The 101,944-nt window shown below is 35.4% G+C and overlaps 19 protein-coding genes and 2 long non-coding RNA genes across 22 annotated transcripts; 12 read left to right on the top strand and 9 right to left on the bottom strand.

Moving 5' to 3' along the window:
- The first annotated feature begins 4,139 nt into the window (after positions 1-4,139).
- On the top strand, positions 4,140-33,875 carry Oatp30B (Organic anion transporting polypeptide 30B). Its single transcript, XM_068284415.1, is given in 9 exon segments — positions 4,140-4,743; positions 26,614-26,976; positions 28,332-29,341; positions 29,403-29,599; positions 29,601-30,237; positions 30,298-30,712; positions 30,771-30,922; positions 30,986-31,112; positions 31,175-33,875. Coding segments are annotated over 8 exon segments (3,684 nt in total). The 5' UTR covers positions 4,140-4,743; positions 26,614-26,722; the 3' UTR covers positions 32,067-33,875.
- A 1,950-nt stretch (positions 33,876-35,825) lies between these two features.
- LOC137572953 (protein Hook homolog 3) lies at positions 35,826-37,142 on the top strand. Its single transcript, XM_068284808.1, has 5 exons — positions 35,826-35,965; positions 36,026-36,331; positions 36,396-36,541; positions 36,604-36,879; positions 36,935-37,142. Exons 1-5 carry the CDS (start codon positions 35,911-35,913, stop codon positions 37,052-37,054), a joined length of 903 nt encoding a protein of 300 aa, XP_068140909.1. The 5' UTR covers positions 35,826-35,910; the 3' UTR covers positions 37,055-37,142.
- Positions 37,143-41,175: 4,033 nt separating this feature from the next.
- On the top strand, positions 41,176-41,857 carry Cpr30B (Cuticular protein 30B). The gene is made up of 2 exons (XM_068284881.1): positions 41,176-41,250; positions 41,308-41,857. The coding sequence occupies exons 1-2, from the start codon at positions 41,242-41,244 to the stop codon at positions 41,764-41,766; spliced, it is 468 nt and encodes a 155-aa protein (XP_068140982.1). The 5' UTR covers positions 41,176-41,241; the 3' UTR covers positions 41,767-41,857.
- Positions 41,858-43,601: 1,744 nt separating this feature from the next.
- LOC137573003 (uncharacterized) lies at positions 43,602-44,162 on the top strand. The gene has a single exon (XM_068284865.1). The coding sequence runs from the start codon at positions 43,602-43,604 to the stop codon at positions 44,160-44,162; it is 561 nt and encodes a 186-aa protein (XP_068140966.1).
- A 1,623-nt stretch (positions 44,163-45,785) lies between these two features.
- On the top strand, positions 45,786-47,526 carry LOC137572661 (uncharacterized). Its single transcript, XM_068284418.1, is given in 3 exon segments — positions 45,786-45,918; positions 46,045-47,046; positions 47,048-47,526. Coding segments are annotated over 2 exon segments (1,347 nt in total). The 5' UTR covers positions 45,786-45,918; the 3' UTR covers positions 47,393-47,526.
- Positions 47,527-49,998: 2,472 nt separating this feature from the next.
- On the top strand, positions 49,999-50,815 carry LOC137573028 (uncharacterized). Its single transcript, XR_011031775.1, has 2 exons — positions 49,999-50,299; positions 50,356-50,815. It is a non-coding gene; the product is annotated as an uncharacterized lncRNA (long non-coding RNA).
- Positions 50,816-51,936: 1,121 nt separating this feature from the next.
- Cpr30F (Cuticular protein 30F) lies at positions 51,937-52,477 on the top strand. Its single transcript, XM_068284785.1, has 2 exons — positions 51,937-51,979; positions 52,040-52,477. Exons 1-2 carry the CDS (start codon positions 51,971-51,973, stop codon positions 52,475-52,477), a joined length of 447 nt encoding a protein of 148 aa, XP_068140886.1. The 5' UTR covers positions 51,937-51,970.
- A 753-nt stretch (positions 52,478-53,230) lies between these two features.
- On the top strand, positions 53,231-54,701 carry LOC137573052 (uncharacterized). Its single transcript, XR_011031792.1, has 3 exons — positions 53,231-53,305; positions 54,208-54,241; positions 54,323-54,701. It is a non-coding gene; the product is annotated as an uncharacterized lncRNA (long non-coding RNA).
- Positions 54,702-54,791: 90 nt separating this feature from the next.
- On the bottom strand, positions 54,792-55,375 carry LOC137572873 (larval cuticle protein A2B). Its single transcript, XM_068284717.1, has 2 exons — positions 55,283-55,375; positions 54,792-55,217 (listed from the first exon to the last, which is right to left on the bottom strand). The coding sequence occupies exons 1-2, from the start codon at positions 55,292-55,294 to the stop codon at positions 54,915-54,917; spliced, it is 315 nt and encodes a 104-aa protein (XP_068140818.1). The 5' UTR covers positions 55,295-55,375; the 3' UTR covers positions 54,792-54,914.
- An 879-nt stretch (positions 55,376-56,254) lies between these two features.
- Positions 56,255-60,164, bottom strand: LOC137572930 (uncharacterized). The gene is made up of 6 exons (XM_068284782.1): positions 60,009-60,164; positions 59,771-59,938; positions 59,367-59,705; positions 58,097-59,187; positions 57,291-57,560; positions 56,255-56,642 (listed from the first exon to the last, which is right to left on the bottom strand). Exons 1-6 carry the CDS (start codon positions 60,162-60,164, stop codon positions 56,501-56,503), a joined length of 2,166 nt encoding a protein of 721 aa, XP_068140883.1. The 3' UTR covers positions 56,255-56,500.
- A 4,850-nt stretch (positions 60,165-65,014) lies between these two features.
- TbCMF46 lies at positions 65,015-68,147 on the top strand. The gene is made up of 6 exons (XM_068284864.1): positions 65,015-65,234; positions 65,291-65,574; positions 66,772-66,950; positions 67,020-67,581; positions 67,643-67,977; positions 68,042-68,147. Exons 1-6 carry the CDS (start codon positions 65,015-65,017, stop codon positions 68,145-68,147), a joined length of 1,686 nt encoding a protein of 561 aa, XP_068140965.1.
- LOC137572633 (enoyl-CoA delta isomerase 1, mitochondrial-like) lies at positions 67,983-69,328 on the bottom strand. Its single transcript, XM_068284380.1, has 3 exons — positions 69,036-69,328; positions 68,827-68,973; positions 67,983-68,776 (listed from the first exon to the last, which is right to left on the bottom strand). The coding sequence occupies exons 1-3, from the start codon at positions 69,267-69,269 to the stop codon at positions 68,294-68,296; spliced, it is 864 nt and encodes a 287-aa protein (XP_068140481.1). The 5' UTR covers positions 69,270-69,328; the 3' UTR covers positions 67,983-68,293.
- A 239-nt stretch (positions 69,329-69,567) lies between these two features.
- LOC137572632 (enoyl-CoA delta isomerase 1, mitochondrial-like) lies at positions 69,568-70,717 on the bottom strand. Its single transcript, XM_068284379.1, has 3 exons — positions 70,414-70,717; positions 70,203-70,349; positions 69,568-70,141 (listed from the first exon to the last, which is right to left on the bottom strand). Exons 1-3 carry the CDS (start codon positions 70,654-70,656, stop codon positions 69,659-69,661), a joined length of 873 nt encoding a protein of 290 aa, XP_068140480.1. The 5' UTR covers positions 70,657-70,717; the 3' UTR covers positions 69,568-69,658.
- Positions 70,718-70,847: 130 nt separating this feature from the next.
- Positions 70,848-72,934, bottom strand: LOC137572736 (mini-chromosome maintenance complex-binding protein). Its single transcript, XM_068284530.1, has 3 exons — positions 71,680-72,934; positions 71,376-71,619; positions 70,848-71,314 (listed from the first exon to the last, which is right to left on the bottom strand). Exons 1-3 carry the CDS (start codon positions 72,864-72,866, stop codon positions 70,928-70,930), a joined length of 1,818 nt encoding a protein of 605 aa, XP_068140631.1. The 5' UTR covers positions 72,867-72,934; the 3' UTR covers positions 70,848-70,927.
- Positions 72,935-73,213: 279 nt separating this feature from the next.
- LOC137572878 (zinc finger BED domain-containing protein 4) lies at positions 73,214-75,534 on the top strand. The gene is made up of 2 exons (XM_068284721.1): positions 73,214-73,531; positions 73,596-75,534. Exons 1-2 carry the CDS (start codon positions 73,520-73,522, stop codon positions 75,177-75,179), a joined length of 1,596 nt encoding a protein of 531 aa, XP_068140822.1. The 5' UTR covers positions 73,214-73,519; the 3' UTR covers positions 75,180-75,534.
- On the bottom strand, positions 75,130-79,516 carry SA1 (stromal antigen). The gene is made up of 9 exons (XM_068284720.1): positions 79,316-79,516; positions 78,935-79,250; positions 78,700-78,873; positions 78,335-78,634; positions 77,837-78,270; positions 76,577-77,771; positions 76,229-76,519; positions 75,629-76,169; positions 75,130-75,354 (listed from the first exon to the last, which is right to left on the bottom strand). The coding sequence occupies exons 1-9, from the start codon at positions 79,384-79,386 to the stop codon at positions 75,293-75,295; spliced, it is 3,384 nt and encodes a 1,127-aa protein (XP_068140821.1). The 5' UTR covers positions 79,387-79,516; the 3' UTR covers positions 75,130-75,292.
- A 151-nt stretch (positions 79,517-79,667) lies between these two features.
- On the top strand, positions 79,668-82,398 carry Wee1 (Wee1 kinase). 2 transcript variants are annotated; one of them, XR_011031722.1, is made up of 6 exons: positions 79,668-80,251; positions 80,315-80,654; positions 80,722-81,441; positions 81,565-81,698; positions 81,771-82,050; positions 82,148-82,398. XR_011031722.1 is itself a non-coding variant. In XM_068284386.1 (5 exons), exons 1-5 carry the CDS (start codon positions 79,813-79,815, stop codon positions 81,914-81,916), a joined length of 1,779 nt encoding a protein of 592 aa, XP_068140487.1. In that variant the 5' UTR covers positions 79,668-79,812; the 3' UTR covers positions 81,917-82,398. The 2 variants fall into 2 exon arrangements, 1 of the variants encoding a protein (XP_068140487.1); XM_068284386.1 differs by having other exon boundaries at positions 81,771-82,398.
- Positions 82,399-83,250: 852 nt separating this feature from the next.
- Rat1 (5'-3' exoribonuclease 2 Rat1) lies at positions 83,251-86,246 on the bottom strand. Its single transcript, XM_068284713.1, has one exon. It carries the CDS (start codon positions 86,151-86,153, stop codon positions 83,382-83,384), a length of 2,772 nt encoding a protein of 923 aa, XP_068140814.1. The 5' UTR covers positions 86,154-86,246; the 3' UTR covers positions 83,251-83,381.
- A 449-nt stretch (positions 86,247-86,695) lies between these two features.
- x16 (x16 splicing factor) lies at positions 86,696-93,539 on the bottom strand. The gene is made up of 2 exons (XM_068284769.1): positions 92,823-93,539; positions 86,696-88,080 (listed from the first exon to the last, which is right to left on the bottom strand). The coding sequence occupies exons 1-2, from the start codon at positions 93,251-93,253 to the stop codon at positions 87,702-87,704; spliced, it is 810 nt and encodes a 269-aa protein (XP_068140870.1). The 5' UTR covers positions 93,254-93,539; the 3' UTR covers positions 86,696-87,701.
- On the bottom strand, positions 90,166-92,235 carry nop5 (nop5 ribonucleoprotein). The gene is made up of 2 exons (XM_068284698.1): positions 90,866-92,235; positions 90,166-90,610 (listed from the first exon to the last, which is right to left on the bottom strand). Exons 1-2 carry the CDS (start codon positions 92,134-92,136, stop codon positions 90,331-90,333), a joined length of 1,551 nt encoding a protein of 516 aa, XP_068140799.1. The 5' UTR covers positions 92,137-92,235; the 3' UTR covers positions 90,166-90,330.
- A 409-nt stretch (positions 93,540-93,948) lies between the features above and the next one.
- Hrb27C (Heterogeneous nuclear ribonucleoprotein at 27C) lies at positions 93,949-101,484 on the top strand. The gene is given in 4 exon segments (XM_068284901.1): positions 93,949-94,109; positions 96,746-97,577; positions 97,764-98,507; positions 98,509-101,484. Coding segments are annotated over 3 exon segments (1,269 nt in total). The 5' UTR covers positions 93,949-94,109; positions 96,746-97,082; the 3' UTR covers positions 98,539-101,484.
- Positions 101,485-101,944: the final 460 nt, after the last annotated feature.

Raw genomic sequence — 101,944 nt, 5'->3', positions numbered from 1 at the left:
CGGCTGAATCCGAGATATACAACGCCTGCAGTATATACAAGCCTACGTGCAAAATTTCAGCTCTGTAGCTCTTACGGTCTAGGAGGAGTTTGCGTTGATCCAGACGGACGGACGGACGGACGGACGGACGGACGGACGGACATGGCTAGTTGAACTCGTCTCGTCGTGCTGATCAAGAATATATATACTTTGTATGGTCGGAGATGCTTCGTTCTATGCGTTGCACACTTCTGACCAAAATTAATATACCCTTTTTGCAAGGGTATAAAAAGATGATATACTTCATTTTGTTATTAAGTTGTTTAATGTGAAACAGTTTGCTTTTTAACAAGGTTTTTATAGTCTCCATTCGTGCCATCATAATCTAAATTATACGCACTGAAATCTAATTAATTGGTTTAAAATAAAAGTAACAGAAATAATTAAATCTTATGTGATTAGCTGCCAATTTTTGTTCTATTGAAGTGAGGAATAATCTCACTATTCTCATTTTTTTATCCAGTTTTTACTTTGTTGTGATTGTCCTGAAAATGTAATTATAAAAAGAGATTTCTTCCAGTTCAATATACTGCTGGAAGTAGAGACTACTCCTCAGTAGTTGAACATACCATTCAAACATATCTTGAATGTAATTATAAGCTCTCACCTAAGGGATTAAGAAAAGTCCCTTAAAATTAAGTCTAAAAGACTTTTGCAACAACATCAATTTAATCAAATCAAATCAGTTTAAGCTTTGTTGGTTTATTCAATCATTTATTTAATTCTTATTTTGATCGACCAATTCCAAATGACCAATGTCCTGATCGATAGGCCGATGCATAGGCGAGATAAGCGACAACTAAAAAGATAATATACTTCATTTTGCTCTCAAGTTTTATATGTAAGAGTTTGAGGTTTAACAAGGGTTTTATACTCTCTATTCGTGCCAATATAATCCAAATTATACGCATTTAAAGCAAATTTATCGGCTTGAAACGAAACTAACCGAAAACATTAATTCTTTTGTATGCAATTATAATTTTTTATTTTCTTGAAGTGACGGTGCATAAATTTCTATAAAGAACTACTAAACTAAAAAAAATCCTCAAAAGTTTAACTCATCGGCAAACTCTACATAACTATGTAATGTATTTTAGTCAAATACCTTAAAAGCTTCCTTCCTAAATTTAGTAATACTTAAGTAATGCTCATTTTCAAGTCGAAAATGAATTGGAATAAGTGTAAAAACTCAACTGAACTCAAAAATAAGTTGAAAAATATGTCAATATGAAGTAAGTAAGTCTTCCCGTGGTTTTTTGTTTATCATGCACCGGTAAATATATTTTAAATTTCTAATATCAAATGCTCCGATTTTATGGGAAAACGTTTATCTGCATTACTTTGCTATTTTTAGTCGGATTTTGATCAAATTTGGTATTTGTGACTGCATTAAGTAAAAATACGGGAGATAATGGAGTTAAAAAAAGATCACTTTACATACTATACAAACCTACAGACCAAGTGTTGTGGTTCTATCTCCGAGATCTAGGTGCTTATACAGACGGACAGATCTACGGACGGGCAGACGGTCGGAGAGATGTACATTGCTAGATCGACTCGACTGTTGATACTGATCAAGAATATATATACATACGGGGTCGGAAATGATGCCTTCTGCCTGTTACATATATTTTGGCCACTTAAATATACCATTTCACCCCAGGGGCCTCCACAAGGAAAAAACTTCACAGGATATTAGAATTCGTAGTTCGGATAGATATGCAGCTACAAAAGCTATGGACATACGATATTGTGAAATTGCAAATTTACTACAATATCTTTGCATAAAGATCAGAGCTGTTGAAATCCTTTGAAACCTCCTGTTTTATCACATTGAGTTGACTTTGGCAAAGGATTTTGTAAACGCTTGCAAGGACTATATAAAACCATGTCCTTGTGATGAAGTGAACCGATTTTTTTGCAATTGGACTATTTTTTTCTGTAGAAAAGTGTATAATTAGACGAAATTGCATACTTTTAGGCATTTTTTAAATTGTTCGATAAGTAATTTGAATTTTCCATTGTTATTAAGACTAAATACCTGCAATTACCTTTCGTCCGTTTTTTTTTTTTGCACAGAGAACAGAGATAAAAAGTCTCGTGAAAAGACAGCTAACTTTAAGGGCCTGGTAATTGTCCAAAATTAAACAAAAAATTTAAACTAGAAAATTGGACAAATTTTTATTTCTAAAAAAGTCACAATCATGTTACATTAGTTAAGAAACCATAATCTGTCTAATTATATTAGCACGATTGACTATAAAACCTGTGTTAAAACCTAAATTTTTATAATACCGAAAAACTCAAAAGATAAATGAAGTATATACTGATGTTCTTGTTTATTTCGCCTATGGATCGGCGCAGAAGAGATATTTTTTTAGGAGAAAGGGATGATAAGAGATGTTGCCTGTCGCAATTTTGGGGCTGTCCAATTTCAGCACACTAATAACCCCTATTACGTACCAAATACCAACTTATTAAAATCGGACTAGAAACATTGAAAATATACGTAAAAACGAATTTTACTAGTCCCTAAGGGCGGAGTTGTCCGTGTATACGCTAGATAGATAGTATGTAAAACAAATTTAATAGACATTTTAATAGGTACACCGATACACTTACTTCGTTTTATACTAGTGCCAACCAAACTGTCTCAACGTATTCGGGAATGCAGAACAAATTTCATCCATTCGTTTTGGTAATATTTAAAATTTTTTACCACTTGTCACTTCAAGGGCAACTGCGATTAAATTATTGCTAAATTATAGATATTATATAGCTATTTGAAAATTCTCATTTATTGTGAATATATAATCATTTGTAATTACTAAGTTTGTTTTAATTAAGAAGAAATTTCAATGTTTTTGTAGGATACATGCTTGGGCTTAATCCACTGCAATGAAGATCACCGAAATCGGATTTACTTAAAAAGCCCTTTAGGGTAACCCCACAAAAGTAGATTTCATTTAAAAAGAACATGTCACAGTGTTTAATAATTGTTTATTTCGTATCAAAACCGACTTGGACTATATCTTATGCCAATGGCGACTATGCGTTAACACTGTGAAAGGCAGTAAACTAATTTTACCATTAGGCAAGGATAAAAGTGAAATTGATTTTACTATTGGATTATCATTTTCCTCTTTATTTTGCTCAAAAATATAAGTCACAGCGCCAAAGTACTCCTCAAAACGATTTAAAATTATAAAATTGAGATTATTTTTCTTCTCTAGCAACACCAAACGAAAATCTTACTCCAAAAGTCGCACTAGCTGAGGCCACAAGAAGAAGGCCAAATATGAGGCAAATTATAGACTTCATGATTTTCAGTTGAATTTCGCGATTGATGTGAAAAATTTACCTTTTTATACAGATTTACTAGAGCGAACGTATTTGACACGCCTCGGTTCGTTTATATAAAATTACTAACCTTAGCTTGAATAGCTATGAATAATTACATTGTCATTTTGTCATTCTAGAACAAAAATTGCCCAAACGAGTCTAAAGAAACTAGAAGACCCATTTTTTTAATTTTTAACTTTGATGCCAATTTACAACTCTAATTTATATTGACGGCCTAATTTATTATTACTGCCTAAGAAAGAGTTAATAGATAAGTTAATTTATGCAAATAATTTGTTGTTAATGAATTGTAAGGCTGCTTTCCAAAAACTGAGTGCAAATTTGAAAAAAGCAGACTTAAATTCTGATTCTGTTGTCTAGAAAGTCGTTTGTTTGTTAAGTCTAAAATTATTATATTTACGCAAAACTTTACATATATATATTTCTGCTGCAAGGAATTGAAACGTGTAAGCTTAATAAATTTGAAAATTAAATTTTGGCAAAGTGAATTTTTAAAAACAGCGAGCATCGGCGCCAAGTAAAAAATAGCGGGAAATTAAACGAACGAATGTCCAACACGTGAGTCGATATTTAGAAAGTCGGTACTAGAGGTGGATTTGTTACTCAATTTTCTACGGCGAGTACTCAATTTTTTACAGCGAATACTCATTTTCTACAGCGAATATTCAATTTTTACGGCGAATATTCAATAGATTTATTGTTTATTTTCCTGTTGAAATGTTGTTTTTGTTATTCATTGTTGTGTTTATTTTCATGGTACGCGGTTATGTGCGCGGATGTAGTGTGTTTTGTTTTTGTAACTCGCAATGAAATATTGAATTGATTTTATGCTTGAAAGATATGCAGCAACGGCCTTTGCGTATAATTCAACAATAAATTGTGAATCAAAATGAAATGAAAGAGGAATCGCGAGTGTGTGTGACGACAAGTGAAATGAAATAATGATGATGATGATAAAATCAAATTATAACAATATCGATATCAGGTGCAATTAACGGGTCAATCACCGACCACTCTCCACTTTAACACACAGTCATTACAACAACAATAATAACAACAACAACAGCAGCAGCAACAACAACAATAATAATCATAGTTATGTTATGACTGAAAAAGTGCAGCAAAAGGTAAAAAAAACGGAAAAAGTAAATTGGTCAAAAGAAATGATGCAACTGTAAGCAAAACACACACACACACATACAGACACAAAGGCTCAGCTGTATGTACATACATATATGTACATGTGCAACAAAGAACCACAAATTTTGCAGACATCAGCATAAAAACTATGAACATACATACAAATATTATATGTATGTCTATGTATCTATATGTATCAAGGTGATTTTTAAACATTTTAATCTACTTAAGAAACAACATATGTAAGTGTTCTAGTCTCGCTTTCTTCTCGAATTTATCTGTGTCTCTCTCTCCCTCTCTCTCTCTCTCTCTCTCTTGTCTCTTTCTCTTCTACCTACCTCTACACACAAATCATAAGACGAAAGTTCATAGACAACAACAACATCTGCGCTTGTCTCGCCTTTTCGGGTAGGGGGGGACTAGGTTGGTAGTGGGGGAGAGCTCAGAGACAGACCTTAGCCAGCTAGAGGTACAGATGATGAGGTTTTTCCCCCCTGCAGACAATGACGCCGCCGTTTGCCACCTCCACCAAGTCGGAGACCCGTTTCGCTCTACATAATCATAGAGGTGTACATGCTTGTATTTTGTTTTTATGTTTGAGTGGATGTATATACAATCTCATATGTTTGTATGGATATAGAAATGCAAAGTGTACAGGGTGTTGGATAGTATACCTAATTAGGGAACAAAAACACAAGCAACTTTTCGAATATTTTCGATTTTGTCATAAACTTAAAATCATTCTTCAACACTGAATAAAAAGAAGTGAAAATTGAGGAGATCTCCAGAAGTATCAGGCACGGATCCAGGAGGTACCGATTTGAATTTGAAACCTCGGACTCTTTGCAGGATTTAGTTTCCTAAACTTATTTGTGACAACATTCCTAACAGACAAATTGTTGATTTTGGATCATGTATCAATATATAATACAAAAACCATTTTCAATTAGGTCTTATTGATTTAATTTTGTCGCCCATTTTTCGCAATTTTTGTCTTTTCTGAGTGTATTTAATCTAAATACTTCTTCAGCTGAATGATATATCTGTGGTTTTTGGGAAACTGTCCTAAACATTAATAAAAGAATTATTTTACATTTGTAAAAGTATATTGTATTAAGTACAAAATCCAAGACCTTGATTTCAATTCCCTTGTATTTTTGAACATTATATCTATTCCACTTTTGCTTTGACTCTGCAGTATTTCAATTTGAGCATAAGTAAAAAATAATTCCATGGAAATTTCCAATGAAATAATTAAAATGTCTGTGAGAAATTACGTGATTTCATCAGAATGGCTTGAAAAAATGGCAAGCTTCTTTTTTACCAAAATGCTTTTAGAAGCATAGGATTATTATATAGACGACTCAAATATCAATTCACGTTCATATGTTTATACATATGTACATATACATATGTACATACATATGCATGTAAAAGATTTAAAGTTTAATGAAATTTAAGTTTAAGTAATATTTCCACAACAACAGTGTAAAACAAATATATTTTAAATCAATTTTTGAGCGACTTGTCTGGAATAAATAAAGAATTATAAAGAGTTAATAAAAATAAAATGATAATTGCAGATTTCTGTTATTATTTCTATATTATATTCTGTTTGAATGTATAACTAACTAATTAAACTATGCCTAAATCAAACGTTATTAAAATAAAAATTATCTAGTCGACTTCTCATCATAATCAAGATGGGTATCTACCTATCTTGAAGATACTAATTTAGTTGGTTAGTTTTATAAATAAAAGTCTATTTTTTTCAGTCTAAATTAAGTTTTGATATGAGTTTTCGTCATCAAATGCGGTATACCCTGTACGTTGAAGGTTTGATTTGTGATTGGCAGTTTGGGGTAAAAACAGTGGCACTTGTTACAGATTTTGCTCCTGTTTTTCTTTTACGTTCTTCCTCTCTCTCTCTCTCTCTCTCTCTTTCTCTTTTTGGCACACTCATCCCCATTGGGTAATACTGTGTGGCAGTTTTCTTCAAGTTGTTTTTGTGTATGTGTGCTCCTGTTTTTGTTGCTTTCCAATTGATTTATTTTTGCATAATCGTTCTTTGCCCAGACCAAAGAGAAATAGTCATAAGCAAACGCACGCTAAGTACTAAGTACATACCTACATCTATTCATACATACGTACATACATACATACATATGTGAATTATGAATATTATGCATAGGTGTCTATACACATACATACACACACGGGTGTGTGTTTAGGTACTTACTTATTTATTCTACCTTTTGGCTTTGAAAACAACAAATATTTACATATGTATATATTTATGTTTATATGTATATATTCATACATAGGTTCAAAGCTGTGGGTACCATTTCACGTAGTAAACCAAAAATTGGTCTCAAATATGTGCTAAATAATGGATCAGAATAGATAATTCATATTTCCTATACCCTGTAGCCCTATTTAGCCTGGGAAAGAATCTTATTTAGCAGCTTATAATAAAAAAATATGTATTCGCTTTTAACTTTCTTGTAAGATTTTGAAAAATATTGTTAAAATATTGGGTTAGACCATCTAATTTGGCCAATATTGGGGCTTATTTCTCATATTTGAAAATTGAATTTTAATACAATTGGTTTAAAGCTAAAATGAATTACTTGGAGAATTGACAAAGAGTATATTCTCACATAAGAGAAAAGGTATGTACATACGGAGATTTCGAAGTTCCCAATTGAGTACGCTAATCGCAATTCATTTAGTATGATTTTGTTATTTAATTAGCAAATAAGCCAAGGCCGTGGATTTAAGCCAATTCGCGTGTTATTGCTTACATTTTTTCTGCAGTTTGGAAATCTTTTCATTGATGTACCTACAAAGTATTTCATTTAACTTTTTGCATCAATATGAACATAAATCTTTTTTTTTTGTTTGGTTTTTATTTATCTCCACCAATATGAAAGATTTGTGTTCGATACGGTTAACAAGCTCCACTTCTCCCTCCCCTACACAACTAAAGCCCCAACACAGTTGCAGTTCCAGTGACTCACTTAAGCATGACAAAATGGTAAAAAAAAGAGTTAACGGTTTTGGTTGGTCTCTTTTTTTTTTGGTTGTTAGTGTTTTTAAAGTTGAGTGGACTTAACTGCAGTTTGAATTTGGTTTGAAACTGGTTTGCCACAATTGTGTGGCCTATTGGTTAGATACAATAATTTTTTGATAAACATTCTGTTGTTTGTGTAGTAAATAGATCAGGTTTCCTCTTTCTGATTAATATTTGTGTTAATATTTAGTAATCATTCCAGTAATGTGAAATATTTTTAACCATGATGTCAACCGATTTTGAATTATTTTTGAAATGAAATATTATTAGAGTAAATTATACAATTTTTTAAATGAAAATGTCACCTTAAATCTTAAATGATGTTTAAAAAAATACTTTACAGGCTCAAAACTGAAATTTGTTAATCATAATTGTTTATATGAGCATTCTTGTCTTCTTAGTATATCTAAATAAATTAAGAAGGTTTTAGTAATGCTTAAATTTTGAATACTTTGTACTTATAATCTTTTGGTACTAGGGAATCTTATAAGTATCTGTCAGATGCAATATTGAGACATTTGAGTGTATTTTTTTGAGGTCTCATTTATTCTTCTTAACCAATTGGCAGCAGTTCCACCAAAACTCGAATTTTTTTCTTTGTTATTTAGGGTATACTAAACTTAACTTAATTACTACCTAAGATACCCAATTATTTTGCCTATGATTGCAGGGTAAAATATATCAAATTTTGCCATATACATGTGGAAAATAAGGTAAAAAAAAACCTTTTATGATGAATTAAATTTTTAGTATTTCTTTGTAGCATGTTCCATTTTCCTTTGGATTGACGCCTTCTCTGTCTCTCTCTCTCTCTATCTCTCTGTGCCCCACTCTCTTGCTATTCCTTTCTCCCTTTGACGTGTGTAGACACAATTAGCTTTAGCTGCTTGCCAAATCTTCGCACGTAACCAAAATGCAAAAATCAACATAATCAGCATGCCCGCAAGTCTAACGGTGTTTGTGTATCTCATTTCTGTTGTTTGGTACCATTAAGAAAACGCAAAACCGGTTGGCTTATACGCGCTCGACTTACTCATTCAAGCGAGTCTCACAGAGTCTCGCTTTTCTCTCTCCCTGGGTTTCTCTCTACTCTTTCTCGCTGTCTTTCTCTCTTTCTTTTGCCCTGCCAATGTGTATTTTGCCATGATCTTAACAATTCTCTAAACAATTGCAAAGTGCAACTTCTTAGCACTTGTAAAAACAAATACAATATATTTTTATATTCCTCAAGAAAACAAAGAAAGAGAGAAAAACATTCTGTCACTTTCATCTAACAATAGAAGCAGCGGTCTCTCCGTCATATGCAGCTGTGCCAACTACTCAACACCCTAGAAATTTTCCGATTAAGCCAACTATTCCACCCATCCGATTTAGCCAAAAACGTTGAAAAATGTTTTGAAAACATATATAATAGATTTATTAAATCTTATAAACATTAATAGAAGAGTGTGATTTACAAAATGTTCCGATTTGGTTTGAGGTTTATAGCGTTTTAAATGTGTATTAAAATGAAGTTTTATTAATTTTATTTTATTTTTTACAGATATCTAAAAAAAATTCTTTTAAGAGATTATCCTTACAACTTATGTAGTTACATTTCGTATATCGCTTATTTGAATTTGCATAATGTTTTTAATAGGTTGGATAGAAGAAATATCAGATCAACAATCAATTATAATTAGGAAATTTGAAAAAAAATTTAAATTTATTGTTGTGATTTATAAAAAAAGTTTATGATTTTTAGTTGTAAACAAAAAAGAACAAGTGAACCGAAATGAACAATTGAAACTGAATATGTTCAGTTTTAATTAGTCCTAACTCTAAGATAAATAAATAAATGTTCAGTTGCTCAGTTAAGTGAACAACTCTGAGGAATTACGCATAAAGCAAAATGGACCAGTTATAACTGAATTATCTAAAATACATTTACAAATACATTTAATTTAGAGTTTTTTTTACTCTAAATTATGATATTGAATCTCTCTTTTTGTAACTTTTTTAATTTTTCTACCACCATATTAAGAAATTTTCATTAAATAATGATTTAAATCATTATTAATAATTTGTATTTACTAAACTTCTCTTAAACAATATTGTGTAAAATATTTGTAGCCTTTCATGTACAACCAAAAATGTTATCGAAAACAAACAAAACCTTTTTTTTTGGCAAGAGTATACAAATTCTTTACCTGTGTTCAACAAAAATCGAATTTCTCAATGAACATCAACTGCGTCAAATTTTAGTCAAAACAAAACATAAACAAATATATTTTCTACAGATCGCAAACAAGAATTCTACTGAAGGTGAATGGTGTGGGAATATTAGGGAAAACAAGAAATTTTTATCTAGAAATATTTCACATAGTATTTAATAGTATAAACTGCATTTAAGAATTTCTTGAAATCTACGCAAATCTATTTAGAGGAAATTGTTTAAAAACGTCATAGTTAGCACTTGACACGATTAAACTGTCCCTGGTCGTCAATATTTATTATATTATTAAAAAAAAAAAAAATAGCATCTATTTGTTCTTGTTTCCTTGAAACAGGATTATAAAACTACAGAAAAAGGTATAAATATTTTTTAAAATTTCTTACAAATAAAAATTAAGCATTAAACATTACAACATTAAACATTATAAAATTTATTTTTTTCAAATGTTAAAAGTAATTACTAGGCAGTTTTTCATAATTAAAGGGCTCGTGGCTTTAATCCAATTAATTCATATTATTATAATTATAATTTTCAAAGTAAATATGTCAACGAAACATTTAATATTTCAATAATGATTTTTGACTGTGGTTTTTATTTAAATTATTTATTTATTTAAAACCTAAACAGCAACCTAAACCTTAGTTGAATTAAGTTTGTAGAATGTTAATATAAATTGATTCACAAAGTGGATAAAACCTCCTAAATTTAATACAAAATAAACTACCTTCAACTTGACTTAGTGCTAATTAAAAGTAAATTTGATGAGAATTTCTACAATCCGTTAATTGTCAGTTAAACACAGTAACTACATAGATAAATAAGTTCATGGTCGATGCTCTTGCAAACAAAAACCCACGGAATTGATATTTTTGGATATTTTACAAAATCAATCAAAGCAAATCACTTTTGTCAATAGGTTTTCGCAATGTTTTGCCTAAAACTACCCACACATACTGAATGTACATACACAGATATAAACAAACAAACATATGGATGTGCTCTTGTCATAGAAATGAGAAATCATGTCATTAACATTTGAATAGGCCAGATTGGATATTACGTGATTTGTGTTTGTGGGTAAACAGCAAAAACCAAACCTCTTAAAAAACCCAAACAGTAACCAAGTGATGAAAATTGAAATAAAAGAGAGTGTCACAAAATATCAATCAAACTCAAAGTCACAATGTAACCCAAGAAAAAACCAAACAGAAAAATGAGCAAAAAAAAAAAAAAAAAAAAAAAATTCAACTTGAGGCAGGGTAAAAGCGATTTGACGTCGTACAGAGCACGAAAAGGATAACTTTTGGGCAAATGGCATAATGTGAGTGTGTGTGTGTTTGTTCTTTGTTGTTGTTCTTGGCGGAAAAATCGATTAAATTTTCCCTTACAACAACAACAACAAAATGAATTTTCAAGAGGGCATTCAACTAAGCCACGACCAGCAGATTCGTAATCATTTTTCTATCATCCAGTTGGTTTAGTGTTATTGCTTCTGCAACTTTCTTTGTTTTTTGCTCTTTTGGGCTTGTCAATTAAAAAGTTTTTCAGCCTTAGCCGATCTTGGCCATTCCGATAACTACTTGGCTTTAATTTATTGCCTTTTGTTCAATTTGTTTCGCAGTTGCCTCCATCTCGAGTCGCGTCGAGTCGAGTCGAGAGTTTGGAAACTGAAGTGCGTTATTTTGTGTAATCAAGAAATGACTTTTCATAATGTCTAATTACGACATTAACTGTAGCGCATTGAATTCAATTTTAATAAATTAATAAAATCATATATATAATGTATCTCAAAAGGAAATGTTTGCACACATTAAACATTGGCCACTGGAGGGGAGGTAACTAACTATTCATTATGTGTGCGGTGAAATGTAACATTATAAAGATGGGATTGTTTTTGTTGTTGTTATTAGTGTAGAGTTGCTTCTTCACACGCCAAAAACCAATGAAATTAGGAAAATGAAAAAAAAGTTCATGCAACCAACTAAAATAAATCACATAAAATAGTTACTTGAATGTTTCCATTTATTAAATTGAAAAACAAAAGTGATTTATTTGCAATCTATAAACTATTTATCTAAGCAAAATAAACAAAGTCATTTGTTTTTGAGTTGTTCATTCTATTTATGTAAAATAGAAAGGTAAACAATAAAAACATTTAATAAGAAAGCTTTTCTATATTTTTGTTATTTTTTCTTTTGACGCTAATTAATTGAAAAAGGTTTTCACGTTCTACATAAACAAATGTTCCTGCAATTTTCACCTTTATGAACTGGAAAGCTAATTTCAGAAAAATTGCTCAATTATCTGTAAATATCTGATGGACTATACATAGATACATACATACATATGTACATATATGGTTTGCTTTACGAATACATCCAAAAAAGTATCGATTAAATGAATATCGAGTACTAAATGTACCACGGAACTTACACTGTTTTTATTTGACAGGATTGAGATTTTAATGAGTTATCATTATTCCTTACTCTTTAAATTAAGATGAAAAGAATGAAGCATTCCAGCAAATAGTGTTTTCTCAAGCCCTCGAAAATTTCATTAAATGAAGTCATACCTGTTATAACGCATTGAAACTGATTAAACCAACAAAAGATATTCGAATTTTCATTATGTACAAATCATTATTCTTTAGGTTTTTTGTTGTACTGGTACTTGGTTTTACTTTACTATAAAGATTTATATATGTATATTATTCTTACGCTTACTTCCAATTGTGATTGTTTCTATATCCGATATTTCAATTATTGTTATAAATAGTAGATAATGATTGGTAATTGATTTGTAAAATTTATCCATTATTCCAATTAAGCGTTTGTAGTCATTATGGATGATGTACTTATTACATTACTCAATGTAATAAACGACTTTTTTATTGTGTTATTCAATTTTGCCTTGTTTAATGAGTTTTTGAAAGAGCTTTATTTATTGTAGATTAAGGCAAATATATGTAGGATCAGAAAGTTGTCTCTCTAAATACAAAGCTCTCTCATGATAATGCCACAGAACTATTTCACTAAACTGAACTAAAACTAGTTGAGAATTATAAGTAGAAATAGCGACATTAGGAAACACAAAGACAAAGTTTATGTAATGTTCTCATTTATCGTTGAATAAAAATCTTAAAACTTTTACAGTCTTAAGAAATAGCTACTTTTTTAATTGGTTAACTGTATTTTCTTCTGTATTATTTTGATTAGCTTAGATTTAAAAGATCTTCCATTGAACTAAGAAATACGTATGCCTATTAGCCTTGAAATTTAATTATTGTATTTACCAAAGCAAGTTTTGTTTAACGATCAAATAAAAAGATCTTTGCTTTATTATATAACTTTGGCCAATGAGACAGATTTCCTGAATGTATTTTTACCTCTTTGCTTCCAAATATTGCTAATCTCTTAAAGTGCAGCCTATATAAATCTTTTTGGGTGCTTTAGCTAATTTTTATTGCGTCTAACATAAATGAATCACATTAATCAATGAAAAAGTTTACAACAATTTTTGTTTTCTTCATGTTGTTCTCACTTAGAATTAATCGGCATTACCAACACATGTTCCACTTGAAATTTTCCATTTCAATGGGCTGTGTAAAGTGACTATTAAAAACCTATTAAAAAACACAATCGCAAATTGTTTACTCTTTTTGGGGTGAGAAAACAATTTTTAGAAAATTAAAAATAAAAGTAACTCTTCAAATGAGAGTGAAGATGGACGGCAGGTGGTGATTCAGAAGTGGTTACAAAAAAAGTCACGCCAGTGCTAAATTCCGGTTTTTGTTTTTTGGGAGGGCTTAAATAATACTCAAATCGCATTTAGTATGCGTTGTCGGTGACTTTTGTTTTCATTTCTCATTCTCAGGCGGAGAAAGCGGGAAACACAAAGCGCGATTAAAAAAAAAAAAACTCACACAACAAAAAAATATATTATATACATTTCTACAACAATGATAATCATTTTAGTAAATTTTTTTCTCAAAATAAAAAATGAAATACAACAATTTTCTACACACATCACACACACACACTTAAACACAATTGCTTTAAACAGATTTAGGGCCAACCAATTCACCTATTTATTTAATTTTTTGTTTTGTTACACAAAAAAATTTGTGCTGTTACTTTGTGTCGCATGTTGGCGTTTCTTTTTTAGGTCATTCCAATGTGTTGCACGCAAATAAAAATCCAAAAAAATAAACAAAATAAACGAAAACCATATGTGTATACCCCACTTTTTTATAACGTTTTGGGGTAAAGAGGGGAAAAGTGAAGCTTATAAATTGCATATATCGGCCAGATGGAAGTATTTGCTGTGCGATAAGGCACTAGGTGAAGGTAAAGTTACCCAAAGTGCAAATGATAAGCAATTGCCTCTGAATTCTAAATATTATAGATTTATTTTTTGGGTATAATAAAAAAAAAAAATGCTTAATGCTGAATATATATTAAGTGTTTTTCTTTAAAACAAATCGTGACAACAATTCTATGTAGGATTTCCACCCCCAGAGTTCAACCTTATTATCTTAAGAAGCTTTATCTGAAGTTAAGTATTTCACAAAAATTGTAAACAATTTTGATTTCAAAATAGATCTCCATTTTGGGTAAACAGTTCGACATCTTTTAATTTTCTCTAACCAAATAAATCTTTTAAAATTGATATTGTAAAAAATTGATAAGTAAATAAAGCATGATCCCTTAATTTTAAATACCTAGAGAAATTTAACAAGACTGGTGTAAAAGGAAAATATACTTTTTTTAAATATTAAATTTTCAAAAAAAAATTTTATTTTCAAGTAAATTTGTTGTAGTGTGTTCTAAAGCGATCGTTGATCGTTTAAAGTAAATGCATATAATTTCTGTTTAATTTACCATTTCAAATTTTGTTTTAAATATAGATTTTGTTCCAGTTTTTATTCTTTTTCTTATATTTTCGAGAGAAATTTAGTTTCGTGATGCATAAATTCCAAATTAATTTTTTATTTCGAAAACATATGCTTTTCATACAGGAAATCTCTTTGAAATTGTCAAATATATACATATATATTTTAGTGCACTGATTAATAGCATGGATTTCGATCACCATGTGTTGGTTTCTAAATTCTAAGTAAAAAAAAAGAGCCAATGATATGAAATATTTGTATATATACACATATATAAATAAATACAAATCAATGTTTATTATATGGAAGGGTATTTAATTAAGAAGAATTTCACCCTTCCCCTGTTAAAAGAGGGTAACTCAAAGTCAGTCTTTAACAGATTATTTGTTATATAAACAAATGAAATTGGCAGCGGTTATCAGTCAATTTTTTTTTGGGAAAAAAATCTAACCATATTTGTGTGGGAATAAAGTAAAGCAATTAATGGGAATTTTTCCCTCTCTTTTTTGTAAAATTTATTGTGTAACTTTTTTTAAATGTTTTGCCGGATGTGAGATTAGATTAAATTTAGTTCCTTTACCAAGTTTTATGAAATAAATACATAGATTGAGTAACTTGTCAAAATTCATGAAATCCGAATGTTTAAATTGTATTTCCTTCTATTCGAGTCGAATGTTTAAACAAGTGTTTTTATTTGTTCATTTTAAAATTCTTTTGGCAAATGCTGGAAAACAACTGTGTTTTGATTAAAAATGTTATGCAAAATACAAAATCTAAAAATAAGAACTAAGCATAAATAAGCCTATTAAGTTGGACTTTTGTTTCGCTTGCCTAAAGCAAGTATCGATTACCGTTGTCGCAATTGTTGATTATTTTATAGGAAAATATGAACTAGTATAAGTGGGTACTACCATTATATATCAAATGTTAACAATAAATAGTTTCAATTTATCAACTTTATTTTTGTTTGTATATAAATATTCTAAATGTTTGTATTATGAGATCAAAAGCTGTTTGTCTAATCCAATCCGAGACTCTTAAAAGAACTTCTAAAGAACAAAGTAAAAAAACAAACGAATCTATTAATTTTTAAGTCTATCAATGTCTTTTCGTTCTCCAAGTGAAGTCATCTGCATCTTCACTTTGATGGTCCGACTCTTTGTCCGTCTTTCAATGATCTGTTAACTGCAAAACTCTTTAGTGGCAGCTGCATTGTGGTTTGTATCTTCAGGCCACAAAGCTAATCGTCAAAAAGCAAAATAAACAATGACACAAATAGACTAAGCCAGTGCCCAGAAGTTCAACAAATATACATAGACAACTTGAAGAGTAAAAGAAATCCGAGGCAAAGCTCTTTCGAGGCGATTATAATGATCCCTTAACTAGATTGTACGTGGGATTTGTTTCCGTTACTATATGGTACATTGTAAACTTTGTTGATTTGCCTTCCATTATCAAGTCGTCGTCCAATGTTTGTGTGTTGTGTAAACAGAGCATTCAGGCGATGCCCCTGACTATTTAAGTTTTTTCATGTTTTTGTTGTATGTTTTTTTTTCTTGCTTCCTGCGGTAAATGTATTTTTAATCATAAAGCCACCGCGTTGCCAAGTAGTCTTGTTGACGCCGCATCGTTTCTGCATACATATACATATAAATCTTTATGTACAGATGTGTTTGGGTGAGTCTGCTTTGTGAGGTAGTGTCTGTCTTTTAAGAGTTATTTTTGTCGTCGAACTGACGTTTTGTACATTTCATGAATACCAGGCCCACACAAGGCACGTGCCAAACTCAATCGTACACATCATGTTTTTGACACTGCAAAATATGCACACTGTACAGAAAGCTATTAGGCATGATATTAATTCTAAAAGCTATTAGAATGTAAAGCAAGCAACTACATCTGTAAATTACCTAAACTCTTGTAGATTCTTCTTCTAGACCAAAAAATGTATAGGTTAATAAGAATATGGGAAAATATGAAATGTATTATGAACAACATGTCGTATGATCGCATAATCTTAAACGATAGCTAAGATTTGGCTTATTACTTACAATCTTGATTGAAACCACAATCGATTATAACAAATGTCGGTTATAAAGTATATAAAATATATATAAAATTGTCTTTCTATATGGATGTCTGTATCCTTGTATAAATTTACTATATCACTGCTTGTAAATATCTTCTTACAAAGGGAAGTTCAGGTATGCGAATTACCGATTTCGATCAATTTGGGTTATGTTCTATAGAATACCCTGTGATTTGAATAGCTGAACTTCCTTCCTTCTTTATAGGACTATTTTAATTATTTTTTTCAGTATTTAGTGAGTCAACCATCTAGGTTATTGACCTTTGTCTCATGTCAATGCTAACAGCATTTTAAGTGCAATCTATTGAAATCGGATTCTATAATCGATGAGCCCTATGGCTCATTGAGTACAGACTAAAATTTATATGAAATATTATGAAAGCAGTTTGATTCTCACACCGATTAGGAAACTAAAGTTTTAAGAAAATCCTTCAATAAATAAAATATTTATTACCATGTCTTCATATTTGCTTGATCCATACTATAAGACTATAAAGACTTGATTACTACTGCTTATCAGAATTTTAATTTTGATTTAAATTTAATTTCCATCTATTTAAGAGATGGAAAATGAAAAGAAACAAAAACTCTTGCATTTTTTGCAGTGCAATATATGTAAAATCTCATTTCACTGTAGCTTTAGTAGCTGTATCTACATAGTTGATGCCATTTTTGATTGCATTAAATTTTATCTAACGTCCAATCGAATTATTTATTTGTGTGTGTGTTTGTATATGTAATGCATTTTCATATATTGAGTGCTACTAAAATTTTTGTCAAATTCAATGACGTTCACAAATTGTCAAAAATATTTACATATACATATGTATCTATGTATGTATGGACCAGCTTTTAGAATAATTGCACAAAAAAAAAATCACCTGTTTGTGTATACTTTGAGTTGTTGTCGCCTAACTGTATTTTATCAGCTTTAGAAAAGTTAATTCAAGTAAATACAATAGCCTCATATATTTTATTATTTAAGCCAAGATATTTTGTGACGTCAAACTGCAAGAGACGTCAAGGTCAAGAGATATAAAAACTAAGATGACAAAAACAGAATACAAAAAAGAGTGAACGACAATGTTTAAGACAAAAGTTTTGCTTACTAACCATTTCAATTTCATAGAAATTGTCATGCAAAATGCGGATTAGGTCTTAAAGCGTCTACATCACATTTGCAATTTAATTAAACGAGTGAATTTGTCATGAAATAAAAGGGTTATTCCCATTTCAGAGACATCATCATGTGTATGATAATTCCGATCACGCACAGGTTCTCTTCATCATTTTGCCTTTGTCGTTGCTTAAGGGGCGTACAATGAACTCCAAACAGATGGCAAGTGGCTAATTTGAGCATAAAAAAGAAACAGGAATCTTGTAAGAAAAACGGCGACAATTCTTCTATGTAGTCATTCATACAGAGAAGGAGTGTTCTATATCATTATATTAAACTGACACGAATTTGTCATCAATTAAAATTTCCTTCCAAGTATCAATTATTGTGACCTGTGCTTATTCCAAGTGGAGGTCTAACGATATGTTGTTGGTCTAGAAGTGAAACCATGAAATGAAGTTTTTATTAAACGCTTTAGTCATTTGCACAACACAAAATAAACCGAGTCAGTGGTGGATCCACAGGGGAGGATATGAGAAAAATATCCTTCCCTAAGAACAATAGTTTACCCCTTCAACTTCAAGACCAATTTCTACCCTCTAAAGTATTCGATTTCACCTCTTAAACTCTAAGCTGCATCCGCTACTAGGACAGGTAAAAATAATGTGAACAAAAACATGATCTGACAATTGTAAATAAATAAGGTGGCATATCTAATTAGAACTTAGTTCTGCCTAGTTTACTATCTGGGGGTTACCCTAAGTGCATACCTTTGCAGTGACTTATTAGAGCTTTGCTGGACGTAGGAGGTTCTTGGAAAGAAATCGATATATTGATATATGTATATAAATCAATGGCGAGTCGCTCAAAGAATGCTTGATAATAAAAAGGAGGATTGATTCAAAATGATTTATGCATAAATTATATCCTAAACTTTGTGAATAATGAACGATTTATCTTACCATCTGATTTTTTCTGTCGAAGAAATTATCGGATTTTGTTTCTTAAGCTTCTAGTTAAGATAATTATTAATTTAAACTTTATAAATAAACACATCAAGCCGTTTTTGTAAGTAGCCCAGTATAAGTAAACATAAAATCCATATGAAATAATTCTCAATACACCAACCTTAGTTTGTTTTTTTCTAAAACAATTACTTTGATGCTTTAAAAGACAATTCTCCCCTCCACTTTGAGGTGTTAATTCTAAAATGGAGTAAAATTAAACGTTTCCTAGAACCAGAAAAAGCTAAGTACACAACATTTTAAGGCAAAACTCATTTAATTCCTTGGCTAAAATGGTAAAGGTCATGTTTTTGTTGTTGTTTTTGCCAGCTTCTCAAAGCCAAATTTCAAAAGAGCCAAATATAGAAACTTGTTTGAGTCGCCAAGAAAAGTGTCTGCGTGTGTGTGTGTGTGTGTGTGTGTGTGTGTCCAGAAGTAGCAGGTTCAACTTATTGTATCGTATGTGTCATGCTTTTTGTTTTTGTTTTCAATTTCATTGTATGTATTTTTTGTCTTCTTCTTCTCTTCTCTTTCTTTGACTCTGTAATTCACTTTTTAATTGCTCATTCATACATTTCATTTGGTTCTGTGATCATTTTTAGAATTTTAATGGATGGAAATAAATCGAAAATGAACTGAAGTGTTCATACGGAAAATGAATACAATTGCACGGCCATTTTCGATACTTGAAATGCATTTATATGCATATGAATCTGGATATTATTCAAATCGTACAGATACATTTTGAGATCTGCCTCTTTGCACATACAGGAAGTTATTTTACACACACACACACACACCACAGAAAAAAAAAGAAAGAAAAATACAAAAAACTTGTTTAAAGCTCGCTTGTTTTTTTCTGCAGATACTAATTTTGTCATTTTCCGTCTGTGTGTCTTTGTATTTGTGTGTTAGTAGTGGAAGCATTCGAAAAGATACTTTCACAACATGTTGAAATAGTCGTCATCATCATTATGATAATGGGGAGTTGGCTTCACCTGTTTTTGTTTTGTTAGAGGCAATATTGCTGGTTAATAAAGAATAAAATTCAAAGTACTAAAGAAGGCAATAAATTTGTATTCAACTAATAGTAGACTTAGACAAAGCTTTTGCCATAAGTTCACTGTGTCCAGAGGGCTTGGTTTGAACCTTTTCATCTTTGATTGATAATTAACTTATTATTATCTATAAGAAATTCTATTTGTAGATTTTGGCATAATATTATCTTTGGAAAAAGTTTTTTTAACACTTCTAGTCGAAAGAAAGTTGTTTAGTTTATTTAAAAGTTAAGAAAAAGTTTTGACTGAGCTCCAAGTTTAAAAACTTAAAGATAAAATAGGTAAAACACTTTGACTTTTTTAAAGAATTCGTTTCTATAAAGTAATTTTTCATTAGTTTACTTTAAATGTATTTGGGTAAGAGTCAGATTTCTAATTTCTGTGTTTAAATTCGTATTTTATTCTTGTATGTTTATCTGAAGATACTTCATACTAGGTTGTTAAAAAGAAGATTAAAACACATAGATAAAATAAATTTAAAAAAAACATAAATAATGTTGTTAAACAGAAGAAAACAAAGTTAACATATTTTTCATTTACAGACTAAAGACTATTGTATTTGTGTGTTAGTATTTGAAATATCACATAAAAAGAAGTAGAAATATTAAAATTATGTTTCATTAGTCTGTAAACTATAAACCAGCCATTTCACATATACTATTTTCTGTTTGAGTATAAACTTTAATAATACATATTTGCAAAGATAAATATTCTAGTTTATTTCCCTATTCCTATGTGTAGATGTCGCAGACAATCTTTGCTAGAACATCTTTTATCAGTTTCAACTGTGATTTCACCATCTACACACACACACTCAAATTAATGGAGTTCCCAGAACAAGTTGGTTTCATATACTCACTGATAATGGGACAATGCTTGAATAAAGTTTAATGTTCATTGTTCAAATTGAAAGTTTAATTTACTAAATAGATAAGAAAGAGCAGCTGAGTGCAATGGCTCTTCAATAAATGAGAGTCAGCTGATCGGGAAAATTTCTTTGCCGCCTTATAAATAGAAGAACAGTTTCTTTCAAAACTTACTAGAGATAGATAGTCAAAGTAATTACGAAAAATTGTTCTATAGACAAACTGATAAGACTGCGGATATTTACACACGCACACACACACACACACTCTGCTACACTCAATTAGAGTAAGTGTGGTGCTTTTTAATGGCCTTTACTATTAAATTTTTGTGTTTACAAATGACTGAACAGTTTCTTGATAATCTTTTTTAGAGGAAGGGCATGCACGTTTTTTTTTTTTCTTATAAAGTCAAATAAAGTAAACTGCCGACAACCGGAACGTCTGTTTATATATATACATACGTACATATATGTATATGTTATTTACAATTAGCCAGTATAATCCATAAAAATGTGTATCTGGTCTAAACCAATTGAGCTTAAAAGTCTTAATATCCGTTGAGGTTTATTTCCCAAAAAAAAAATACATTACGTTATTTTATTATACGAGTTTTTTCCAATACTTTAACATTGAGACATAATACAGACATCTCTCACACATTATTGATAAGAACTGATAAGAATTATATGAATTTTTTTTATTTGCATCTAATATAATGCATAACGGCTCAGATTATAAAGTTGTTGTGACTTTATGACCCAAATCTTCGTATGTGGCTCAGAGATAATCAGTAGTATGAATTAAATATATACATTTTATTGTTAATTTTTGCTTTAATACATATAAATTGACGCATCTTGAAATTTTTGAATTTACTAACTTGATGGGAAAATTCTTAAATATTAATAAAAGAATAATAATAAGTTTATGTGGGTTATTTCCAAATAAAATATATGTCTAATCTCTTCTAAGAAAGACATTTATTTTATATGATGTATTTACTTTACTTTATTTTAATTTGTCTATAAAATAATAAAATCACAACAAATCTTTGTGGAAAATAAGATGAAAATTTTACACTTGGCTTTAAAAAATTATAGAAATTAATTAGAATGGCTCAAGTTTATTTTATTGTTTTCTTTTCAACAAATAAATCCTACATATAATTACTAATTAAAGTGTTATATTAAGCATATATCTGTAAATTTTGTCACTTCTCTACTCCTCCCGTATTAAACTGTCAATTGGTTTCATTTTAACCCACTTTTAAATGATTCCGAGGAAAGAATACCAGTCAGATTTTCATGTTTCATTTTAAATTACTTAGCTCTTCATCAGCTTTGTAGTTAATTTTCTACATGGATATGTCAATTTATTATTCTTTGCGTGAACAAATTTAGTTACTCTCGCCATTTTAGTAGATTGAATGGTATCTGTCGGAAAAAAAGACAACTGCACTCTCATGTTTCCTAATGCCGTAAGCCGCCTTCCATGCCACATACACAGATATAGATATCTCCATACTCCATACCCGTCCACCGAGGAGACCCCAATCCCAACCGATTGCAGTCCAACTGAAAATGCGTTCGTGCAATTATTTAGCTTTTGGAATTCAACAAAACTCGAAACTTGTATTTCTTTTTTTTTTAAGCTTTTTGTTTTAAATTACATTTGGGTTGTGACTGGAAAAGGGGCTTCCTCCGCCCACCCAAATGTCTCTTCAAGCAAAACAATATCAACAACCCGGAGTAACTAAATTTGCGCTGTGTGAGTTAGATGGAGTGGATCGGATTACAGACAAAGTGTAGCAGATTCATTCAGAGAGTGGGGCAATAATCCTCTTAGCTCTCTCAGTTCACAAAACTTTTTGTGGCGACATTTCGAGTGCAAATTACAAATGCGACACATTTTGCGATTGTTGTTGAAAAAGTCACATGTCACTTTTGTTGTGTTTGTGTGTATGTGGCAAGAGATCGTTCATTGCCCAAGATCCCACAGTCGTTACATCTCTCACACTCATTTCAATTGCCCCCCTAAAAGCCAAGGGCCAGGCAAAAGGTGGCCCCTGAATCAACGACACATCCCACCCAAAGGCACAAAAGATCTTTCTGCTAATTTCTTTGTTCTTCAACCTCGATTAAATTAGCAATTTGTAAATTGTAAAAAAAAGATGATGACAAAAAACCCCACACAAAAGATAAAGTACAGTTGTGTGTTCTTTCAATCATCTTCCGATTGAGTCACACGATTCAAGCGACAAGAGACAAGGCGAGTCAAGACTCAAAGTGCCCCCACTGATTCCGGACAATGAATCGTTCAATTTGCTGTCCACTCTACTTCATTTCATCAGATCAACTGATCGGCATTGTCGTCCATGTGGGAGTGTTTGCTGCAAACCGGTATATTCCGTACACCATCTCAGGTCTTTGCTTTTGCTGTATTTCTGGTACTTGTTTGACCAGCTGTGAAGGCCATGAGGTAAAACAAAAAACAATAACAAAACAAGAAACTCAAATAACGACACAAAAAGTGACACAAATAAATCATAAAAGCAAAATTGGAGGCAATGCTCCACAAAATTAATGCAATTAAACCAAAACTGGCAAGAAATAGATTATGTAAGCAATGGATAAATAAAAAAAAAGATTTAATTTTGTATTTGAGTAGGCAATAGAATTGTTAAGAACTATTATTAAAAAAAAATATCATCTTTTCGTTAGTTCTTTGTTCTTTAAAAGTTTTAGAAACTAATTTTTAGAAATGCCTCGAGAGTATCGATCCAATCGTAGTGTCATGCTCCTAAGTTGTTATACTTGGGTCATATATTGGAAGAAATTTAAGGACATCTGAAAGCTTCGATCAGCAATTGAAGTGTCTTGCACAAGATGCTAACTTAAATAAGCTAAATTCGATGTATATAATTTAAAACTTTATGGATAAATCTCTTCATTTCCATGGTCCGATTACACCTGTGCCATTAACCCTTGTACCCTGAAGAGAATTCATGTAATATTTTCTGCTTCAACAACTTTGCAAGGGTTTTTTCTCATTCAAAAAGTTGTCGACTGTCTCCGTAATTCATGAGATACCTACCTCATACCTACAGAAACAGACAGGCAACGAGGCAGTGCAGTATACAAGTACATATTTGCTTCCTGAAATGTAGGGGACCTATTGCGAGGACTAATTGTGCCTCTTAAATCTTTGCGAGCAGGACCACCAACTTGCACATGCAGTAATAAGACCAGCAAATGCTGCAGCATCATCAACAGCAACATACAACCAAAGAAAAGGATAATTACGGAAGGCGTCAAGACAGCTGCCAACCCCTCAGACTTCCGCTGACAATGGCAAGAATAGAGAAGGACTGAAATGCGATGGGATGAAAGGGGATGGGATGAGGGTGGCTGATTTTGGTTTGGCATCGCAGGGCAATGAGAATGACGCCGTTTTCTATTAAAAGATGCAAAGCGAGGCTTCATCATCATTGCCATCATCATCATGGTAATCATTATACACAGCGGGCCATCAGTTGCTCACAGATAACCAGGCGATTTCCCTTTCATTAATATGAGCAACGACACTTGAACACGCCCGCCCACACACATGAGCAGACTTGGGTCATTTATCGATTGCCCCAATAGAAAAGAATAGAATACAAGACAACAACAACAAAAAAGAAAAAAAAAGAAACAGAAAACAAAATATGGAAAATCAAGGAAAACTGCGATGGAAATTTTCCATGCAAATGGCTACTAAACTAATTGTAGATTTACATGGTTAGGCTATCTGACATAGCGATTAGTATTCTCCGCCTGCCTAACTACCTAGTTAGTTACACTCTAACGACTACGACAGCTATTCTAGGGCTTTTATTCTCTTGTCGTTCTCTGTTGACCCAAAAAACAGAAAATGTGTTGGCTGGATTAGCTTATTGCTTTTTATGCACCACATTTTCGTTTTTGTTTAAAAAATTTTATTATTATTTTTGGTGTCACAAAATTCCAGCAGCAGCAGTAGCAGCTGCTTCTGTCGATGGAAAACATGATGATGAAATGAGTTTACTGCTTGTTTCCATTTTGGCAACTGGCCAATACAATATCGCTTTGTTAGCCCAGACTCTGCCAGTTGGGACACTCAGTCAGTCCCTCTCCTCCCAAATGTCGTAATAGAAAATTAATTTCAATTCTGCAGTAAATGAAGATCAATGTAGAAAAAAATGCATCAATATATCAATATATCTCCTTTTCTAAATTTGCACCAGACTGAAATATCTTTCTCTTCCCAACAGTGGATTTTTGTCCCTTATTCAACTATCATATATTTCTTTTCTATCTCAAACTAAAAACTTTGAATCTTGCACAAAAATAGCCTGAAAAACCACTTTTGATTTGGAACCAGAAACCCAGTTGGTAAAATTAGGTCAGACATTACAAAAACAAAGAAAATAAGTCTGAAGGCAAACCAAAATCGAAACTAAGATTTGTGATTAACAAAATATCAAACAAGTATAGGAAAAAAGTCAAGTTCAGACGTTTTATAATTGCATCTAACAAAAGGATAAAAATCTGTAATGTAAACTGTATGGGGAAAGCAATTTAGGACCTCAAATTATCATATCAAATTTTTATACTAAAAAGTTCATATCATTTTCCTTAAAGGAATACATTAATGATTTGAGGACATTTCATACTTGGAAGGAATTTTTTGCTACTAGAGTCCATAGATATTTGTTGGATTTGATACACACCTTTTCGATCAATTGTTGCCATCTTTTTGGGATCCTACACTGGCTATAACTGGAGTTCCTTCTAGGTATTACCACAGTTATGTAAAATGTTTGAGATATATTCCCACATCTAATTTGTATTCAGATGTTGGTACCTACGGGAACTAAAAGTCTTATGAATTTGTTGAAGAGTGTACAAAATTCGACTTACTTCTTATGTCTATTTAATTTTATGACTGTATCAAAAATTTATCAATACAATTTAGTTCTGCTTCTATTTCAAAAGCAATATTTAAGTCTTTATGCTCTGTTACATTTTCCAGTTTAAGTTTCTCTCAAACAAATCGCCTGCGGAAACAATTGACTAACGTGGCTTATCTTTGGTTGTATGTATCTGTCAAAAGTTCCACAACAATTTATTGCACATTTCATTTGAACTATTATTTTCAGTCGAATAAATGCATTGCCCGCCCCTCTAACCGTTCTTTCCCACTTAGATAGTTATTGACCGTGCTGCAAAAAATTTCCAATTAAAGAGATAAAAAAAAGTAACAACATTTCGAAATTCATTTCTATGGATGTATGTACCTACTTCTTAAAGGTGTTATACAATAACAATTAATTATAGCAAAAAAAAAAAATTGTTAAACATCTAGTAAATATATATGTACATGACTTTACCCATTGGGATAATGAGAGGCAAACAACCACAAACATGATAAATTAACTTTGCCGAAATTGACATCATTTATGAAATCTCTTTTGGGAATTTACCAATGGGACACAGAGAGAGAGAGAAAAAAAAGAAGGAGCAACTGCGCCCTACCGACTTGAATTGTTCAGGTGAAAGTTGAATAATAGCAGGAAAATCAACTCTTAAAAATTGTGTTGACTTATTTTGTGTTTTTTTGGGTGAATTAAAGATAATGTCTAGCATTAAGTGTCGGCTTATGACTTGCTCTTAATTTCATTTCATAAGACTGTGATTATATTATATAACAATTTTTATTTCTCTCTTCTTCGTTACAGGAAATGCCACAAAACTTAAACTGCAAATTGCCAAAATTCAAAAAGGAAGAACTGATTTGAATGCCAGCAAAACTGCTATAGTTTAAATATATTATATAAATGCCCAATTATGTCAGCCAAAAGATCCGGAACCGGTTCTCAGCATACCCACATAGAACAATATACAAATCCATCCTTCGAACAGGAATACGATTTGGTGGAGCCAACAGCGGCGCCTTCATCAGCAGTCGCGGCCACAATAACAGCTGACGATGCGGGTGGGGGAGGTGATGAGGGTGGAGTAGCAGCTGCAGCACCAGCTGGAAATGGAGGAGCTCAATCAATTGCTGGAACAACTGGCACGACACATCGCAAAGGTCACAGGTGAGGAAATGTGCAATTGCCATCGCAATTGTTGTGACATTAGTCAGTAATGTAGTGGGGGGAGGGGAGGGGAGGGGAGGGGGAAAAACTATTTACATAAATTTGACACTTTTGGCCTTACTTGCCGTGCCTCACTTTGTCTTGGGCCTCCAAGCCTATCCGAGCTTATGCCAGCCCAGCCCCAGGACAAAACAAAAGAGCACCCGTCAGCCCACCCATTAGTTGTCGATACTTCATATCAATTATTAGCTTTTGGAGGCAAACTCGTGCCGCTTTAATAATTCATAAGCCTGCACCGCCTTCGAGTCGAATCCAATCGATAACCGTCGATTACGATGAGTCGGTCAAATTTCAAATATTCAAAGGCCTTCTCCGGCCTCCTTTGGCTTTGGCAAGGAAATCGTGACAAGCAAGTCCAGGGGCATATGGCAAGCGGCCCCAGTGGCACATCACACGTGAGCCTCATTTTATGCCGCAGTCATCAGCGGGAACTGTCAGACGAAGGAACTCCGCAGAGTGAGACCACCATCAGATTAAGACTGAGAGTGAAAGTAAGAGTGTGAGTGTGTGTGGAAAATTGCGAAGATTGTGTGTATTTTGGTTACAGTTGCCAATGAAAAGAAAGAAGCTAAGAAATAGGCCCACTTGCCCACTTTATTTCTATCTCTTAGTGTGTGTGTGCGAGTGTGAGTGTGTCCTCGTCCTCAAAAGTCCTTGACTGTGGCCATCGACAAGTTCTAGGCCGACGAAGCAAAGGAAGATGAATGGCAGTGGCAAAGCCAAGGGATTTAGTTTGTTATTATTCATTGATGAACGAGCGGCTATTCAGCTTGATTTAGTTTACACAATATCTCATGTTTTACGTATTCAAATTCTCTCTACAGAGATACCCCAGATAAACTGGGGTATGTACACACATATGTACAACTTGAAAAGAAAATTAGATTTTACAAAAAAAAAACTGCGAGTAAAAGTCGAGCCGGCGGTTGTTCTTGGTTGATGGGGCGGACTTTGGTGGCCATAAAATACCAAAATTTCGATGTCCCCTCGAGACTGAGCAGGTTCTTCTATGTGTGAATCCATTTGACCCTTGATCAATGTGTTTCGTAGTGCTTTCAGTTGGCTTCCGTTATGTCAAAGTGAACAAATTAGAATGTTTTGTTTTTCACATTACACTTAAATTTGTACTTATGTAGATTAGATTAGTTTGATGCTGCTTAGAAACCACACATATTTAAAAAAAAAATTTCAAATAATGAATTTAAATTTATTTTGCTGACAACGAATGTAATGAATGATTGTATCGTCCAAAATTGTTTACTTGAGTGTTAATCCAAATTGATTCGAAATTGCAGGCGACAGGAATCTATGTACCAGATGACTGGCCTCTACTCGGAAACGAACAGCGGGGACGATAGCAGCATCGATGCCGCACTGGATCAAGAGCAGAGCCAGCAGCAACCACAGCCACAGCCACAGTGCCACAATGCGGCCACAGGAAATGGCGGCATGTCCACTGATCTGCCAAAATGCCACAGTCGACAGCCATCAGCTGGCGGTGGTAAGGCCAATCTGGATGAAGAAGATGACTATGATTACGATGAGGAGCAGTATAGAATGGGTGGCGATTGTGGCATCCTCAATTGCCGACCTTACGGTATCCAAAGATTCGCTAGAATTAAAATATTTGTGCTCCTGCTCTCCCTGCTGGTCATGATGCAACAGGCATTAAGTTCGGGCTATATCAATTCGGTGATTACAACGATAGAGAAACGTTTTGAAATACCCTCGAGCTATTCGGGTCTGATAGCTTCCAGCTATGAGATTGGCAATGTCATAACAGTGATCTTTGTCAGCTATTTGGGCAGCAGGCGGCACATACCAGTATGGATTGGCATTGGGGCAGTGATCATGGGCATTGGATCGCTGGTGTTTATGGTGCCGCACTTTACCGGTGAACCCAATCCGGGCATAGCGATCATGAACAAGACCAGCGATAATATCTGTCGCAATGCATTGGTGAGAGGGCAGGATATGGATTTTGGACGTCTGTCGAGTGGCCTGTCCAATCAACCTTTGGCTCCGCATACCCTACGCGAAGATAATTGCCTGGAGGGCAAAGCCTCGACCACGGGCCCAGTGTTGCTCTTCGTGTTGGCCCAACTTCTGCTCGGCTGTGGTGGTAGTCCTCTCTTCACCCTGGGCACCACCTATGTCGATGATCATGTCCGCACCGAGAGCTCATCCATGTATATTGGTTGCATGTACAGCATGGCTGCCTTTGGACCTGTTGTGGGCTTTCTTCTTGGTGCATATTTACTCTCCTTTCACATGGATTCGCTATCGTCCACCATTATATCCATCAGTGAGTTAACACAAACAATTTAAAGGTATTCCTAATTGTTAATAACTAATTTCTTTTGCAGCGCCTGGAGATCGTCGCTGGGTGGGCATGTGGTGGGGTGGCTTCCTTCTGTGCGGCATAGTGCTGCTTATAGTGGCTGTGCCATTCTTTTCCTTTCCCAAGATTCTAACACGCGAGAAGAAGAAAATACGCAAGAGCAGTGTGGTGCAACCAGCTTTGGCCAATAATTCCAGTGCCACAGATGAATTGGGCAAGGTGAAAAAAGGTGGAAATTGTCTCGGTGACTACAAAGGAAGAGGATTCCCAGTCGGCACCCAAAGTGGATACTGGCTATGGCAAGGATATTAAAGATATACCACAGTCAATGCTGCGTTTGGTCAAGAATCCGGTGTACATTGTCACATGTCTAGGCGCCTGCATGGAGCTAATGATTGTCTCGGGATTTGTTGTCTTCCTGCCCAAGTATCTGGAAACGCAATTCAGTCTCGGCAAAAGTCAAGCGAATATTTTCACCGGTTCGATTGCTGTGCCCGGTGCTTGTATTGGGATTTTCATTGGTGGTTGCATCCTCAAACGATTCCAATTGAAGCCCAAGGGAGCCGTCCAATTTGTATTGATCACAAATGTCATCTGTCTGGCTTGCTATTCAATGTTATTCTTCCTGGGTTGTGATAATCTCAAAATGGCCGGCACCACGATACCGTATTATAACAAGCAAAGCTCATCATTGGAGCAGCCATTCCAGGTGAATCTTACGGCTGCTTGTAATTTTGGTTGCGAGTGCCTTACCAGCGAAGTAGAGCCAGTTTGTGGTAACAATGGCCTCACCTACTTCAGTCCATGCCATGCCGGCTGTACGGCCTTCTCGTCCAGTTCCAATTACACCAACTGTGCATGTAAGTAATCCTTTGCCGCAGACTCGATTACTCAAGCTAATCCCTCTTTTTATGTTGCAGGTGTTCAGGCAAATATTTCGAGTAATATTTATCGCGGAGCCGGCGGTAGCCAGGCCCAGGCTTTAAGCGCCAATGAAGATTTTGCTGAAGTCACTGTGGTGCCAGTGGCCACTGCGGGACCATGTGCCACACCATGTCGCACCATTTATCCCTTCCTCATATTGCTCTTCTTCATGACCTTTGTGGTGGCCTCCACACAAATGCCTCTGCTTATGATTGTCTTACGTTCGGTATCCGAAGAGGAACGTTCATTTGCTTTGGGCATGCAATTCGTAATTTTCCGTCTATTTGGCTATATACCAGCACCCATACTCTTTGGTAATCTCATTGATTCCACTTGCTTGCTGTGGAAATCATCATGCGGACAAAAAGGTGGTCGTTGTCTAATCTATGACATTGAGAAATTCCGCTACAAGTAAGAATGGTTTTTAGTGAATTTATCAAATTTTTAAAATGTTTTTTCCCGAATTTAGATATGTGGGTCTTTGTGCTTCAGTAAAATTGATTGCTCTCTTCATCTTTATGGTGGATTGGTGGCTAGTGCGCAGACGCAAACAATTGGAGAAGATGAAGCCTTTGAATGCCAGTGATCCCATAATTGGATCTATCATAAGTCTGGATAAATGTAAGCAATTAACGTAATAGAATCTGGACTCATGGCTATAATACTTCTACTTTTCATTTGCAGTATTCGAAGAGAAACTTTCTGGTGGTGATGCGCCAAATAATTTTGGCGGCGGTGGAGAACTTATTATACCCACAGATATTCTGCGACACTCGCGTAACGATTCTCGAACCATGCAAATGGATTACTGGTAAGTGAAATCGGATTTGAAGATTCGCTTTGAAACTAATTGGTTCTCTATTCAACAATTAGGTATGATAAATGTGGTCAAATGGTAACACCGAGCAATACTTGCCTACAACCGCAAACGAAATCGAAAAAACATTTCCGCAGTGCTTCATGTGATGTGAAGATGATTAAGAGTTTTGCCAAGGATCACAATTCAAGTAACATTTCGACTGCAGCTGCTGATGCAGCCGCTGGTGATAATCCAACCAATTCAAGCAAATACAAGAATCTCAAGAAGTTCCAATCTCATACAAGAAATCACTCAACGGATCTCAATCCCGTGCAGCAGCCAATTCGGTATATACAGAATCAATTAAGGCCATACGATTGCGCGGAAGAGGATGATGATGATGAGTTGACCACCGGCTGTGGCCATTTTGTGAAGAAGCATTCTCGTAACCATAGCTATGATCAAATCTATATGCCCAACAATATACGCTTCGATGCGGACTTTCTCAGGCATCCGCATACTCATTCGCATTCGCATCATAATCCCAAGAAGAATGTGAATGTACTGAAAAATGTGGTGGCCAAGAATTCCAATGAAGTAGAGGGCAGCGGCGGCTCTGGCTCACGTTGCCATTCGCGTAATAATTCCAAAGATTTGAATGTCAAAATTGCAGCCGGAGGAACTAATGCAATTGCTGCTACGGGGGATTTAAGTGTCTTAAGGCATCGACGCACCAATTCAAAGGATCTAAACTACACAATGCTGCCAAGTGGCGGAACAGAAGCATCATCTGCAGTGGTTCCTGCAGTTCCTGCTGTTCCTGTCGCTGCTACCACTTCCTCCTCTTCAATGTCTGGCCCAAGTGGCCGTCATACACGAAATACGTCACATCAGAAAATTCAAATAGATGATGATGATCGTAACGAACTCATCCCGGACAATGATGATGAAGAGGAGCGTTTGTAGTTGCCACATGTTCCTAATGTGCTTATTGCATTTTCATCTTTAGATATCTTAAAGCAACTGCATGAGCCCCCAACATTCCAGGCTAGTGTGTTATTTGTCTCATTTTCAATTAAACAAATTAATTGTGTACATACATACATAAGTCCCTTATTTCTGACTACGATTTCCTACCACCCACCCTTCCCCAGTTAGAAAAGTACTTACTATAACCGTGTTCAAATTTTACTCTACCCAAATCCTCAATTCAAAAGCAAAACTAAAGTAATCCATTCTCGGATACATTGGAAAATCTTCTGCAGACATTTACTGATATAGAAATCATAATTTATGAAACTAAGTCTAGCAGCATATTTTGTAGATGTAGATCGTTGTGATAAGAATATTTTAATATCGTAAATGTAGATATTTTTAACAAAACGATTGAAACGAACTAAACTGTGGAATAACAAACAAAAGGCTATGTTAAAATTTCGTTTTGAAGAATTATTTAGTGCTCTTTCTATATAGAAAATAACTTACAAGTTTCTAGTTAAAGCAAAACACATCGATTTCATTCGTTTGTAATCAAATTTTAATCGTTTCGCTTAATTTTTGATTATTTTCCCCTACTAATCTAAGTCAAATTTATATCTCAATTAACTAAGCGCTTTTCATTGTTAAATTGTGCAATCTCTCGGTTTCTAAAATGAAATATTTTGTATGTGTATTGAAAAAAGTTTTTACTTGAATGGGGAAAATGAAGACAGAATAGGAAGAAAAGCAAAATTTGGAAACTATATAAAACAAAATATATAAGTCGCTATAATACAATTGTCAATGGAAATTGTGCTGTGAAACAATGTGTGAGTTATAACAAAACAAAAAAAAAGATGGAACTAAAGTGAATGTTTAGAAAAATGCTGAATGTGTAATTCTTATGCAAAATACAATATATATATAAAAGAGTTATATGTACATACTTATATATATACATAAGTACATATATGAAAGTATAGTCCCCTCCCCATATCAGTGCAAAATGTGACAGTGAATGAAATACCATTAGGGGTATCCTAGCAAACAGACAGTCAAGAAACGACAGAAAATGAAAAGAAATATAAAAAAACCAAACAATTCCTTAATTCTCCATACTTTACAATGCGATAATGCCTTAAAGAATATCAATTAAATATATACACAGCTCTAAAATTAAATATACAGACAAATAGCAGCAAATTCAATTCGTTCACTATTGATTGGTGTAGAGCACTTTCCGTATTGAATAAAATTAATAAATATTTTGGCAACTAAGAAAACAAAAAGAAATATAATTGTATTTAGTTTTTAAGAGAATGAAAAGAAAATACAACCAAGTCTGGCACCAACCAATAAACCAGCCACACAATTATGTTATACATAGACTTATGTGTACAATATATACATATATATATATAGAATTAGTTATATACAATTATACAATGGATATTGTACCTACAACCATGTACAACCAACCATATGTATTGAATGTTACTTATACGATGAATAACAAAAAAAAAACAAAGGGCGATTTTAATACACAGACTTAGAGTGTGTAATTTTCTTGGCTGCGCAAGCAAATTACATCGATTAAGAAATTATGTTTAAGAAATATGAAATATTTTTATTTAGAGAAAATATTAAATTAAACAAAAATAAAAAAGTAAGAACTAATACAAAATATTAAAAACCCAATAAAGATGAATAATGAATGTATGAAAATGAAAACATGAGACTCCTGAGAAAAACTAATGAAATAAATTTAAATAAAATACTGTACTAGACAAATATAAATTGAGAAATTTTGTTATGGAATACAACTTGGTAAGTAATTCTGTATCGAAGCCATTATAGTTGATAAGATGCTCAATTACTTCAAGTGTTAAATGTAATGTAATTAGTAATTAGTTTAGTTAAAAGTTACGAGCTATAGTTTTCACCCAGCCGGTTAGCAAAAGGAGGGGAAATTGTGTTGTATTTGTGTATTTTGGACGAATTCACTTGGATTCTACGACGAAGTGGACGAATTCACTTGAAATTTATCACCGAATTGCGTTCGAGTCGCATAACAATCAGTAGTTTACGATTCTATGATCATCGTTTGACCATCGTTAACCTGGCCATCCTTAATTAAATTCACCAATGACTGTTATTGTAAGTTTTAATAATCTTTTTGGCTTGACATAATTATAATTATTATTATGAATGGGAGTTAATAATATGTACAAGAATTAGAATTGTTGTTTAATATATGTAGTATATTATTTATTTAATTAGTATGGCAGACAAAAATTGCCCTAATTTTTGTACTGCTTCAATCTTCTTTTTCAAGAGAGACTTTAGGATATTTGGCGGAAAGTTATTCTTCTAATCTGATTCTGACTTAAGCTAATATAAACTTGGATAGTAAAAGATAAGACAAACTTTAATTTTGCATATTCACTATTCTATAAAAATATGTATATGCCAACTCTTTTTTAAGGATGTAGATAAATTCTATTCAAAAAGTTAGAAAAATGGGTTAAGATAAGGTTTAAATTTTAATAAAATTCTTCATACATGTACATACATACATGGCAATGAGAGTAAAGCTAATTATAAAGGCCTGTATCAATGGAAACACTGAAAATTACCCTTATTTTAAATCTAAAAACACTGTACTTAGATAGTAGTTGAATTGAAAACCTATTTAACTAGAATTTCCAGTATGCAATTCACCGATTTGAATGAAATTCGGATAAGTTTTAGATTACTCCTTAATTGGAGGCTGTGTTAAATATTTTACCATACTTTTCTGTAATTTTCTTATAAACCGCGTTAAAAACTTTATCTCTGGTCAAAGTGTAAGCAATTCAATAACTTTCCCTAATTAAATCTTATACGTAAATATAAAGTTTGAGAAAAAAGGGTTAAGTTTAGTTTTGCTTTAACAAAAGGGTCGTTTTTCACTGCCAAATCAATAATTTTATACTGGTTGATAATGCTTTGGTCATTTGTACGTAAAATAAAAAATATTATGATTTTATATTTTAATTTTAATTTAAGCGATTACAGGGTTAAAAAAACAACAGCAAATCAATCAAATTCTTTTTACGAAAAAAATACATAAATTCACTTTTGGCGTCTGAAATGATATCATCAGAGACAAATTGGTTATTCGAATCCTTAAGCCCGAGAGCAGGCTCAGAAGATCTTCAAAAAAGTTTTATTAGAATCTTATTACTTAAATACTATAAAAATAAACTTGATTTATCTTAAAAAAAAAAACACACAAAATTAAAATGAATGTAGAATATGCTAGGAAATTAGAAACAGAACATATAATATCAATGTACATACATATATCAATATTCCTAAAGTTCTAGGGAATCGTTTATAGGAGCAAAAAGTGCTTAGTACCGACTATTAAAAAATAAAATAAGCAATTTTAATTATTACTTAAAATAACACAGAACTCTTTAGTTAGTCGATGCTAGAACCAAAAGCTTTTTCTACCAAGCTTTTCTTTGTACGTTTCCATTACCAGGGATGGAAGAGCGTTCAAAATGTTGCACATTAATTTAACCGAAATGAAACTGAAAGAAAAACAGTAATGAATTAAAATTAACAATTTCTATTCCTTAAATAAAGAATATATATATATTTTGGGGCTGCCACACTTTTGCATTACATTTCATAGGGAATAATTTTCCACATCAAGTGATATGGCAACTTTCAGATACCACAAACATTGATAACTTATCTTTATTATTATACTTTTTTTTGAAGCAGTATATGCTTACGAATTTTTGTTTAATAAAAGAAAACTAAAAGAGGAAAAAATAAACAAATGGAGCGTCCATCTTCATCTGCCATGCAAATGATCTATGCGGAATTGGCAGCCGGTGCGTATACTTGATATATTTTAATATTCCTTTTGATAATTATGGAGTTATGTTTTACAGCCAAAGCGCAAATTGTGCGACTGGAGGAGGAAAATATTTTACTGCGACATCGCATTAATAGAGCCTCCACCGATCATCATTCAAATGCCACCGTCCATGTAGAGGCCAAGATTAGGGCTTTTCAATTGGAGGAAGAACGTGACCGCATATTGGATACACTGCAAACACACAAGAAAAAGTACAACACTCTGCACAATGCCTACTTGGAGAAGGTAACACGTTGCAAGGCCCTAGAGGAAATGTTCAAAAGGCAAAAGACACTAACTGGACTGGTTATGAAATCTGCAGTGGATCAACGTAATGCAGGTAATTGCCACAAAAGGAAAATGCATAGCGAAACTAAGGCCAACATTTTGATATGTGTTTTTAGAACAACAAATTATGCTGGAAAAGCGTAAATCAGCTCAAAGTGAACGCAATGAAGTGGACGAACTACAAGCAAAATTGAGTAAACTTCAGAAAGCCCTAGATGAATCATACGACATTATTGACGAAATGGATTTTGAACTAGAAAGCGTAGGTTTCTTTATCAACTGATAAAACACAAGAAATTGCTCTTGAATTGTTTTATATTGCAGGTCGATCTACTAGAAATGCAAAATCAAAGCTTGCGAAATGAGGTTTCAGCACTTAAAACCAAACTAGAGCAAGCCCAACATCAGCAACAACAACAGCAACCGAGTGCTCCTGTTGCCCATGAAGAAGATGACGATCCTCCACCCAAATATGAAGAGGAAGATGCTGATGCTCATCGACGATATCGCCAACATGTGGCCTCCTCCACTTGTGAGTGCTGCTTAAAGGACGATGATGCTGATCCGGAAACCATTGAAAGAGCTGCTTTAACTAATAGCGTAAGTTACAAGTTATTAACAGCTTTCATTTTAAATTAATCTTTCAATTTCGCAGCTCATTGAAACCGTTGAGGCCGAGAGTAATACACTCCGACGAGAGTTGCTCAGATCAAGATATCAACGGGCAATACGGGCCAAATTAGACAAAGAAAGCGAAGATAAAGTCCAGGACTGACAAAGCGATGATAGCTTTTTAAGAAATGACAGTTTAAGGGCTGTAATAAAAGTACAACAATAAATGTTTATATACTTTTCTAGATCAAGATTTTGCAACTTACTAAATGCCAACGACAAAAGTTACTACAGTTTTTAACCATGAAGATTTATTAATATTAAACAATACTTTAATGACTCCCTGGTTTCGCGGAGAAAAGTTCGAAAATGATTTTAGAATCCATTGTCTAGAGTCTAGACACATCAGACTTCTCCTCTTGGATCCATCCATGACCCATCTTATTATACCATACACCCATAGGGTGAAATCACTAACCATAGAATACATAGATGCGTCAAACTCAAGTTTTTTTGATTACAAATGCTAGCCTGAGTCTGGAACCCCAGAGAACTTCGGCAAAAGCCGAACAGCGTAGAACCCCAGAGAGCGGTCGCAGCGAGGCGAAAAACGTTCGCTCGCAGCACTGTCGCTACGCATCGAAAATAATTCAGTCTGCCACAGATCGCAGAACGATGAGCGCATGTCTGTGTCGCTGTGCTCTCGTTTTGCATATGTATGCGTACACTCGTCGGTACATGCTCAGGCTTCGTAGTGTGTGTGTGTGACGTGAAGTTGTACAACATCGCATTTCAATAGTTCCCTCAACCAAAATTTTTGATTTTCGACAAAAAAGCGACAATGCGAATAGGTAATGCCTCTGTGAAAAGAATATCAAGAAGTATTGGCATCAGATTCGTATGTGTCACGGTGGCTGTGCCGATAGAGTGCTCGCTTGGCGATCGGAATATCCCTGGCTCGAATCCCAACTCTATTATCGTTAACGAAGGTTTTTTTGTTTATTTTTATTTTTTTTATTTATTTCTATTTTTTTTTTCTTTTTGTTTATATTTTTTTAATTTATTCTTATATGAATAAAAAACGCTAGCCTGTATAATAAAAAGCCTATATAATTAAAAAAATAGATAGAAAAAACCTTCATTAACGATAATCGGAGTTGGGATTCGAACCAGTGATATTCCGATCGCCAAGCGAGCACTCTATCGGCACAGCCACCGTGACACATACGAATCTGATGCCAATACTTCTTGATATTCTTTTCACAGAGGCATTACCTATTCGCATTGTCGCTTTTTGTCGAAAATCAAAAATTTTGGTTGAGGGAACTATTGAAATGCGATGTTGTACAACTTCACGTCACACACACACACTACGAAGCCTGAGCATGTACCGACGAGTGTACGCATACATATGCAAAACGAGACACAGCGACACAGACATGCGCTCATCGTTCTGCGATCTGTGGCAGACTGAATTATTTTCGATGCGTAGCGACAGTGCTGCGAGCGAACGTTTTCGCCTCGCTGCGACCGCTCTCTGGGGTTCTACGCTGTTCGGCTTTTGCCGAAGTTCTCTGGGGTTCCAGACTCAGGCTAGCATTTGTAATCAAAAAACTTGAGTTTGACGCATCTATGTATTCTATGGTTAGTGGTGAAATGGTATATTAAAGTCGCCAAAATGTATGTAACAGGCAGAAGGAAGCTTCTCCGACCCTATAAAGTATATATATTCTTGATCAGGATGAATAGCCGAGTCGATCTAGCCATGTCCGTCTGTCCGTCCGTCCGTCCGTCCGTCCGTCCGTCCGTCCGTCCGTCCGTCCGTCCGTCCGTCCGTCCGTCCGTATGAACACGCAGATCTCGGAGACTATAAGAGCTAGAGCCACCAAATTTGGTATGTATACTCGTGTAGTATGCACATGTTCAGAGTTAATTGGAATTTCGGCCACGCCCCCTTACGCCCCCAGGAATCACATAAAACTGTTTTTCTTAAAAAGTATAACAGCTAGAGACATCAAATTTGGTTTATATACTCGTTTAGTTGGCGCGCAGAAACTAATTGTTTAAACTTTTTGCCACGCCCCCTTCCGCCCCCGGAATTTACATAAAACTGATTTTCTTAAAAACTATGACAGCTACCGACATCAAATTTGGTATGCAGACTAGTTTAATAGACGCGCAGAAACTGGCTATTTAAAAATTTTGCCACGCCCACTTCCGCCCCCGCAAATCAAACAAAACTGATTTTATCAAAAACAAACAAAGCTAAAGTCACCAAATTTAGTATGTATACTGGCTTAGTATTCGCGCAGAGTATATATATTTTCATATTTTGCCACGCCCACTTCCGCCTCCATAATTAAGAAAAAACCGATTTTCTCCTGTAGTTTTTTGACTATCGCATTCAAATTCGGCAGACTAATTAATCTTATCTATTTCTACAAAACTACCAAATTTGATTGAAATCGGACTAGAAACATGCAAAATATGCGTATGAACGTATTTTACTACGCGGTCTACAAGGCCAGAATTGGCCGTTGGCCAGTAGCGGCGCTAGAGTGCTCGTGTGTTCGTAGAGTGAGCGAGATAGCACATACTATGAAACATGTAAAAACAATTTAATAGACATACATGTACATTTGGTTTTCGAAATTTAAAAAAATTTGTTTCACCTGGTGTATGGTATACCCGAGTCGACGAGTCGACTTACTTGCTTCATTACTTATAGCTTCTACTATAGTAAAACCACAGATTTAAAAAGCCAACAAGGTTTTAGACACTTTCTAAGACTAAAATGTTTTCATAAATAGTATAAAATTTGGTTGTAAGTTGGGTACTTTGAGAAATTCAAGATTTTAAATAAATTGGACAAGTAAAGTTCTTACGATTCCAAGACCAAATTATGTTTCACAAACTAAATTTTTACCAGATATTCACAACTTTTAAAGAATACTTCTGAAAGCTTTAACTAACAATAATGTAAAGAAATATATTGACTAATATTTTTGGTATTTAGGATCTTACATATATATAGTGCGAATTGTAACCAAATCTTGTAACTATTTTTTGATAGAAACTGATTTTTATTTCTATTCAGGAGCAGTTTAGAACTTTACAACTAATAAATAACTAACAACAACTATCAAAAAAGTTTCTTATACTTTTTTTTAAATTAAATGACTTTCAAAAAGGAATCCTTTGGCCTTTCTAAGCGTACAGGATACATATAAGATGCTTTAATTATGATAGATTTCCGATAAAACTTATAAAATCATGATTTAAAGATTTCACCAAGAATATTCAATGCAAGGTTTAGATTTCATCATTCAATAAACTGAAATAGAAAGAAGCAAGAAACTTGTTTGCTTAGTGTACATGCAGAAATTTCTTGAAAGGATTTTTTATTTCTAAAAAGGATGGTTTAATATGTATAATGGTTGTAGGACAATAGGACTCCAAGGATCCTGTTGTTTAAAACATGTTTTATTATCAAGGAATGTACCTGAATGACAAACTAGTCTAATGGTAATTAATTAAACAAATTTGTTAATGGCTAGCAAAAATCAGCAAAAACAAGTTATGACTAAAACACTTGGCACAATTTAGCCAATAGAAAATTGAGTTAACTTTGGTCGTGTCTAAATTTAAATACCCTTGCAAATTTAGTTGAGTTTTCATATATACATAAAGCTTATTTCTACCAGATTATTAAGCTCATTTTCAATAAAATTAACATACCCCTATCAATAGAGTATAGAATTTAAGAAACCAGAAAGCAACGACCTCTTTTCCATTGCCATTCATCATAGCAAACTGATGACATTTGTTTCCCAGAGACATTATTAACCAATATTAATTTTAATTTGAGCTCAATCAATTAATCAACTGATGTATTAGGAATTTGACAATAAACAAATTTAATTTAAATACTATTTCTTGGATACTTATGTTAGACTTAGAGTTAAGATAGGCAATGTGTAAGCTTAATGCATATATCAGAGACCATTTCAGAATATATCTATGTATACAGGGTATTAACCAATTCTCTATACATGCCCACATACATACATATACCAAATTTCGTGTTTAATTATCAATTTTTTTGGTGGCTCACTTAATGAGTGCGCTCTAATTGAATGCATTTTGAATAGATCTTGTTTCGGAGACGCGTGCCAAATGCCATTTGGCTAGAATTGCCACATCCACAAGATTGAGACATGGAAATTGGAGTGGAGTATAAAAACGATGAGGACTATAAGCAGATTAATTACAACGATTTCGATATTCGACGAGTGCATTAGACTCTTTGCTTAAAACCAAACTAAATACTACAAAAAGGATCTTAGTAAAATGGGAAGTGTAAGTTACAAGGATATACAACTTTAGTGAATCCAAAATTATTATTGTGATCTTTAGTTTAGCTACATTTTCTGTTTGTGCCTGGCTCTGGTTGGCAGTATTAGTGCCATCGAACTTCTGGCAGCTCCAGAGAATGGACCAGTTGCCTATGAGTTCCAGTGGTCTGTCAATGATCCTCACACCGGGGACATTAAGAGCCAGAAAGAGACACGCAAGGATGACAAAGTCGAGGGACAATATGAGCTAATTGATTCCGATGGTTACAGGCGAATTGTTCAATACAGAGCCGACGATCACAGTGGCTTTGAGGCCATTGTTCAGCGTGAGCCGACCGATATTAAGATTCCATTACCAGAGGCACCCAAGAAGCTTTTATCTGCCAAGATCTTAACTCCTGTGCTACCGGTGGCTCCATTGGTTCACTATGCCTCAGCTCCCAAGGCCATACTGAAACAGGATTTGGCAGTCGGCAATTATGTATCGGTATCAGGACCAACGGCTCAATATAAATATTAATAATATAAAAACAGGAACACGAACTGACTCATCCTCAAACACATCATCGAACTAGTTAACATTCTAACATCTCAGCATGTCCACGTCTGCCCCAGCCCCATTTGCATTTGCCACTTGGAATTTAAGTTGTAATCTTACGTTCATTTTACTTGTACATACAAACAACACATTAATCATAATTAACATAATAAAAGATGCATCACATTTCAATCTGTTCGCCAGAAGAACACAAAAGTATCTTACAAATTGTTTTCTTTAGAGGTTTTTGAAGAATTTTATTATAACTAAATATAAGTTACTTTATCTGCCTGTAAAACAAAAAAAGGAGTGAAAAGCGAAAAAGGACAATTTCATACCTAAATATTTGCAAAAGATTTACTCCCCCGAGATCCCAGAAGTTTCTCAGCCCCGAGAAATTTACTTTTTCAAATTCAGTTTTCGATCAACTTTAAGTTAACAATATTAGTTTATTGACAGACTGCGTTTTATATTAAGGGTCCCAGGAAGAGAAGCCTCTGCGATCATAATATACAAGGAGATTCATACAAAGTATAGTTACATACGTACATGTATGTCCAGCGAGACAGAGTTAAAAGATTGTATTAGGTCTGCAAGAAACAGAAATAGATTTACTTTTATTGATAGCCCAGGTGAGTCAATTGCTTTCAGAAGAAGCCTGCTAAAAAACAGAGGCAAATTGGCATTGCGATCCCAATTAAAATCATGAAGAGGAAAACCTGTAACTGTTTTTCCATAGAATTGATTCTAATTTATTGCATATCATATTGTAAAGACCATAAAGAAGATTCGTTGTTATGTGGGAAAAGCATTTCTATATCAAACAAAGTGCTTTAGTAAGGAAGATTATAGACGACTAGTGAAAATGTGGAAGGCAATATGTCATTAAAAAGCTAGATTCATTACGAAACATTTGTACAAAGAACACTCAAAAATATGTATAACAAATTGTGAAGACACTTTTTTTGACAATATTAAATTGATAAAGCCACAAAAACTTTTAAATAATAAAGGTTCCCTTTCTGTTATCAGCCTTTTGGAAAATTTTTTTAAAAATTTTGCCAACATTTGCTAGATAAAGCCATTTTAATATCAGAAATTTTACAAATCAAACTAAAAAAAACTTTTAGGTCTTGCTTTTTCTAATGAATAGAGTATTTAGTATGATCGATTAGGCATTCTTTTCAAAAACTTTACTAAGAAATTGACTTTGCTCTTTGCATATCGAAAATTGGCAGTCATAGCCATGATAAGTCCCAACACAGTCTTAGCCAAACACTGTCTATCCAACCATATGGCATTATCAATTACAAAGCAAAACTTTGTAGATAAGAAGTAGTTGTTGTATAGTAATTCAACTTTCTCACATTTCACTACATCCGAATTGTTTTCCGACTAGGTCAATCAGTCAACATTTCCTATCAGTTCACAAAAGTTGAATTAATGGGGAAAAAAATAGATGATAATTCCATTTCCTTAGATAGAATTAACTTTAATTTTACAGAATTGAATGCATACACACATGTGTATTGAAGAAGATTCATTCTTGGTTGAGAGTTGATGTCTCATTGCATTTATTTTTATGTGTCATAGTTAGATTAGGTTCAGTAATGATAAATGAAAACTAATGCTATCTGCAGACGAAGAAGCATGGCTCGCTTAGATGCCTCTAATCTCACGTAGCGACACGGACTGGTATTGTCTATCGGCGACTTTGTCGCCCATTGTGGGCGTCCAATTGCAGACGGTGGCAGCGGAGCTCGACAGAGTTGATTCTATTGTGGTGCCAAATAGATCAATGAGAAATCAGTACTAAAATGGTTCACCTGCAGACGACACGACAACTGGGAATTATATGTCTTCTATTAGCCATTGCCGCCATCACATGCTGCAATGGTTATCCTCGAACAGAGAACGACAGATTGGCCAAGTGGATGGCCCCGCTGAAGCAATACGGTTGGAGTGCCGAGCACTTGAAGAATAAAGTGGAACATGGCGATGTTACAACATTCGAACTGGGCACACCCAACTATCAGATATTGAATCCAGAGGATGAGCCCGAATACATAACAGCGGATCAGCCTCACTATCAACAGATGCTCAAGGAATTGACGAGTGGCCAAAATGGAACAGATACCATTGACATGGATATGATTAGCAAATCATCTAACTATGTTCCAATCGAGGCCCCAGAAAAATCACTCGATAAGTGGGAAAAACTAAAAAAACGCAGTTCAGAACCGAAGAAGGAAAACGAAACTCCAGTTCCATCTGTCCAGGCGCAACCAGTGGACATTGATGTGCCAGTTGAACATCCGAGAATACAAGTTTTCAAAGGTGCCAGACCATTTCAAAGTCAAATTGCCAATTTAAGTTAAAGTGATGCCAAATTTAAAATGCTTTCATTACTCTAATATTTAAGTGCTTATCCCTTTTTTTAGTGGCATATTAGAGCAATGCGAGATACGAAATATTTATCAAATAAGTGTACAGTAAATTATGTTAAATTTTTAAGAAATTTTATACACATAAAATACATATTATTAAATTTTAAATTAGCTTAATGAACTGTATAATAAAGCTTCGGAAATAGTTTGTTAATAAAATTAGAATTTTATTTTAGTAGTTTACATAATCCAATCAGGAAAAAAAAATTTGTTTTTATTAGTTTTTCATTTTTAACATTTTGAGAGTTTTATTTGAATAGTTTTTTTGTTTTTGTTTTTTTTTTTACTTTTATTCTTTGATTGATTAAGAAATCCTTTATATTTACAAAGGATAGTTAAAAGTACATAGTAATAGGGATACGAGACGAACGAATCATTTAGAATGCGTAGTTTTCCAATATTTTAAATTTTTTTGAAAGTTTCTGGTTTTCGATCTCAAGAGAACATTTCTAAATATTGAAGAAGGATTAAATCCAACTATCGTGTCCAAATAATCAAACAGCTGATACAGTTTTATCAAATGGGAATAGATCTTATAAATACATCGGTTAAGCATATATAATAAAACTACACTAAGGACAGGATCAGGGATACAGAAAAAATACACGAAGGGGTTCAATCAACCACCCAAATCCTTCCACTGGAACAGGGACGGATTCTACAAATGCCAATCTCTAGTTTTTAATTGTTAAGAGTAAAAGATAGCTACTTATACTAAGCCTTACAATAATTGTAATTAGTCTTGTACTAGTTTTTAGAGTTTTTTTTTAAATATTATTAAAAACTAAAATAAATTAAATTAAGTAATGAACGAAATTATGTTATGAAATAAAACATGAACTTATCTAAGACATTATCTAAATAAAATTTAATTAGTTACAATTTACTTAAAATGAAATACCAGTAATTCCAATATCTAAATCTATCTTGTTAAGAACTTTTTCTTAATACCAACATTGTTAAAATACTCGTCTTTACTTTGCCAAAGAACAAAAACAAAAGTGATATCTGAACGCACGTGGGTGGGTCGAGGGAGAAAAAAACGAATAAAACTCAAATTGATAAATTGACTTTATAGATAATGCTTCATCGAAATTAACCCAAAAACCCAAAACCTGTAAAATTTTATAAATTCAGCCAACAGTTGGCATAGGTTCGGCATATATGACAGATGTTCAGAGAGGTCAAACCAAAAATATTCAGTTGGCAGATCCAACTGAAGGAGTTGAAAGCGTTTGATCAACATTAATCATCAATGAAGCGCTGGGTTACTGGTTAGTTATCAAAGAATTCTCAAAGAAATGCACATACGGAAGCAAAGAGAGAGACGAACAAAGTTGCGATTATGATGACATGTTGATGTTTATTGGTCGGTCAGTTTCTCCCCCGTACCCCGGTGTACGTTCAGTTCTTTGGCGAGAGGGGGTCCCCCCTGCACCAGCCCCACTCTATTCCCCGGCTAAATGTTCAACATTTGGAACGTGATGCGGTCAACGCTTCCGCGACCCATTTCGCATTGTAATGTTGAGCAAAGCGTATTTAAAGAGCTATTCAGCAATTATTCCATATAAAGAATTTGCACGCGACTGAACTGAACTCAACTGGGGCTGGCTGAGCTCTACCCAATTATATATACCAATAAATATATATACATAACTGAGGAATATTAATATTATTTGCTGTGAAGGTGAAAAATCAATCAGAAATCAGAAAATTGCTAAGAAATTGCGACCCATTTTATAAATTAAGTGTCTGTGTGTGTGTGATATATATTTAACTTGTTTTTGTTTTTCTTGTTGGCTTTCATTAACAGATGATTGAACGTCGAATTTTGGTGGTTTTATTAGTCGGTCTGGTTACAATACAGGCACACTTTCCGGAATATTGTGCTGAGTGTGAGCAGGAAGTGTGGGAGCAAGTGCCATGTAGTGATGTGCCCACAACAACAACAGAGAGCACAGTGACCACAACCACTAGCCCGATTACAACAACCACCAGTAGACCAGCACCACCCACGAGTACGACAAGTAGAACAACAACTACACCATTCTATCCAACACCCACGTATACGACCCCCAGTCCCTTGCCCTACACCACTCCCTCTGCCTATAAGAAATGCTATTGTGAGTGCAAGCAAGGATGCAAGGAATTCTGTCGCAAGGTTACCGTTTCGGACCCCAAGAAGCAGATAACACAAATCTCTTCCACGGGTGACTATGCGCCTGGAGGTCAACTGGAATTCACACATATCCATCAACGGAAATACTTCCCTAAAACTTATCAGAAATATGGCAACAACAACAACAACTATGGCAACGGAGCGAATAGTGTGGTTAATGTCCCAAAACCGTACCCCTTAGTCTACAATGAACCAGCGGTGGCTCCAGCTCCAGCTCCAGCATTGCCAGCTGCCCCCAATCATGCTCCCAACTATACGCTAGAGGAATTGGCCAATTTGTTGAGCACAGCTTATGGTGGTAATGGTGGTGGTACCAGAAAGGATTATCCTGCTCCCAGCGCAAATCATGCTCCTAACTATACGTTAGAAGAGTTGGCTCACCTTTTGAGCTCAGCCTATGGCAATAGGAAGGGATATCCAGTCAAACCTCAAGCCAAGCCATCGGTTTACTATTCACCTGTTTATAAACTTCAACCGGTTCAACCGATTAAGAGCCAAGCGGTCCCCGTTCGTGGGCAATTGGCTACGGCAGCTGCAGCTACCTCGGGTGGACTAGCCATAGCCAAGGCCAAGACGCCCTATGATGAGAAAATATCGGTGGCCACTTCGGCGCCCATATACGAAAGTTCCACTCCCCCCCTACCCACATCTAGAGGAGCCCAAATTGTATTCACATACCGAATCGCCATATCCTCAAATTCCCAGCCAAACAATCTCCTACACCGAATCATATCCCAGTCATACCGAAACCTACACTGAATCTTATACCGAATCCTATCCTAGTCAAACACAAGCCTATCCCACACAAACAGAAAGTTATTCCATACCCATACCCGAACAAGAACCTCAGGCACAGGCCAAGTCCTATGCTGGAGGAGAACCCAATCCAAATAAGCCATCATCCACATTTGACTTGGCCATCGATAACTATCTGAAAGATTTCGGTTATGGCAATCAAGTAAGGGGCTATGGGGACTATTAGGATGGAGAATAAAAACCGTATCAGTGTTCTTGTTGTTAGGTTTAAGCTATTTAGTTAAATGCCATGCCTAAAATTTGTTTAAATTATTTGTTTCTGTTACCTTAAAAATAATTAAATTATTATAAAAAAAACAACATCCAGTGTTATGAATCTTTTCGGGACAGCTTCAACAGATTATAATGATCTTGATCAATCAAACCACACATATTTTTAAGGTATGATATATCTGCATACCTTTGAGATATTGAAAATTATGCAAAGCTCAAATTCTGAAATATGTTTTATAACTTTATCGGATTGTAATCGATATAAGTTTTTCAATTTAAGAGGTTAGGAATTCACAAAGGACATCTCCTTGGAGGATAGAAAATTATGAGAACCTTATAAAAAACATCCTCTTGGGTCTGTAGCTATTCACTAAGAACTTTCCTATTTTCAAAAATTTATTTTTAAAGCTTATTACAATTTGTGTTTAAAATATGCATCAAGTTTTCTCATAGGACATCATAGAGACAACTATCTTAGATATTAGCAAATTTTACCCCAAAAGATTCAATTGTAGAGAAAGATAACTTCACATTCTAAGCTATACACCTCTGCTCAACTGAATAGGTTTCCCACTTGCTTGCCTTTTTCAAAATTTCATCGATTTTATCAAAATAAATTTGAAAAGAAACATCATAATTAATAATGAAACAAACTAAATTAAACAGAAGCAATAGGTAATTTTTCAAATAATCCCATTGAGTGTCTATTCATAAGTATCTGATATGTAATTCTCGAAAAACAAGTATTAATCAGTTTATATATTTTGAAAGTTGACGAAATATTTTTAAATTTGACACATAAAATTTAAGACATTTCCTTGATGTAAGTAATATTCTTAGAACCTATTCAGTTAAGCGGTGGTGTACATATAAAGAAAACATTGAGTATATACACAAATTTAGCCAGAAGAACTTAAACGTTTTCGTGCTTAAAAAGTTTTACTAATAACTCATGCTGATCAGTAGAATATAAGTATAACTAATGGTCTAAATAATCGAAAGGAAACTTGCCATAAGTTATTACTCGTTGACCTTGAATTTTGGGGTTTAGCTTGAAATGCTTTGGCATTAAATCCATCTCGGAATTGAGTTTATTTGGCAGTTTATGCCAAAACACCTTCGACCCACTCAACTGGACCACATCATCGTGTCCCCCTGCAACGATTGAGATCGAATGGGCTTGTGTCGCATACAATCTACGTGTATGTACATGTCGCTAAGTAGACACAACTTATTATTTATAGAGACTACTTAAATTTATATGTCTTGTTGATTGGGTTGGGCGACCAGTACCCAGTACCCAGTATCCAGCACCCAGCAATGACCACTGACAGCGGGCGTGCCGCGATCAGAGCTGCTGCAGCGGCCAGATGAGAGGAGGAATTCAAAAGCTGGAAATTTGGAGACACCACTTGGACCGGCAATCGTAATCTTGTTCTAAATTAATGTGGCGCAAGATATATTCATACGCACCACGAGCCAAAGCTAACATATTACTTCATTTTGAATTTACCTACGTGTTTGCATTTCAATATTTCTTTTCATTTATTTTTTATTATTTTTTTTTTTTTTTTGTCTTTATGTTTTCTGTGCGTGAAAGGCGGCGGCACCTGCCCAGACCAGATTAGACCCGAAACCGACACCCAATCTTGGGCGGCACGCGGGCGGATGTTGCAATTTGGTTAATTAATTAAGTGGAAAAAACTTCGCAAAGCTCTTAACGGCATTTTTTGTCAATTTTTTTCTTTTTCCCTCCCAATTTTAAGTTCAAATCAGGCTAGTTCGACGGCTGCTGTCTGAATGTCAACGTGCAATTTGTTTGTTGTGACGCCGATAAAGATCTATTGACTCCACCTTCGTCTTCAGCCCACATAAGCACATGCCTGTTGATTTCAGAGTGACAACTTTTTTGTTTGGTCACATATGTATGTTCAATGGGCTGTTAATTGAAAACGCAACAAAGTATTATCAATAGGCGTATTTAGAATAGTCTTAAGTTAAAATTTACTAAACAGTTAGTCACAGAATTATTCTTTGGTTCGAAATTCTGAGCAAGTTGAGATCATACATAATAGATTTATTTAGACCACAAATGTTCTAATTTCTATTGAAGATGGTTTCAAAATATTTTTAATTCTCATTCGTAAATCAATTTGCACAAATATAACCAGAGGGCCGGGGCTAACTACGACCGCGCCGAAGTTTGTATACCCTTGCAAGTTTTTTGTTACTCTTTTCATCAAAGCGGAAAAAAAAAGTTTAATGGACGGCCTACAATCTTAGCCTGCCAAATAACGAAGTTGTTGATCAAAGTCACTGTTTCCGACCGATCGTTCCTATGGGAGCTATATGATATAGTCACCCAAATGACTATATGACATAGTGGTCCGATCCGGCTGAGTCCGAGATACACAGCCTGTGCACTATATACAATCCTACATGCGAAATTTCAGCTCTTAAAGTAAGTCTACTAAATATTTAAAAGAAAAACAATCAAGCAGGCCTTGCTTCGGCTGTTCGCTTTATTTTTCTCTACATCGGAGAGAGAGAGACTTTTTCATTTCAGTTTAGTCTGAATCTTATCAACATCAACACTAGTTTTCTGGAACAAAAACTAAAAATAAATAAAAAATTATTTTTTTTTACACATAAGTATTAACACATTGCTCTACACAACTGCAAACACAAAATTTATAAACATGAAAAACTTTGGAAACACAAAATAACCGACTCTTGTGCATAAAACGTAAAACACCTCAACTCGATTTAAAGCAGTCAACTCGTGCATAGCTTCTATTAGTTTGGCTTCATCCTCTTCATTGACCACTTTGGAGCGAATTGTAGATTTGCCTTCATCAGAGTAAGTAGTTGCTTATATTTGTATGAAGAACTATCATCATCATCAGATAATATTAGTAGATCACGACTATTCCTGGATCAAGTATCACCACAGGGTTTGATATCTTCTTTTCCGGTGGAGTGGAAGTCCAAAGACAAAGCCTTGTCCTGTGATTCCTTTTGTGCCTTTTTTTTCATCAGTGTTGCTGGCCGAATGCAATGATACATTAATGGAATCGAATTTCTATGCCTTGAGGTCTTTTGTTTGTCCTCATTGATTATCTCCTGACGTTCAACTTGTGCCAAGCTGGTGGAGCCCCCAAGCGTTTCTCCAATTATACAGCAAGTCAACGGGATAATCCTTCTACACACGTGAAAACTCATCTGGAGTATCCTAGAATTCTGTATATGATCAAAGTCTGCGGTTGTTGTAAAGAACTCACTTTCTTCATATGGATGATATCTGGTTTAAGGATATGAAAGAGCTTGACATTAAGTGTTTCGATATCTTAAATAAAAGTATTGAAACGCTAAGCAACCAGGTGGAATACTTTCTTTACTTCATTACTTAGGTTAATCGACGTTCTGAGAATACCTGGCACCTGAAAGCCAATCTTCCGAACTCGCTGTATACTGTATACTTAAGAGAAAAGGGCCTTCGCTGTTTTACAAATCCTTCAACATTGTGGGACTCCCAAATATATCCATCGACTACACATAATCTTATATAGAGTTGTTATATTAAACTTTAGGCGATAGGTAAAAATAGTATATAAAATCCTTCTAAGCTATAAAAACCAATTGATAGTCCTAAGAAATGGTAGAAAAAAGCCAAAAGCAATGTTAAAATTTGTCTTTTTTATATGAATTTTTTATAGAAACTAAGGACATTTCTAATAACTAAATGGCCCTGTAACATAGGGCCTATATTGTCGAGCCCAATCTCTGACAGGCTGGAAATGGAGTCGGGACTGAGCTTGTTACTATTGCCTGAATGGAGTCATAACCACCAGGATCATAGTTTTTTAATGCCTTGATTAAATGGATCCTGGATTGGATTATTTCCCTTCTATTCTTGTCCATTTCAGCCTTCTGCACTATATAAAAGTCATGCTTAATGAATAATCATTAATTGATTTGCTACTACAGACTTCCTATCAATGAAAAACAAGTAGTTATTTTAAGTATGGTTAAAGTAATAAATAAACGTAAATTAAGTTAATTTTCTTTTCCCTTTCTAAGGTCAAGCAATCACTCTTGAAATAATCCCATTTGTCTGACATCAAAATATGTATATCCAAGCATTTACAAGACCCGAAGCAATTGTTAACTTTCACTTGACTTTGACGCGAATAGTTGTCCAATATGTTTAGAAACAAAAGTAAAGCTCCACCAATCTCACAGTATGTAGAGCAATAATGTAACCTTTTTTTTTGCACAAAACATTAAACAAAAAATTAAAAAAAAAAAAAACGATAACAAAATTTCAATTTGCATTAGCTGGAATTCCGGTTCGCAAAAGCTTGGTGCGTATGCCCAAATATTGAGGGAGAAAGGAGGGGCGGAATTGAGGTATGGACTCTGTATAAAAGTTGCGTACGCGTCATTTGGCGACATAGTTCAGTGCAGGAGCTTCAAGTGAAGTCAACTACCCAAGACAACGCACAAAAAATTACCAAACAATCAAGTCAACATGTTCTCGGTTCGTGTTTGAGCAAAGACTTGTATTTAAGGAAATTATTTAATATTATTTTTTTTACAGTTGCTGTCTCTGTTTATCCTGGGAGTTGGAGCTGCTGCTGCCATCGAGCTGCCATTGGGCCAAGTCTACCATAGTCCGGCGCTTGTTAAGCCCCTTTTGAAGACTGTCGAAGTGGAGGCACCAGCTCACTATGATTTCTCGTACTCCGTGCACGATGAACACACTGGCGATATCAAGAGCCAGACAGAATCCCGTAAGGGTGATCAGGTTCAGGGCCAATACACACTGATCGATGCTGATGGTTATCTTCGTACTGTGGACTACACCTCGGATGCGCATAACGGTTTCAATGCTGTTGTCCGTCGTGACCCATTGGGTCAAAAGGTGATCAAGGCTGCCCCAATTGCCAAGATCCTGGCACCAGCACCTATTGCCTATGCGGCACCCAAACTGCTGGCTCCTGCCAAGCTCCCTCTGCCCCTGAGCTTGTATCACTAAAGATCTCTGCCAATTAGAAAGAGAGAGAGAAAGCTGTAAACTGATTTCATCCTCATTGACGACCCACATTCTGCATCCGAACTATTCGATAGTTCTATTTTAGTGACTATACTTTCTTAGACAAACTATTTTGTAAAATATCCAACAACAACATTGTATCCTCAATCCTTCTATACTCTATTTATCTCTATACTATCTCTACTTTTTCAGTTTCCCCAATTGTAGGTGTTTCTATCTGATCTAAAATTTGTTGTATGTATGTAAATAGAAAGCAATAAATGCATTTTTATAAATATTTCAATTGAATTTAAATTATACCAAAGCATATTAACAAGTGTGGCTGGTCCAGTCTTGGTTAACTTAAAATGGGTGAAATATGGTAAACAGCAGTGTTGGTAAGCGGATATTTTATTAGAAAGGGTAGTTGCCAGAAAGCTTGTTTTTTTCTTGTTATTTAAAATAAATAAATTAAATATTAATTATTTAATCAAAATTTTTGGGGACTCATCTAAACTCTACCGACAATGGAATTTTTAATCTTTGTTTCTTACCAAAATTCATTAAGATTAAAGATGAATTTTTTACTTGAAGTTATCGATTTGATGACAATTTCAATAGGGTTAAGTTTTGCTCATTTGAGTGTGATGAACTGCGATTTCAAGTGTTGGAAAGCTTCAGTTTGGCTGTGTTAAGTGAATTGCATGTTCGCATTATACGAAAGTCGCTTGTGGATCAAAGTGTTTAATTGCTATAGAATTTAGTGTAAGAAAAAAGTCGGAAGGCAGAATACATATGTACATATATTGTAAAAGTGTTATTTGGTAAATTGTGAGTATTAAAGCTGCAGAAATATTCTTAGCAACTTGTATAAGTATCAGGGCCGCAGAAAGAAAATCAGGGCCCGGGGGTAACCATGTTTGGGCCCTCTAATTTACTTCAAATAAATCCGCTATTTTCGACTGTGATGTATCGCGGGCCCTTCTGAAAACTGCGGGCCCGGGAGAAACCCACCCGGTACATATGTATGTACATACATATGTATGTACAGTGAGCCCAAAAAGTTCACTGTATGTATGTACATACATATGTACATACATATGTATATTTACTTGGCCTTCAGCTAATCCGTGGTAACATGACACGTGGTTTTCATACAAAATATGAGGTTACTTTCGAACACTTCCACACAGGCTAGCTTTCCAACATTGTTTTCACACACTACACGATTTACAGCTGTTTGTTAGGGCGAGTTCTAAATGTGATTTTATATTGATCTAAAATCGAGAATCTTCGCTGTGGCGTTAACAGTTCGATACGGGAAGGCTAAATATTCCTTCCATAAATTACATGGAAGTAACTTAATATAAAAAAAAAAAAATCGAGAATGGATCTATCAACAAATCTCGCCGGTTGTTTCATCTTTGATTGATTCTGCACACTTAGTGTCGTTTGCCTTTAAGAAGGGAGGATATATGTATGTATGTATTTATTTATAAACAACTCCACGAAAGCCAAAACCATTTGAAAACATGTATATTCCAAACAGAATCGACATACATTTGTATATACATATATGTATATTTAATCGTTTAAGGGCTTAAGATGGTAAAATTCCCACCTTTTAATATTAATTAAGTCTTCAAAGAGGTCACCCACACCCACATAGAGTTGATTCCAATTGATAAGATTTATATTTTACAATTTCTTTAATTTTTTTACGGTTTTTGCAGACACTGTCATTATGTCTAATAATTTATCGAACCGGTAAGCTAATACAAGAACTTATCCACCGAAATGTGTGCATTTGTTTAATTTTGTATTCTATATGGCATTTGTTATAAAAAGTAACCAGGATTATGGAAATCGGCGTAAGCAACAAACGGATTACAAAAGTCTACTGGAATGGCGTAAAAAACGACTTCAAGATCAACTTCAGCAGCAGCAGCAGCACACTGAGCATCAAGGCCAACCTCAAGATCTTCAACCGACTTCCTCATCACAGCAAAGTAAACAAGACGAAATCATGGGAAATTTGAAATTAATTGGGAAACAAATTGCTAATCTTCAAAAAGAACAAAAGCGGCAGCACAATAAACTTCAAAATATGGTTTTGGAACTTCAACGGCAATTGCTACGACTTCAAAGAGATAGTGGATCTGGACAGGATTCAAGAATTTCCATATTTTCGCCAATTGTTATTAAGCAAGAGAAAGTAGATAATAATAACGGCTATGAATCTACTTAGAACGGTATTTACCATCATCACTACAAATACATATACATATGTCGAAAACTTAAACTCTTCAAATTGAAATGTGTTTGTTCTTCTACGAGAGTAAATTTTATTATCATATCATTTTCAAAATAACAGCCGCAAACTTTGAAGCAAATCCAGGTCTATAGATTCCTTTTAGATATATTTTCAATCATTTACGTTTCAATGCCGGGTAATCAACGAAATTGGTTCACGGCGAACTTGAGCATTGAAACCCAACAAAGGATCTGCGGTATAGTCCACAATGCGGCGATGGCCATCGGGTTCGATAAGGGAATACCGACCGGTAACATATTCACCACGACGATGCTCAAACTGATCCTTCACATCTCCAGTAAGTCCATCATGTACGGAATAGTGAAATTCATATTGTGCTGGACTAGCAATTAGTTCATCAGGATGTGTTGAGATAATGCCAGCTTCAATAGCAACCGCAGCGATCGCACACAGGAAAATAAGGAAACTCTAGTAAAATACATTATCAATTAATAATCCACTGCTAGAAATCATGTTATAGACTAAACACTTACCAAGGCATTCATTATGCAGTGTTTGCTTGTCAGAGAAGATCACAACTGTTGACTGACAAGCGGAATTGGCTTGTATTTATATGTGGGTAACAGTTACCTACTATATGAATAGATGCCACATTGGCCAAGTTATAAAGTTGCCATTGTGAAATTGAATCTGCCTTCCACTTGGCTACTTATGCAACTTTCAATCTTTTCCCTACCAACTCTCCCTCGTAATGGCTATCATTGCACAGTGGAACAATAATATTTGAGTGTTAAAATTATAACTTTTATAATAATTTTTTTTATAATTTTTCTGATTAAATTTAAACAACTAAGGTATAAATTTGCGATACTTTAAAATTTGGTTGTTTCTAAGAACATAAAATGAAAACTACTGATATCCATATCTATTAAGCCATCTGATATTTGAAACTATTTCAATTCGAAGAAAGAGTTGGACTAACAATTGTAATTTTACAGAATTTAGGCAATTGTTTTATAGATACAATTTTTTTTCAAACTTAAAACTAAATCCTTTCGAAAGATTTGACAAGAGCAAGTCAATTGATTTTCCCACAAATTTCAAGGAAACGGACCACTGTGCGTTGGTTGCATTGCATAAAGGAAATGAAAGATGATGCCTTTTGGCAACGGCAGGTGACAAAGTTACTAAGTTACCAGATCAAAGGTATTCAAAGTCAATTATATAAGATTGTTGATATCTCTATATTTACATTTCGAAGATTTCAAAGGGTTCTTAATCAAAACTAATGCTTATCATTAACATTCACATAAACAATATTACTTAGAATTAGTTTAGTTAGTTATCACAGCGTTACAATTAACGGATAGGCATTACAAGGACGGATACATTCAGTTTTGAAGCAAAAGAAAAAACCTAAATTTCGAAAGAATATCATAGGCACTTTTGTAATCGATTTTCTTTAAATCTTTTTCCATTTAGTATTATTTCAGGTACGACGGCAATTCCTTCAATTTTCTTCTTTGTATGCATTTTTTTTTGTTTGTTTGTTGTGCTTTCAAAATTTGTTCTCCAGCAATGATCCTGTTGAATATTTTCATTTTATTAATCCGAGTTCCTTGGATTCTGGTGCCAATTTCCAATTTCTTTATGATTTTTTTTTTCTTGGTGCTTTTTAATTTTGTAATTCTACTAAATAGTTAGGCTACCTCTACTACTGATGACTACTTGATTGGGTGCTGTTCCGATTTCTACGCTTGTGGATTACCAAAATTGAAGTTGTTACCATTTTCGGCCACCATCCAAGCTGTTAGTTTTTCATCCTCCGTTTTATTTGTCTCATCCCAGGGAAATGTGGCGGCTGGTTTTTCTTTTAGTGGCTTACTTTTTGCCCTAAAAATAATAAGAATTAACAAAAGTGTTTTTTAAATAATGGTTTCATTATATTGTTCGGTTAGTTTGATGTTTAATTACAATGTTTTATGAATTCAACTTGAATTAGTTGCAAATACTAAAGAATTTTCAGCCTATGTCTACCAGTGTATATCTAATAAATACTCAATGAAGTTCTAAAAATTTCCTTTTTCGCTAATTTCAATTTCTACATCGATTGGAAAAGTGCAATTACTAAAAACTAATCATTTGTGAATGTTGATTTTTACCTTATTGGCCAAAAGCGACATTCATCATCATTTGATGAGGGAGAGGACGAGGAGTCGTTTTGGTTTTCACTGACGGCACCACGCACAAAATGTTCAAATGTTTTGTTTTTGAAATGATTAACAAAAAATGGGGCAAATCAAAATGTTTAACACATAAAAAAAAAAAAAAAAGAACAGAAAGGATTAGGAAAAGAAACAAGAGACAATACAATGTAAAGAGAAAAAGAGAGAGAGATCGACATAGACACATATTACATAGATGATAGCACACAACTGAGATGAGAATGAAGAAGCATTTACAAGGACAGCATGCACATCAAACCCATGCGGGGAATCCTCGCCGTTGATAGTCATTCATTAATCATATTCAAATACTTACAGGGAATCCGTACGACTGCCATTGTTCACCTCCAGGCTACTTTGAGTGGTCTTTTTCTTGGGAGCTGGTCTCAGTAGGCCCTCGCTAAAGAAATCACGTCCCGACCCCGTCGTAGTTTGGCCATTTTTCGCCTGTTGTGTAGGCGGTACTGTGTGCGGATACTTGCCATCACTGCCATCCGAATCCATTGACAAATGACCAAAAAGGTCTTCCAGTAAAATATTGGCCTTGGAATTTCGTTGACGCTTGGCGGAAGTTTTCAACTTTGATCTAGATGTTCATGCAACATGTGATAATACATAAATAACAACATAAAATTACTTGAAAATATAACACAGATTATCACAAGACATGTTTACTTCTTAATAGACAGATTTTGTGTATGGTTTCAATTTCGCTAAGTAATCTCCACAATTTCTGATGCATACTTTTAGGCTTAAACATATATGTATATAGAGACATTTACTACAGACAAAGTCAATCGGGGTGCTCCTAACACATCATTTGTAAAACTACTTTTCAAAAAACTTTTTAAGCTTCTTAAAATATCAGAATGGAGTAATATCACTCATTACTTTTCTTTGGTAATCGCTCAAAGATGTGAAACAAATTGTTGAATTTTTTGATTGCTTATTCATCGAATTTCTTCAAACTTTAAACCTTAACACATTTGGTTAGATAAAGAGAAAGTTTTGAAAATATCTTGGAGCTATTCAAAATTTTGAGAAATTTTTTTTTGCCACACAGTGTTTCAAGAAGCTTCTATCCGTGACCACATTTCATTCCTTTATGGTTTTAGTACTTACCCCAAAATCATATCTAGATCATCTGCCTTTAGAGCACTCAATTTTGTCTCCTGGGTCTGGGACTGCGCCTGCATAAGAACCGGAGCTTGCTGCGGCTGTGCTCTACCCGAGAGTCTTATGCTAGCTCCAGTCAGCATTCCTGCACCCAGGACAGATGATGCTTGTGCCTGTTGTGGCTGGTAATGGTGACGTACCAGCAAATTGGGCGGTGCTTGTTGGGCACTAACTTTGGAGAACATGTTATAGACTTTGGCATCCGGTTGTGCTATGGAGGGACGGGCCTGGACATAATAACCACCGCCATTGGAGGGAAAACTGTTCTTGGCATTCTTGCTGATGGTGTCCAAGCTCAATTGGCTGCCATTCACATAGATGGGAGCAGGATTGCGTAATAACGTGTTGCTAAAAGACACATTCGGATGCGGTGCTTGGGCTGGCAAACCGAATAGCTGGGAAATGTTTCGATTTAGATATATATCGTTGATGGATTCGCTTCCAGGAGGCGGTTCGGTTGTCGTTGCTCCATTCAAACTATTAGAATCGGTTACACTAACAGCAGCTGCTCCAGATACTCCTCCCACTGCTGCTGGTCTCATTCCCAAACCCATTTCATTTTGGTTGAGAAAACTCAACTTTGGCTGATATTTTCTGGGCATGCTCACATTTTTGGCCATTAACTGAGACTTGCCATTGATTAAATTGTTGTTGTTGTTGTTGTTGCTGTTATTGTTATTATTGTTAATATTGTTGCTTTGATGGATGAGCTCCGTGACGGCTTGCAGTTTCTCCTGCACAGGAAGCACATTATTTGACACAATCTGAGTGGGAGGAGGAGCATACTTAGAACTGAGTTTTACATTCGCTTTTGTTGCTGCATTCGGTGAGATCCTCTTTAATGCATGGAAATATGGATATTTAAGACTCTGTTGGGCCGTTGGTCTCTTATCGGGATCATAGGCCAACATATCCTCCATTAGATCAAGACCATTTTGGCTGCAACGTGTCACAACGCTGCTCAGTGGCACTTTAATGCAATCGGGATAACGAAAATGGATCATTGCAGCTAAACGATAACCATCCGGCCAGTCACTCTAAAAAAAAAAAAAGTCAAAGAAGTATATTAGATGTGGAAGACCACAAGAAACATTTCCCCTTCCTCAAGAAACTTGAGTAAAAATTGTCTAGTAAAGTTCTAAAGGGTTACAAATTAAATATATATTAACTTATATCGTCAGGGAAGTAATTTTAGAAGAAATCCCCGTACACTAACCTTTTGGGGTGTGCCCAGAACTGAACATATTTTGAATAGCTGATCCACTTCACTGCTCCCCGGAAAGAGAGGACGAAATGTATACAATTCCGCCATGATGCAACCCATGGCCCAGAGATCAATGGTACTACCATAATTAGTGGAGTGCAGCAATACTTCCGGAGCTCGATACCATCTCGTCGACACATAATCCGTAAACGGTGGTCTCGAACGTATTTCGCGAGCCAAGCCAAAGTCAGCAATTTTAATCAATTCCGGACCGGAACACAACAGATTCTCTGGCTTCAAATCCCGATGAAAGAAGCCATGGCGATGCATAAAGGCCAACCCAGTTAGAACCTACAAATTAATGGATATTTTCAATTTTAGAAAATCAAAATTTAGTTTCAATCATTTGCCCATACCTGGAATAGTATGCTCTTCAGTTCCGGTTCCGGTAAATGTGTGTCCCGATCTTTTATCATTTGATATAGATTCTCTTTCATATACTCAAAGACAAAGTATAGAGTATCATTCTCTCTGATGACCTCCTTCAGTTTAACTATGTTAGGATGTGATAATTTCTTCAAAGACTAACAGGAAACATAATAATAATGATTTTAAATATAAACAAATTGGCTATTAAAATGTTTTGAGACTTACCTTAACTTCTCGCAAATTCATGGCCTCTTCCCACGAATAGTATTTTCGTTTCATTCGCTTGATGGCCACCTTTTCGCCAGTGTCTTTCCGCTGGCCTAGAACCACTGTGCCATAGGTTCCATCACCCAGTTGGGTCAATGTTATATAACGATTCATGTTCACCAAGATCGTATGGAATCGGCATAGAAACGCTTCTCACATAGTTTCGCCAAAAAGAAGGTGCTATAAAGCAAATGTATTTAAACAATTATTAATAATAAATGAGGCGAAAATATCTAAATATCTAAGTAAGCCATATACCGCTGTTCCGATAATTAAATTAATAATTAGACAGATTCATATCTATGTACTTGGTGTTTAAACAAATAATTGTCATGACATTATTAACACGAAGGTCATCAAGATTTTAGATTATGGAGGATAAATATTTACAGCTTTGTCAAATTCGTATTAGAACTAGGTTGCCCTTTCCCTGGCATAGACAAGATTCTATACGTGTACTCCTGATGTTTCACATGGAACTTATAAATTTATTGAAATTTATTAACCTTATTAATAGGCCTTTAAAAAACGGATTTTACCATCGAGTTCCTTGACTTTATGTTATCGTAGATACTACTTGAGATCGAATGTTTACTTTTGGTGTAAAATTGTGTTACTTTTTACAAAATTTTTAAATATTCATTATAAGGAAACGATTTTCGTTAAACTTAGCTGACTTTTTTTATTATCATATTATCCAGAGGAGGTCTAACTCTATCTATGGAATGTATATCGTATTTCAGTTCTTTTGTCCAGAGTCGTAGAGAGAAAACCAGGGCTATTTAGCTACACTTGAGGTCACGAATTTATGACGTTTTCTGTTTTCGGACTTTAGTTCATAATTCATCGACCTCTGACAATCTGTCTTGTTACCTAATAACTAGCCTTTCTATATAGAAACGGATTGTCTTATGACAAGAAAACAGAGCGAGATATGTGGGATGTTTTGATCAAATATATTTGTTGAATACGATCTAATTTTTAACTTATTTTTATGAAAAATTTGTCATTTAATTATTGTATTTATTATTAAAGTATTTGTGTCAATAAGTATAGTAAAACAACCTTGACCAAAGGACCCAGAAAAAACATCAAAAAATCTAAAAATCAAATCGAGTTTTGGGATTAATTAAAAGCTTGTAGTTGTGCTTGATCTACAACTGCCTTAAAGAGTTCATTGTATTTTTAAAATTAAAGATTTTATTAAAAACGATTCCTTAAATAATTGCCCAGCCGAAAAAATGTATACCATAATCAGCAAATTTTGGAAAATTCCATTAAGTTACTTATTGCATAAGAAGCCGACAAAATCAGAACTAAAGTTCGAAATCTGAAAAGGCCATGACTATTAGCTATGAGCTTTGTTTCCAAAACATTTTTATTACAAAATCGTGGAACAGAATATACATATTTAAAATGTAAAACTTCAAGTAAAAAGTTTTGATTTATTTCTTACAAATTGTGGTCGATCAGAATTATAGGACAGAGTTTTACTTGATTTGATTGAAAATGTATTGACATTTGCTTTATGAATAATGTGTGTAAGTGCTTTAAATTTAGCCATTCTTTTATCTATTATTGTCCACGCATATCTAATGTGATTGCACGTGTTGAAAACTTGTTAAGTCCATCATCAAATCGAATGACAATAGAAACCACTTAAAATCGAATAAAACTACAACTAGCAATCAATTTTTATTGGGATACGAAAACACCTGTCTGCGAATTCACAGTTAAGCGCCTCAATTTTGAGGATACCATCATATTAATCCAAATCAATATATTGATTGCGCCCCAAAAGCCAAATCAACGAAAAACTTAAATCATTAAAGGAACATGTCCACTCGCTCCAATTCGTTAGTTTTGTTTACTATTTTGACTCTTCTTATCTACTCATAATACAAAACAAAATCCATATCAAGGTCACTGCTCACGGGTCTAGGACATAATAGTTAATATTAACATGAAGTTGGACATGACAGGGACTTGGGCCAAGTTTCGTGTACTGATGGACAACAGACAACATTGAATTTAGGCCATTGTGAATTAACAAAAGGATGGAACGGGAATGCCTGAATGGAAACCATTTAGGGAATTGTAATTAAAAAAGGATTTAATTACTAATGGTATGGGATTTGATTTGGAATATATATATATATATATTTAAGGAGGATCTAACCCACAATAAAATGATGAAAACTTTTCAATTCTGAGAAAAAAACTTATTCAAAAGATTTTATGTATGTCCTTAAAGGTTTTTTCATGTCTTTCAAATTTGGGAATTGTTTTATCTACTAACATTGACTATAAACTCATTTATATTTGTTAAAGATTTTAATTATTTATATTAAATATTAAGAATTCAGCAAAGTTTTAGTTAATTAAGAATCTCATTCAGTTTTCGAGATTGCTTTAAATTTGTTAGCTATTATAAACTTTATTCTTAAATCTTCTTCTGAAATTTATTTATTACAAATTTATACTACAAAAAGAAGCACTAAATTTAGATTTAACCTTTTCTGTTATAAAACCTTTTTCTTTATTGATACCTTACCCTTGCAAGTATCTATATATGTATGTATGTGAGTGTATGGCTAAGTATGTGTTTTTGACTGATGTGAGGTGGGCTCTAAGTGATTCTCCTTATAATTTGGTAGTAACTTGCCAAGCAACTTGAGTCACGTTTTGTTTTGGTCCTTCTTTGGCCAGCGCACATAAAAAAACAGCCTTGAAACACATTTAATATTTCACCTTTATTTGATTTCCATGTGAAAAGGTGAATGTAATTTATACATATGTATATCATACACACACGCACGCACCTTTTAGAATTTGTTTTTCATTAATTTTTAGCTTTTGTTTTTGCACAAATTATAATTTTTTCACTCTATTTTATCGATTAACTAACATTCGTTTTATTAGAAATTTTAGTTTTTTTTTTCAGCTGGACAAGTATTTAGTTACCTTTAGTTAGTGTTTATGATTGTTAAATTGTTAAATTTCTTTCACACTTGAAAAATTATCGCTCGAATCTTTTGCGAGCAGTAGTTTATCTTATAAGCAAACATTAACAACTGCTATAGCCCCGATATCCACAACAACCCGACAACCTAAACAACCGCAACCCTAAGTAGACCAGGCGCCGCCCTTCTACCTTTAAATTTCTCCCGTTGCCATCAAGTGACAGAGAACTAACTAGCTAGCTAGCTAGCTAGAGAGAGAGACATAGAGAGATAGAGAAAGAGAGACCAACGCACGCAGGGTCTACGAATCAATTGGAACTAAAGCCGGCCAGACAAAAAAAAACACCTATTGCACCTGTTCAAGAAAAACTTCTAGGGTGGAATCTATACACTCAAAAAAATACTAAAACTGAACAAAGGCGAATGAGTGCGGCTTGAAATATACCCCTAAAGTATGCAATAGATAGTGAAAATGTGAATTTTTCAATTTCAGAAAACCAAAACAAATTTAAAATGTGTAATCTTTAGTAGGTGAGTTGAAAAATGACAACCAATTTAAGGATCAGTTTTTGTGAAAACATCGCGGCTATCCTAGTATCCTAGTAATATAATTGCAGCCAGTTTATTATCATAGTTATTGTAATTTACCAGGTAAATGATTATTTCTGAAACTTTTATTTTTTGGAATGAGATTTAATATATTTTAACGAAAGAATAAAGGTAAAACTTGAAAATTCGAATTTAAAATACGCGATCAACTATATTTTCAACCAATTCAAGTCCTCTAATTATTTTGGCATTCTTGAAGACTTTGAAACGAAATTTTAAAATATGATACCCAATTGTTGGTATCAGTTTTTGCATGAATAATCCAATATTCAACCGCATACACAGGGAAATAGTAGCGTATTGATAGTGGAAAGTTTTTTGTATAATCTGCAGGATTTAAATATAAAAATAATCATTTCTTTTGTTAGTTCGCAAAATGGTATATCCTTTGCCCCGTCTATTTGCCATCTCTAAGTACATATGCTTCAAAGGAACATAATATATCATCGGGTAGATCGATTCCAACACAAATTGAGAGTTCGCTCACGTCTAATTAGTTTCATTTTTTGAAAATCGGCCAAAGTTTCTTCCACGCCTTTAAAAGCCACAAACGATTCAAGTCTGAAGTCGTAATTATTTTCGACAAAGCACTGGGAGGATAATTTTTGAATTCTGAGGTGCCACTATGAACAGAGATATGATTTTTATTGAATTGAAGCTCATTTTTGTAACAGCTTATCGGCTGAAATTGGTTTGATACACCTCATGTCAATTGACCTGATTCAGTTACACAATTAATCGCTTTTGAGGTGTAATTATTGGTAATTAAGATAATGTCTAAAATTTCAAAATTAACAGTGTTCTCTGCATTCATTTACCGACTGTTGCTCCTTCCATTAATCAACATAAAAACTCTGATTCTAATTACAATATTACAGAGACCTGTCGATCGATTAAATTCAAAATTTCTCAATCTTTTTCCTATAGTGGGGCTTGAAAAAGGGAAATTTTGACCCTTAAAGTATGAATAGACAAAGAAAGATGCATATTTCATAGGCATTGTTTGCAAAAAGGACATTTTAACAGCTTCACAACATGCTAAACGTTCTTTAGAGTTGCCAAAAATTTGGTTGTTTAAACGACTATTGCATACTTTAAGGCTTTAATTCGCCGTTTCATCTACCGTTTAAAAACATATTTCCATTCTTTCTTGAAGCATTGTGGGTTCTATATGATAGAGTTCCAATACATGGAAAACGTTCTTTAATTTTGTTATTTTTTGCCAAGTGTATGCTTCAACCGTTTTAAGCTGGTAACCAAGCAGGATGAACTTAGTCCGGCTGAAATTGTTTTGTTGTTTCTCGGTTGTCTTGGTTACCAAATTAAAACAAAAAAAACAACCATGTATTGTCAACGCCCTAACGTTCAAATGTTATTAACAAATCGAAGAAAATGGACGAAGTTGATGAAGTTGACAATTCCACAGAAAATGATTATGAGGCCACCAAGGGTTTTCTGGAGGAGATTAATTGCCCAGAGCCAGGCATCATTGATCGCCAGATGATTGAGTCTGCCTATCTGGAGGAAGGACCAAAAGGAGAAGCCAAACGTTTACATCAACTGGAACCGGTTGTCTTCGAGCGCATTCAAACAATGCGTTTGGAATTCAAAAGTGTGTGACTCAATATTTAATCTGAACCATATCTAAATCCCGTTAATCTTTGTCAGATATTTTACGTATAGACCATCTTTGGATGTTGCCAAATCTAACCAAACTTTGTCTCAATTGTAATAAGATTGAAGTAATTGAACATATTGACATGCTAACTGCCTTAAAAGAATTGAATTTGAGTTTCAATTATATCACCAAAATTGAAAATCTAGAGACTTTGGTTAATCTAGAAACTCTTTCACTCTTTAGTAATCGCATTTTGAAAATTGAAAATCTGGAAAGTTTGGAAAAACTTGTAATCCTGAGCATAGGCAATAATCTCATCGATACCATGGGCGGGGTAAGTTTCAAAAACTTATTAACAAAACCTGTTTTTATTTTAAATTGTTTTCCTAGTTGGAATTTCGATTTCTCACCATAATGAATGACATTTCCTTCGTTTAAATTTTCAAAGTTCAAAAAGTTTTGGTTTTTGCTTTCGTTTCGGGTTATTTTTTGTTCCTATCGAATTTGTAATGATTTTTTAATTCATTTAGAAGTAATTCCTAACCAACCTATTAAATTTTATAATATTTATAATATTTTTTAGTTAATAATACATGCCGATATTTTTGAGGTCAGGAAAAAGAATTTTACGTTCAATAGGTCTTCTATAGTAGTATAGTAATATATAGTAATTGGGGGGTGCTGATCACGGCCCTGTACTTAGTTTTTGTCCATCACGTCAGTATTTCGCAAAAATGCGTTAAAATTATTCAAAATAACCTCATTTGCAATATATTATTCCATGATATAGGCATAATATTGTACTCGAAGCATTATTATTTTATCCTATTAATATATTAGACTTGATTTAAAAGAAATATTCATAATATCAAAGAGTTATTTCTTTGTTATAATGGATAATATCTTACACTCTGGATATGGTTCTATAATGAGTAAAATTTGAACCAAAAAGTATGCTATAGGAATGAAAAGGACTGTCTGCTTTTAAATTTTCAAGAATTGTGGGAATTTGGTGCGTCTTACAAATTGTTTATTAGTAATATGTGCAAACAAGAACTAATTTTCTTACGCGAAATATTCTAAAATCTGTTAAAAAAGTTTAAAATATTTTTTAAAAAAATCTGGACGTGATGGACATGAACCAAGTATGCAGTCAGAATCAAAACACCTCTCATGTTAACGTCAGCCACTATCATGTTAGCCAGTGAAATCTAGGCTGTGATCTTTATTGTGTCGATTTGGATTAAACAAATTTGAAAAAGTTTAAGACATTTTTTAAAGGCTATGTTAAAAAAAAAACAGTTTTTGCAAAAAAGGATTCCTATAATATATGCAACTCATTTATCCCTTATTAATAAACATTGCCCTCATGATATTTGAAATAGTTGGGAATTATTTTTCATTCCCCTGACTAAAAGAGAAACAACTTGGAACAAGATGGTTTGGTTTAAAAAGCCAAAACAGGCCTGAATAATTGAAATTCGACATTATTTTTATTAGTTTTTGTTACCTCTTTTTATTTTTCTTGTAGATCGAGCGTTTGCGTTTTGTCAAAAGTTTGAGGGTATTAAATCTAGAAGGTAATCCCATAGCGAAGAAACCAGATTTTCCTTTAAACTCATATGTAGCTGCCATATTACCACAATTGAATTATTATGAATATGTTTTCATAAAAAGAGATATACGCGAGGCAGCCCTAAAACGCTTTTAGTAAGTTAAGAAACAAAACAAGAAATTATTAATTCTTAACAATTTGGTTTTTAAAAACTTTCTATGAAGTCGCGAGTTACGTGAAATTGAGGACAAACAGGAGCGAGAAATTCAATCCCTTGAAACGGAGGCACGTGAACAAGCCGAAGCTGAGCGTTTGGCCTCCAGTTTTGTGGAACATCTGGACAGGCATCAGCTATACGAATCCCTGTGGCGGAATGACAATAATGGTCGCATTCTTATGCTAATAGGCAGTCCAGCTCAGGAACTGGCCGAGGAATATGAGAATGATGTGTATGAACTCACGCAGGAGATATATAAACTTGGCCTGGCACGTTTCGGGGAACGTGATGAAGAAGTTCGGGACTTTAATTCTAATCTGCATGAGGGTCAAAAGGAATTACAATCCCTGGGACAAAATCAAATCGAAGAATTTCTACAGTATAAAGAAAAAATATTCGATCAGGCGCGTTCCAAGTGGCAGGAGGTGGAAAAGTGCGAAGTGGGCACAATGGAATACATCAAGTTGGTCAATGAATTTGAATCGTTGAAAAGTGTCTTTGAGGAATCGCTAAATGAGATGTGGCAAAATCTAATGTCACAGGAATTGCATCTACATGAGGCTGTCGAGGTAGTCTTGCCTAATCGTATTATTTACTTTCTCTTAATGACTTTTCATCTTTCTTTTTAAGGAATCCACTCGCAACTTTCAGAGCAAAATCTCAGAACTAATGGCCAGTTTTGTGGGACAGGCACAAGTGTGTTTTCGTCATTTACGTGATATATGCGGCCATTTTGCAGAGAATATGACCGACTTGGTTACACACTACCTGGCCAAGCAGCTGACTGGTCTAGAGTCCAAGGCAATTCCCATGGAACTACAGCCATGTGTTGATGATCGTGAGACGGTTTTGAAACTAATCGATGGCATGAGAACCACACATACTTCTAGAATTGACGATCGCGAAGATCGCATGGTTAGGCGAAGTAAGGAATTTATTGATCTAATGATTAATAAACTAAACAAGTGAGTTTTCCTAAACCAACCAATACCCATACTTAATTTATTCAACATTTTTTTTTTGTTTCAGCAAGGAAATTGATCGTCATCGTGCTAAAATATTGGAAATCAATTCTTTTATGGAACAAATGATGGCATCTCTTGCCAATTTGACGGAACAGCCAAACGAAGACTGATCATTAAAATAATGGTTACAGAGTGGAATATGGCTAAGCCCATGTGAGCGATAACTAGTTCCTGGAATAACAATTACAAAAAAACAATACTAATATTAAGTAACATTAATACAATAAATGCAAATTAAAAGTTTTCCAGAAAAATCTTAGGATTTTTGCGGTTTAAAGCTGCTTCTGCTTTTCAATTCCTTTAAGTATGCGGCCAATCCTTCTTGTAGCAATGGACTACTTATGTATTCCACAGATGCTTTTATGTCGCCAGCCCGATCGGCCAGCAATTTCTGAACATCTGATTCTCGAAATTGTTTTTTGGTCAAACTCCTGGCTATTGAATTCACCTTACTAAAAGTGCCAATAAACGATGAGCACTTGCTTATGGCTTCTTCCTTGCTGGCAGCTATCTCATCCACAAGTCCCACTTGCAGTGCTTCCGCGGTGGTGAATAGTTTTCCTTGGGTAAGGGCACGCTCGGCCACAAGACGCGGTAGTACACTCATATAGGATAACATAAACCATCTTGGAACCACATAGGAAAATCGTACTGCATTTATCCCAATAATCAGTTCGGGCATCATTACACGATACTCACAAGCTGTTGCCAGGAGGCAGCCTCCCGCCGGAGCTTGTCCCTAAAAAAAATATGTCATAATTGACGATAATGGTAACCGTCTGGCCTTACATTTATTGCCGCTGCTGTGGGTACACTACAAAGATGGAGGGCTAACCACAAATCCTGCAGGATAGCCCAGAACTCCTTTAAACGTTCCGGATTCGGTTTCTGTAGTTCATTTAGATCCAGACCTGCACAGAAAACGCGATCGTTGGACTAAAGGTAAATGATCGCGGAAAGTTATGAGATGACTTCTTATCTTGGGCGTCATCACTCACCGATGTCAAGATAAGGCCTCGGCTCTTATTGCATTCTATTTCAGTTATGGAATCAATGATGCTGTTCATCATCTCAATATCGAGAAGATTGACTGGCGGACGATTCATTGATAACGTCGCAATTCCACTTTTATCATTCACTTCCACCAAAGTGAGTGGACTCTTTGGGACACTGGACAAACATCTTCTGTGGATGACTGGGCTGAGCAATGTTAAAATCTTGCTACGCAGCATTTTTTACGACCTCTAACTGAAATTAAATTATCGTGTCTGAGAGTTAGATTAATGACAAGAAGAAGAAGAATAAATAAAAGCATAGACACAAACCAAAGTCCAATCAGCTGATCACCTGATAGGGGAAAGTACATATGTATGTATGTATGTAAACCAAGGTTTATACGATGACACGACAAAATTCATTGATAAATTGAGTGAATTCTCGAAAAACACTAGAAAATGTTTTCTAAGCAAATGTATATTCCCAATATATGAAACTTTTTGTTGTAAGTACCATATATATACATAGTTTCCATTTAGAAGTGTTTTACCCTTTTAATGTGTAGAAAATGTAGTATTAAGAAATGTTTATATAAAATGCTGGTAACAATTTTCCCTTAATAATCCTATGACTTTCCCGCCTTTGATCTGCTTTTTTGTTTGAGTGCCTCGAAATAGGTTCCCAAACCCTCTTGAAGCAGTGGACTATTTATGTACTCCACACATTCCTTAAGATCTCCAGCTCGATCCGCAATCAATTTCTGAACATCTGACTCTCGAATTTGTTTCTTGGTCAAACTCCTGGCTAATGGGTTGGCCTTGATGAAGCTGCCAATGAACGTGGAGCAGTTTGCCAAGGCATCTTCTTTGGTGGCAGCTATCTCATCCACAAGTCCCACTTCCAAGGCTTCGGCGGTGGTGAACAATTTTCCTTGGGTGAGTGCACGCTCGGCCAAACGACGAGGTAGAACACTCAAATAAGATAACATTACCCATTTTGGAGCCATGTAGGCAAATTGTGTTTCATTTAGGCCAATGTTCATTTGTGGTAACATCACTCGGTATTCACAAGCGGTGGCTAGAAGGCAGCCCCCGGCCGGAGCTTGTCCCTAAAGGAAAGGAATATATACATATATAATTTGTTCTTTCGAATGATTATTAACTTCCAACATTTATAGCTGCTGCTGTGGGTACACTGCAAAGGTGTAGGGCCAACCACACATCTTGAAATACTGCCCAGAACTCCTTTAAACGCTCCTGATTTGGTTTGTGCAATTCATTGAGATCCAGGCCAGCGCAAAAGACACGATCATTGGCCTTAAAGAAAAGCAGTTTTTATGAGCTGGGAGAAGATTCTTTCTTTAAGGGCAAGGATACTTACCGAAGTTAAGATCAGTCCACGACTCTTGTTACTTTCAATTTGAGTTATGGATTCAATAATGCTATTCATCAGATCAATGTTGAGACTGTTGACTGGCGGCCGGTTCAATGATAGCGTAGCGATTCCACTTTTATCGTCCACTTCCACCAAAGTGAGTGGAACCTTCGAAGCACTTGACATGCATCTTCTGTGGATTACTGGCTTAAGCAGACTTATGGTATCTAATATCTTGCTACGGAGCATTTTTGTGTTGAAATTTAAGCGGTAATAACTTTTCTTAACCAGTAGCTAGATTAAGACGAAGAAGAAGAATCAATAAAAGCAAAGACTTGAACCGCAATTCAATTCGATCAGCTGTTAACAGCAGAAGTTTATACGGAGACAACTCTTCGTGATCAGAAAGTCTTCCTGATTCACCAATTTAAAGTAATGTGTTTTAAATAATCCATAAAAATGCTTATATTTCTTAATACAATTCTTAATACAAATAACTAATATTTTAAAAGGTTGCCTGCTAATTACGCAACTGTGCGGCCGACTTGGGCAATGATTGCAATCGCTGTCGACGTTTAGCTTCGAATTCTGTGGCAAGTTGCCAAGTTTCCTTATCCAATGAGTCCTTGCCGCGGGCAATGCCCAGAAGACGAGACAGAACCAACAGACCATGCAAATCATCGGCATTGCTCTTAACATTCGCTTTACGCATATCGACAAAATCTTGTTGAATCATTTCAGTATGCTCTTCGCTAACAGTAAATTGGCTAATCCTGGCCAAAGTGAGATATTTGCGAAACTGCTGTAGTCGTCCATTTTGCGAGAGATAGTGATGGGCAGCCTTAAGAGATTCTTCAACAAGTTCCACAGCTTTAGCATCGGCATTAAGGGGCAAAGCAAAGTCGTTCTAAATTACAATTAAACAAATAGTTAGTTGAAGCAAAGGGAGAGACATCTTTTTTACTTACTGGTAACATACTGCGTCCTTCACTTAAGATGAGAACAGGAATATCTGCATTATAATCAATGTGATAGAAACGGAAATCACATTTCAGCTGCTGATTATTGATTAGGTGAGCCAAATGTTGTATGGCCTGAACACCATTGGCCTCCAATTTACCCTGCTGCAGACGAGTCTCGTCCAGCACGAGATGAGTGTGTGGAGCCAGTTGAAGTAGGCCCGAGACAAGTTTATTGGTCTCATAGTCCTTTCTATAAGAATACACAAATAAATAAAATCTCAAAAGACTTTTCCTATTACTTATCACTCACTTTGGAGCAAAGGCCGAGGTGTTCATAGTGTCCAGCGTCATGGCCAAATAATGACTTGCAGGCAGAAGCAATTCTAGTATTTTGTATAGTTTGGTTGTATAATGTTCCAAACATTCCTTGGGCAGATTACAAATATTAAGCGTAAATTTTCCAATGCTCTGCATCTCGGAACGACTATAGACTGTAGATATCAAATGGGAAAGCATATACTCTGCTGCCAAATCATCGTCAAATAGACAAAGCTTGAGCAGGATTCGCAAATCCTTGTGTATAACATCGGGCGAAGGATTTGCTTCTTCATTTGGCTGCAATAAACTCTGATCAAGCAAGGGATTAGCATGCGGCAGCTTATGGACTCCAAAGGCATGCAGTCTTGGTATTAGGAATGGTGAGGGATTTGCCGCCTGCAATTCACTTAAACTCTCCATATCATTTAATGCTTCCATATCCAAAGAAGAGACATCTAGTGCGGGATCCACAGAGAGAAAACCAACAAAATCCACCAGGGTATTGAGTTGATAAGAATCAAAATCCTCATACACTTTGACCATGCATGCCATGCTGGGACGACTGGGAAGAGGAGAGTTAAGCAAATAATCCTTAGCAAGACCGGTAGCAACTGCGCCTTTAGCTACAGTTTGCAACTCCTCGACGCATTGCTTTTTTATAGGACCAGCCTCAGTTTCATCAACGTCCATGTGTTCCTGATCGTTTTGCTCTGTTGCAGCTCGTTTCTTGGCCTGATTGACGTTTTGAGATTCTGTCACCAGGTCTTGTTGAGGACTACATTCCCCTTCGTGTGCCTTGGTCCAATCATTCAGTCCCGGAATTGACACCACAAACAAAGTACGCCTCTCGCCATGAACATTAGCCTCGGCCTGGTAGTCTATCTCTTCTCCTTGCGTTACTCTCAAACAATCGCGATATTTGCCTTGTTGCAGCCGTTTGCCACTGCCATCAGAAGACTTCACCTCGTATCGTTCCAAATAGATCTCTGGATCCATCATATCTTGGATCATGCCGCGAAATCGTACCAAAGTCTGATCTTTCAGCTTGTGCAGCGGCGTATAGTTCAAAATAGGAATCGAGTGCCATTTCTTGGAATCTTTAAGCAATTCCTTCCAGTTGGGTACAGGTTCAACCAAAAGATCATCTGGTATTTTAGGCAAATTAAACTCGGAATGCATTATAAATAAATAAAGTGTTTAATTTGTTTAACAATAACTTTATAACAGCTGCTGATGCGCGCCAAAAATAAGAAGCTACTTATATCGAAAACTCGATAAATATTTCTAAAGATGACTGCGTGAGCCCAATATTAAAAATTAACCACAAGGGACAGAGAATAATTAAATAGATACATATAACAAAATATATAAGCTCCTCCAGCTAATCACATAAAGACACTGAACAAATTGGGAGAAATTAAATAATATAAATATTTCGTGCTTATAGTTCACACATTTGTTCCATCCCCACTATTATGACTATCGATAAGCATTAAATAAGGGCTGCAGTGTAACGGATGTAAAAGCGGATGTTCACATCCGCAAAAAATCTTTTAACTCTTCAGATTTCGTTTTCGCAAAATGTCCAGCCGTAAAAGCAATGTTTGGCATTTTTTTTATATAAAACAAATCAAACAACAGCCGTTTGCACTTTATGCGGCAGAAATTACTCACGCAAAGGACGTGGAACCACCTGCTTAAGGAATCACTTAAGAAGCCTGCATCCAGTAGAGTTTCTAACTCTCTCTGAAACCGATATCAAATATGTGGTAAAAGGGGAAGTCCCAGATAAAAAGATAGCTCTATCCCAACATGCTACAAATCGATTGCAAATGGAAATACAGGTGAGCATTTATTTCTTATACATACGTATTTAAAAAGCTTTTAAAATTTCAAATTTTTCCTTAGGAGTCTGAAGCTGATCCCTTAGAGGCGACAGAAGCCCCATTTAACAGTGCACTCTGCGACGAGAAATTGGCCTTGATGTTAGTCAACTTTTCTTTTAATATGATCGAAGGTGAAGGATTTATCCATTTCATGAGGACTCTACAGCCCAAATATGTGATCCAAAGCAGAATGTACTACGAGAATTTGCTCTGTCATCATATTTATCCAAAGTTTAAAGCACAACTGAATATAAAATTGGAGCAACTGGATGCGTATACCATGATTTTGGGCCATCACAGGGACAACGAATCAGGACTCGTGACTTTGAATTGTTCCGGAATATCAAGCGATTTTCAATTTCTTAAATTTTTACTAAAATGTAAAGTCTTTGAGCATGGAGATCGACATGGCGACGATATAATGAAGCAATTAGTGGACAACAATTGGTGGCCTTTGAGCCAAAAGAAAATTCATTGCATATTAAGAGATGAGAGCACAACATTGGGTGATAGCCTCACCGACTGCAATGTCGAACGTTTAAAATTGTGCATACAAAGTGCTTTTGATTCCAATGAAACTTTTCAACAATTGGCTAGAAAGTGTAAGGAAATTGTGAAACACTTTGAATGTCATCAAATGGCCAAAGATCACCTAAACTATATACAAGTGAATCGCTTAAAACGGGAATATCAACCGATTTTTGAAACAAACAATACGGAATGGAACAGTATATATACCCAAATGGCCGAATTATACAAGATGAAAGATTCTCTCAGTATTTATGCTGAAGAATTTAATAGCTTTATTCAGATTTATCCCGATGAATGGTTGGAAATGGATAAGTTTAGCAAAGTCGTGCAACCCTTTTTAGAAATCATAAAGATTTGGTCTGAGGACACTACCTTGGCTTCATCCGTCATTCCCCTAGTGGCAGCCCTTAGGGATTCGTTGCAAACCGATATGCACAATTTCGCGTCGTCTGTAACAATTTCTGCCTTGGCACGCAAATTAGTCGACGAATTGAACATTAAATTCGCTCATCTGTCTACAGATATGAAATATCTGATGGCTACATATTTAGATCCTCGTTATAAACAGGCTTTCTTCACCGAGCAACAGGAACAAATTGTGGTGAATGAAGTTCTCAAAGAATTGGACCAGCATTCCAATAAATTGTGCTCTGCCACACAAAATTCACCAATTAAAGTTCCCAAGCTGGATATAACTAATAAAAATAAATCTAAAATAGATTCGATACTGGATAATATACTTACTTCAAGCACCAGCGCCAATAATCAGGAAGTAAATTCCACTGTTCAATCTCAATTAAAGAATCTTTTGTATCTATACAATTCGGAACCCCGAATCGATAGAAATGGGAATCCCTTGATTTGGTGGCAAAACAATATTAAATTTAGCCCACTTTATGAATTGGTCAGGCGTTATCTGTCGACTCCAGCATCGATAAATGTTGATTGTGATAAACTTTTTAAATCCTCTGCCCATATATATGGTGATCTTGAAACAGGGTTATGCACAAAAAATGCATCAAAAATCATTTTTATAAAGTCAAACTTAAATACTTTGTATTCTGATGGGGATTAATACAGTTAAGTTAAGAAAAGACATGGACATGAAGATGTGGTTACACTTTGCCGACTTAATAACTACAAACTTAATACTACACTAGATTATATTCTGGACTTTTTAATAAATATTTAGCCCCTGTAATCAGGATCATTATGCTCTTCTTCATCGTATTCTTCCTCGTCATCCTCATCTGAAATATGTGAAAAAAGTATAAATGTTAATAACTAATTAATTGAAAAAGTATAAATATTGAAATTTCTATTAATTGGTATTGTAACAAAACGTCTTTTTCATTAAATTAATTTATAATGTATGGAAAATAACTTTGGTAATAAAAATGAAAATCTAAATTTTCTCACTTTATCTAAAAGATTTTTAAAGAAACTTAATTTAAATATTCTTAGAAGTATTTAAAAGAAGTCCCAATAAATTCAAGATTAGGTGTAACAAATAAGTAAACTTACCATGATCCCTTCGCTTGCGTGTATAAGCTCTGCGTGTGGCAACCGGTGCCTGATCTGTTTCGCCATGCAACAAGGAATTACGATAGGAAACTAAAGGTTGCCATTCTTCTGCACGACTGGATGGCATGCCTGGCGGAATAATCTTGTCCAGAAAACTCATAATGACTTTTTTATCTTGTTTTAACAATTTATAATTGAACTCATTGAGTACTTCTAAGAAAAGTAATCGTGTTGGAGCACGCACTGGATCATCTGGTTGTTTATTGGCAGCGAAATAGATGCCACCACGATGAATAGCGGCCACAGATTCACGATTCTTGAGAGCATCGAAGCCAAAGGTAAGAGCAAATCGCTTGGCCAACTCTTTCAGGTCAATGAATTCTTGGGCACTCTTTGAAACAACGCCATCATCGCTATGCTCCTGTAGGCTCTTGAATACGGTTATTAAACTTAGCAACAAAGTCATGGCAAAGTTTATTTTATTGATCTCTCTGGCCTTGCCCAGGGTGGCTTTTATAATGTCACCATAATCATTATAGCACTGTGAAAAAAAATATTAGTTTAAATAGACTGAAATAGACAATAAGCAATTTCACTTACCTTGACATAATATTTGAAAATGCTTGCCGCACGCATTGTTGGTATTATATTATAAACAACTAATTTGCAATAGCAAGCTAGAAAATTACGCTTCTTGTGCAATTCCTCAATGTGTGTCTCATCCTGGGCCACATCCTGCTTTAATGAGAACACATAATGTTGCACAAAGTTATCCAATATGAGATGTTCATCCATTCGAGATTTGTATTCCAAGGTGCGAATGTGCTCCGATTCACTGCGTCCCAATTGATCGGAGAAAATAATCAATAGATCGCAGATCGATTGATATGCCTGCAAACAAAAATGAATTGAATTATCAGTATTATATGATAATTTCCGATAGCTTACCGCTTCTTGTATTTGCACAGTGGGCCCGTCTCGAGTTAATTCAAAGCACGCTGACATGAAGCTGTCTAGATTACTTCGTAACTCAGCTACATTATTGGCTATATTAAGAGTCTCACAATCGTTTTCCACATAGTAGAGACCCCAACTGATGGAGTAATAACAAGCTTCAATGCAATAGGCCAATGCCTCGTTGGGCAGGCAACGTTCCACATTGTCTTTGGACTGGGCCTCGTCCACATCTTGAAACAGTGACTTGAACAACTCACATGGATTCAAATTGTGCGATGAATACAATATGGATAAGACTTTCAACGATATGGTTATATTATAGATATCATCTTCATTTGGCGTCTCCTCGCCTTGTATTAAATTGCGCCATTCCTCTATGGCATCCTTGTACTTATTCACCGCACTCTCGATGATATTCGAGCGAGCAATGTTGCAGCGGGTGTATGTGGCACTTCCCTCAGTACAAAGGCATTCCAAAGTCTTGGCACATGTCTCTAAAACATCACGTCCCGTATGCATGTTCATCACTTGACTTATTTTGTCCAACAGGGACTTCAAATTGCCCTCCTGTCGATTTGTGGTGTACAAATTAAGGTCAAAATATTGTGGTACAGCTAGCAGATTAGCTAGCTTCTCGCTATCCGCCTGATATTTTTCCAAAAGGGCCGGCAATGTGACAATAAAATGTTCTGTGAGCTTTGCCTTTTCATCCTGAATGGCTTTGAGTTCTTTGGAACTAAGAGTAAACTTGCGGTTGCTAGCACGACCCACGGGTACTTCACCTGATGCCGATTGCTTAACACTGCTGACCATTATCTCGATAAGTGTCGATTCCTGTTTATTGTCCAGGACCTCTTCATTTAGACCTGGTTCCTCCAGAAGCAAGTCTGTCATACACTCCCAATCCCTGACCATTTCATTGCTATCGATAAACGAGTCCACCAAATAGGCGCCATGCTCATGCAGCTCAGATTCAATAAAGAACTGCACCAAATCTCTGATCAATGGAGTGTTTGGTAATCTAATTTTGCCTCTCTTTGTCTTTGTCTCCTCCATATCGGCTGTCAAATGAAATAGACGTACATTCAGGAATTCTGCGGCCGCTTGAGCTACACCACGATGTGAGGAATAGACCAATTCATAGACAATTTCACAATCCTTGTCGGCCAATATTTCAGGATGAATTCTGGAAAAGTAAATCAAGAGAATATTTATCATAAGTGAGATCTACAATTGGGCCAGCAAACTTACTTCAATATGCTTATTACCAATTTAACAGCATGCACTGAGACCTCAAACTCTTTGTCCAGGGTCATGGCCACAATGCGATCCTTAAACTTGGATGTAAACAATTCCAATTTACCCTTGAGTTCTTCTTTATCGTATAAAGGCAATAGGGATTGCAAGCATCGCAAACGCACTTCACCAATCTTGTCGTGCAGTGTCCAACCGATATATTTTAGATACGAATCATCCAAAAAGTTTTGTGGATAATTTTCCATCCAGATGCCGATCTCAGCCATACAAATGGCACGTATATCCGGAAGTGTATCTCGATAGCGATGAACAAATACAGATTTGAACATATAGGTCAACATACTCTTTATCTCATCCATATTTTCCTCCAGTTCCGAGCGTTTGGTCATCAATGAGTCCAAACGATCAGAGGCACGACGGTCGCGCGACTGTAAAGTATAATTTATTTTAGATTTTAGTATCTTAAAGGAGAATTTCAATATACTCTCCCACCTTGACTCTTTCAGCTTCAAATTGTTTTGCTGCATTATCAAAGTTATTTGAAACCAGAAGAGCCACATCCACCAAGGCAGTCATCAGTTTCATGGCGGCCAATGTGGCTGTATGACGAAATGCTCGCACCTGCGAGTCCGATAAGCCAGTTAGCAAGGATATCACATTATCCATTAGAAACTGATCATAGATGATCGAATATTGACATTGTTTGACCAATGTTTGAACAAAATCGGAGAAATTATTCTTGAATTTTTTCCATTGGGTACCAGTCATGATCAGAGGATATTCACCACTTTCCTGTTAACAATTAAGGAAGTAATTAGTAAGACTATAGCATTAAATAAAACAAAACCCCAACGAACCTCATCAAATTCCTCTGTCATGCGTCGAATAATGGCTGTGTGGTCCACAGGATACTGTATATCCTCGGATATTTTACCTTTGCAGCCACTGGCATTGATAAAGAATTGCATTAAAGCGACCAGCGCTGTTTCTCGATTTGCCTTGTATTGCTCAATCCATTGATCAACAATGCTCTATTATAACGAAAGATATTTAGTGATCGAGAAACACATTTGCAAAGGATACTTTACTTACCGCAATGGGATTTTTGGAATGACGCACTATATAGTATAGGCTATTCTCATCTGTTGTGATTTCTCTCTCTGTGTCAATTCTCTCATGGTTGGCCTTCTCCACGGGTTCTTTGCGTGGCCTTTCCACTCTTTCTTTCCGCTCAGCTGGTGGTTTACGAACTTGCGGTGTCTTTCGCTTACGCGCCACTGGCGCAAAGAACTCGTCCTCATCATCGTCTATGATCGGTGGCTTGTCACGGACACCACCACGAGCTCTCAAACGAGTCATCCGCTTAGTGGGACTATCTGCATCCGAGGCACTCTCGTTTACAGCATCGCTAAACGGTGTAATTTTTTTTTATCCAATAAGTTGGAATTGTAGGGAATATAAAAAAGACTGTACCTGTGCATTTCTTCATACTCTGGCGGTGGATCATCCATGCGGATGCGCTTTCCTCCGCGGCGCGCCATCATTTTATAACTTTGATTGGCTAACTGGTCTATGATTTGGCAATGTTTTTATCCCTTACAATGGAAAGTTTGTTTATAAAAACAAAATGTTTATGTTTTTACACTCGCAAAGGTGAATTGTAGCGATGGAATACCGAGACTATCGATAAAATATCAAGTGCATCGAGTATTGTAACCAGTGTGACCGTTTTAACATCGTATAAAGTTGCCAGATTTTCCATAGATTTTTTATGCTATCGTTTTGGGTTGCTTGAAAATAAAGAACATCTGGCAACACTCTACGCATAGAAACGCTTCGCTACTGCTACATTCCTTCACTGTAAAATTGTTATTATTGTTGAGCATTTTTTTTTTTTAGTTAATAGAAAGCATTCAGTGAAATTGTGTCAATAGTAATTACGAGCAAGTTGAAATTTATTTAAAGAAAAAATGGCTTTTCGCCAGCCAGAACAACTGGACTCCAGTGTGGAAATGCGATCCCGTTCACCGTCGCCGTCGACGCAAGTGTTCCATCCACGGAAATTGCGTTTTGCCGATGAAGATTTTGACAAGGACTCTGCAGAAAAGGAAGACGAGGGCGAGAGTCCGCAGTTTAAAAAACGGCCAGCTGTAGATGTTCCAGATATATCCATGTCGCCTCCATGCCAAAAAGTTCAAGCTCTGCGCCTCTTTAGCACACCAGCCACACCAAAGACCATATTGACCCAATGCAGCAATCATCTGTCTGCAGCCGCAGCCGCTGTTAATGCCTCACGTCGTGAGGATTTAGTCCGGCTGACAGAACGACCGCGTTGCCTGCCACTGCACAATCGAAATATGCAAGCTCATCCCCAGGATACGGCAAATGTGAATCCCTTTACACCAGACAGTAAGTATAGAAAATTCTGAAATTTGTGTATTTATTGAGCTAACCATAAACATTTTTTCATAGGTCTCTTGGCACACAATAAGAAACGCTGTCGAACCCAATTCGGACGTGAGAATCTCAATGTGAACGCCATGCAAAAGTACTTGCTGAGCGACAACTGTGATGAGGACGGTTCTGCCAGCGGTGATAGTGCTATCGACTCCCAGCGTGAATTTAGCCAACAGGCTCCGAAACGTTTGGCTCTTCATGATACAAACATTAGTCGTTTCAAGCGAGAATTCATGCAAGTCAGCGTCATTGGAGTCGGAGAATTTGGAGAGGTATTTCAGTGTGTAAATCGCTTGGATGGCTGCATTTATGCCATTAAGAGAAGCAAGAAACCCGTAGCTGGTAGCTCTTTCGAGTAAGTTTTCCCATGCCACTTAACCGGAGAATTGAGACCCCTGACCTCTGATTAATCATTTTTTTAGAAAACGAGCACTCAACGAAGTTTGGGCACACGCTGTTCTGGGCAAACATGACAATGTGGTACGATATTATTCTGCCTGGGCAGAAGATGACCATATGCTGATACAGAATGAATATTGCGATGGCGGCAGTCTACAATCTCGCATCCAGCAACATCCGCTGGGTGAATCCGAGCTAAAAATTCTACTAATGCATGTAATCGAGGGCTTACGCTACATACACTCCAATGATTTGGTTCACATGGATCTTAAGCCAGAAAATATTTTCTCTACCATGAATCCAATGGCTCACAAAATGGGTGGTGATACACAGGCACAAAATCCAAGCAAAGATGATGATGGCGATGGCATGGATAGTGTCTATGAAGAGTTGAGAAATTCTGAAAATTTGGTTACATACAAAATCGGAGATTTGGGTCATGTGACCTCCGTGAAGGAACCGCATGTCGAAGAGGGCGATTGTCGCTATCTACCCAAAGAAATATTGCAAGAGGACTATGCGAATCTATTTAAGGCCGATATATTCTCATTGGGCATCACCCTCTACGAGGTGGCAGGAGGCGGTCGACCGTTGCCAAAGAATGGTCCAGAATGGCATAAACTAAGAGATGGTGTAGTTCCTCCATTACCAGCACTAAGCAAAGATTTCAATGAATTAATTGCCCAAATGATGCATCCAAATCCTAATAAAAGACCCACCTCACAATCTATATTTAATCATCCGTAAGTACATTTTGAATAGTTTACTCATACTTAGATTGTTACACAAATTTCTTGTGTATTCTATGACAGTTAACTTTTATTTCTTAATATTAAAATATATGCTTATTTTCTATAAATTTTTAGAATTCTGAGCGCTGTTGACTCCAAGAGTAAACTGCAATTAGGCTTGGAGCTGACTGTAGAGAAGCGTAAAAATGAAATCCTCATGACCAAGCTACGGGAGGCAAAGAAACAAATTAAACTTTTGGAACAGAAGGGTAACTACATTTTAAGTCTGCACTGACTGAATCTAAGTACTAACAATTTTACATGTTTCGAAAACATTTCAGTTACTGTTCTGGCTGTGGCAAATACTCCAGAAAGTCTGGAGGGTCAGCGATGTTTGCGATCGTTTACCCGACGAATGCGCACACCTTTCTCCTCCGATCGAAATAAAAATCAATTATCACCATTGTTTGATAAACTTGTATCATAGAAAGAGGACAAATAATGAAAACACAAAAAGTTAAATCAACCGACAGATCTTCACTCTGCCAGCCAAAACTCTTCCCAATTCTATGTGAACTAAAAGCTCACAAAATTGTGTTAATTTTTTAAGCATGTATATTTGTAAGTTCATCTCTTGTCTGCTCAACAAAGAAAACAAACGACCATCCCACCCACTCAATCATTTCATCAATGTGAATTTCCTTTTTTTTTTTGGCAGAACTCTATGAAAATTTCTATGTTAAGAAATCGCCTCACACACACACACACACACAAAAGCGTGCCCCATGGTGGAATTAAAGACTAAGTATAGTCCTGTAAAACCTGTAAACTAGTATTACACTAAAAATATTTATTATGTTACAATGAAAACGAAAACTATTATTTTGTAAACATTCCATTCGTTAGTTAAAGACGAATGATCTTTTTTTTTTTTTTTGATACATTAAAAAAATTATGCTTTTTTACATATTTGCAGTTTTTTTTTTTTTTGCCTCCATATGTACATATATGTTCCTCCTTTTTTCGTTGTTTGAAGTATGCAAAAATTTGGAAAGTATCTAAAGTTTCATTTATTCATTGTATTTAGGACTACTTTTTTAATGATTTTGAACAGGAACAACATCTTTAAGTTGATATATTGTAAATAAGGAATTTAATGCATTAGTTTTGTTGCTACTGATCTGAATTCTTGGAAATAATGTGATATGAAATTGCGGTTACCGAGGGAATCATAATGGTTTTTTAGTGGACATTGGATTTAGAATCGGCAAATTCTGCAAATATTAGGCACAATTTCTTATTTTCCAAATTGACTTTATCTAAATACTAAACCATGGCCTGAAAATACTTAAGGTTACTTAATTATTTCATTAACTTATCGAAACCATAATATGTACCTACTTTCTAAACTGAAATCTGAAATATATCATTGGTTTCCTGAAATGTTTATATATTTTTAAAGTTAAGTTATTTTTAGTTGAAAACCTTTTGTCCCGCAGAGTAATTTCTTAAAATAAGCTTTATTCCCACTTTATAAGTGAATAATGTCTTGTTTCGACGGGGAATTTATTTTTTTTTTAAGTTACTCTGACGACGTTACTCTGAATAATTCAAAGAATAATTTTAAAAAAATCGGTAACCAATAATACCATCTTAATAGTTGTTCTGTCCCGAGCTCCCGTTTATTTTGTTTTGGCTCCAAAGTCTCTATCGTCCCTTTTTGCTTTTGCCCTATTTCTCACACTAAAAGAATATAAAATCTTGTAATTTTTTTTTGGGAGACGCAAGGTTTATATTTTATGTATATGTATATATATATATATATATATATATATATTTTTTTTTTCGTCATATGAGGGTTATATTTGTTGAATATGTAAATAAATACATACATAAAATCGTACATATTTTGTGTAAAAAAAATGATTACAAATTTTGTTTGAACATTAAATTTAAAATCTTCTATAATTTGAATGCTGTTGTTGCCCACCGCGGTTATTGTTGTAGTTGGCTCTTTGTTGTGGATTACTATTATTATGATTATTGTAATTGTTGTAATTTGAATTGTAACGTTGTCCATTGTTTTGATTATAATTATTATTATAATTTTGTTGTTGCCTTCTTTGATTCTGACCTCCATAATGTTGCTGTTGATGTTGTTGTTGCTGTTGGTTTCTCTGATAATTGTTATAATTTCCTTGTTGTCCTTGTTGATAATTATTATTGTAGTTATTATAGTTCCTCTGGTAGCTACCACCTTGTCCTTGTCCTTGTCCACCACCTCCTCCACCATAGCCACCTTGATTACGTTGCATGCTATTGTTAATCATACGATGACCACCTTGTGGAACATAGGCACGCTGTAAGTGACTATTGAATCCAATAACTGGGCCTGTTTTGTTATGATGATCTTGGGAGGATAAAACCTGGGGCGGATCAACAGCTTTAGGCAGACGTTTGGCCGGAAATATGTAATCATCGTCGTATTGGGGATCATTAAATGTTGTTGTCACAATCTGATTATCTGTGATATCGGGTAGATCACCAATAGGTGACTTGAGTATAGCATTTATGGCAGTGCTAAGTTCCGTGCTATTAATTGTCCCTCTCATGCCATCCAAAGAGATGGGATAGCCTTCCTCTTTATTAAACTGGGCTGCTTCATCAATTTTTTGGCGGTAGATCTTGTTGGCCACCTTAAAGTGAGGACTCTCCTTACTAATGTATAGATAATTATTTCCACGCTTATTTCGCTTCACTTCCTCGCTTGTTAATTGATCATAGAAAGGCACCAGGGCTTTGAAGAGTCTTTTCTCGTCCACAAACGGGAGCAGGGCAACGCCTTGCCAGGCAAACTTCTTGCCGTTCAAATCAATTTTGAAATCTTCCGGATAGAAATCGATAATTGGTGATGTCGGACTTGACATAAGTTCCACCCAAGGTTCTGGTACATGAGAACTACTGGCGGCTGGAAATACGCCCATCAGCTGCTCGAGCGGATTAAATGGTTTGGTGCCCTTCTCAAATAATGTGGATAGTCCCTGAATATTCACAAAATCCGAGGCAAATGGTGCATAATGATAAGGGAAATACCAATTCCAGGAGGAACAGCCTTGGTAATAGTATTTCAATACCCAGCAAAGTCCTCGCACATATTGCAAGGCGACGGCATATCGGAATTGTAGATTATCTGGTCCCACATCAAATTTCGACTCGTAATAACGATTTTTGAAACCATCCTCCCATAGACGCACCTCATCATTGCAATCCTCATCCTCCTCTTCGGCATCTAATCCAGCATCGTTACCCGAACGTTTCTGGCCCAATCTTAAAGCAGCAGCTTCGGCTTTGTAGTTTTGAATATTGGTGGGACCATCTCCCTTTCCGGCGCCCACAGCTTGTGGTCCGAAAACACTCTGCTCCAAGGATTTCATATCGTTACGCTCCCATTGACGCTTTTTCTTCTCACGATCTCTGAATTGCTTTTCTCTACGCTGACGATCCTTAAAGATCTGATCTTCGGCATTACCCAAATCAGTCATTATCAGTTGTACGCGATCCAAATTGACATCACCGGAATCGGTTAGATAGCCCTGAGTCTTATATACACATTTCTTGTACAGCTCCACAAGGCGATCAACTGCTCCCTCTCTGATCTCCAGACTAGGCAAATGGGGTAGGAAATCGTTGCCCACAAAGAAGCACATGAATACCCAATCATCCAAAGCACGCTCAAAATCATAGGCAAATGGAAGATTCGGCATTTCCAGTGTTTTCTTCAAGTATTCCCTCAGAACACTTAAACGCACAAAAATGAATTTCACTTCAGCTCCTATAGGTACATCGGGCTTAAAATTGGCTGATGTGGTGCCGATTGCATTGAGCCCCACACATTTGTCCATTTCATGACCAAATTGATTGCACACATCGCATGGTCGTGGCTTATTGGGTAAAAACTCTTCCCGAATGATAGTAAAATTGGGCTCATGAGTGGCGAGACCCAACATAATCAAATCCGCATCGGCGCCGCATAGAACATGCTGCGTATTGGGATCATGATCCGGTTGAGCCCGTTGTTTGCGTATATAGTCCATAATTTTGTGCTCCCCCTCACCGGGCACATTGGCATCTGATAGGATGACTTTGACACCCTTCCAGGCTGGGTTGTTGTTCAAACGATCATGCACATAATAGTGCAAACATTTACTCAATCGATCCATGAACGGTGTACCGGGTGTAATGCAATTGGAGTCGAAATGTTCACCCTTCTCCTTTTCTGGCGGCAACTTGCAGCCCTTGGACAACAGTTCTTCGCGTATCCGCTCAATCTCCGCCCTCTTCTCGATGGTCTCCTTGGCCGCACGGAACCGACGTGACCTCTGCTGGTTCATCTTGGCACGCGGTGCCACTCCATCGATGGCCATATAGAGCACCTTACGTGGTCGAACTATGCCAAAAAGCCGATCAATGCACTCAAAAATGGCAACCATCATTTCGTCCTCGTTTTTCGGTGCCGGCTTGTCTTCGGGATGCGTACACGGATGAATAATACCATTCATGTCCAAATATAAATTATCAAACTCCACTCCATTTGGATTCGGCAATGTGGAGTCCTCATAGGTGTTTTTACCCGTTTCCGGGTCAAGTTTCTTATTTTCATTGCACTCGATTATCACACTCGGATACTTTCGGCTAAGCCAGCGAAAAAATGCTGGTACTCCCATTGTACTTTTGAGGTCAGTACTTTACAATATTTTTTTTCCTAACACCTCGTTTTTGTTATACTACAAACGCTCACTTATAGCGTGTTGTAAACAGGGTTGGCGAAACACTATTATCGATTCTCTAATTACACATCGATAATAGGGTTGCCAGCCGGCGATAGTTGGATAATTTAAAAAATTAAATCTTTGGTCTAATTTTAATTTGTATAATGTAAAATGATTTTGTTTATTATCGGGAGCTTTAAAAAACTAAAGTTATTGATTTAGCTTGAAAGAAAATATACAGGAATATGTTTGCTACCAAAATGAAAACTGATTTATATCGAAATAAAAATTAAAATTACAAATTATTACTAAAGTTGAAAAAAAAAACCTATCATTCCTGAATAAAACTAATTCAACTTATTCGTTTCTGTGGGGTTTTGATTTTTTTTTGGCATTTAATTTATTTGATTGAATAATTTCGGCATTTGTTTATTTAGTTCTTCGCGCATTTGCTATATGATTCAAACACGAATCTTAAGAATTCATACATACATATATTTTGTTTTTATTTTTATTTATAAAACTAAACTAGTAATGACATATATGTATATGCAAAATGTTGCAAGACTTAAATTAAAAATGAATATTTGCTTCGTAAAAAACATCTTGAAAAATGTTTGAGGAAAATATCAATTAGGGTTTTCTTCTACACTTTTTTTCTTTTCTTTTATTTATTTTTGGTGATCCGGAATTGACATTAAAAATGAGGGTTGGAGGCGTGAAAAATATATTCGAACATTCCCGGAGGAACTAGGCTGACTTCGACTGTTCTGTTGTTTTTTATACCCTTGCAAAAGTCCCGATTTAACCAAAAAGACAAATGGGCTTTAGATTTCTATGGCATTTCACGTAATAAAATTTGGAAATAAAACTTATATGCACGCACCATAACTTATAAAGAACATTTTCACTAGGACCTTCTATATAATTATGTTTCGATGTATTCCAGTTATCTATTAAATTGGCCCTACATAGAATAAAGGCAACTAAAAATATATGAGACACGATAAGATGGATAACTTTAAGACTTAAGATTCCTTTGATAGTTGGGTATTCGAGTTCATGATGAATCAAGAATCTATATATTAATATATGAACTTTGTATAGTCGGAAGCAGTGTTAGTTCTGACCAAAAATGTAATAAAAATATCCTGTTTTGCAAGGGCATGTAAAATAAGAATCCATATTATGACTAGATCGTTATTTTTTCTTTTGAGTCGATCCAAGTTAGAAAAATATGATTACTGCTTTTTGCTATTGTTTTGCTGGCGGCATGCTAAGTGATTCAGGATATTTGTTTGTTTGTTTTCAGTCATAAATTAAATACTATACTAAAATTGTGATCAATAAATGATATATACTGCCTGAATTTTCTGATCCTATCTTATTGATTTTGAATAGTAATCTTATTCCTGTTGTTCTTTTTCGTTTTCTATTATATGTTGAGTGAGTGTTGGGAATGAAAGGAGGGTGGAGAAAATGGAGCATTTGCTGACCATGTCGCTAGTCCCTGGACATGGAACGTGAAACCGATGAGTCACCGCGACGACGAGGCGGCGGAGAAGGCGAGCGCGATCCTCTATCTCGTACATCCTCGTCAACATCATCATCGTATCGTCGCTTTGATGGCGGCGGTGAGTGATCTGCAGGTCCACTTCCATTACGATCATGATCACTATAACGTGACATCGAGCCGCCACCACCAGCACCGCCATTCTCATCGCGTCCGTTCGCACGTACACCAGGACCACCAGCTCGACGTCCTGGAATAGAGCCAGCTGAACGGCTGCGTGAACGGGATCCACCACCACCGCCGGATTTGGAACGAGTGCTACGGCGCCTGTGTCTGGATGTACTGCGCGATCTGCTGAATGAATTGCTTCTGTAAAGAATGCAGAAAAAACAAAATTATATTTAGTAAATAATCTAATTAAAACTTTAATAAACGTACTAAAATTAATTTATTTATAATCTCAGACCCATGGTCTTATGTATCACAGAAGGAAGTGCAATTTTATATCGAAATTTTAGCATTTATTCACTAGTCGCACGAAAAACTTTTATGGATTAGTATCCAAATAATCATATATATTCCTTGATTCCATAATATATTGCCCAATAGCTCTAAAATACATAAATTTAATCAAATTTTTTTGTTTGGTTTTAATATATATTTTAGATGTTTATTTTTTTACTTTGTTTATCAAATTCGTTTAACTAAGATCAGTGTTTGCCGCCTTTCTTTTTATAATGCTTGTGACCATGCTTCTTCTCGCCCTTCTTGCCATGCTCCTCCTTCTCCTCGTAGCTATCACCATACTTATGTTCCTTTTTGTATTTTTTGTGATCCTCATCGTGATGTCCCTTCTTGAAATGTCCATGATGTTTTTTGTGTCCCTTCTTTTTGCCACTCTCGTGTTTCTCGCCCTTCTTGTGCTCGCCGTGCTCCTCGGCGTGATGTTTGTGCTCTTTGCCATACTTCTTGTGGTGACCTCCCTTATGCTCATCATCATAGAATTTCTTCTCCTTGTAGTATTCATCTTTGTTGAATTTCTTATGATATTCCATTTCTTTGTGTCCCTTTTTGTGTTTCTTCTTGTGATGATGCTTGCCGCCCTTCTTATGAGCACCATGTTCATGTTTCTCGCCATGCTCATCTTTTTCATCATAGTGTTTCTTCTTCTTTTCACCTTTATCGCCATGATGATGGTCATGATCCTCCTCCTCGTGATGTTTTTTCTCATCCTCTTCCCATTCCTTATGCTCCTTGTGCCCGTGTTCACCTTTATGCTCCTCATCGCCATACTTTTTCTTCTCATGTTTCTCGCCGCCTTCTTCCTCCTCCTCGGAGGAGGCCTCCTTCTTCTTGGCCGCTGCGTATGTAAGCAGCAATGCCAGGACCAACAGCAACTTCAGTTGGCCTCGCATTCTATCAAATTCAACTGATCTCATTTGTCAATCGTTTCATGCCTTTTATATTGAGTCTTATGTTCCGCAGATCCATGGACCGCAAAAGCCGCATGATGCAAGCCAAAATGGATAGAGCTGTTGCTGATGTAAACATTTTCTGCTTGATTGATTTGGCTTAGTCTCACTTTCGTTCATTTACATTAAGCGATGGCCTCCAAAAGATTTCAATTCTCTTGGATGAAAAAAAGGTAAAAAAAAAACTAAAAAGTAGGCGCCTAATGTCTCATCAGTTTGGTGTTCTGCCTACTGATTATTTAAAATATGTGTTAGTATACCTTAAATTAAGTAAAGATCTGTGTTTACGTTCTTGTATACGAATTTGTATTTATTCACCAAGAATCACTTTTATGAGTAATTAAATTTCATTTAGGAATATTTTAATTGGTACAAAAAACTCTTTAAGGGGGTATATACACCTAGCAGGTCGAAGAAAATATATAGGTACATACATCTCCGAGGTTTAGTCCACTTTAAAAGTTTAAAACGAAAACTTTAAGCGTGTTTTCCAGTTCGGTAACCAAAATTTCCTGAAACTAATTAACCGATAACCTTGAAATTTGTTGGAATCGGATTTGAGACCTGTTCTTCCTTTCGACTCCAAGCCAAATTATTCGGTTTCAAATCGTTTGCCTTTGAGTCTGTGGAATAAGTTATTTTTGTCGAGACCTAATTTGCAATCAAAAAAATGTATGTATACCTAAATAATTATAAAGTTAACTCCGTAATCAGCTGACTCAGGCGAAACAAAATTGCTTTGAGCTTAGCTTACAAAACGATTAAGAACAGCAAGTTCGAAAACGGAGAGGAATTTATCTTGGCTGAAATCGATTCGGAAACGAGGACAGACTTGATTAACTAGTTTATGTTTATATTAAAAACAAGTAAGGACATTAATTACTTAATACATAGTTTTGCTATTTTCTGCAAACTACCATGTAAGAGTTCGAAAACCCAACTTAATAAATAGAAATAAGTTGAAATTCTTAAAGAAAAAAAATTTCAGCTATGGGATATTACATTTTATTTCTAATGTACAACACAAAAATAAACTCTTTTTGCTTATCAGGGTGGGGGGCTAGCTTTACAAACTAAGTAAGTTAATAATAAAAAACCTTAATTAACTAAAGGATGCAGGAGGAGGAAGAGGATGAAAAGTTCCCTTCTACTCTTGTTGTTGCTTTGACTTTTTCTTTTTCTTGGATGGCTGAGGGGCAGCTTCTTCCTCTTCCTTTACTTCAGTTTTAGGCTCAACAGGTGCTTCCTCATCCTTGTCCTTGTTCTTCTTCTTTTTCTTTTTCTTGTCAGACTTAAGCAAGGATTCATCGGCTTGCGACTCATCTACAGGCTCCTTCTTGACAGGTGTTTCGGGTTCCGTTTCGGAGTGTTTGCGTTTTTTAACATTCAAAGTGTTATCCGCTTCTGGTTGGTATGTAAACACCTCACTGTAAAGATATTATGAAAATGTTGTAAGTATCTGCACATAGGACATACAAAGACGAACTAAACTTTTAACACAAATCCATTCAGACAGCCAAGGTTTTTCCTCATGGGGAATATTGTCAGAGAATTGCGAAACCATAGTAAATTTCATCATTGGAGATTTGAAAGTTTGTTCATTACATAACTAGGAATGCAGATTCGCCATGGATGGGATTATCTGCATCCCTGTTAAATAGTTAAATTAAATTTTTACTCACCTCTTGGCCTGATATTTTTCAAATTTAGCTTTAGCCTTTCCTGTGCCAGACAGTTTCCTCAGGTTACCCTCCTCCAGCAAACGAAGACGCGATTCCAACTTCACCTTGTGTGCGGCACCTAGCTCAAAGGTGGCTTCCTCGCCGAAGGCATCCACACGTGTGGCCAAGGAGGCCTTGGCAGCCAATGAACGAGATATTTTGCCCTTGTTTTTCTGACTCGCCTGACCAACCAGCTGGGCATGATAGATCAAACCGTATTTCGGTGTGTCCTTCTTGGTTTTGAGGGCTCGGAAGAGTGCCTTTTCTGCTCCAAGGATTTGCACCGTTGAAGAGGGATGTTTAGCCAGATTAATAAGCGAACCCGCATGGGCAATGAGACGAGCACCCACTGTGTCACCCACAAGTACTGTCAAGTTCGGAGCCATGGCCATCATGCGGGCTTTAAGGTAATCATATAAATGTGTGCGATAATCATTGATCGAAATAATTTCATCACATAAACACTGAATATTTAAGACATCTTCTTCGGAGATTTCTGTTCCCATGGATATTTCGGCAGCCTCTTTGACTTTCTCCTCAACGTCTTCGGGCAAAATGTCAGATAAATCTGATTTGGACATTTGATCACGTGTGCCAACCAGTTTAATGGTTTTCACAAATGCAATATTATCGGTAATAATCTTGCCCAGCTCGGGAAAATGCCAGCCATACCATTCCCGGGCTCGCATCATATAGTTATTCAGCTCTTTGTCCAGGTCATCGAGGAGACATTGGGCCTGAACAATCATCGTGTCGATTTTGTCGGGTGAGAACTTCAACTTGTACCGTGAGAGAGAATGTGCCAGACCCAAGGCCATGGCTGTCATTTCCCGCTTGGGCAGTCCTCCAAGTAAACTATCAGCTTGCTGGCGTATGCATCGCATCAGCTCCTGAACTCCGGTGTTGTATACACACTGTACTGATAACTTCTCCTTAATGGCTGTACCAAGTTTGGCATCGGCCACCAACAGCGAGGATTGGACTTCATCAACAAGCAGTTTCTTCAGTGTTTTCTTTAGGGGCTTTGCCACTTTTCCTTCTACCGCCGCTGTGGCTGCCGCCAGAGCCTCTGTGGTATCATTGAATTTTTCAAAATGCTTTAACTTTAGCAACTTGTTTGCCTTTTCTGGAGTCTGGAACTCTAAATACAAATTGTCCACCTGTTCCAGCTTCTTTTCATCGAGCAATTTGAAAATGGCGTAGCCCGCAGGCGTTTCGTAGAGCACAAACATGGCTCACAGTTATTAATTATTTTATTTAAAACAAAATCCACAGTGGTAAAAGAAAACTTAACCTTCTTTAGGGGAATGCCGCGTGTGAAAGAAAAAATCGAAAATGAAGCCTGAGCACGTGTGCGTAAGGCACAGAGTTGTCACCACGCCGATAAATGTGAATGGTTATCGATGTGCGCCATTTTAATATCGATAGTTTAAGGGTAGTTCCATCAGGTTTTAAATAATCAAGTTTTAGACACTTTCACACATTAAATAACACGCACTATAATTATTTGGATACAACTTTAAATTTAGTTAGCATACTTTATATATTTGGATTGTTTAAAAACTATTTGTAGCACCAGCATCAAATTTTCAAATTCATCAGCGAACGTCGTTAAAATTAAGCTTCCGGCACTAATGCGTAATATTTTTCACAGCGGTCACGAATTAATAAATCCCTTGTATACACAGTTACATATTAAATGTATATTCACATTGGATACAAATATTAACGAAATTCAAATTTATTAAAAGTGAATAAACCAGCAATTGAATGTTTTTTAATTCTATAAACACTCTAAGCAAAGGACTCACGGTCCATCTCCAATATTTCTATGTAGATAAAATCCCTCCATTTTATTTTTTTTTTTAGCATTCTATTTAAGCGAAAATTATGAATGAGAAAACATTTCTGGACTTACCTGCGTCGCTGCCTTGCTTTACGTTCACGGCAATGGCGTGCAAAATGACCGCGCCCGCCACACTCATAGCATTTATCATCACCCCGGCCTCCACGATCACGTCCATCGCGTCCTCCTCCTCCACCACCACCGCCTCCGCCACCACCTCCTCCTCCACCACCGCCCCCACCACCAGAGCGTGCATATTTGCCAGTGGAGAGCTCAACCCGAGCTCGACGTCCACACACTTGGCGTCCATCTAAACCTCTAACCGCATCCGCTGCATCCCGCGCACTCTCGAACTCTACAAATGCAAAACCCGGAGGATTGCGGGCAATCCAAACACTTCTCAAACTTCCGTACGCTCCAAATGCATACTCCAAATCATTTTTACGAGCATTGTTTCCGAGGTCACCAACGTAGACCTTTCGGTCGCTGGGATGTCTTGACATTGCAGTTTCGGTTGCAAATTAAACTCTTTTTAATTGGCTTTTCTTGTTCCTATTTTTTTCCTGGGCGGAGGAGAAAAAAATCGATGCGATTTGGGTAAGATGTGGGAAATTCCTGGCCCTAGCTGTTTTTTCAGAAGTGCCGCGGATCGATCGTCAAAGTTGTCGGCTGCCTGCTCATCACTTGTATGTAATTATAAACTTATTTTACATTTGTTTATTTCCAGGCACTTTTTTCAGCACAAAACAAAACGATTTCACCGGGTTGGTTAGTGAAGAGAGGGGGCAAGGTACCGCCAATCAACCCTGATTATATACAGGGATTTTTTACCCTATACTGGTTTCTTTTTTTTTGACATGACAAAAAAAAAAAATGTTATTCAAAATATACTAAAATACTAAAAAAAATTGTATACTTAGAATGTAAATGGTATTTTTTTTGATTTTGAGTTTCTCAAGAATTATAATTATAAATTGTTTTAATTTAAATGTAATTAAATTTATAATGAATGTCAAAAATGATATAAAAATTATTCTTGTTTTTAAATGGCATTATGAACGTTAGATTCAAATATTAAATAGTGCGTACAAAAAGCGGCTTATTATCGATAACAGTAGCTATTAATCGAATGCTGGTGCATTGGCGAAGGGGTGGTGGTTGTTCGGTAATTTATCGATATACCGATTATTAAACATTAAACGTGGCTTTCTTTCTATCATAAGTTAGGTTATATATCGTATGCATCAAAATCATACAATTTATTTATAAGCTAGTTTTTTAAGGAAAAAAACACTTAAATTTAGTGAATTTGCAGTGCGAAATCTTTAAAAAACCATAGACGAACACCTGGCACAAACGGTAAGCAACGAAATACTAATTGAAGACTACATTTTACATAACAAAAGAAAAGAGAACGCAAACGTAAAAAAAAATGCTGTGCTGCCTCCTTTCCAAAAGCGAGGGGGAACAAAAATTGACGCAGCTGCCTTTTTGTGGTGGCAAGTGAGTGTCGTTGAGTATAAAGCCGAATTCAAAATCAATTATAAATATACCCTACTCAACTAAGTTAAATCTTTTATGATCGTTTTAATTATTCCGCCTTAGTCTTGCCGTATTTAAAGTGGGAATTTTCATATTTTTATACATACAAAAAATGCTATGTATAACATCGCACACCAATGCATACACACACATACACGCATAAGTATACGGAGCGCGGCGGCCATTCGCTTTACACTAATACATTTACAATTCAAAGATTGCGGTGCAAAATACAAAAATCATGCGAAATTAAAAAAGAAAAAGCTTTGGGAAATTAAAAATTGCGTAGTTGAAAACCAAGTTAGTTGGAAAATATTTTTCAAATATTTTTAAACCGGTGCCCACGACTTTTTTAAAGTTATACTAAATGCCAGTTATTTGGAAAGTGTTTCAGTATTTTTAGGCCTACAAAAACAATTCTTCAGATTTCTTTGTTGAAGCATTTTTTTCGTCATCGGGTCTTCCATTTTGTTTTTTTTTTTGTACCGCCTGCCTGCTTCTGTCGTCGTGGTGAATTTCCCACGACTATTTCATGCAAACTCATTGCGCGTTTGTTTTTGTGTAAATAAGGCCAGGAAATAAAAAAAGTTTTTAAATATTTACAACAACAAGCAAAATAAGCTAGTCAAGTGTTTTTGTCATTTTGAGGGCATTTACTTTTTTTTTTTGTTTAGCTGCCTCCCGCTCTCTTTCTCTCTCTCTCGCCTGCCCATGCCGTGTCGTGAATTATCGATAACTAATCGTAATCGGACGCATACGCATGCATTCAACTTATTAATGGAAAATTGTGAAGACTAAATGTATTATTAATTGTATAGTAGTGATGTTTACAATTTGTAATAAATATATTTTTAGGAGTTTAGTTCTGTGTTTTACATAAGTGCGTATTCTTACATTAATTGACAAACAAAACATAAAAAGGCGCGCAAATTATTGTGAACCGGCGTGTACTAAATTTTTTTCACCTTGTTGGCCGTGTGCGTTGCGTGGTGTGAAATAGTTACAGAGATGAAGGAGGGAGAGTGTAACACAATAACAAAGTTCGTTGTTCCCAAGCAAGTAACGGCATACGTGATTACAGAAATAAAGGGTTAAGGAGGATCTTTTTGTTATTAATTAAACGTAAATAGCTGAAGTTTCGCAAAGAAGTTAAAGAAATGACCGACCACAAGTGATCTTACAAACATTATGCGTTGTATTTGTTAAAAATTCCAATCTAAAAAGTTCAGTACATGCCACGGATATCTTATCATTTGTAACTGCCTTCTTTTAGATAGATTGATTTCTAACGAAATTTCCGTCCTATTTAGTCTTAGTCATATAAGCATGTAGCGGTTGAGATAAATATTTTTATACATATTTGAACATGAATCGTCAAATGATTCGTAGATTATAGTTGATTACCTTTTTTTTGAGAATCCTTGTGCTGTGGCTGGGACATGGCTAAGAAAGAGGCGAAACTGCATTTATCATACATTTAGACCATGTTATAACACAGCAAAAAGAAAACAATTAAACTAGACTTTCTCGTGGAAGAGTGTTAAAAATGAGGAAGAAACGAACAAATGATGACGATGAAGATGTTCAGACAGAGGAAGACGAAATCCGGCTAAGGCAATCGACTCGCTTGTAAAACCACACATTGAAGAGAGCAAGCGGAGCGTTGCAAACAACCGAACAATAAAAAAAACTTGTGAACGTGTACAAAAAAAAAGCAGTTAGACAGCAAAAAAAAATCACGCAGATACATGGAGAGAGTGAGAGAGCGTAGTGTGTGTGTCCAAGAGGGAAAATGTTTGCATGTGTGGATATTTAGGTACCGGCCGGTTGTTGTTTCTGCTGTTCAACTCACCTTTACCTGCCTCTGTCTGCGGCGCTCTGCCTTTCATAATTATCTATCGGTTTGTAGTGTGTGTGTATGTGTGTGTGTGCGAACAATACATTTAAATGCCTATTTCGGTCGCTTCTCTTTTTACACCAAGTATGTGTGTGTGCTTGAGTTTTGTCATCTCCCTGTCCATAGTTTCCACCTAGTTTCGCACCTAGGTAGAGTCCACCACAAATACATCCATACATAGTTGATGATTTCTGTGAAATTTGCCTAAAGAGAAGAAGGGTTATATTTAAGGTCTTGAACGCCATAAAAGAAAATACATTATACAAGTTGTAGCGAATTTTAAGATGGATATTTTTCTTTTTACGCATTGCTTTAGTCAAAGTAAGAATTACAATTTAACGCATTCTTTGATGACCTGAACATCTTTAGTTAGTGAATATTAACGGGAAAATGCCGTTATATTTGATAAGTAAGCTAATTATAAGAACATAACCACTTTATCAATTTATGTATGGTAATTCACATTAGTACTTGCAATATTTTACTCATCTGTTTTATGCATCTTTATTTCTTTTTCATGTGCCGCCTTTAACATCCGCTTAATCAACCAATTTAGAAAGTTACGTGTGAACGTCTTGGCTTTTGTTTAAACAATTTTGAATACCAACATACAACACCAACAAAAAATCTAGCAACACAAGAACTTTGGCAACAAACACCCAGCAACAACAACCTTGTACAACCAACAACAAACAAAAGCTACATATACTCTTTTATATTTGCAACTGTAGCAGCAAGCAACAGTGTAAAAAAAAATTTGATCGTGTAACTCAACTTGCAGCAGGAATAACCTTTTTCTTTCGTAAACCGTTAAGCAAAACAGCAGCAAAATTACGTCAATTATTGAAAACCTACCCGGCGCCATTGCAGGACACAATCATCAAAACAATATCATGGAGGAAGATGAAAGGGGCAAACTGTTCGTCGGTGGCTTGTCATGGGAGACAACGCAGGAGAATTTGTCGCGGTATTTTTGCCGTTTCGGCGACATTATCGACTGTGTGGTAATGAAGAATAACGAAAGTGGACGCTCCCGCGGTTTCGGTTTCGTTACCTTTGCCGATCCCACCAATGTGAATCATGTGCTGCAGAATGGACCGCATACTCTGGATGGTCGTACTATTGATCCGAAACCATGCAATCCCCGTACATTGCAGAAACCGAAGAAGGGGGGCGGCTATAAGGTGTTCCTCGGTGGTTTGCCATCGAATGTAACGGAAACGGATTTGCGTACGTTCTTTGGACGTTATGGCAAGGTGACTGAAGTGGTTATCATGTACGATCAGGAGAAAAAGAAATCGCGGGGATTTGGTTTCTTGTCCTTTGAGGAGGAATCCTCCGTAGAGCATGTGACCAACGAGCGGTACATCAACTTGAATGGCAAGCAGGTGAGTTAAGAAATCAAAAACAAAAAATGGTTGATCGTTTGCATCCAAAATTTACACAAATTATAGTCGATATTTTTGAGCTGTTTTTGTTGAGATATTTTTTTGCAGACAATTCTGCAAAAATCATTTATAATATACCTTTCGTCGGCTTTTTTATTAAACTACTTTTTTTGTTGTGGATTTCAGGTGGAAATTAAGAAAGCTGAACCCAGGGACGGGTCTGGTGGCCAAAACTCCAATAACAGTGCTGTGGGTGGTGCTTATGGCAAGTTGGGCAACGAATGTAGCCACTGGGGACCTCATCACGCTCCCATTAACATGATGCAAGGCCAGAACGGTCAAATGGGTGGCCCACCATTGAATATGCCAATTGGAGCACCCAATATGATGCCCGGCTATCAGGGCTGGGGAACATCGCCGCAGCAACAAGGCTATGGTTATGGCAACAGTGGTCCTGGCTCGTACCAAGGCTGGGGTGCACCACCCGGCCCCCAGGGCCCACCACCCCAATGGTCGAACTATGCTGGTCCACAACAGACCCAGGGCTATGGCGGCTATGACATGTACAATTCAACATCAACAGGTGCCCCGTCCGGACCATCGGGCGGCGGCAGCTGGAACTCATGGAATATGCCACCAAATTCGGCTGGTCCAACTGGAGCGCCTGGAGCTGGAGCTGGATCTGCAACGGATATGTACTCACGTGCGCAGACCTGGGCTGCAGGTGGTCCATCGACAACTGGACCTGTTGGTGGAATGCCTGGACGCACTGGACCCGGCAATTCGGCCTCGAAATCTGGCTCCGAATACGATTACGGCGGCTATGGATCTGGCTATGATTATGATTATAGCAACTATGTTAAACAAGAGGGTGCATCTAATTATGGAGCCGGGCCAAGGTCAGCATATGGCAACGATAGCTCCACACAGCCCCCCTTATGCAGCCTCTCAGGCTGTTTAAGATGGAGAAGCTAAGAACAGCAGCAGATCCGGATGTGCTCGCGTCGTCGTCGTCCTCGTCGCTAAGTCTCGAGGTGTGGTGAATGATGAAGAAAACAGAAATTAGATGATGGTGGTAATTGTAAGCTAAAGCGTCGTCGGTTCGTTTTTTTTTTTTTTAATTTTTTATTTCAGTTCAGATCAGTTGTTGAAATTAACATATATATATATATATAAACATATGTATAACTCTTTGTACAACTTATAATTTTACAAAAAAGAAGAAAAAAAATCGAAAAAGAACAGAAAAGTAAAAATTACCTAGCGACAAGTCAGATTCATAGATATATATATATATGTTCTATATAGTAATGAGTATGTAATGCATCAACCAACAACACACACATCCAAACAAACAAACAAACACACACACGCATATATAAAATCATTTTCATGCGCCTTCCCCACCACCACCACCCAGCCAGCTTTCCTCTCTATCTGTCAGAGATCCATAGATGAGATAAGAACTAACCCGATTAACAGAATAGAATTACCAAGTATCACATTTAGCTAATTAATCAACAACATTGGAAACAACAACCAACTCATAAATAGAGAGGAACATAAGCTTAAAATTATGATTTTATTAATGAAGGAAGCAAACGAAAAAAGAATAAGAGAGGAAACACATTTAATTACTAAAACAAAGAAAAAAAAAATTAGTAAATACAAATTCGAAATTGTACATTTTAAAGCAAGCAAGAAAAAACTCTTCTTACCGCCCGCTCCTTCCATGTATCCCCCCTCTCAACTGCCACCGCCCCCTCACCCGTTTATATAATACCCTTTGTGTCAACTCTTCATCTCCATCACTTTTTTCTCCTTACTCTTTCTCTTTAAGAAGGGTCGACAAGGTACAGTGTATTAAACACTTGCCTTAGTCCCAAAAGAGTCAGAGACAAAGAGAGAGAACGAAAGTTGGCGGAGGAGGAGGAGGGAATGCTGTCACTGGGGCTTTGTATGGGTGATGGGGAAGTTAGTTGTTTGTGGAGTGTTGTGGTTATTTAAAGGAAGTGGGCGCAGTTTATGTTACACAAAAACAACTAGCTAAAAGTTAAACTACATATATAAAGAAACAAAAACAAAATGAAACCTAATTAATAAGCGTACGTCGTCGTTTACATCTTAAGCGAAAGTTGAACTTGAAAACTAGATTTATATAGTGCGTTGGATTATTATTTAGTCAAAGAAGCAGAAGTTGAATAAGATGCAGCATGATGGTGGATGATAATGATGATGATCGATGAACATAAGAAACAAACAAAAAATGAGAGAAAAAACACAAAAAATACGAAACAAAAACACTCTTAACAAATATATACATAAAGAAAAACTATATACATACATACTTATATATACATATATATAATATATATACTAAAAAAAAAAAAACAAACTGAAACGTAAATTTAAAAACTACAGTTAAATGAGAGAACAAGAGAAGAGATTTAGGTTAAAAAGAGAAAGAAACCAACAACAACAGAAATAATAGAGCAAAATGTAATAGGGAAAACGAAAATAAGAGAAAAGAAGGAGAAAAAAAACGATGCTTAGAGTTGCGTTGCCCAATTTGTTTTCTATCAAAATTTTCATCGTTTGCCAAGCAGACAACCAACAACAAGAACAACAAACAACAACAACAACAAAAAAACAACACGCACACACCCACAAAATCAGCAGCAACAACAACAACACGCCCCTCCCATAAACAGCAAAAACATTGATTTATTTACACACATATATATCTTTAATTTACTTATACATATTTACTCTATACAATGTGTGTACAACAAGTTGAAAGAAACAAAAAAAAAAGAAGAAGAAAAACAAACATAACAAAAAAACAAACAAAAATGCAAAAAGGAGAAAAAAAAACACAACAGCAACAAACAAACTATATATATTTTAAAAGTATAATTGATTATATATTGATTGCGATTTTACAATTTATTACATACATAAATAATAATTTCTTAATGCTAATACATTTACCGTACGCGTTCACATACATACATACTGCATACATCTATATACATATAACGTCTCTTATATATGAAGTAATAATTTTTTTGCTATTTAGAAAAAAAAACAAAGTATAATTCATACACTAATTTTTAATTTGAAGAAAACACAAGCAAGCTAAAAAGTAAACTAAAAAACAAATCAATACATTTAATTACAAATACATAATATTTATATATATATACATACCACATCTATATATATATATCTATTTATATATACATATATATATATAATACATATACTTTACTTTACTTTACTTTATTTTTCGGTGATTTATTGCTTAGTAAACTTGGTATAATTTGTTTTTATTACATTTAAAATTAACTAAAGAAACTACAAACTAAAAAAAAAAAAAAAAAAAAAAAAAAACAAACCAGCAAACAGTCCTACAGTTATAAATTCCTAATTTAATTTCGTTTAAATTACAATTTAAATTACATTTTATATTAATTATATACATATGCATGAAAGTGAGAGAAAAACTAAACAACAACAACCACAAAAAGTAAAGTAAAAGAAAAACGTATGGAAAACGTTTCAATTTTTGAAAAAAAAAACCAACCGCCTTCCGAATTGTTTCTTTCTTTTGTTGTAATCTACCATGTAGGTGCGTTGATGGGTGTGCGTGTGTGTGTGTGTTTCTGTGTGCGGTACACGAGGTGTGCCACAAAAGTTGTTCTCTTTGCTTGGCCAAACAATTTGCGAACGAAGCGACCAGATGAAGGCGTGACAAAGGATGAGGAAGGTTTTATTATTTTTTTGTATCTTTTTTGTTTGCGATACAAAAATATTTGTAACTTTATGTGTTTCAGCTATATCAGAAGCAGCAAAAGCCAACCCAAAATTGGGCAAAATTCTATTAGAAAACTAAATCAGAGGAAAATCTTTTAAAAAAAATGCAAACAAATATAAACCTGATGTAATTTAATAAGCTGAACTCTTGATTTATGACATATTACTTACATACATACTTATATATATATATATATACAAATATAAAACGACAACAAAAAGCTAAAAAAAGAAGAAATTAAACAACAAATTATATATATTTGATTTTTTTTTTATTTAACATACATTTTACGATTAGAGAGAAAACTGACAAACAAATTTTTGAAATAAGTAAAATGAAAGGAAAATTAATTAAAAATACTAATTCAAGGATGAAAATATTCATAAATAATAGTTAAAGTAAATAAAATTACAAACAAAACACACTGACTGTTAATTGTAAAACAATTTCTTTAAACAAAAAACAAAAAAAAACAATACGAATTATGATTTAAACCTAAATAAATGAGAAGAAAAATCTATACAATATATATATATATATGTATGTGCAT

The sequence above is a fragment of the Drosophila tropicalis genome, unplaced genomic scaffold (assembly GCF_018151085.1).
Source record: "Drosophila tropicalis isolate 14030-0801.00 unplaced genomic scaffold, ASM1815108v1 contig_393, whole genome shotgun sequence".
Taxonomy (NCBI): domain Eukaryota; kingdom Metazoa; phylum Arthropoda; class Insecta; order Diptera; family Drosophilidae; genus Drosophila; species Drosophila tropicalis.
This window is presented reverse-complemented; position numbering and strand designations above follow the sequence as displayed.

What these genes read in the sequence shown, in the direction of transcription:
- LOC137572736 (XM_068284530.1), bottom strand. Translation starts at nt 72,866, where the DNA reads ATGCATTCCGAGTTTAATTTGCCTAAAATACCAGATGATCTTTTGGTT. An exon ending in ACCTCGGCCTTTGCTCCAAA is followed by an intron (nt 71,620 to 71,679) that starts GTGAGTGATAAG and finishes GTATTCTTATAG; the next exon opens with AAAGGACTATGAGACCAATA. An exon ending in AAGGACGCAGTATGTTACCA is followed by an intron (nt 71,315 to 71,375) that starts GTAAGTAAAAAA and finishes ATTGTAATTTAG; the next exon opens with AACGACTTTGCTTTGCCCCT.
- Wee1 (XM_068284386.1), top strand. Translation starts at nt 79,813, where the DNA reads ATGGCTTTTCGCCAGCCAGAACAACTGGACTCCAGTGTGGAAATGCGA. An exon ending in GTAGCTGGTAGCTCTTTCGA is followed by an intron (nt 80,655 to 80,721) that starts GTAAGTTTTCCC and finishes TCATTTTTTTAG; the next exon opens with AAAACGAGCACTCAACGAAG. An exon ending in TAAACTTTTGGAACAGAAGG is followed by an intron (nt 81,699 to 81,770) that starts GTAACTACATTT and finishes AAAACATTTCAG; the next exon opens with TTACTGTTCTGGCTGTGGCA.
- TbCMF46 (XM_068284864.1), top strand. Translation starts at nt 65,015, where the DNA reads ATGGACGAAGTTGATGAAGTTGACAATTCCACAGAAAATGATTATGAG. An exon ending in AATGCGTTTGGAATTCAAAA is followed by an intron (nt 65,235 to 65,290) that starts GTGTGTGACTCA and finishes AATCTTTGTCAG; the next exon opens with ATATTTTACGTATAGACCAT. An exon ending in ATCTACATGAGGCTGTCGAG is followed by an intron (nt 67,582 to 67,642) that starts GTAGTCTTGCCT and finishes TTTCTTTTTAAG; the next exon opens with GAATCCACTCGCAACTTTCA.
- LOC137572953 (XM_068284808.1), top strand. Translation starts at nt 35,911, where the DNA reads ATGGAGCGTCCATCTTCATCTGCCATGCAAATGATCTATGCGGAATTG. An exon ending in AGTGGATCAACGTAATGCAG is followed by an intron (nt 36,332 to 36,395) that starts GTAATTGCCACA and finishes ATGTGTTTTTAG; the next exon opens with AACAACAAATTATGCTGGAA. An exon ending in TGGATTTTGAACTAGAAAGC is followed by an intron (nt 36,542 to 36,603) that starts GTAGGTTTCTTT and finishes TTTATATTGCAG; the next exon opens with GTCGATCTACTAGAAATGCA.
- nop5 (XM_068284698.1), bottom strand. Translation starts at nt 92,136, where the DNA reads ATGTTTGTGCTCTACGAAACGCCTGCGGGCTACGCCATTTTCAAATTG. An exon ending in GAAAAATATCAGGCCAAGAG is followed by an intron (nt 90,611 to 90,865) that starts GTGAGTAAAAAT and finishes ATATCTTTACAG; the next exon opens with TGAGGTGTTTACATACCAAC.
- x16 (XM_068284769.1), bottom strand. Translation starts at nt 93,253, where the DNA reads ATGTCAAGACATCCCAGCGACCGAAAGGTCTACGTTGGTGACCTCGGA. An exon ending in AAAGCAAGGCAGCGACGCAG is followed by an intron (nt 88,081 to 92,822) that starts GTAAGTCCAGAA and finishes CATTCTTTACAG; the next exon opens with AAGCAATTCATTCAGCAGAT.
- LOC137572632 (XM_068284379.1), bottom strand. Translation starts at nt 70,656, where the DNA reads ATGCTCCGTAGCAAGATATTAGATACCATAAGTCTGCTTAAGCCAGTA. An exon ending in GTGGACTGATCTTAACTTCG is followed by an intron (nt 70,350 to 70,413) that starts GTAAGTATCCTT and finishes CTTTTCTTTAAG; the next exon opens with GCCAATGATCGTGTCTTTTG. An exon ending in CCACAGCAGCAGCTATAAAT is followed by an intron (nt 70,142 to 70,202) that starts GTTGGAAGTTAA and finishes CCTTTCCTTTAG; the next exon opens with GGACAAGCTCCGGCCGGGGG.
- LOC137573003 (XM_068284865.1), top strand. Translation starts at nt 43,602, where the DNA reads ATGGTTCACCTGCAGACGACACGACAACTGGGAATTATATGTCTTCTA.
- LOC137572930 (XM_068284782.1), bottom strand. Translation starts at nt 60,164, where the DNA reads ATGAATCGTTATATAACATTGACCCAACTGGGTGATGGAACCTATGGC. An exon ending in TGAATTTGCGAGAAGTTAAG is followed by an intron (nt 59,939 to 60,008) that starts GTAAGTCTCAAA and finishes GTTTCCTGTTAG; the next exon opens with TCTTTGAAGAAATTATCACA. An exon ending in TGAAGAGCATACTATTCCAG is followed by an intron (nt 59,706 to 59,770) that starts GTATGGGCAAAT and finishes ATTAATTTGTAG; the next exon opens with GTTCTAACTGGGTTGGCCTT.
- LOC137572633 (XM_068284380.1), bottom strand. Translation starts at nt 69,269, where the DNA reads ATGCTGCGTAGCAAGATTTTAACATTGCTCAGCCCAGTCATCCACAGA. An exon ending in GAGGCCTTATCTTGACATCG is followed by an intron (nt 68,974 to 69,035) that starts GTGAGTGATGAC and finishes ATTTACCTTTAG; the next exon opens with TCCAACGATCGCGTTTTCTG. An exon ending in CCACAGCAGCGGCAATAAAT is followed by an intron (nt 68,777 to 68,826) that starts GTAAGGCCAGAC and finishes TATTTTTTTTAG; the next exon opens with GGACAAGCTCCGGCGGGAGG.
- SA1 (XM_068284720.1), bottom strand. Translation starts at nt 79,386, where the DNA reads ATGATGGCGCGCCGCGGAGGAAAGCGCATCCGCATGGATGATCCACCG. An exon ending in TTGAAGCTGAAAGAGTCAAG is followed by an intron (nt 78,271 to 78,334) that starts GTGGGAGAGTAT and finishes TATACTTTACAG; the next exon opens with TCGCGCGACCGTCGTGCCTC. An exon ending in TTTTCAAATATTATGTCAAG is followed by an intron (nt 76,170 to 76,228) that starts GTAAGTGAAATT and finishes TTTTTTTCACAG; the next exon opens with TGCTATAATGATTATGGTGA.
- Rat1 (XM_068284713.1), bottom strand. Translation starts at nt 86,153, where the DNA reads ATGGGAGTACCAGCATTTTTTCGCTGGCTTAGCCGAAAGTATCCGAGT.